Source organism: Urtica dioica, chromosome 2 (genome assembly GCF_054948205.1).
Source record: "Urtica dioica subsp. dioica isolate 48M chromosome 2, U.dioica_male_clone48M_v1_H2, whole genome shotgun sequence".
Lineage (NCBI taxonomy): Eukaryota > Viridiplantae > Streptophyta > Magnoliopsida > Rosales > Urticaceae > Urtica > Urtica dioica.
In genome coordinates, this window is record NC_142757.1 from 50,262,104 (window position 1) to 50,405,554 (window position 143,451).

The window sequence follows — 143,451 nt, forward strand, 5'->3', positions numbered from 1 at the left end:
TGAGTAAGAGAGTTTGATATTTGATAATAGGTATGTACCTTGTATTTTACTCTCACTTCAGGTCAATGTCTCCCTCATTTCCCCATGCATCAGTATCAATTTATTTTTATTGTTTAATATTTTTTTAAACATTTATATGTTCAAGAAAACTCTATTTGAATTGAATTATCACTTTTTCCCACTTTCTCATTTAACTCTGTAGCTTTTTTTTTCTCTTTTCTCTTTTCTTTTTCTCTCTCTCTCTCGCTTTAAACATTTTCTTCATCTTCTTTAGCAAACATTTTCTTCTCCGAAAATCATTTTTCTTTTCCTTTTCGTCTGATTTTCTCTTAACACGACAATTTTCAGGGTTTTATATAACGAAATTTGGCGACCGTATATTTGCGAAACGACATTTTGTTTCTTCGAATTCCGAACGAAAATCTAGGAAGAAACGAAAAAAGATCATGTTCGTCGGCCGCTAAGATCTCGGCAGTGGCGCCGCCGCCGAATTTCAACGATTTTCATTGAAATTTGAAACCTTGGTTAGAACCAATAGTTCAATATCTAAAAAAATTCAAACTTTAACATATATTACATCCGAGAGTTTTTCAGCTATTAACATACAAGTAAATTTAAATATAACTCAATAAGTTGATGTTTAACTGAAAAAAAATATAAAATAGAAATTTGAAACTAATGTGATTAATTTTTTTTTGGCAAAACTGAATGATAGGGTCAAATTTTTTATTGAAATATGGTATATGCATATTTTGCATGTTGTTTACTATTTCGTTAAATTTAATAAAATTTAGAAACTTCTATTATTTTACAAATTCATTACCACTATTTGAATATAACGCTCTTTTAAATTTATCGAAGGGGTTTTAAGCCCAATTATGTATAATATATATATATATATATATATATATATATATATATATATATATAACTTTATCATATCTTGAAAATTATTGAAATATTTCAAATTTTTTATTATGGTATTTGCATATTTTGCATGTTGTTTACTATTTCGTTAAATTTAATAAAATTTAGAAACTTCAATTATTTTACAAATTCGTTACCACTATTTGACTATAACGCTCTTTTAAATTTATCGAAGGGGTTTTAAGCCCAATTATGTATATAATATATATATATATATATATATATATATATATATATATATATATATATATATAACTTTGTCATATCTTGAAAATTATTTCTCGGTTGTTGACGTTGTTTTTTTTTTTTAATACTAATACTTACCTAGAAAATTTTATAGCTTTCTCTTTATATATTATGAATTTAGTGTGGCATTATTTGTCACAATTTCTTTGAGCCTTGTTGTACCGTTGAACCTCAACGAAACACAATTTCTCAAACTGGGCTCATACCTCTCAAGCGGTCTTATGTCAATTTCACTTTTTAGGCCCCCAAACTTGAAAATAGTTTGTAGGATTTTGACGGGAATATTAGTAGGGAAAATACCATAATCTTAATCTTAATCTTAATCTCCGAAGAAAATCAAATTTTGAGACACTTATCTTAAACTTTAATATAAAAAGATAGGTTTTTCGCTCGAACGACCATTTCTTTTTAGATATCTTATCTTCAAAATTAGCGTTTATATATAAACAGGGTACTTAGCTATATAGCCATTTTAAAATTTTAAATTTGCATATCAACCAAGTTTGATTAATTATAGTTTACTAGTCACCGATTTTATAAAGGGTCTATTAGATAATAGCATTATTTATATTATAGTTTACCTTTGTATATAAGGAAATCTGATGATCCAAATTTATCAATATACAATGAATCAAACTTCACATGCAGAGCTTGATCACCGTTGAGTCGGCACCAAATGCCGAGATGAATGAAATTACTCTTAGCTAAATTTCGCAGTTTAAGGAATTTAGTAGTAGAAGAACACAACTAGATCATCACGTGAAGAGCTTATGTACAATTCGTTTTCGATACTGTGTTGTATACCTTTGTATTAGTGTCTTTTAATGAGTGTCGTTTACGTAGTAAAATTCGTTCAAACTAAGATCAATAATACATGGGCTTGAAAACTTAAATTTTGTCATATAATTAACATTTAATCAATTTTATGTAAATAGTAACGAGATTTTATTAACAAAATCATAAAACATTAATAGTTGTAAATATTCGTTAATAATTTTAACTAATCATCAGACTTCAATGGTATACATAACAATACCACATCACCATAATGATTATTTATTTAGAATTCAAAAAAAAAAAAATTGACTATTTAGCAAATTTCAAAATTTTAGTGGTTTAATTACTCAAATAATCATCTCAAAAAAAAAAAAAAAAAAAAAAAAATTACTCAAATAATTGATAATACAAACACCATTCCATCTTCTTCTCTACTGCATTCTCTCGTCTGCTCAACAAGCTGTCCATTTTAAATTCTTCTGTCTCTAGTTGACAATAAATTAGATTCAACGATGCATAAATGTCTATAATTTTTATTTTTTTTTTGTCTCCCAGAAACTCAAATAATGTGGCTCATATGTACACGGAAAAAAACTTTCGTAGCAACACTTTGAATATGGACAAAGTGAGCAGGGAATAATGTAGCCACGTGAAACATAAAAACATTCATAAAAAGAAGTAAGAAAACAAACACACACAAAAATTCGAAAGAAAACCACTAAATTAGTGCCAACATTGGCGACTTAATCACACATCACATGTAATGTTCAAGCTTGATGTAATACTTTTATTTTTGTTACCTTTGTTAATCACTCTCTTTTTTTTTCTTTTTTTTTTTTTTTACTGAGGGTTTGGTGGACGACTATTGGCAGCACAGACCCTGGAGCCCCACTCAAGAAGCTCTTTGCTTGTGTCATCTTTGTGAAGAATCACCTCAATGAAGCACAAAGAGTCTTTCTTCTCACCACTTGCAATCTCAATCGCTTCAACCAATTCCTCTTCGGTTCGCACCTTCATTAGAAAAGTGATTTGTTACGAGTAAATTCAATTGGAAGTGCTATTTTTTTTTTAATAGATTGTGAATATAGCTCACCTTGGTAGTCCAGCAATTTCCTTCACCGTTGTGGATCGCGTCGACGAGAGCGGTGTAATTCCAGTTCTTAATGACATTGTAAGGCCCGTCGTGAATCTCGACCTCGATCGTGTACCCACCGTTGTTTATTAGGAAGATGATGGTCTTTTGTCCACATCTCAACATCGTCGACACATCTTGAGCCGTCACCTATGTTAAATAAAATTAATAATTACATGACTATCCTTCAACAAGTTAACAATATTAAACCTACCTAGACACTTGGTACCGAAAGATACCGGTAAAAATCGAAAACCGTTTGTTCCGGTTTGTGCCATCAAAGGATAAATGATTTCAATTTTTTTGAAAATTCGAGCTGTTGAATTTCAATCTATTGGAGACCCAACGGCGCGTAAAATAAAGTTGTATCGTAATTCGTTTAATATACAAGTCAATAATCCATTTATAAACATTTATAACGATTTTTTGAATAGATGTTTTTAGAATCTATAGGGATACTTCTGATTTATTCCGTTTCTGGTCGCAACCAAAACTTTTTCGAAGAGAAAATGACAACAAAAATACTCAGATTTACCTGGAAACTTCCATCTCCAATTAATACAAGTCAAGAATCCTTTTATAAACATTTATTATGATTTTTGGAATAGTTGTTTTTAGAATCTATAGGGATACTTCCGATTTATTCCGTTTCTGGTCGCAACCAGAACTTGTTCGAAGAGAAAATGACGACAAAAATACTCAGATTTACCTGGAAACTTCCATCTCCGATGAAAGCGATGACTCGCTTCTCGGGCACGGCCTGCGCGTACCCGAGAGTCGCTCCTACCGACCAACCGATCGAGCCGTACTGCATCTGAAACTCGTACCCGCACCCTTTCGGGAGCTTGAGCTTCTGGCAGTTGAACCACGAGTCCCCGGTCTCGGCCACCACGGCGGTCTCGGCGGTCAACATCCGCTGCACGTGGCCGAACATGACGTTGACCCGGAGCGCCTCGCGGGGCCCGCACGAGACGGGGCGCCCGGCGGGGACGAAGATCCGGTCGTAGTTCTCGAACGCGGTGGCGTTGCGCCGGACCCTCTTCGCGAGGGCTCGGAGGAAGTCCTTCATGAGGACGCAGCCGAAGGAGGGGCCGTCGGCGACGGTGACTCGGTCGGGCTGGACGATCACGGCCTTCTCCCTCTTGAGGAGGAGCGAGTACCCGACCGAGCTGTAGTCGTTGAAGATGGGGCCCGCGAAGAGGTAGGCGTCGGCGGACTCGACGATCTCCGCGCAGAAGGCGGTGCTCACCGCCCCCCAATACGTGCCGATGAACCGCGGGTGGTCCTCCGGGACCAGCCCTTTGGCCGACGGCATCGCCGCCACCGCGAACCCGCTCGCCTCCGCCAGCTCGACGAACGCCTCGCCGGCCCGGGCCACGCGCAGCCTCGGCCCCCCCACCAAAACCGGCTTCACGGATTTGTTCAGAAACTCGGCCGCCGCCTCCACCGCCGCCTCGAGCCCCATTTGATTGCTCAACCTGATCGCCGGACACACAGAAAAAGTCACAAAAGATTGAGATCATACTATTGTACAAAAGGTCATTGTACTTAATACACTAATTTGATTAGCAAAATAGCAAAAATCGTAATTTTTTTTTATAAAATTGGCTGAATTACATTGTAAAATAATAATATTTTGACACTATCAATATATAACAATTCAATGTCAAAAACTTTAATAAATTGCGTAATTATTTTCTTTAAATTTTGACTATTTCATTAATTTAGGATATTTTGCTATAATTTTCTAATTAAGATTGAATAGCTAGCTCATATGGGTCTAACAAAGGGAAATATATTTCGTAATTTCCTTTAAATTTTGACTATTTAATTAATTTAGGCTATTTTGCTATAATTTTCTACTTGAGATTGAATAATAGCTCATATGGGTCTAAAAAACAGAAACACAAATTAGTGTCCGACCGAATTGAGCGAGTGATCATCTCCATATATTAATCCTTAAACATAAAGCAGAAGATTTAAAGGCCAGTAATTGTGCAAAACTTACTTTGGAACGAGGGTGAAGGGGACAGGGTTTGGGGTGAAGGTGGGATGAGGAATGCCGGCGAGATTACAGCTGATGCTGATGTACACCGGTTTGCTTTGTTTTAGAGCCGTCGTGATCGCCGTATCTATTTGCTCGTGAGCGTTCTCCAAATTATTCACCACTGCCTAAATTCCACCCCCAAAAAAAAAATTTCAAAATAATAAGTACTATTAAATTATACCAAGCTAATCTATCTCGAACCATTAGAATATAACTCCGTGTGTAACTTTATTTTTATTTCGTCTATGCGTTTCTCATCATTTTCTCTTCCTAAATAAGTCAATTACACATAAAAATAAATAAAACAATTATGATTTTTTTTTTACTAAAATTAAGTTTTCAATAAGGAATTGGACACTTTCGACAAAAAAATACACATCAACCCAGTGCGTAAAATGTCAACATGATTGGTCACCTTTTACGATCTTTTCACGAGAAAACGTACGTGGTCTCATTATTACAAAATAAAAAAATCAATAAAAATATAAGAGACAGAGACAGAGAGTATGCAATTGAAGTATTTGATGAATGACTTTTCTTTCACTAGCTCCAGCCTCCATGGCTGGTGACGTGTATAAGTGACTATATGGAGAGAGAGAGAGAGAGAGAGAGAGAGATGAGACCTGATGACACGTGACGGTCTGGAAGCAGCGAAGCTCCTGAGTGAAGTCAGGGAGGCCAATGGTGTGGTGGAGAATCCTGTTGGTTCCGTAATCGTTCGAGTTGGGTCCTCCGGCGATACAGATCACCGGAAGGTTCTCGCTGTACGCGCCGGCGACGGCGTTCAGCACGCTCAGCCCCCCGACGGTGAACGTGACGACGCACGCGCCGACGCCGCGGGCACGCGCGTAGCCGTCGGCGGCGTAGCCGGCGTTGAGCTCGTTGCAGCAGCCGACGTTGGTGAGCCCCGGCTCGGCGATGAGCTTGTCCAGCAGCGTCAGGTTGAAGTCCCCCGGAACAGTGAACACGTCACCAACTCCGACCTCCACCAGCCTCCGCGCCAAGTGCCTCCCCACACACCACTGCTCCGCCGTCGTCGCCGCCGCCGGACGACACGATGAAGCCACGTTACCCGCTTCTCCGATCTTCACCTCCATTTTCCTTTCTTTTTGTTTTGTTGTCGTTTTGTGTGTTTGCTTTTTCTTTGCTTGTTGTTGTAGTGTGTGGGATGCATGGTAGTTTCTGCTTTATATAGTGTCTTTGGCTATCTTCTTTAGTACTTAAGTAATTATTATTATAATTGGGAATGGTTTAGAAAAGTTGGACGATACCAGGGGCGGGTTTTTGGTTTTTGGGTTTTTTTTTTTTTTTTTTTGGTTTTGTTACCACGGCGTGAGAGGAGGTTTTTGGAAGATGAAAACCAAGGCGGTGAATAGTCGAGATATTTTCATTTGTGCTTTATCGATCAATACAACTGTCACTATGCCTTTTTTTTCGTGATTAGTGGGTGGTGCATAATTTATTACATGACCAACTTGATGAAGTTTGAGTAGTATACGTGTGTGTATGCGATGTGCTCGAGTAAATTATTGAAATGTTTGTCGCTTTCTCAATGTTTCTCACATCCCTCAAATTCAATTGGATGAAAGTATCTTATGACATTCACCGATTCAACTAAATTTTGGAATGTAATTGTTATTAGAATATATGTGAAGGGTATATTATTCTTAGGCTATTGTTATTATATCTCGATTATTTATAGTGCTCTTGTATCATTTTTTTAGCATTTTTTTAATAGAAACTCTAGTTTTTCTTTTGGTCTCTTCCAAATTTCTCCTATTTCCTTTTGCAATTTTACCACATTAGTAGAGTACAAATCTCGGTACTTAGAATTGGTTGCACTAAGATAATATCACCTAATTTTTTTTTAAAGAATTTTGGCTCTGTTTTTTGCTCCAATTTTGAAGTTTTGCATCATTTTGGGGGATTTTTGCTACAACTGGCTCCCTTTTCTTGATCTTCACTGTTGTATATGTTCTGGTTTGCTCTTTTTATCGGCTTTGATTGATTCTTAATTTGGAAATTTGGTTGTTGGATTTGATTTGCTTCTTCAATATGATTGGTGTTAAAGATGATTCGCTTAAGTCTATCACTGTGCAATTGACTGGACAGAATTATTTGTATTGGAGTTATGTCATGAGAAATCTCTTGAAATGGAAACGTTTGTGGTTATGTTTCTGGAACCTACATGTGAACGACAAATAAGAAGGATAAGGACTTTGCTAAGCAATTAAATATTTGGAGTACTTCAAATTTCAAAAATTATCACTTGGTCAACAATCGACCAGTTTTCAATTGAAAAAATACGAGATAACAAAAAAGGTTTGGGGGCATTTGAAAACGCTGAATACACAGTCAAATTTTGTAAAGTAATATCAGTTGGAAATTGACATCAAGGTACTTCCATAAAACTGTGTGAGTGTTCAAGAATTTTACTATGCTATGTCTAGCTTTTGGGTCAGCTTGCTTTTACCGAATCGACAGGAAATACAAGCTTTTTCAGCTTACATTGCTTGGAGGGAGGAAAAAACAACTAGTTCAATTTTCGATGGCTCTTCGAGATGAATTTGAGGCTCTTCGTGGAACTATTTTACGGGTACCATGTGGCGATGACATCGGGTCTTGCGACGAGCACTTCTTCCCAATCCGGGTCCATGAGTCGGTGGAAGCGTCTTTGGAGTCTTCCCATTCATCTGAAGGTAAAACTCATGGCTTGGCAAGTTTGTAAAGGATGAATTCCGTCATGAAGTACACTCGAGCGCCGTAATATTGTGTGTGATGTCCGCAGTCACATTTTCCATGGCCACCCAGAGACGATACTTCGAGAATATTGTGAAGATGCTTCACGTGAACGACGCTTTCTGCCTTTTTGTTCGTGCCATGACTACCCTTGAGATACGTGATCATTAATTTTTTGTGCATCTTGTGTGAGAGATTTGTAACCACCAGAACAATGTGTCGATGGGAAAATCACATTGATCCCCCGAAGACTTGGTAGAGTAGACAAGTGGGTTCTTGGAGGAGTACCGTGTATCCTTGGGCGCAACCATCATGGAGGCTCCTCAAGTGCCTTGTAGCGCGTGGAGCCCCCATCCCCCATGGAGCTGTCTCGGTCTGCGTCGACGTTGTCATGGCCTAGGCTGTGTCATTCGGGACCACCATTGGAATGTGGTTATTCTGAGCATCTCCTCGAAGAACCATAAGATTACTCCATCGCGGAAGCCGCTGCCATCCTTTTTGGTATCTCTTTGGCTAGACAAGTTGGGAGAGATCACATCGTTGTGCAATGTGATTGTCGTGAAGTTGGATTGGCGGTGAAGATTGGGTGTATTCCTCCGACGGAGCTTGGAACGATCTTGAAGGACATTCAGGTGATGTCATCCATGTTCATTAGTTTTGATATTGTTTTCCGTCCTAGATTGTGTAATGTGATAGCTCATAAATTGGCTCGATTTTCCCTTCGCTTTATCTCGAAGGCTACTTGGACGGAGATTCCTCATTGTGTTTGGCAGGAGATTGTCTCCGACCAACTTAGGTTGCGTTCTCATTCTTTGTAACCACGGTTTTCCTCCGCCACTCGAGTGAAAGTTTTAATTTATTTGCTCTGTGATACCGCCCACGTTTCCTAAAAAAAAGAGTTTCTTCTTCTTTTCCTTCTTTTAATATATGATAAATGGTAAGAACAAAAACTTAGTATGATGTGTATCAAATGACATGCGAAGATTAATATATAATTTTTTTTTTAAATTGCTTCACCATCATACCATAGATTAACCGTCATCCTACCCATTAGTTTAATTAGAATCCATGCAAATAATTTATAAAAGCCATTGTTCTATTAATAATAGGAGGTCAATTGAGTGAGGAGGATGAGCTTGAAATCTTGTTCACCATGGTCGATAGGGATAGCAATTTCACATGTTGCCAATAATTCGGCTTGTTATATGGTTTAAACGAATTTGGTAATACCGTTTTTATCAAGTAAACGGCTAAACATGTAGGACCAATCAAAATTTTAACGAGTCCGGATCCGGATCCAAGTAATATAATTGATGGACTTGTACCCGTCTACCTAGTACCCAACGGGTTAACACTAAATTAGGTAGAGGAATATGGGTTAAGGAGTCCATTTTTAACTGGGTCAAGACCCTTACAAGTGAATCCGGCCAGATCCATACCTGTTGCCATTCTTAATGGTCGAATGAGGAACTTAAAATCGATTGACAATTTATTTTTGAAAAGGGAAACTAATAATAATAATAATAATAATAATATATCACTCAAATTTTCATACATCAAAAAATCTTTTGAGAGCTCTAAACATAAATGATTCAAGAGTATAATTGACTGAAAGCAAATCGTGTGTATATTTCTGATGAACAAAAAAAAAACACTAACCTTATTAAAGCACGTCAATGGCTCGTTTATCAAATCCTCGAATCTTAATGGATAAACCTAACCACTCAAGGTCAAGTGTTTGTGAGGAAATATGTTCAAGCACTTTTTCCCGCCAAAATTCGAATAGATAAACTAAAGCATGACTCTAAAATATTACTCTTTCATCTTGAGGATAAAAAAACCACAAATAAGATATGAACCTAATAAAACACACACAAAAACAACAAACAAAAGGTTAAACTGAAATAAAATAAGAACAACAACAACAACAACAACAACAACAACAACAACAACAACAACAACAACAACAACAACAACAATAATAATAATAATAATAATAATAATAATAATAATAATAATAATAATAATAATAATAAAAACAAAATTCTAAAAAAAATCTATGATCTCTAAGAAGCGCCTCCACCGACTTCATCCACAAGCAATTCCCTTTAGCAGACCACCTGAAATCGATGACCAAGCGAACCCCTAGGCCCACACCCGCATTGGCGTTGACAAAGCCACGTAGTGTAAACCCTAGGAGAGAGAGATAAGGTATTCTCCTACAAAGAAAATAAGCTAAAAATACAATATTCTTATTAGATGTTCTCTTATATAGTCCTACACAAGGAACATGTAACAAATGCCATCACCAAGTTACTGTAGGATCAACTTTGAAATTGTAATTAGCAAGTCCAATATGAAGGACATTCATAATAAAGCTTGGCTTGATGCTGAATGTTTAAATAAATAATCGAAGTCCATCTGTGGTTTCTAGTTTGGTTTAGTGGTAAGCCCACGCGTAGCTCTACATGAGGTCTTGGGTTGAATCTCTATAAGCTGCAGAAAGTGTATGTTCTTTTATACATGTGGAGATTTATTCTCTTTCAGCTCAATGCTCATGTACTATCATGCAATCTTGACAGATATATCTCTTATTTTTTATATTTAGTTGATAAAATCAGGTATAAAATATGACATTTTTAGCGATTTTTGTTTCCAGTATTTAGGGTATTAAATTATCAGCGTTTATATATACCAAGTTTTAGATCACAATTTTGTCTTCTATATAAGTCCTATATTGGATCAATAATAAGAATAGATACATATAAATGATAAAGATGACAAAAAAAAATAAGAGAAACAAAATATTTTTTTTTCGAATATATCTTTATTTTTTAAAATGAATTATCGTTAACAAAACAGAATTGGCTACGGCTTTACAAAGATTCTGGACAGAGGCCGATACCTCATTCAACAATCATATGTTCTGAAATGAAAATGTGAAGCAAAAGACATGCACATAACACAAAGGAAGACAATGGAGGATTCAATCGAATATAGACGTACTCGTCAAGAACATACTCATCAAGAACTCCATCAGGCCTCTTCAACAAAGATCTCCTGCAAATTCTGGAGCAAGCAAGAACACTACTAATAGCGCACTCGAATCCTACATCACCCACGAAAGCTTGCCGCGGGACACTAACCTGGCAAACATTCCCTCCAAACACCAACGATATATATATATATATATATATATATATATATATATATAAAGTGACATCAGATCTAAACTCGGCGATGATTAACACATCCAAGGCACTCCAAAAACCACCCTAAATGGTGGACTACCACAAACGATAAACAACTAAATAACCAACCAAAAACCATCAACTAGCTAACACAATCGATAAACACGCAAAAACACTAAAAAAAAATTAACCAAAGCATATCCAAACGAAAAAGCTACCTAACCCCGACAGATCCGTGCCTAGCTTCACCGAACTCCCTTAGCAAGCCCCTCACATCCGTCATTCAGTGTCTAACTGAGGAGTCATTTCCATCTACCTGGTCGAAGACAAACAAAGTTGTTGGTGAAAAAATCGGGTCGGTAACAGACACGAACAATCGCTCTGACACCAAGGGTTGTTGATTATTCACCTTATCATAATAACCGTGCGGAAAAATAATTAAATACGGTATCTTAAGCTAATCAATTTAATGGTTATTAAAACAAGATCTAGTTTATTTAATTAATTTAATCATGAGAGCATATATGTCAAGCAACCAATATAAAGAGACGAGTTATTAGAAAACTTACGGGTTTCTCCTTATTCTTTCTGAATCGGGATCTCCTCGAGCTCATCGTCTTCTTATCGTCTCGTCTCAGCCTCCCAGCGTCGTCTTCTACGATCAGCCCTTCGGGATGTCTCTGAAACTCTCGGGATCTCCTTTGTTTCGCCTTGATGACACCTTAGTCTTCTGAAACGTAATCTCCGGACTAACAAAAATATAGTGTGGGCACACTCTGAATCTCACTACGACTCTGATTTATGATTTCAGATCGTATCGTGTTTATGAGAATGGAATCACAGAATTATGAGGGAGAGGGAGAGAGAGAGAGAGAGAGATAGAGAGAATTTCGTCCACACTAGATGTAATGGACGAAATTTTTGCCTTTGCAAAATTGTATGTCTTGCTTCCTCTTAGACCCCTATTTATAGTGGTAGAAATGAGATATTCTAGGAATATCCTAGAGATATTTAATTCTCCTTTATTCTTTCCTATTTTATAGTTAAGCACGAGGCATTGAATTTTGACTATAAATCATATTTTTCCTCTCATCCATCAGATCATAATCTAGGATATTTATTTCCCTTATTTTTATCCTATATTTAAGGAATCTAGATATTTGAGAATAATGAGGACAATATCTTATTTCCTTATTTAATGGAGAGAATACTTCTACCATTATTATTCTCATAGATGTTAGGAAATTAATTATGAGAGAATAAATGACAATATCTTATTTCCTTATTTAATGGAGAGAGATAATCTCTACCATTATTATTCTCCTAAATATTAGGAAATTAATTATGAGAGAACATAAATGGCAATATCTCATTTCCTTATTTAATGGAGAGAGAATACCTCTACCATTATCATTCTCTCTATTATTTAATTAGTTAGCACAAATCTAGCAACTAATTAAGGAGAGAATATTGAGTAATTAATACCCTAATGTAGGCGCCCGACATAGTGCTATTGGACCTAGGAATTTTGAATTTTACATTGTCCAGGAGGCCAAACGTAAAATTCAATTAACTATTTACATAAATAATTAATTCCACAATAAGTATTTAATTCGGCAAATAGACAAATTTCCTAATGAATGCTGCTAAACAATTTATAACTGTGAGATTGTAACAATAATATTTATTATTACTAGAGAGTTCTTATTCGTCTTTATCAGAGCCGAATCGGGGACTATGGACCTAGTAATAGAAGCTTAACAAATCTGATGAAAAAGAAGAAAAAGTCTTTTCTCTTTTTCTATCGATTCATCTAATCTTGGTCAAATACTCCATTATGTAAGCCAAGACTGAACCCTCATTTATACTAGAATTATATTTACTCATCGTGACGAGTGTCCACTGATCTAGTCAGTTCGTGATCAAGATCCTCCAGGTTCAACCCGTATCGAGAAATGTCAATTATTTCGAACTCAGATGCCCAGCACGTGACTCAGTTTAATACGGAGGCTAAAGATGATAGTTGCTATTGATTATGATATTCAGAGCTCAACCCACTAATCATATGATGCTAACAAAGTAAACCATTATTCTATTTAGTAATCATTTATGATTTATTCATTATCTCTCATGGGCAAGAATTCCTAACAAAAGCAGCTTCACTGATGCCGAAAAACACTTTGTAAATCCAAACACCCTAGCCCGAGAACATTACAGTTCCAAGCACATCCCACCAGACTTGAGCAGCAAAGCCAAGGCCGAAGACTAGACTAGACCAAAGTCGGCGGCGGAGCCTAGCCTCCTGAGAACGCCACCACCGCGATCTTCATTAATGCTCAGACCACATTTTCACTGGAGTCTGGAGTCAGATCTTTTCATTCATGACACAAATCTTGGATCTAAGCCTGTCTTTCCAAGCTCTCCAAAGGCCGGCGTGTCAGAGCAACGACAAGGCAAGACAAAACGAGGTCGAAGGAAGAGACGCGTTCTCGGAATCGCGCATCGTTAGTAAAGAGAAAACTTCGGAGTCATTGCGAAGGCTCGCAAAACAAACGCTCCCCCTAAACCGAAAAACGTGCAAGTGACGACCCTAGCCCTAGGGCGTCGGATGTTCAAAACTAGGGGCTTTTTGGAGAGAAACTAAAAATGAATGGAAAAAATCTCTGTTGATCCAACTACTTTGCATTTATTGGCGATGTTTAATTGGCAAAATTGCTCATAAGAGGAGGATATCTGTTGCTGATGTGGAGTCTTCACGCGGCAGAGAATATTTGATTTGTTGCAGATTTTGTTGCGACGTATTCTGCGAACTTCTCGGAGTCATCAAATATGAAATTCTGATTAGTCGCAAGGACAAGATGTCGTACACAATGTGTTGACAATGTGTCTGACAACTTGCTTGAACACAGATTATTGATAAACAACAAACAGTGGAGTAAAAGAAATACACACGATATGGTTACCCAGTACGGTGAACAACACCTACATCTAGGGGCACGCTACCGGTGGAAAGGATTTCACTATCTTGTAGTCAATAGTACACACAAGGTTTATATCTGATTACAATCAACAAATCAATAAAAACCTAGAGACTATTACCACCAGTGATCACCTAGTCAGGGACTCCTCCTGAATTTGAGCTCCGTCTCAATTCCACCCTTCGAGCAACCTCCTGGCTTGGATGACCTTTAGTCTTCAGCTGTACGTGAACCTTCAATCACGAGAACACAAAACCCAACTCTCACAGACACTCAATCTTTGTGGAATAGTGTTTGAGAGAAAACACCGCTACAACAAAACACACAGCCTCCCAGTCCACCGGTCTTGCACGTCTAAAAGCTCTGAGTGTTTTATCAAAAGCGTCGAGGCTGCTAAGGGGAAGCGCATGTCTTTTATAGCAGTTTTACAAACCTGGAAGTGAATCTCGGGTTTCCTTACCCGGCATCAAACGAATATCACATGGTAAAGACACCAGCGAGGTAGATATCTTGTAATGAAGACATCAGCGAGTCAAATATCTTGCAATGAAGACAGCAGCGAGAATATCTCATAATTAAGACACCAGCGAAGCAGTCTGTCAATTCTGGAAACTTGGCTGAAATAAAGTCTGCACACAGGAGGAAAGATGTCACACCAGAAGTAGAAACATAACGACCGACATCTTTCCACTCCACTTGCACTCAAAAATAAAGCCAACAAGTAACGTATCAACAATCTCCCCCTTTGGCTATTTTTTAGGCAAGCACTTCCAGGAACCGTTCTCATACAAGCGTCATGACCAGATAAGAGAGTCAAAATAAATGACCTCATGACGCCTCTCCCCCTGATTGCCTCAAAATAATACCAAATGCAAGGATCGACCAACACAGAGGGATGAACAAACAGCCTGAAAAAAGATGAGAACTTGAACACACAGCATTACATAAACCAATAAGAGTATGAGCAAGCAGCCTTACAAACCATCCAGAAAAAAAATCTGAACTACAAAGTAAACAGGGTAACAAACCAACATAAAGATGTCTGAAAAGAAGTTAGATGTTACAGGCCAGAACAAATAAACATTAATTAGAGGAATCAAAAACATCTTTCGCTCGTCCTTCAGACCCCTCGGAATCACTGACAGCATCATCCTCGGTATCTTCATTGTCTGCGTTGTCATCCGGATGCATAGTGTGACTTGGCTGAGAAGTGGTAGCACCATCAGAGGTAGAGGAGGAGGTCATGACAGAGATAAGACGTTCCCAAGCCGATTTCCTTCGAGATGAGATATCAATGATTTCCTTGAGCGCAGCAACTTCTTCAAACATGCCTTTAAGAACATCACTCCTAGCATTTTCCGAGAGGGGAACAACCTTGATGGTGCGACCATGGGCGACAGAAGGCATAGCAAGATCCCACGCATGTTTCCCTTCAAACAATTTAGGGCTGAAGGAAAGTTCACTGGGAGGCTTACCAGCAATGTCATCAGCCCTTAGTAAATCTCTCTTCTGAGCCAACCATTATACCAGATAGGAGAGAAGGGAAGCCAATAGGAAGCTTCACAACAAAGGACTTAGCGTGCTTGGCCAGGTGGTTGAACACGAACTCCCCAAAGTCGAAAGACGCCCGAGTACCAATCTGATAAATGAGGCATGCCAGGTCAGACTTGATGCTTGAGCCATGAGAGGAATGAGCCCAATTCGTAATCCCAATTCTGTACAGAACATAATATTTTGCAGAAAAATCTGAGGAGGGCAGGGATGGAAGCTGATAGGCAGTGACAATTTTTCCTCGTCCCAAAAAATCATTGATCGCACTGGAGGATACATCAAAGCAGTGGCCACGAACATAGACTTTCCCAAACTCAGGGTGATAAGGCTGGTCAATTTCAGAGGACAAATTTACAATACACTTTTTCACCAGTTTTGGGTAATAAGGCCCGATCCCAGAGACAGTTTTGACGAGTTGAGCATCGTACAGGAGTTCCATGATCACGTCAATCTTCAGGGCTTCCTTTGACAGTTCCTTTTCCGGAAAAACAGTTCTGTTATAGACATACCTTCATTTTCTGACGCGATCTTCTTCATGAAATGAGATATTATCCAAAGGAGCGGCGGGAACATCCTTAGGAAGCTTTTGACCCCCAACAGATTTCCTGGAGGTGAGGGACACGATCTCCGGACGAGCAGCTTCCTCTTCCTCCTCTGTATCCTTCAGAACATCAGGAACATTCTCCTCAGCAGATTTTGCCTTCAGCTTCTTCTTGTTCAAACCCATCATTACCTTCTTCTTCTTCTTTTTCTCTGGTTCATGAACAGTAGGCATACTTTCTTCCGTCATCTTCCTTTTCTTCTTTCTCTTCTCCGATAGAAGAGTGGCGATACAGACGTCATCATCTTTCTGTACCTTCTCTTTCAGGGAGGCAAGGATATCCTCCCCATCATCCTGAACCTGATCAGACTTCTTCTCTTACCTTAGAGAAGAGGATGTTGGAACATCTTTCGCGACATCTCCACTTAAACCCAGAATGCTACCAATGGCATCGACATGATGAGGCTCTTGATCACCGAGGAGCGAATCCAACATATCACTATCCCTAGGATTTTATCAGAGGGAAGAGAGGTTTCAGGGTTACCTTGTACAACCTTGTGAGGGCTCTCAATGGGAGACCCACCAGTGAGAATTTCCTCTTCTGGAGCAGCGTCATCTTTTCTTCCTTCTTCAGAAGAACTGCTGGAGCTTACTTCTCCGGTAATGTCTGCGATCGAGAGAACGGCTTTCTTGAGGATTGCACTTCTTGCGCCGGAGAGTGAGGGATTCTCAGGAGGAATTGACCCAGTAATCGCACCTCCGGCCTGACCATCGGCGCGTTTATTGGATCGCAACCCTCGAACCCGAACACCATGTCTATTACTCTCCAGCCCCAGCCCCTTTGATTTAACATCTTTCGTCTTCATCTCGGTTTTCTCTTTCTTGGGAGGAATGTTAGTGCTGATCCCACTTCTAGTTCCAACCATTTTGAAAGGAGTTTGAACAAAACTGTTACACAGATAACCGTCGTGAGGAGTGAAATCGCAAAAACAGGAGATAGTGTGAAAGAGGGACGAAGAATAATGCGAGAAATTAAGAAAAAGGAAATAAGTAACTTCCCCGATTTTCTTGAAAACGTAACCGTCTGCATGTAAGAGAGCATAGCTAGGAGCAAAACGACGTCGAAGCAAGGAATGGGCCAAAGTCCGTCTCAGGCCCAAACTAAGAACAAGTGGCATTTTAGCCCGGTAATTTAGTCGAATGGGCCAACCAGAAAAATGGGCCCATGAAAAACTTCCATGAAAAGAACGCGAACAAGAAACAGAGAAGTATCAGCTTTGACAACACAGATAATAAAGCTAATGATCCCTCCGAAAAACAGTAATTGCTATTGCTCAATGACGCACAATCCTAGAGAGGATCTGAGATTTTCAAACCGGTTAGCATCCAAAGCCTTGGTGAAAATATCTGCGAGCTGTTTTTCGGTGTGAATGTATTCGAGTTTGATCTTTTTATCTTCCACAAGATCTCGAATGAAGTGATGTTTGATCTCAATATGCTTGGTCTTACTGTGTTGAACAGGGTTCTTTGAAATATTGATGACGCTGATACTGTCGCAGAATAATATCATGACATCTTGTCCAACATCATATTCAGTAAGCATCTGTTTCATCCAGAGGAGCTGTGTGCAACGATGTATTCAGCCTCAGCTGTGGATATAAGGAAATGCAGTTCTGTTTCTTGCTGAACCAGGAGATGAGATTGTTTCCAAGGTAGAAACATCCATCAGAGGTACTTCTTCTATCGACCGTGCTACCTGCCCAGTCAGCATCACAGTATCCCACAAACGTAGAGGAAGTATCATAGGTATATAAAAGGCCAAAATTGACAGTTCCGGAGATGTACCTTATGATTCGCTTGGCTTGAGCTAGATGACTAGCTTTGGGATTGGCTTGATATCGCGCACACACACCTACAGAGTAGGCTATGTCTGGTCGGCTGGCAGTGAGATAGAGAAGACTACCGATTATACTTCTGTAGAGGCTTTGATCAACAGATTCTCCATGCTCATCCTTAGTGAGTTTAATGTGAGTAGCGGCAGAGGTCCGCTTGTGAGAAGATTTTTCCAGCCCAAACTTCTTCACTAGGTTTTTGGCATACTTACTTTGGGAGATAAAGATACCATCATTCATTTGCTTGATCTAAAAGCCCATAAAATAATTAAGCTCGCCGACCATACTCATTTCAAATTCAGACTGCATTTGTCGAACAAAAACCTCCACCATCTTGTTCGACATTCCTCCAAAGACGATATCATCAACATATATTTGCGCTATCATGAGGTTGCCATCCTCTTTCTTTATGAACATGGCTTTATCAATGCCACCTCTGGTATAACCATTCTGCACAAGGAACTGAGTTAGTCTTTCATACCATGCCAGAGGAGCCTGCTTAAGGCCGTAGAGAGCTTTTCTGAGTTTGTAGACATGTTGTGGTGAGTTGGGATCTACAAAGCCTTTGGGTTGGGCCACATAGACTTCCTCATTCAAGTATCCATTGAGAAAGGCACTTTTAACATCCATCTGAAAGAGTTTGAAGTGGAGATGACAGGAGATGCCAAGCAAAAGTCTGATGGCTTCAAGTCTCGCAACATGGGCAAAGGTTTCATCAAAGTCTACGCCTTCCACCTGTGTATAGCCCTGCGCCACAAGTCTAGCATTTTTTCGAGTTATATTACCATGCTCATTAGATTTGTTCTTAAACATCCACTTAGTTCCAATGACATTTACATTGTCAGGTTTAGGAACTAGCTCGCAGACTTCATTTCTTTCAAACTGAACAAGTTCCTCTTGCATAGCATTAACCCAGTATTCATCATCAATAGCCTCATTAACATTTTTAGGCTCAATACTAGAAACAAAACAGAGATTACCAATCATCTCCCGATAGTTTACAGGGGGTTTTGGGCGAGTCCTTATTCCTTCACTGATTTTGCCAATCACCTCATGAGTAGGATGATTTTTCTGAATTCTTCTGGAGGGATCCATTGTTCAGTCTCAGGAAGTAATTCTTCATCCGGAACAATGTCGCTCACTTTGTCATCAGCATCTGTCCTGACATTAGTGCCTTCAGAAGAGATGTCGTCCAACGAGTTCTCAGCAACAGTCCTGACATCTGTGTTACTAGGAAAAACTTCATCTTCATTATTAGTGCTGTTAGTAACATCATGATCATCATTTACCACCACATTTATAGATTCCATCATAGTCTTAGTCCGTTTGTAAAAGACACGATAGGCCCGACTATTTCTAGAGTACCCAAGAAATATACCTTCATCACTTTTAGGGTCAAATTTACGTCGAGGATCCCTGTCAGCAATTATATAACAAACAGAACCAAAGACATGGAAGTATTTCACATTTGGCTTTCTCCCCCTCCATATTTCATAATGAGCGATGGAAGTACCTGGACGAATAGTAACTCTATTATGAATATGGCAGGCAGTATTGAGAGCTTTAGCCCAGAAATGTGGTGGAATGTCTTTGGCCAACATCATCACTCTGGCCATTTCTTGAAGGGTTCAATTTTTCCTTTCAACAATTCCATTTTGTTGTGGTGTGATGGGAGCATAGAATTCATGGGCTATTCCTTCTGCTATACAGAACTTTGCAAAGCTCATATTCTCAAACTCCCTCTCATCATCACTCTGAATTCTGATCACTTTGCCTATGTTTTTTCCTTTTTCTCTCTGAACCTTCTTGCACAAAGCTTCAAAAACAGCAAAAGTGTCAGATTTCTCACGAATAAAATCAACTCAAGTATACCCGGAGTAGTCATCCACACACACAAACACGTATCTCTTCCCTCCAAGACTCTCGACCTGCATCGGTCCTATCAGATCCATGTGGAGAAGTTCCAGAACACGAGATGTGGTAAGATGTTGCACCATCTTGTGAGACTTCTTGACCTGTTTTCCAATCTGGCATTCACCACAGATTTTTCCTTCAACAATCTTTAGATTGGGGACACCGATAATGGCTTTCTCAGAAACAATTTTCTGCATGCTCTGAGATTCAGGTGACCAAGCTTTTGATGCCACAGCTTGGTTTCGTCAACCTTGGTCATGAGGCAGTTATTGTTTGGTACGGAAGACCACATGTAGCAGTTGTCACGAGATCTGGTTCCTCGCATAAGTTCATCATGTTCCTCATTAACCACCACACACTTATCACGAGTAAAATTGACACGTAAGTTCATATCACAAAGCTGACTAATACTGATAAGATTAGCAGTAAGTCCTTCTACCAACAAAGCCTCAGTCAAGCAAGACATACCAGGATAGTTTAACTGACCTTTACCCACAATTTTGGCTTTTACTCCATCTCCAAAGGTAACATGACAGTTAGAGTAAGGTTTCACGTTGGTCAGGAAGGTGTGATCACCTGCCATGTGGCGTGAGCAACCACTGTCGAAATACCAGTCACTCCCGGTGGACGCACTCAGAGATGTGTAGGCAATATTGGCATAATAGGACGTATTTTTTACTCTCAATTCCAGCCGAGTAACAGGTTTTCGGCGAGGTAGGGCATTCATGTGAATGGATTTTTGCTGTCGGACATTTCTCCCGTATAGCCGATAGCAAAAAGGTCGAATATGGCCCTTTCTACCACAATAATGGCAGACCCAACGAGGTCTGTTGACAAGAGACCTGGTTGGTCCAGAGAGATGTTGCTGATGTAGATCAGGGAATTTGTCACTACCAGATGGTTGATGCATGTTTCGCGACATCTGGCTGCATGTTTCGCAACATCTGGCTAGCCTGCTGTTGGGGTACAAACGTGGTGTGGGATGATGAAGCACCGTGAGTGAATCGAAGGCCCTTCATGTTCTTTGCAGGTTTGCCAATGGTGAGGATTTTGTCAAGACTGTCAGTCCCGGAATTCAGCATCCTGACAGATTTAGTCATCTGATCAAGTTCTCCATTCAGCCGACTGACTTCCTTCTTCAGATCTACAATGGTCTCTAGAAGCCTTGCCTTGTCTTCAGTCAGAGTGGGGATAAGAGCACTCTGTTTGTCGAGAATCTGGGATTCCTCAACCCATTTGATGTGCAGAGTATTGTATGCATCATTCATGGCGTCGTCAGAAAGTTCTTCCTCTAGAACAAATTTCTGGGAGCATTCACCAAATTCATTAGAAGATTCATGTGTATGAATAGAAGCAGTAAAGGCCACAAAGTTACTTATCTGATCGGAGTCGCTATCTTCATCTTCTTCATCCGATAGAGTAGCGTTGTACCCCTTTTTATAGTTTCTTGAGGAACTTGGGACACTCCTTCTGAATGTGTCCGAAACCTTCACATTCATGACACTGAATACCTTTCCCTTTTCCAGAGCGTTCACCACTTTTACCATTCATGTGAGGGTTAATATTCTTCTGGAATATTTGTTGGAAATTGTCATTGACATCTTGCGAGACATTTTTCCCATTCATCTGATGTAGTCTCTTCATAACCCTGCTATAATTTTTTGTCAGCATAGCTATAGTGTCGTCAATACCATTGTCAGAATCTGAGTATACATGTTCCTTTTGTTCATGAATAAAGCTTTTGAGGGCCATCCATTTGTGTTTCTTCTCCGTCTTGGGTAGAGAAAGCTCAAAAGTCATGAGAGATCCCATGAGTTCGTCAAACTTCAGCGTTTTTAGGTCATGAACTTCTTCAATGACCGTGATCTTCATTTTGAATCTTGGGCTTATAGCTCTCAGGGTTTTTCGAACAAGATCTTCATCGGTCATGGGTTTTCTGAGAGAGTAGGATTCATTGGCAAGGTCTCGGATGCGAACGTTGAATTCAACAACTAATTCATCTTCAAGCATAGTGAGGGCTTCAAAGTTGGTTGTGAGATATTGTAGCTTCTGCTCACGTACCTTTGTAGTTCCCTCATAGGCAACAGTAAGGATTTCTCAGGCCTCTTTGGCACTAGTGCATGTGTTTATCAACCTGAAAACATTTTTATCGACTCCGTTAAAAATCGCATTAAGAGCACGAGAGTTACCAAGGGCCGCCTCATCTTCAGTAGGGGTCCAGTCCTTTTCGGGTTTTGGACCAGTAGAGGCTCATTTGTCATCAACATTAACAGGAGCTTCCCACCCGTGTATCATAGCTTTCCATGTTCTTCTATCAAGGGATTTCATGAAGGCGGTCATGCGTGCCTTCCAATAACCATAGTTGGTTCCGTCGAGTACTGGAGGGCGATTGACAGAACCTCCCTCTCGGGAACTATCCATATTAGATAATCAGAAAAAAATCCAGGAAACCACCAAAAAGATCAAGGTGCCTGCTCTGATACCAGATGAAATTCTGATTAGTCGCAAGGACAAGATGTCGTACACAATGTGTTGACAATGTGTCTGACAACTTGCTTGAACACAGATTATGGATAAACAACAAACAGTGAAGTAAAAGAAATACACACGATATGGTTACCCAGTTCGGTGAACAACACCTACGTCTGGGGGCACGCTTCCAGTGGAAAGGATTTCACTATCTTGTAGTCAATAGTAAACACAAGGTTTATATCTGATTACAATCAACAAATCAATAAAAACCTAGAGACTATTACCACCAGTGATCACCTAGTCAGAGACTCCCCCTGAATTTGAGCTCCGTCTCAATTCCACCCTTCGAGCAACCTCCTGGCTCGGATGACCTTTAGTCTTCAGCTGTACGTGAACCTTCAATCACGAGAACACAAAACCCAACTCTCACAGACACTCAATCTTTGTGGAATAGTGTTTGAGAGAAAATACCGCTACAACAAAACACACAGCCTCCCAGTCCGCCGGTCTTGCACGTCTAAGAGCTCTGAGTGTTTTATCAAAAGCGTCGAGGCTGCTAAAGGGAAGCGCATGTCTTTTATAGCAGCTTTAGAAACCTGGAAGTGAATCTCGGGTTTCCTTACCCGGCATCAAACGAATATCACATGGTAAAGACACCAGCGAGGCAGATATCTTGTAATGAAGATAGCAGCGAGGTAAATATCTTGCAATGAAGACAGCAGCGAGAATATCTCATAATTAAGTCACCAGCGAAGCAGTCTGTCAATTCTGGAAACTTGCCTGAAATAAAGTCTGCACACAAGAGGAAAGATGTCACACCAGAAGTAGAAACATAACGACCGACATATTTCCACTCCACTTGCACTAAAAAAATAAAGCCAACAAGTAACGTATCAACAAAATATCCGCGAGATTTTCCAGGGATCAGAAGATATGATATCCCTGATGCCAGCAACTGAATTGGTGCGCCCTAATTCGCCTCGAAGACTATAAGTGGCGTCCTCCTTTCATAGATCTTTTTGACCCTTTTGGAAACACTTTTTTTTAGAGATTTATTTTTTGAGTGTTTTAGCTGAGCTTAGAACGACCTGTGTTCAAGCTTTTAAGGTGTCTTTTACCTCTGCTTTGTTGCCTATATACGGGTGATTGTATTAGAAGTTAGAGGTTAGGTTTTTCAATTGTTCTTGTTGGGAAACACATTTAGAAGTCTCGGGAGAGATTTTCTGTGGGAATCGAGGGGATCTCGTGCTTAGGGGGAGCCTAAGTTGCTGTTGAAGAGGATAGACGCAGGTTGGGTAACTAGCGAGGGAGTCGTTGAGTGTAAAACCTTATTGTACCACGTTATCATAGTAGATTGTTTTCCACCAGGCAAAGGCCCCCCAGACGTAGGCATGGATTGCCGAACCGGGTTACCAATCTCTGTGTTCTTTATCATTTCGCACTTACAACTTTCTCTGTTTGATCACTCGAATTTTAGTGTTTGTCACGGAATCCGTCACAACATATTCTGTGACATACGCACAGAACACACGTAATTTCAATCTCCAAAATACCTTTTTTCGAATTTACTATAAGCTATAAATTCTTTGTCCGACGAGCTTTGTAAAACCAACGTACAAAGTGTATTTTTTTGGAATCTGTCGAGATAAAATTTGAGTAAATTTCAGCAAATTTATAGTTTGTTGTGGCTAACAAAAAAATAAATGTGAAATCATTTGCTCGTATGTAGTGACCTCGGTGGTCAAAGCATTACAACTTAGGTGTCAACTCCTTAATCTCACACGATAAAATACACAAATATAAATGTATGCAATGTATACCTTAGTATTTTTGAAATGTGTAGCACGTATATATGGCCACACCTATGTAAAGTTTGACTTTCCATATACCGTTTGAATATTCCTTCACACACGACCAAACCATTACACCTGCAAATATGGCAAATTAATAAGTGCCCTCGTTATCTAATGTAATAAAAAAAAAAAAAAAAAAAAAAAAAAAAAAAAAAAAGGCCCTTTCTATATCATGAAAATTTATTTGATTAGGACTACACCTATATTACTAATTTGTTGATCTTAATTTATGCGCCGATGTGTAGACTGAATACTATGCGAGCTATGCGTAGTTCAAGGATTTAAATATTAAGAATATAAATTATATAAAATTCTTTCGTAAGTACTTGATCTTAATTTGAACTAAAGTTGATAAAGTAAAGTTTTTACAAAGAATTTTTAAAAAATTAAGCCTAAATATTAGGATAACTAAATATAAATAGCATTCTAAATTTTGAGGTTTAAAATGATGATTACTACGTTTTAATTTTAAAAAAACCTCACGGACTATGTCACTTGAAACGTAAGATTTATAATCTATCCAACGTTTTAAATATGTAAAACGTCTTATTTTACATGATTGTCTCTAATATTTTTATACTTAAATGTTAGTAAATTTTAGTAAATGACTAATTTATCAAAATAAACGAAACGTTGGTAGTTCTTCAAAATTAAATTTGAAATTACCTGGATAGAAAGTAAAAAATAATGTATATGTTTTTCTTAATTATTTTTCCTAGGTTAATTAATTATACTTGTACAGTCCACGCACCTATTATCAAACCGACCGTTCTATCCGAGAGTGGTCCGGTTCACATTTACCCCAGACATATTTAACCGAACAATCCAGTTCAACACATTTTATTTTTCTTTGAAATATGTTTTTTCTAATTTGTATTTCTCTTTACAACTTATGTTATTCAAATATCTAAAGTTTAATTTAAATACATAGATAAAAGTAACTAAGGTTAGCAAAGCTTATTTTTCAATAACTAAGTTCCATAAAAACATATACTGAGACTAATGATTTATTTTAATATATATGTTACATATTTAAAAGAAAACTTGAAAGTCTAATTGGGCAAATATTTCGATAATTGAAACATTAGCGCGTTAACCAGAAATATGAATTCAGCTACCAAGCTACTAATCATAGTAGTTTAGGGAATAACATTGTAGTCTTTATTATAATTAAAAAAAATCAAAGTTTGAATTTGAACAAATAATAATAACAATACTAAATAGTCATAGTAAATTATTGAAGTTTTAGGTTTTGATATCATCACGACATGTGATTTTTTTTATTATTTTTGCAGCCTCGTATATACATTAAAAAAAAAGGTAATTTATATTTTAGACAAATATTTATAATCTAATGAGAAATTGCTTAATTTGCCACAAATTTCATAATATTTTTCCATTTTCCACCAAAACGCTAATTTTTCCCAAAATGTCACTATCGATGTCAACAATGTTGACATCTATGTTTGCTCTTCACTATTAGATGTCAACATTGTTGACATAGATGTCAATATTGTAGACATAAATGGTGACATTTTGGAAAAAATTAACATTTTGGTGGAAAATGAAAAAATGTTATAAAATTGGTGACAAATTAGTCAATTTCTCTAATCTAATTGATTCCTTATATATTTTGCTTTCCTTACATTCCCTCATTTTCTTCTCTTCTCTTCTCTTCTTTCTTTCTTTCTTTCTTTCTTATCTTTTCTCTCTCTTCTCAGAGTCCTTTCGCTTGTAACAACAAAAAAAGAATTAAGAAAAAAAAAGCAAGCTTTTTCGCGCAAAAATCGATTTGTGAGAAGAGGAATGTCCTAGGGTTTGCTCTCATTTCCGACGAAGAACCTTGTTCTTCAATGTCATCGAATCTCGTAAGTACCTCAGAAATCTCTTACCTATTTGATTGACAACGCGGTAGGTTACGGAGGTTGGCGATTGTATTTCGGGCCCGGTATATTTATGCTTTTTTGGCTTTTGGAAACCCTAAATCGGTTGCGTTTGTCGAGCTCGGAGCTACGATTCTCGATTTTCGTGCGCTTGCGTGGCATTTGACGAATTGGAATTGCTGGTCGGTTGTCTGAGCGGAAATTAGGGGTTTTTATGGTGTTAGGTTTCTCGGAGGATTGGAAAGCCAGTGTAATCGAATCGTGACTCCGAAAGATAATCTGAGCTTAGGTTTCTGGAGTTGAAGCATCTGAGAAAGAAAAAAGTTTTGGCTCATTTCTAGGGTTTTTTTTTTTCTGGATTAACTCGAGACTGGGAAAGATAGGTGTGGGTTAAGGGTATATAATGTGTATACTCTGTGTCATTCAAAAGTGGTCTCGCAGGGTTGCGATGATGCTTCCGTGGCTAGTTATTCCTCTGATAGGCTTGTGGGCTCTCTCCCAGCTACTTCCACCGGCTTTTCGGTTCGAGATTACGTCTCCGAGGCTGGCTTGTGTGTTCGTGCTTTTGGTCACTCTCTTCTGGTACGAGATTTTGATGCCTCAGCTTTCGGCTTGGCGGGTCCGGAGGAATGCCCGGCTGAGGGAGAGGAAGAGGTTCGAAGCAATAGAGTTGCAGAAGCTTCGAAAGACAGCCACGCGGAGGTGTCGAAATTGCTTGACTCCGTACAGGGATCAGAATCCTGGCGGGGGTCGGTTTATGTGCTCGTATTGTGGGCATATTTCGAAGAGGCCGGTTCTGGATTTGCCTGTTCTTCCGGGGATGGGGCTTCCGAACGCGAGTATCATCAAAGAGCTGGTCGGAAAGAGTGGGAAGATATTGAACGGGAAAGTGTGGTCAGATAGTGGGTGGATGTGCGGCCAGGATTGGTTGGAGAATGGGAACTGGGTCGGAGGCTCGGTTTCGGGGAAGTCGTCGAATTATTGGAGGAGAAACGGGAGTGGCTTCTTCGGAGGAGACGAAGATTGCTTGGCGGAGAAGTCGTACTCGGGCATTGTTATTTTCGCCTGCCGGGTTTTGACGTCCTTCTTCTTGTGCGTCCGGTGGCTTTGGAGGAAGATTTTTCGGATCAGTTCGTCTAGTGACGATGACTCTTCCGATGCAGAGCATAAGGGCTTGCTTTCAAAACGGGGTGAAAATGGGGGGAACTTTCCCGAGAGTAGAGGAGAGAAAGCACGTCGAAAAGCTGAGGAGAAGAGGCAAGCTAGGTTAGAGAAGGAGCTTTTGGAGGAGGAAGAGAGGAAGCAGAGAGAGGAGGTCGCGAAGTTGGTGGAGGAACGGCGGAGACTAAGGGACGAGAAAACGGAGGCGGAGAAAGACCGTGGAAAGGCATCGAGTATGGCTCGGGAGAAAGATAGTAAGAAAGAGGCGGAGAGAAGGCGACAGGAGAGAAGAAAAGAGAAGGACAAGGGTTCTAGCAAGAGCAACTCTGACGTAGAAGAGCTTGAGAAGAAATCGGGCAAGGATAGCGACAGGAAGAGAGACTTTGATCGACGGGATCATCTGAAATCAGGGACTGATCTTGCTAAGGGTCAGACCATCGAGACGGCTCACGGGTTCAAAAATGTTACCATGAGTAACTTTAATCGGGGTAATACTGGGACAAGGTACTTTGATCGTATGAGGGGTACGATTTTGTCTTCTTCGAAAGCTTTTAGTGGGGGAAGTTTCTTTGGAAGAGGGACGAACAACGCTGCCACGATGATGAAGGAAGCTAAACCCAATACTTTTGTTGATCATAACCACATTTCTGCCCACAGGAAAGATATATGTCCACCTGAGCGTGTAGCTACAAGACCTTATATGAACGGAGACGATAAGAATACCAACCATATGGTAAACATTAATCTCACTACAACTCTACATATCTGAATTTTATTCTTATAATGGTTGCTATTCAGTTTCTGTTACAGGTAGATAGTTCTTGTCTTCAAATGGTTTTTTTTTATGCCATGCATTTGTCTAGTTTTATTGTAATCTTGAGGTTAGATTCTTAGGAGTGTGATACAATCATTTTTCATCTTAAAAAATGATTTATTATAGCGTTACTTTGCATATGTAGCTTTAATAATGAGAGTGCAATTCCTTTTCCTTATATGCTCACTTTTTTGGGGAACATACAGAATTAGATTGCATTTCGAGTTTGTTGGCTATATATAGAACATTGATTTATCAGACAGGAAGTATTTACATTTTGAGATATTCATTGCAGGTTCACTCTGAACCACAGCCGGGGACAGCGCCTAAAAAATCTTGGCAGCAATTATTTACTCGCTCGCCAAATGCTCCTCAACCTTCCACTTCAAATGTCATAAGCAGACCAAATTCAAAGCTTCAAGTAGAATCTCAAAACCCGGAGTTATCTGCTCAATCGCCGACAACACAATCTTTTAATAACCCGATAAATTTTGGCTCTCCGTTTTCCATTTCCACTTACCCGAATACGTCCAGCGCTAATGCTTTAGGATTCGCCCCCGCAATTGAGCCCATGTTCCCTCGAGTCGGGGACAGGCCTCGAGACTATATACCAGAGGAGCCAGAGAGGTTCGAAGATCCCTGTTACATCCCCGATCCATCATCTCTGCTCAGACCCATTTCAGCATCGCTTGACATGGATTTCGGACTCGCACGGCCTCGTGGTTTGAAGAACGTTTCAGCTACTTCTGACGTCAATAAGCCATCGCCGATCGAGTCTCCCATGTCACGAGAAAAGCACAATGCTTCGGGTCGGTTCTCAACTACACCGAGGGCCCAGGATATGGACGACGCAACTGCAAATGAAATGGGAATGTGGCAAATGTGGAACACTTGTCCTCTCGGCCAGGATGGTCTGGGTTTGGTTGGTGGGCCCGCCAGCTGGATTCTACCTCCCGAACTGAGCAGATCGATTAAGGACGATGTTGTGCATCACCAGAGTCAGACTTCTCAGAGAACGATGGCGTCGCTGTTCACAACAAAAGAAGAAGTTCGTCCGGGAACTCATTCCCCTCCGAACAATATGTTTCTTGGTCGTGGACAGAATGGTGGGTCATTTAGCCCTGTAAATGGCTCTAGTGATTCTGACCCGTGGTTACAGAAAGCTTACTTTCCACCTTTGTCGGGTGGCGATAACCAGTTTGTCTCCAGACCACCTACTCAGAACGAAATGATTTATGGGAATCCCTGCAGCGGAGTCAATCGTCCATTTGAGCAATCTTCGTCGAGTTCTTGGCCCAAGTAAGTATCTCTGTCCAATTCTGAGTTATGACAATTTGTGTGTATGTTTAATGTGGTATTGTTCTTTTGTTTTTGATGTCCTGTTAGGCTTACCATAAGTGTTCAACCTTTCCTGGATGGTCTAAATAGTTTTTTTAAGTTGTCATCAAGTGTCGAGAGTAAAAAAAACAAAAAAATTCTCGTGGAAGCACTTTTTTTTTCTGAAGCAGTAGGTGTTTCTTTTGTCACAAAAATAACCCCCCCCCCCCCCCCAAAAAAAAGAGCTTTTGTAGTCTTCTCAGTTCTTCAACTAAGACCTTCATCAATTGGTCTGGTATTTTTTTTCCTCAGCCAATACCGAAGTGCTTAGCTAGTATAACCCTTGAAGAGCGTAGTGCATATATCATTCAGGTTTATTTTTCTGTGTCCAATACTCGCTCATTTTGTCCCGTGAACTTTACACGTACAATGTAATTGCTTGTACTATAGAAAGTATTGATCTTTGGTCATTTTATCCATGTTGTGACAGAAATTGTCATCTCTCAGTTTATCCTGTTTAGTACGTCGATGAGTTGAAAATATCTAAGTGGAAACAACTTCTAGATATGTCGGTCGAAAACGCAGAACCATTGCTAACTTTATGCATCATCAATTTTGACTTCTGATCTCCATGCTCATCTTTCTTTGTAGTACATCATATCCATGGTCAGCAGACTAATATATCCCTAAATCTAAGAAACAAAGAAAGTCAAATCGTCTTTCCATTTCCCGTTCCATACTTCACTTTTTGACGTATTGTATCTCACTAAAGAAAATGAACCATTTTTGACCAATTGTTTAGCCTTCAGAATTGACGCCTCATGTGTTTGGGGTACTTTTCATTGTGGAGCTATGTTTGTTGACTTTTACCCATAAATGTGGTCGCTTTGACATGAATCTAATTTTATTTTTGGGGCAAATTTGTAATTTCAGAAGCAAGGAATGGACGGTGCCGGGAACCACCGGGGAAGGTGTGGCCTCAAAGTCGGCCGTGGCAAGGCCTCATGTTGGTGGTCTATTTCCCGCCCAAAATGTACAGCAGTCACTTTGGTCCTTTGATTAAAAAGAAGAAGAAAAAAAAAAACCAAAAGGGTACGAGGGTGGTACTTTTTTTTTTTTTTTTGGAAAAATACACCTCTTCTCATCGGAGGCAAATCAATGAGCCTTTTTATGAGACGAGCGTTTTCTTTTATTTTATTTTATTTTAATTTTAAATTAGAATACTTGAAAGTTGAAATGCATCGTATCTTCCTACTCTTCTTTGTAAGGAAGATTGATGTGTTTTTTTTACTTTACATTAGTTTAGCCTGGTGGATAGGAATACACGTGGCACTCTTTGCACTTGTGTTTCATGGTAAGAAAAACTTAGGCCTCTCAATTATGATTTTCTTTTTCTGTTATTTACGATCTATATTAGTTGATTCCTTCTTTTAGAGAATGGAGCTAATACTTATCTCTATTGCAAAGTAAATTCACGAACGTAACATTATATCCTCATTGGTCTAAATGAATTCACGAACCAATAATTTAGGGATCGGGCAAATTTTTTTTGCCCCAAGTTAAATTTCAGCTTATAAGGTTATTAGTTTGTTGTTGAAACTTGTATTAATTTACCAACAAACAAAAATCTTCAATAATTACAAACTTTTCCTTTCTAGTTTGTGTAACTAGGTGGATGTCTTTTTGTTGCTTTTGTGTGCTTACAATTAAATCTAGTATTATGTAAAAAAAAAATTGGACACTCTAGCAAACTAGCATTTTGAAATGTTAGATTTCAATCTAACCAACGTTTTAAAACTTTTAACTAATTAACCATGACATGCTAGTCTATTATTTATATGCCTTCTATTGTTTATTTTCATAAATTTGAAAGGAAGGTTATTAAAATCCGACAAATTAAGTAACTACTTTAGTAAAATACACACAATTGGTTATTTCTAAAAATAAAATAAAATAATCATTACACTTCAATTTTTCTTTCATCGAAAAAAATAGAATTGTTACTGCACCAAAAAAATTTGAAAACGCAATTATTTATTAACGAAAATTAATGATAATTAAAAAAATTAACAAATATTTAATGATGATTCAAAAGTTAAAAAATCCAAAACCATAATAAATTAACGACCTAATAACAATAATTAACTGAAATTCATAAAAAATCAACCGAAGAAAAATAATTGTTGTCGATTATCAACTAATATTACTGATTATTAACTACGCAATTTGATAGAAAAAAATCAGTAAACTATACAAACCAAACTAAGAGAGAGTGATGTAGAATATGGTTTAGGAAAGATGAAGAACCAACACGAGATAAAACGAATTCTACAATTTGTTTTTACGAAATATGAAAATAAAAGCAAATAAAAATGAAAAAACATTGTTTTGGAGCATGAAACTACATAATTTGGCTAAAATCATGCGATTATCGTGACAACATCACGTAGTTGTTTTTGTTGGCCCGTTTGCACTAAAAAATCACTACGGATTTGCGAAATTCCGACGTCGCATATTGTTCTAGTACTGTATTAGAGAGAAAATACCGATTTTTGGAGAGAGAAAGCGATTTTGGAGTGAGAGAGCAATTTTTGGGAAGAGAGACTAATAAATTCGAATTCCAATCAGTTACTAATATCCTATTAATTAGGAAATTGATTTTTTTTATTTCGAAAATAAATATAATTACTTTATTAATAGGGGTAATTAGGTATAGAATAGTTGGCACATCAACCTTAAGCCTATTTTTCTTTTATAGAAAAATTGAAACATTGGCTAATATGAAATTCCAGCGTTTCAAGTGACTTAGTTGATAATAAAACTAAAAAAAATTAGTTGGATTAAAGATAGAATTAAATATAGGTTTTTAATCAGAAAGTTCTTATTATTTTATTATAGTAATTTGGTATACCATTTTAGGTTGAACCAGCCACTTTGATGTATTAATGAATAAGCATCTTCAAAGGGCAAATAATGACGTTTTGAGTGGTGATATGAATACTCATTAATCCGTATGAATGACCATGCATGCAAATAGTTTTCTGATGGAGTTTTTTTATCTTTCTGAATATGAGTTTATTGATTTCGATTTTATCAAGAGAATCGTATACTTTTTCCTGGTCAATTAAATGTCCCGTAATAAACATTCAAGAATTGTAATTAATACAAAAATACTCAAGATTAGATGTCGAATTTCCCTAGCATAATAGTCTTTTTTTTTCCTACTAAAATAATCAAACAAAACCAAACAATACCGACTCGTGTCTCCTTCGTCGTGAGGATTAGCTAAAACTTTTGATAGGTAATATGATAAACCAATACGAGCAAGTGCCTGTAAAGCAAGCCAAACAAATTTATGTAATTTTTTTAATGGAATTATTATTGCATTTGATAGCTGTTTATAAATATTTAAAAAAAAAAAAATCTCTCTTATTCTCCAAGAAATAAAATAAAATTAAAAAAGAATCCGACCTGCCGGATTCGAACCAGCGACCTAGAGATTTCTATCGGGATAACCCACTACAGTCTCCCGCTCTGCCAACTGAGCTAAGGTCGGTTTTGATAATCATCGCAAAGTTTACTATAAAAACCCTCTTCATGGAGCATTTTTTTTACATGCCAAGTTACCTTTTTTTATTTTTAATATTATTTCGGAGAACTAGCGAATACATAAATGAAAGTTATTTCATTCCAAAAAAAATTGCAAATTTGTAACTAAATATGCAGTAATAATATGTGTTTGTACTTTGTATGCATATACTATATAAATATTTACTAAATTTAGCTTTTAGCCTCCTCTCCAGTCTCCAGTAACTACAACAACTGGCTGGGTCTTATAATCTAGGAAATCAAAAGGGTAATATATAATATTTTTTTTTTCCCCTTTTCTTTTTCTTTTTCTTCTTCCTGATAAGTGAAAGTGATACCACAAAAATTTATAATGGAATAAAAAACCGAAATATTTTCTCTCTCTCTCAATTTCCCTAATTTCTTGGCCAGAGGTCGGTCAGTTTGTTTGTTGGCAGTTCTCGCTCAGGTTGGTCGGCTTTCTATCTTCAATTTTATAAGCTAATGAGTTATTGTTGTTTGATTGTAGACCTTGAAGATAATATAACTATTGTTTATTTTAAGGATTTAGTCTCCGTTTGTCATGCTCACTAGCGTTTTCTGTTGTACAAGCTTCACTTTTTGCGTTAAGGTTTATTTTTCATTGTTGTTTGATTGTAGTTTTTGGGGTTTTTGTTTTTTGTTATCCTGTCCTGTGTTAGGCTTTTCTGTTCAAAAATTAAAAGTGTATTCTTGTTTATATTTGGCGATGAATCTGATTCTTTCATTTTTTTCGTTTCCCATTTTATTTCTTTCAGTCTGTTTTAATTTTGAGTTGATACTATCAAAACGGCTTTCCATTTTATTTTTATTTTATTTTTGCTGCTGAAAATACGTAGTTATGAGTTAGACTGTATAACTATTTATCAACTATGCTAGTTAAATTTTGTGTTCTTTACTAACTCTTTACTATTTGGGCTTTTATTCTTCTTCACTTTTCTGAGTTTTGTTTATTTGTTTTCACTCGATTATTGGATTGAAATCAATCATCGAAATACATTCTTTTTTTTGTAGCATTCGAGCAAAAGATGAGCGTTGTAGCTTCTTCCATGGCGTCTCTTCTCAGTTCACTCCCCTCCATTACTCTCCAACACAAGGTAAAAAAAAAAAAAAACCACTGTAAACACTCTCGTAGATTTTCTTAGTAATCAACGGAATCCTCGTTTCGTGGGGTTCAGGTAAATCCAACCAGCTTGTCTACAAACCCACTTCGCCAAATTAGATCAAGAAACCACAGGCTTTGTCTCGCAATGAAAGCGGAGATCGCGGTTGAAGGAAACTTGGCCGAGAAGCAAATGGTTAATAATAACGGTGAGAGACTTACGGTTACGTCATTTGTGATTAAATTGCTTATGCCAATCGTCAAAATTTGAATGACAATGTAAAAAAAAAAAAAAAAAAATTGATGACTATTTTGCCGAAAGCTCGAGACTTTGGCTATTCACTAGTCAATTAGTTTTGAATAGCTATTTTATATAATTTTTTTCAATATTTTTATCTAATTTTGTTGCAGATTATGGCATCGTCAGCGTTCACCATGTCGGATTGTTGTGCGAGAACTTGGAAAGGTCTCTCGGGTTTTATCAGAACGTTCTCGGTATGGTCGTTTGAGAGAATTTTTTGAACATTTACGTTTCCAAAGCATGCAAAGGGCTTTTTTTTTTGTCTTGTGCAACAAGTTTCTATTTTGTAGGCCTTGAAATCAACGAGGTGAGGCCACACGAGAAGCTTCCGTACAGAGGGGCTTGGCTGTGGGTCGGGTCGGAAATGATCCATCTGATGGAGCTTCCTAATCCCGACCCTCTGACCGGAAGACCCGAGCACGGAGGCCGTGACCGACACACTTGCATCGCTATCAGAGATGTTTCCAAGCTCAAAGCAATCTTTGATGTCGCTGGTAACAATCTTTACGTTTATTACATCATACGTTAATTGGGTCTTTGGATTATTAAAGGGTTATGAACTGTGCACTCCAATCCGGTACAAAACGGGTAAAAAAATCAGAACGGACCAAACCAGTTAAAACGGTCCGATCCGGTTTAGACCATTTAGACCGTTTTGGACTGTTTCTAGACCATTTTAAAATAACGTTCGAGACTAAACAGTTTTACACCAATTTTTTTATATTATGTTTTGTTTTTAAATACCAGACGGTCCGGTCCGATTTTTGGACCATTTTAGACCGTTATAAACTAGACAGTTATTTTGCGCCGCCCTAATGAATATTAGGGGTGAAACTGGATCGGTTCGGTTCGGTTTTTGACAGTTTTAGTATCCGAATCCGAATTTTCGGTTTTTAAAAACTCAGTCCAGTATCCGGTCCAATTTAGTCTAAAACCGAAATTCGGTTATCCGAATATTCGGTTATCCGGTTTCTTAAATCCAGTATCCAGTCCAGTATCCAATTTTTAAAATTCGGTTATCCAGTTTGTAAAATTTCAGATCCAGTTTAATATCCAGTTTTATAAAATGGATATCCAGTTTTTAAAATCCAAATCCGGTTTGTAAAAATTCAAAACAACGAGTACAAACGACTCTTATAAAGCTCCAAAATGACAATACATAATCTAAAACTGAGTAAAAAAAAAAAAAAAAAATTCAAAAGGACACTCGTCTCCAACTATCTGCACATGTAAATATCATAATATAAAATTAAAATTACTACCCTAATGATCATAATAAACCATACAACAATTGAATTTGTATGTTACATTTATAGATCACATAATCAAGTTATAGTAACAGTATGAGTTGATATATGAGAAGTTTGTTCTTCTATGACAACTTGACCATCATGTGTTAATAATAGTGACATAAATTTGTTTTAATATATATTTATTTTTAATAAAAAAAATCAGTTAAATATCCGATATCCAGATTTTCCCAAAATCAAATCCGATATCCGGTCCAGTTTTGTAAACCGGATCGGTTATCCGAATCCGAATTTCGGTTAACTGACGTGGCTCCAAATTTCGGTTTCGGTTCGGTTTGGATATCGGTTTTATCCGATTTTCGGTTCGGTTTTGTACAACCCTAATGAATATAACTAACAAAGTTTTTAATTTATTGATTTCTTGTATATTGGTTACATACAGGAATTCCTTATACTCTGAGTAAGTCAGGGAGACCAGCAATTTTTGCTAGAGACCCAGATGCAAATGCTCTGGAATTTACACAAGTGGACAACTAATGAGTTAAAGGGATTTTTAAGTTTCTAAAGTTGTTTTATAGGTAGCAAAAATATGTGTATAAAATAACTATACAAATGAAATAAGATGACAAAGGTGATGTATTCTGTATTGGAAAACAATGTAAATTATGCAAGTGGTTGGGTTTTAAGTAAAAAGCAAGTGTTGAGTTACAATATGTGATATTGAACCAACTTGCATAAGATGTAACATAATGTTTAAATTCTGGTACTAATGTTCGTCGGAATACTTATTTAGTTTTCTAACTCTGATCTGGTATAGCTTGCAGTTATTCTATTTTAAGGTTAGGGTTGTTTGCAGAGAAAAAATAAAACATACCTCGAATTTTTTTCCTCTTGTGAGAGTATCACATAGTTTGCAAACAAACCTCGACCTTCACATAAATTAAGTTGAAAAACTTGTGGGAATAGTGTTTATGAAACACAGCAATGGCTGTTTTAAATCTTAAAAAAAAATTACTTTATTTTATTTTATCCTAAACAGTTAATTGAGATGATTTTCCTTAAAAATGAAACTATAAACACTAGACAAAATGTTAAAGATCAAACTAAATGTTTTTTAAAGCTTGAAAAAAATGGCTGTTTTTTTTTTTTTTTTTTTTTTAGTGTGTATTTTTGTATGAGATTTTTTCTAGTATTAGTTATGCTTTTTATAGGTACTCAAGTAGTGTTTTGATGATTTTGTTGTTCTTGCATAGTGTTGCAAAATTTTTCGTACGTAAGTGCACGTAGTTGCTCAAGTAATATAACATAAGAACGAGTCGATCCCACGAGAAATAAGCTTAATCAATAATTAAACTAATTAGTGACGAATTAAACCCAAAAAAAATAATGAATGTGATTATGACTAAAATGAACAATTAAAGTAAACAAAGCAAATAAATGTGGATTTTATGGTAATGAGAAAGCAAAGGCAACGGCTTCACAAGTTTATCATATGGTCGAGATTCACGGAACAAATGTCCGATTCAAACACTCATACTTTACTAATCACGCTCACATTTATCGTATCGCTAAATCTTTTTTGAGCATCTAACAACCTAGGCCCGCGCCGGAATATTTTCTCATCTCAACTTCTAAAAACACAGGTAGCATTAATATTAAAAACGCACACACGATTTCGTAAGAGCCTAACTATCTCTAGTCATTATGAATGTATTCCGCTAATTCAATTCAATTGCTCAATCAACCTAATATTTCTCGAACATCAAATCAATAAAAAGTCGTGAACGGGTTAGTTAATCACATTCAAGCATTAAGAACAGAATTAAAATAACAAAGCGAGATGGAGTGAATAAATACTTCAATTGCATAATAATGAATCCATAACCATGTTCAAGACTTGCTACACCATAGTCCTTAATGAGATTAGTTCATGGTGAAACAGAAAAACAACGAAAAAGATGAAGAATGAGAATTCATGAAAATCTAAACCAAAACAATAAGCATAAAATCAACGGGAGTTTCAGAGAATTAAGAAAAATAAATAAAATATGTGATCGATGATTGCGTGACGATGATGAATCGGTTCTTCTCCAAAAAAAATCTTTCTCTCCCAAGGTCTCTCAAACCAAACAAGAACTAAAAACTAAAATAATACAATGGATCAGTTTTTAATAAGTCAAAATCATTTTTGTAGTTTTCTTAGGTCTTTTCCGAGTTTTATGGGCCGTTTGATGAGATCTGATGCCACAAATCACTTAAACCGCGAAATCCAAATCACCCTCCGCACGCCAGCGCACCAACTTCTTTGGAACTTATGTGCGGGGTGCATCAAAAAGGGTGCGCCACATACCTATTATTCGCCTCGTTTCTCGGGAAAAAAAAATTCCTGAAATTTTTTATATTCCTCGGTGTTGTCCTGTACTTCTGGTGAACCCACCACTTTAACCCGCTTTCTTGAGCAAACATGAGAATGACATACAGGCGAAAAAAATTATGCACCTAGCAATAGTCCATGTCTACTCAATTTTAAAATCCGAGTACCGAGTTGCCGGATCGGCATAACCACATGATACAAACTCAAACCAACAACACACAAGTTTTTACATCATATGAAAATGTTCAACCCAAAATTTTGCACACTCAGTACACATGCACTTTCCTAAGGCAATCACTTGTTCATGCTATAACAATCCAAGGATTGCGCTTGGGATGACATTAAGGGTAAAACCTGGTCATATCAACAAATTACAATCCCACAATATCATAATCTTAAGGTATTACGTATTACAAATACCACCATATTAGGATCTGCATTTGTTATTTGGTTCCTTTATCCTAAAATAGGCAGTTTCTATTCTCTATACAAGCGATCTCGTTTATTTCCCAATTTACGTTGACTCGAGGATGTCAAAATTCCATGGGGACCCGAAATATAGAGATTATAATTTATAGAAAATGTGCAAATCAAATTATATGGAAAGTTTATATTAATAAATACAAAATTGCTGATTTTATGGGTCCACATTTAAGGTAGGTGTCGAATCCCTAGTGGGAATAGGAATATATAATAACAAGCACACCAAACACCACTCTCATTTTTTCGGCCTCAGTCTCAAAGCATTAGCAGGTCGGTCTTTTTTTACCTTCAATTTTATACGATTATTCTTGTTTGATTCTTTTGTAGTAGACAATGAAAAAAATGAAATTATTAGGGTTCATTTTAGGGATTTGATTTGGTCTCTCGTCTGAATTTCCAATGATCAACCCACTTTCGTTCTCTATGGCATTGTATCGTTTGGGTCTTGTTTTTGCAAATTAAAAGCACATATTTGTTTGCCTACCCAATCTGATTCTTTCGTTGTTCTTTTTTTACTTGATCTTTCTATTTATTTTTCTCTTTTAATTCGTGTACGCGTGTATTTCACTTTGTTTCTCTTTTCATTTATCAATAGATATCTAGGAAACCAATAATTTACTTGTTTATCATAAACTTCAGGAAATGCTGTTCCAAATAAACTGTAATTGGTTCTGCGTTTATAGAGATTATTAAATAAATATGGCTAATTAAAAGTTTTTTTTTTTCTGTGTCCATTAGATAGGCTTTATTTCACTTTTATGACTACAGTTGTCATAAAAAAGAACGATTTTTGTGACATACTTGTCAATAAATACAATTTTTTTCATGACAATTAAGTTTTTGGCTCTTACACTGAGCTAATAATAGTTGTGTTGTTTTTCATAAAAGAAAAATAAATGTTTGGTAAAAATAAATAGCTTTTGTGTATGCGCAGAGAGAGCCATGCAACGGCTACCAGCTAGTCAAGCCAGGTATTTTGAGCAAGCCGTGGAGCTTGCTCTGTCAAAATGGTCATACTTAACGGACGTTTACTTGATCAAGGCTTATAACCAAAGATGGCAGCAATTGTCGACTTGCGTCTATTCGTATTTAACCGCCAAAGGCTCTCGTAAGACAAAGACATACATTATATATATGTGTGTGTGTGTGTATATATATATATATCTTGGGTTTTAACAATTATCGGTAGAGAATAACTATTGACCTAGTTTTGATGTGGGGCCATCCTGTGGCAGAGCCAAAAATTCAAGTGAAGGGGAGAAAATTTGAAAAACAAAATTTCAGAAGGGGGGAATTTGAAAAATCATATAAATTTGGGCAAAAAATATGAAAAATACTAAAATTTTTAAGGTAAAAATTACAATGTATAAAAATTCAAGGGGGCATTGGGCCAATGTGGCTCCGCCATTTGGGCCACCTGCACATCTTCATTCATACAGACAACCAAATAGGGACGAAGTAATAAATCTTAAAAGGAGTGTTAAATATAAATTTTAATAATGTTGCAGATATTTATACAAAAACTAACATTTAAAATTTACGTTCAATTTTCTCACTAAACACACTCATGAAGAAAAAAAAATTCTCTGGGATGGGTTTTTCTTAGTAAACACACAATTTACATATGTTATATATAAAGATTTTCTAGACTAATTTTCCTGGGTTTGTATTTTTAGTAGTCTTTATTTTGTGCTTTATCCAATAAAATTTAAGATTGATCCCTAAAAATATGTCTATAATTAAGAAATAATCTTAATTTTTTTTAATAAAATGGTATTTTTATCTGATTTAATGTTTAATTTGTTGTCTCACCTAAACTTTTGTATTTGAGTTTTAACTTCCAAATGTTATCTTGAATTTAGCCCCCCTAAATTTAAATTTTGACACTTGTACCCTCTTCAATTAAGTTTTATAGCTCCACCCTGATAGCATTGTTGTCTTTTCAGATCCTAATATGGGCTGTCTCGTAAAATTGTTGGGCGACTCTTTTCATGAATTGTTTGGGGTGTACGAGCCCGAGCGTTACGGAGCGGTACTAAATATAAAGATAAAAAAAAAAATGCCAATTTTAACTTTTCAATAATATTTTCAAATTGTTTCTTTTATCTACAGGAGGCTATAGCGTTGATGTGTCTTCGCAAAGAGGAAGAATCCTTGGAGTCTTACATCGAGACTTGGCCAAAGATCCACAAAATCAAGCCAAAGTTTATGAAATTTCATTTATCCGCGGTTTTTTACGATGTACGCCTTTTTCTTTATGGGATTCATGTTGTGGGTATGTACATCTCTTACCTTTTTTTTTTCATTATTGCAAAATTATTTTATGTTTATACGTTGTAACTCACGGTAAAAATCTTAGATCCCGATACGGAAAGCATAAGGAAGCTAATAGTGACGAAGCTTGAAGATCGGGTCGGCTTACCTGTTGACTCTACCACCTTTACCCCGGTACATACATACATATATATATATATATATATATATATATATACATACATATATATATATATATAGTATATAAACATGCATATATTGATATATAGAAAAACTTCAAGTCTATTCTTTATCACTTGTACATAAGTGCTTTGTATTCTTATTTCTTGTTAGTTGTTATTAATGTATACATATATATTGCTAAAAGAATATTGTGGAATTGCATGGAATAGTGGTTTTTTGAAACTGATCGAGTAAATAGCATGTCTCAAGTTCTTATCACGAAAATAGTATTATTCAATTTTTCCTTTTTTTTATGTTTACAGTTGTTTTATTTATTTATCTATTGTTTTGGATTATATTTACCTTTATTTACTATCTACAATTTTATTTAAAACGATCTCAAATAATTGTTAGTCTGAAAAAACACTACTCTTGAAATGATTTAAAATAGCCACTATTTGAGATATGCTGCACTTTAACAAATGTAGTTTTCCCAAAAATATTTGACGCAGAGAGAGAGAGAGAGAGAGAGAGAGTATATATTATTTTATCACTTATATTATGAAGTAAATTTCTTCTTCTTCTTCTTCTTCTTCTTCTTAATATTACTATAAATGTACACAGATTGCTCAAATAATATTTTATATATACAAAGACTATCTGGCTGCCTTGGCCGACGAGTATGGACATTTGGAAAAGAGAGAAGCGAATTTACTCGAAGTTGGCCCTTCAGTTGACGAGTTATTTGCAAGTAAGTGCTCATTTTTTTTTAATATAATGAAAGCCAAGGTGTGTCTGCCTGTGTGAGATTGGTGATATGTTAGTTGTGTATTAACACTAATATTGTAATATTCAATATTTGGCAGAGTTAAATGGAAAAGGCAAGGTCGACTCGAGCGAAGCGGAGGAGAACGAAATGATGGATTGGGTTTTTGTGTAAGAGTTCGTATTTTGTTTCTTTATAAGTTAAAATACTACATTTCTCATCTCTCTCGGGGTGACATTATTTTCATCAATTGTTGTTTCAATACAAGTTGACATTTTTCCGATATTTCCCGCGGCTTTGCATTGTATTAAGAGACAAATATAACGTTTATTATTTAGATTGATTTCGAATGTTACTCATTCTGAGCTCACATTTAATCTTCTTCGTTGTTTGCGAGGCATTGCGATCTTCAAGCAATTGAAGTAGGGAAACTATGCGAGAGAAATGTGTCAAGAGAATTAAAAAAAAAAAAAAAAATTAGAGTCACACATAATAAATATTGACCCACGCCTCTCCATATCTAGGCAAAGCTCTCTCAACAAAGACGATGTACAATCTACTTAGCCTTGCCATGTGTTTGTTAAATCTCCGGCCTCAAAACTTATTAATCTATTAAACTACCAATACAACAAAAAAAACTCTCTTCAATATGACAATTGCGAAGTTGTTTTTTTGTCAAATTATCGTCGTCGATGTAAGATTACGTAAAACAATAAGAAAATTAAATATTTTAAAAAGAAGTAAATTAGATATCCATCGATTCTTCAGTCAGAATTGTTAGGTTTGGTAGATTAGGAAGTAAAACGTCAAATTACTTCAACTAAGTTCCTTGTGAAATTGTTGTAAGATTACATCAAATAAACATATTCAAAGGGCATAGAGCTCAAAGAGGACAAATCTCCCCCTATATAACCAAGAGTAATTATATATGATACATCTACAGTTCAAGAGATTTAAAAGTTAAGTGGTGAAATTACTACCTAAACCAAGCTAGGAAGACTTCCAACTTTTTTGTCATCAAGAATAAAAAACAATTCTAGGCAAAGCAATTTCTAAGTCGCCCTAGAACAACTTCCAAGTCATCCCTGCACAAGTTGAGCTAAAAATTGAGAAAAATCTTAATATAAAATTAGTCCTCATGTGAGTCCGCCATTACATCTCTGAATATTTCTCTACCAAAGTAATATTTTTTTACCTTTCCTCGGACAGAATAAAAAATAGGAGCACATTAAAAATATTAAAAATCGTTATATTAATAAATACGGAAAGTGCTGATTAATTTTTGTATCATTGTTATTATTATGTGCTTAAAAAAATTGTTGATTTTGTTTGTCCATATTCAAGGTAGGTAAGTAATGGATCCGATTGACGAAAAAAAAAATTGTTACCTAATAGCCACTTAATGAGAGTCCTTTAAAATAATAGTAAAACTATTAATTTATTTAGGGAATAATATCTTTTACCCAAATCAATATCTTTTTCTCCAACCCCATGCACGCCGCGAACATATATTCATAATCCACATATCATTTTTAACAAAAAAAATAAAAATAAAAATCCATGAATCTCACCACGTTCATGATTCGGATACTTGGGTCAGGGTCGTCGTCTTGTCTGCCTTCGATGTTCGCATTTAGCGTTTGCCCTTGTTCGCACCTTTGACCCCCGGAGTTAGCGTTTTGCGGGCGTCCTTCTCTTGCATGGGCGTGTAAAGCCATGACCCTCTCCTCTTGATCTCTAGCGAACTCGCTTGCTAGTAGGAAAAGACTGTTCTCGAGGCGCTCCATGCGACTGTCTCATTCGACGAAGACAGTGTCGAGGGCGGGATTTCTAACGCCGATGGTATTTGGGTGCGGCAGAGGCGCAGTGCCTGCTGCCGGGACGACGCTTGGTGGCGAGGTTTCTTGACCGCGCCTAGACGTTCATGTCCGCCGAGACGTTTCCGTAGATCTTCCTCGACGAAGCCGATCCGACGGTAGAGGGAGGGCCAAGGGAGGCGGATCTGGTTCTTCTCCAGTGAGATCGAGAGAGGTATTTGTTGCTTCTTTTTCAGCGGATTCCGCGTAGAAACTCTCTAGCCTTGGCTAGGGTTTCGGCGGGGATGCAGAATAGGGAGAGATGGACGACCTAGCATCGTCTCCTATTGTGCTCGACGCCGATGTAGAGCGTCTGAGGCGGAGCCGCCATGAAGAATGAAAAACATCTTATTATTAGTTTGATTATAAAATAAATACTAAAAACAAATTCAAATAGGTCACATAATAATAAGTCTCTCTACCATCATAACACAAGGCATCAGCCTCTTTATATCTAAAATAAACACAACACAACACTGAGTCTAAAAAAATGGCAAATACACTGCCTGACACGACCAGATGGCAATTGAAAGGCATATAAAGGGCACAAAAACTATCATTACTGGAAAGTGGGCGATTAATGCAATTTTCTCAAATTTTGTTGTGACGAAGACGATTATCAGTTGGATTTTGCGTTAGCATAGTAATTTAAATTTCAAAACTAATAAATATGAAATGATAAAAAAAAATGGTTTATATATATGAATAAATGTGTCACACAATATATCACTGTTGGTTATAGTACGTAGGAATCCTTAGTACTTATTTACTAGACTCGTGTATTCTATCTGATACTTTAATGGGAAATGAAACAAATTGTCATGCTGAATATATATTTTAGCAAAATTGTCATTTTTCTTAAGATAGATTAATTGTTTCAGAAGTTATTAAATTTTACTTTTTTTTAAGCATACCTTACCTCTCTTCACGAAAAATAAAGCATATTGAGACATAATGCATAAAAAAAAAGTCTTGTTGCCAATGTCAAGTGGAGATCAAATATATGGCGATTAGAGGCGTAGCCTTATAACCACGGATTTTATTTTTATGGGTCAAATTTAATATGCCACATATATTTTGGACTATAGTTAGTCCCAATGTCTCTTCTTTCTTATCACACACCCGCATATATTTTAAACGTTTTGAGTCCACATAAACTATACTCTTAACAATCAGCTCATTATGTTTAAATTGTACGTATGTATTTTTTAAACCTATTATTATTATTGTAAGAATTAACCTGTTTATAAATTCACGTTTTACAAGATAGCTTTTTCTGCTGAAACATCAAAGCCATATACATACACTACACTTTCTCAAATGTAATTAATCGTGCTACAAATTGAAGAATGAAGAACATCTTATTATTAGTTTGGTTTAAAAAAAAATACAAAATCAAACTCAAATGGGTCATCACATAATACGTCTGCCTCTTTCCCATCATCATCATAACACAAGGCATCAAAAAGTCTTCGCAAAACAATTTGAAAAACTCTTTGCCTCTTTAAATCTATAAAATAAAGACAAAGCTGATTCTACAACAAATTAATTAATAAAACACATGGCAAGCAAAAAAAGTTTGACCTAACACTCCTGAACCGCCGGAGAAAAATTATCGGTTACCTCCAGCCACGGAAGAATTGGTGGTTGTTGTTCCCTCTCGCCTTGCAATACATGCCATATATGTTATTGCTTAAAATTGATAATAGCCGCTATATATATATATAATAATTATTTTCTGTGTCATAAAAATTTGGCGATTCAACCAACTCGGAAGCATATATGTATATGTAACATATAATTTTTTTTTTTTACTGCTACGTAACGTAACATATAATTCATTGTTAATAATTTTTTGAAGAGGAATTCATTGTTAAATATGGTTCATGGGTATATACTTCATATTCTATTTGTATATTCTTGGGAATTATTCATGTGAGTTAGTACAATCAAATAGCTATAGGTTATACGTATACTTTAGTTTAGGTAACTACTTTGGTATTTTTATTTTTTAAGCACAGATTTGCTGGCAGTGAAAATTAAACCACTGACTTCTACTTTGAAAAGTAATGTGAAATTATCAACTAGATTATACTCTATACCACTTAGTATATCTTCTTTTTAAATGTTTTTTTTAAGAGTACGGATTTTCCATTAAAATTGGGTAAAAAAAACCCATCAATACAGAGAATAACACCTTAGTACATGGATTACCAAGACCTAAGTCGAGGTGAATCTAACACTAAATTCCAGTAAAAGTACGATATGTGCAAACTTCCGACAACGGGAAGAATTACAAGCACCAATAGAGCACACAAGAGGCTCGTTAAAAAACCCAAAGATTGGCGATGGAAAAATCCAACCAAACTCGGTCCGATAACCACGAATAGGGTGGCTCTTCAACATGCATAGATAAAAACCGAACAGGAAATCCACTACGGGAGATGAGACTACGGCTAATCCGAGTCCAAAACTAGCCAAAAAACTATGGCAATAAACTAGATCTAAAAGAAAAAATACTAGTTTAATCCATACTCCTAAAAAACACAAACAAAGTAAATAAAAAAAAACATAAAAAAACATCCCTCAACCCACAGACGCCATAAAAAGCCATTCTCTCGAAGCTCAAAATTCCACTGCCGACAGAGCTAGCACCACCACCAAGTGTCTCTCTTGAGAAGCGGCTTCGACGTTGGAGAGCTCCGATCAGGACGAGGAAGGATACGCCAGAGAAGACGGCGCCGAGCTCGAGAGAACGGAGAAGAGGGGCAAAACGAACCGAAAGGAAAATACTAAAAAACGGGGCAAAAGGCGAGAAGCAGTAACAAGCGTCACTCCCCCTGGGTCGGAGCCACGCCGGGCGTCCGGAGCCCAGGAGGAGCGGTGGCAAAAACCAGATCTGATCAGTTTCTCTGGTTTTTTTCCTGGAGAGAGAAATATCTTCGGAAGAGAGAAAAGTTTTGTGTATCTTTTGTTGTTAGAAACACCCCTAAAAATATCTTCTTCTTAAATGTTAAGAGTCTTCTTTTTTTTTTTACAGAGAAAAGTAATATTGTTTCAATAACATAATCTTTGAGATATCCAAGGTTTTCAAGGCAAATGTTAAGATTCTTGCAACTATAAAAGCTATACAAATTAGAGAGAAATACGGAGAGATAAACCCTACAGAGAAAGAAAGAGAAGCGAATCAATACAAGTAATATTGTTTCTTTTTTTTTTCCCGAGAAAAGTAATATTGTTTCAACTACAGAACTTTGTGATCATTGGGATATTCAAGGTAGTGATCTTAGAATGATCTTCAATGTAGCAACTTATTCAAATTATGAACAAAATCTTGTGATTTAAAATGAGTCAATTTAATTATTTTAATTCATTTTTAAATAAATATAAAATAATAAACAAATAAATAGTGGCATATTTATTTTGATTGGAGGAACACCAAAGAGACACTAAAAAAGTACGAAGGATCCTCAAACTTTAAAAACTTAAACAAAATACTAATATTTTAGTGGAACTATAAACAATTCTTAATCAATATTTAGCAGGATGAAGGAGTCCATGGCTACTTGAAGGCTGACATGTCATGGGAATTGATGGTCCTCGGATTAAAAAAATGGAAAATTCTTAACTGTTCAAAAACGGATCTAACCGAAAACACGGGTTGTTCTGTTTTGTTTAGGCTCATCAACCGAAACAAAATTTCGATTTGGTGAACAATCTGGAACAATTCCGATTCCATTTTGGATTAGAGCAGAACAATTTATTCCGCTCATAATCCACTTTTGGATGCCCGAGTTTACATTGAATCAGGATTATCTCTCTCTCTCTCTCTCATATCATCAATTATGAAAATTCTATAAGAACAGATCATAATCTTCATTAAACTCTTGGATCCTTCATAAGTAATGCTCGAGTATCGATTTCATATTTAACGAAATCTCTTTTCCATTCGATTTCTCAAAAAAGAAATATTTATATATATATATATATATAATAAAAAGTACAGTCTGTTATGAATGTGAAATGATGAAACGTGTTTATATTTTTATAAATTTAATTGTCACACGATATCCGATTATCACTGTTGGCTGGTACTTATTTACCAGGGCTCGTGTATTGTTTGTACTTTGTATATGATACTTTAATGGGATATTAAAACAAATTATCATGCTGAATAAATATTTTAGCAAATTAGTCAAGATTTAGCACTCGATGTTGTGAGTGTTACATTTTTGCTGAAGTTTTATTAATTAATTGTTTTCAAGAATAATTTTAATTTTTTTTTTTTAAAACCATACCTGACTTTTATTCACGAAAGTAAGGCATATTGAGAGACTTTTGGGTCAAGTGGAGGCATAGCCTTATAACCACATATACATTTTCAATGTTTGAATTGAGCCTATCACTTACTTTTACACAATATCATCAACATTATTTTCAATAAGATCGATTGAGCTCTCGCTCTTTACTCGGAGACCATTTATTTTAAGCTTTGAATTTCAAAAACTTGAATATTTATCCAAAGATTTTTAAAAAATTTACTTATGCATATACATTTATAAATAGATTGATTTTATGCAAATTTACTTGTTTGCCCTTGACGTGCATATGTTAAAAAATTATTAAAATTTAGACAAACATTTACAAGTTTATAGAATCACGTCCCAGAAGAGTTCTACAAAATTTATGCGATCAATAAAGAAGATAATCAATTGTGCACTTTCTCACATGCAATTAATTGATGCTATACAAATTGAAGAATGAAGAACATCATATTATTAGTTTGGTTATAAAAACAAGTCACTAAAAACAAATTCAAATAGGTCATATATAATAAGCCTCTACCATACCATAACAAAAGGCATCATAGTCTCTTTGCCTCTTTAAATCTAAAATAAACACAACACTGATTCTAAAACAAAATAATAATAATAAAAAAAAACATGGCAAGCAAAACAAGTTTAACCTAACACTCCTGAACCGCCGGAGAAGAATTATCGGCTATCTCCGGCGACGGAAGAATCGGTGGTGGTTGTTCCCTCTCGCCTTGCCAAGTCCAGACGATATCGCTCAGCCCCGGCCTGATTTCGTTCTTCATAATCTTCTGGTACTCGAGCGTGTCTCCGCTCGATTTCTTCATCTCGACGAAGTGGAAATCGGGAGTGATCTCGTGAATCTCAGCCTCGATCCCGACCGTCCCTTTTCGACCCTCCTTCGACCCTTCGAACCTCAGCGAACCGCCTTCTTTCTTCTTCAGCCTCATTCTCACCCGCCTCGCGACTTCCTCGAGCCGAGCCACGATCGCCCGAGCCGGCTTGTCCGACGAAAATCTCACCTCTCTCTCCTTCTTCTTTCCCTCCTCGACAAACAGCCCCGAGAGATCAAACCCCGACGAGTACGATATTATGTCGAACGCGTTCAAGTTGTTGCACGGCTTCTCGACCGTCTCTTCTTCTTCGAACACGATCGCTTCCGCGTCGGCGACGATAACGGGAGGCTCGTTGGGCTTGGGGCGCGGAACGAAGCCCTTTCGGAACCACGGGCTAGCCATGATTCTCTCCATCGAAGCCCTCGTCCTCGGGTTCGGGTCGAGCATCTTCGAGACGAGCTTTCTCACCTCGGGAGCGAACCAGCCGGGCATCTTGAACTCGGCTTTTCCGATCTTCTTGTACATCTCCATCAAATTCGAGTCGTGAAACGGAAGATAACCCGCGAGGAGAACGAACAAAACGACCCCGCAAGACCAAATGTCCGCTTTAGCCCCGTCGTAGCCTCTTCGGTTGATGACCTCGGGCGCCACGTAGGCGGGGGTCCCACAAGTCGTGTGCAAAAGCCCGTCTTGTCGCTTACACTCGGCCAAAGCGCTGAGCCCGAAATCCGACACCTTGAGATTCCCTTCCTCGTCCAACAAGAGATTCTCGGGCTTGATGTCGCGGTGAGAGACGCCCCGGCTGTGGCAATAATCGACGGCCCCGATCAACTGTTGGAAGTACTTCCTCGCCGATTCCTCTCTGAGCCTCCCTTTGGCGACCTTGTTGAAGAGCTCGCCGCCTTTCGCGTATTCCATCACGAAGTAGATCTTCGACTTGCTCGCCATGACTTCGTGGAGCTCGACCACGTTCGGGTGAGAGACCATCTTCATCACCGAGATCTCGCGCTTGATCTGATCCATCATGCCGCTCTTGACCACACGATCTTTGTCGATCACCTTGATCGCGACACCTGTCCCGGTCTTCAGGTCCCGCCCGTAATGGACCTTCGCGAACGTCCCTTGGCCCAACATCCGGCCCATATCGTACTTTCCCAACAACACGCTTCCTTTCTTCTCCATCTCTCGAATTCTAATGGTAATAACGCCCGATAATTTTTTTTTCTTACACGAAGATCAAAGAGAGAGAGTTCAACCGTCTTCGCAGCGGTCGCGTATGGCGTAACTGCGAGTTCGATCGGCTTGGGTTTGGATCCGATTCTTCAGGCGGCGTCCGATCTCATCGTGGATGAATAGGGACGGCTCGGATCGAGCTTCAATCGGGGATGAATCGGAGCTAAATTTCTCAGCCTTCAAGCACATCTTTCAGCATTCCCTAGGAATTTTTTTTTTTTTTTAAATTCAGATTATTGGTGAGCAGCTAATTGAATCTCCTCTAATTTCACCTATAAAACACACGGAAAATTGCAACAAACAAGAATTATTAGGTCACATATTACACCAACAAAAGCCGAAAAGCATGTTCATATGAGAGCAAGAACAATATATCTGCTCATAAATTCAATTTCCACATAGCAAAACAGAGATTTAACATCAATTGAATTCAATCTCTTAATTCATGACTAAATTTTCTTGGTAACGACGACTCTAGCTTTGAATAATTTAACTAAATTTTCTTGGTAACGAAGACTCTAGCTTTGAATAATTTAAAATTTTATTTAATAATAAAATTAAAACACTCCTGAATGACGCACCCCAAAAAAAAACTTTGAGAACATCGAAGAAAAAAAAAAAGGTCTATATATTTTCCTGGGTAACGAAGACATATGAGATTCGAATGATTTTAACAAATAAAATAAATCTAAAACAACACCTTCGGTTCACGTACCGATTTCGTTTCACAGACACAGAACGACCCAAAAAGAAAAGAAGAAAACTTCGACAGCAGAGAAAAGAGGGTCAAATTTATTTTCTTTTTCTTCAGGGGAACGAAGACAGAGAGACAAGCTTTGAATTTACACACCAAGAAGAAAAATTATAAATATGTGAATAGAAATGACAGCACAAATCCAGATGGGAAAATTGGAGTTAAAACAAACCTTTGACGATTGGGAACGAAGTTCAAGGGAGTGTTTGGAAATGGGTTTGTTCTGTTTTTTGTTCCTGTGTTGTTCTTGTTATGTTGTGTTTGTTGTGTGGTTCAGCTTTTGTTTAGAAAAATATATGAATGAAATAAACTATGCCTGAAATACCTAAGCACTCGAAATATCAGCCGCCTCTGGTTTTTTTTTTATATATATTTTATTTTTTTATTAAACAAGTAATATATATAGTACTCTCTGGATCCCTCGAGCCAACAAAAGAAATGATCGGTCCTTATTCTTTCCATAAAATAAAATATTTAATAATTTGTGACCGAATATTCTTTTTACTTAATATTTTAAAAATAAAAATTCATATTTATATTTACAGTAAGGGCAACTCCAACCCATTTCTCGTATTTTGTGTTAATTCAACACAACTTTTGTGTTGATTTAGCACCAAATTTTTTTCCAACTTCAATCACAACATCAAATTTCACACTAAAAATACTATTCATCATTATTATATTATTAAAATTATACAATCTCTTTATTAATAAATAGTTTAATAAATAATTATAATGTTTATATTTTTTAATTAAGTGATTAAAATTATTTATTACTTACCAATATTTAAAAAAAACTAAAATAAATAAAATTATGTTATTGTTTTAGTTTTTATTTTATTTTGTGTGTTTAATTTAAACTTTGTAATCTATGTTTAAATTTTTATGTATTGTTATTTTTTTTTAATGTATTTTTGTAGTCAATTTATGAATTTTGATGTTTTATAAATATTTGTAAGGTTATGTAAAAAAAAAAAAAAAAAAAAAAAAAAAAAAAATTGCCGTGTGAACAGTGCCACGCCAAATTTGGCGCGGTACTGTACAACACTGCAAATTTGGTGTTGATTTTGCAGTGTGGTTGGAGGAAAAAAAACGGTATATTTGATGTTTTAGAGTGTGGTTGGAGATGGCCTAAAAGTTTATAACAATCTTGGATTTCAAATCAGTTAAGAATGCATTCAAGTCTAGATTCAGTTAGAAAAGGAATCGCAGGATTGTTGTTACTAATTATAATTTGAAATTATAAGGGCGTATTTTTTTTTTTTTTTGCTCAAAATGGAAAATATAAGGGCGTATGTTTAGGTTTATTTGTTTGTAGTTGCATCATTCGTAACTAACGTCTATTTTTGAAAAGTTACAACATTGATATATTGACCCGTAATAGGCGCGGCTTGAGCATACACATATACGCTTTTTTCTTCTTTATTATTATTATTACTATTTGCATGACACCACTTTTATTTATAAATTGTTATTTTTTTTAAGGAATATAAATTGTTATTAGACCCTCTCCAACTCATAACATTTAATTGGTGTAATTTTTACACTAAATTAATTAGTATAATTGTCGCATCAAACAGTATTTTTATACTAAAAAAAAATTCTATTTCGATATTTTTATTCATACCAATTGCATATTAACCACTATATTAATTTATTATGTCAATAATAATCTTATTAAATATTATATTATTTTTCTATATCAAAAATATCAAATTAATTTATAGTAATATTAAATATTATGTTAATACTACAACATTAATATATATAAAAAATAAATCATCCTGAAAAAAAAACATATTTTGGGATAAAATTTATAGAATTACATAAACATTACATTTCATAGGTAAAATTAAATACATAAAGTAATTTGTGTTTTTATTTGATCATCCATGTACTTGTATTTATTTTTATTATGTCGTGTGTGTTAAGTTTAATTTTTATTGAGATTGTACTTGGATTATATCAGTATAATTGGTGTGTAATTTATTTGGTATAAATTGTATTTAATTGATACTATGTATTTTATTAATGTTATCTTATTTGTTCTTTTTTTAATTATTGATAAGTAATTTATTTTTATAAATTATTTAAATCGGGTCAAAACTATAAATTATTTTTTTGTTTGGGAATGAATTTGCAATTAAAAATTTTGTTGCACAAAAATGGTGTGGGTGAATAGTATAACACCAAATTTGGTGATACACTATCCAAAATAGTGTGCATTAGAGCAAAATCCACGCTATGAATATCAATTCTCACATCAAAATGGTGTGGGTTTGAGATGGCATTAGTACACTTATTTTTTAACACTGAATCGTTATAAGGACTTTGGGTTAGATATGATTTTATCTCACACTAAATATTGAATAAAGGTATGAATGGTAAGTTATTGTTAACCAAAGGTTAGCCGCTCTAAAAAAATAAAAAACTCTAGCTCCTCTCTCTCTCAAAAATTAAAGTTTGGATTTTCAATCTTTGGTGTCGCCTCCTCTCCTGGAATAAGGAGACTTCGATGTTTTCGACAATGGAGGACTCTCAACGTAATAGAATGTAATTTTTATTTATAGTTTTTTCATGTTTTATTTTCTGTTTTGATATGCTTCAATAATCCAGACTCATAAGATCTGGCATTTGTACCGCCCAATTTTTAATCGGAATGGTTTTGAATTTTCTTCAGATATGAATTTCTTCTTTGGGTGTGGATCTCTCGGGTAAAATCTCTAAAATTGTAATAAGTAACAAGTGAAGACCAGTGTTTCCGCTCGTGATTCGCGTAGTAATCTGATAATGACTGGTTACATGTATAGACGGGTATAACCCACATATTCTTTTTTGTATTTATGATTGTTTATAGTCTACATTTCATATTGTTCTTGTAGAAGTTTTTGGATTTCTATTGAGCTAATTTTGTAATCTAAGCTTTTGCCTTTTATCACTATATTCTTTTGAGGAACCCTTTATTAAAAAAAATAAAAATAAATAAATAACACACTTTTTCTTTTAGAAAATGCTTCCATTAACAATAGGGTGAAACACCCTCAAATAACATCTTACAAGACTTGTCTAATTGAATCTAACATTAAATACATGTGATTACTCATTTTTGGCATGATTTCGATAAAGAAAGAACAAATTGCACATTGAAATCGAGCACAAATAAAGCTCTTTCAAAATTCTCATGGTTGCTTGCTTCATACAACCGAAGTTCGATGACCATGAAAAAGATGATTATTTAGTCTGTATAAACCAAAATCTAATAGATATATAACTATTTATTAAAAAGGGGACTCTTTCACTCCAATAATCCCTAGAATTTTCTAATAGCTCTCGCCGCCGCCCCTACGAGACCCGAATGTTGCTTCTGTGGTGAGTTCCAGTCTAGGAGGAAGTTTATGATTTTTATATTTTCTTCTTTTAAGTCTCAACCATCTCCATCATTATGGTCTTCCATATGCCTCCATTGCTAAACTCTTTCTGCCTCTCCAAATATGTGTTGCTCTATTGCTATTACATGACACCGTCTCGCGACATCATAGCCGCCTATCTGTTGCTATTCATGGGACATATGTTTTTATGTGTGATAAGCACGTTATAAACGTGTTTGTTTACACTCTCGGACGTGAAAAGAAGTTGGTTCGAGAGCATTTTGATGTGTTTTGGAGTGTTTTTCTTAATTTTCAGAGTTCGGATATTCAAAATGATAAATAGAGTATTCGAGGACGACGGGGCAATCACAAGGAGTTCAGAACATCTTTCGGATCTCGATTCCGACACCCGGAGCTCAAGATAGGTCGTTCAAGGCGAATCGGACCCTCGAGGCAACGCACAAACTTACAGAGTCTTGTGCGTTTGCCCTGTGCGGTCCCTGTGCGGCGCACATCCATTTGAAGACCCTGTGCGTTCTCCTGTGCGTTTTGTGTGCGGCGCACAGGATGCCCAGAAACGACCTGTGCGACGCACAGGATTGGGTGTGCGGCGCACAGGACACGATTCCAACTTATTTGTCGTGCGTTTTAATTGTAATCCAAGCCGTTGGACACGATCCGACGGCCCATATGAGCTCCGAAAAACCTAGGAAACCTACAAAAACACTTTAGTTTATTCAAAAACATATCTTTGCTTTTGTTTTTAGTTTTTGTTTTCATTCGGCCGCAAAAAATACCGGGAGAGAAGAAGCATTCAGAGAGGATCATCGTCGCCACAATTCTCGTTTTCATCATTCACAGTTTTCATCTCTATTCTCTGAATCTTTGGAACTCCCGTTTTTATTAATATAATTCAGTTTTATTCATGATTGCTTTATATTCATCGCCGTTTATTTTCCGCTTAATCATGCACTAAATTCGTTAAGAGCTATGGCGTAGCGAGTTAGGAATATGATTATGGATTCATTCATGTCAAATTAATGTTCATATGCTCTATAATGTTTGTTTATTTTAATTCCGTGTGTAATGCTTGAATTCGTTTAGCTACCGTGTTCATGATATTAGGATTGCTTAATGCTCGGAAGAGATTAGGTTAGTCGTGCACAAGGATTAATTTACCGGGATACATTCCTAGGCTAGACATAGCTAGGCTGTTTCGGAGTCGTGTGAACATTCTTGTTTTTAATGCTAACCGTTGTTTTTAGGGGTTGAGATCGAGAGAAGATATCCCGGCATAGGTTTAGATTCTTAGATGTTCGAGAGAAATCTTAGATTACCATTATCGTGAGCGTGATTAGCAAACATAAGAGTGTGTGTTTTGTGCGTAGTTCCCGAATCCAAACCATAGGAATAACTTGTGAAGCCATAGTTCTTGCTTTCTCACTATCGTAATCTTTCGTATTTTAATTGTTTTTAATTTTCATTTGTTTTGATAACCATCATAATCTTCAAATCATCGAGTTCAATTCGTGCTAGTAATCTTGTCAATTTAATTAAACATTTTCCTTGTGGGATCGACTCGTACTTACGAACTTTACTACTTGAGCGACTACGTGCACTTGCGTACAGAAAAATCGCAACAATGTGGATCTCTGCAGTGTTACTCTTTTATTTTAGTATTTTCATCGACGTTGAACCCGAGTTTCAAACTGATGGTGCTCTCTTTTAAGACGAGCTGGGAAGTCAAGATAGCCATGTCCCAATTGCGTGGCTTGCCGCCCCTGTCACGTGATTCTAATTACCATGTTGAACAATAAATTTCATATTAAAAAAAATAATACTAAAAGTAACAATAGATAGATATTACTTCAGAGAGAAAGAGAGAGAGAGAAATGTGCAAACGTTTTCTACCACTAAAGACTTCGTGGACGATTATTTCTCTGCGGAAAAGCTCGAAAACCTTAGCGTGAATGGCATCGATCTTGGATGTCTTATCACTAGCGTCGAAGTCCGGAAAAGACGAGAAACAATAGTAGTGGACCTTCTTTCGGATCTTCCTAAATATATAACTTGACATTACTTTGAATAAATAAGTTAAATTCTAATTAAAATATAGCTGTAACCTATGAAGCTCCAATTTTGATTGGATTTTAAATAACTAATCCCTTAAATAAGGATTTAAATAACAAAGAAACATGTTGGATATCCTAATTCAAACAAGTAATTAATTATGGTATATATAATAAAAGTCAATGCTTTTATAAGCCATTAATTAATGCAAAACATTGGGTTCTATTCAAAATACAAACTAGAAATTCCCAAAAAAATTCCTAAACCTACTTTAAAAAAACCATTATAGTTTTAAAATTATAGTCCCATCACTTTATGGTTTGAGACTCTAGTGGTCTTAACAATCAGAGGACTCTCGTTATGAGGGGATATATTCATATTTTTCTTCCCCCTTTTTTTGTCGATTTATGTCAAAATTATATACATATGAAGTTTCTTGACTTTTTGCGGTCGTTGTCCAGAGTTCAAAATCGTCATCATTCCCATTACTATGAGCGTTCGACATCAATCGAGCGTCCATCATCAATTGAGCATCTCCAATAGAGGGTTTTTATTTATTTATTGTTTTTTCTAGTTATGTTTCAATAATCCATAGATTAATATGGCTTTTGTAGCACTAGATCTTTGATCAAAGTGGTTTTTAATTCCATTCTTAAGATATGCATCGGTTTGTTATTTTTTATTTTTGGCATGAATCTCAATCGGACTACGTTCTCTAGAACGCAATTAGTGACAGGTGATGGTACTTTTTACCTAAAAAAACTAATAACCCATTATTCTTGTTGTATTATTGTGGTTGTGTTTGTGATCCTCTTTTTATCGTTTTTTAAGAAGTTTTGAAATTTTCGTTGAGCTTAATAGTTGTAATCTTCATTTTTTTTATCAATATATTTCTGTGAGGAGCCCCTTTATAAAAAAATAAAAAATTAATGCAAAACGTTGTCTATTTAAAAAAAATTACAATTTAAAAAAAGTTTAAGCACGTAATTAGACATGCATAACATTAAGACGTCCACATAATATATGATGCTATATTTGAAACATTAGATTACTGAATGACATAGCTATATTTTTCTTCATATATCCCCAAATTATATAATGATTTATATTCAAGCAATAATAGCAAATAGCTCATATATATATTATACGCATTAGACACTACACATGGTAGGTAACGATGGAATGTAAAGTGTATGATGACATAAATAAATTAAATAATATGGACCTACATAATTCATAAAGCTTAAACGTATAATGATAATATAAAGTAATTTGAATTATTTGAATTGCATGACAACTGAAATCCAGATAAAGTGAAATATCAAAAATAAGTTTCAAACTAACTCTCTTTTTTCAGGGTAAAATATTTACACTGATCTAACACATCTTTTGATATAAAATAACACAATCAACACAGATGGATTATAATGAATAGTTTGTGATATAAACTAGAGAAATTGTCCCATTTGCCACAAATTTCATAACATTTTCACACTTTCTATCAAAACACTAATTTGTCCCAAAATACCACCAAGATGTCAACATTGTTGAAATATTGACATCTATGTCAACAATGTTGACATCTTATAGTGAAAGGCAAAAATAGATGTCAACATTGTTGACATAGATGGTGGCATTTTGGGACAAATTAGTGTTTTGGTGGAAAGTAGGAAAATGTTATGAAATTGGTGACAAATGAGGCAATTTCTTTATAAACTAACTCTCTTTTTCAGGGTAAAATGCTTATACTGATCTAACACATACTTCGATGTAAAATAACACAATAACCACAGATGGATAATAATAAATAACTGTGTACTACTATTATTATTTTTATTTTTTTTATTATTATTATTATTATTATTATTATTATTATTATTATAACATATCATCATATATTTTATCACCAATCTTTCTCTCTCTCGTATCTATATCTCATCATTAGAACGAAATTGAGAATTTTTTTTATTATGATGGGAGATCTACGATCCTCATCCTAATTTGAGTTTTCTGTTCGACTTTGATATAATTAGCTAAAAAAAATCATTTTCTTCATGGTCATCAGATCTCGGTGAAGTTTATCTTTCCACCAATCATTATGAGCTATTTGAAAGAGCTTTACGAGTGCTCGAAGTTTGTTATACTATTTTTTCTTCCATTTAGCAAAAAATATGTACAATATGAGCGATTATATGTATTTAGTGTTAGATTCTCTCCGATTTAGATCTATGATGTGTTTTATAAGATGTTGTTCTCTTGTATTCGAGGATATTTTAGCCTATATTTAATTGAAGCCCCTTATATTTTTCTATGTATAAAAAAAGGAGTAAATGGCGGTAAAAGTCCCTAAAGTTTTCAGAAATAGTTAAGTTGGTCCCTAATCTTTTTTTTTTTACGGCAAAAGTCCTTAATGTTTAGTTTTCCTAATTCCGTAGATCCCTAACCTCGATATGCCGTTAATATGTAACGATGTTGGCCAAAAAGCGTTAGTTTTGTCTGAAAACACATATTAAATCAGAAATAAAACAATAAATAAAACAATTAAATGAAAAAAAAAGATTTGGAGAAGAAACTTTGCGAACGAGCCAGGTTCGCTCTCCTTCGAAACTCCATTTCATGGCGTTCGTTCAGTTCGCCGAGCTCTTCCAGAAACCAGAGATTGTACCAGAGGCTCTCTCCGGTGGGCGATCCGAACGCGTCTGTGGTTCCGATTCTTGACCAGTGGGTCCGAGAAGGCAATCCCGTTGACCAAATCGACCTTTAAAAGATCGTTAGAGAGTTACGATCCTACAAGCGTTTCAACCACGCTCTCCAGGTTCGTTCGATTTTTTTTTGTTCATTCCTGTTTTTCTCAGCCAATTTTTCGCTTTGCTTTGGTTCGTGAGCTTCAGAAAGAAAAAAAAAATGGAAACTTGCAGATAATTTGGCGTGATTTCGGAAGATAGTTTAAGATTAATGTTGAAGATGAACATTGAATGTGCTTTTATTTAGCGGGATAAACAAAAAACTGGAAATGAACGATCACTCATATATCTCAGCTTTGAAAAATGCCAAAATCCCAGGTTGTTATGATCGTTGTGGAAATCGATTATCGCAGATATCTCAATGGATAAGCAACAAGCGATACATGGCTCTATCGGCCAAAGACATGGAGGAGAAAGCCGAGGCCTTGATGGACCGGATCAGAGACGACCTGAAATTCCACTCCGCTCTGTGCCACAACATCATGATGAGTCTCTACGGCCGGCTCGGAGAGCACGAGAAGCTCGAATCTATCGCGTCCGAAATGGAGAGAGACGGGATCGCCTTCGACGTGTACAGTCCTTGGCTTCTTCTCCAAATCTTTTTTTTGTTTGTTTTTTTTTTTCATTTAATTGTTTTATTTATTGTTTTATTTCTGATTTAATATGTGTTTTCAGACAAAACTAACGCTTTTTGACTAACATCGTTACATATTAACGGCATATTGAGGTTAGGGATCTACGGAATTAGGAAAACTAAACATTAAGGACTTTTGCCGTAAAAAAAAAGATTAGGGACCAACTTAGCTGTTTCTGAAAACTTTAGGGACTTTTGCCGCCATTTAAGAGATTTCAATTAACTTTATCTTAATTTTTTTGTTTAGGTCAAATCGCAATTAAAAAAAAATTGCATTTTGATTAACCTTGGTCACCTTTGACTTGAGTTTATCCTAACCGGACATCCCTTCAAAAATAGTTAATACAAATTAACTTCTTTTTTTATATATATAAATATATCTAGACACCATAATAGGCATATTTAAAAAAAAAATACAATTTTTAAAAGCTACGTTAATTTAACGGCGGTAAACCTTATTTTTATCCTAAATTTTCGATCATATATGTTAAATTGTCTATCTCTACGGTCACTTAAATCTCCGCTTAAAATAGGTTAATCTTTTAAACTGGAATCATATATTAAAATATACGTAAGAGCCTTAAAGAATGTAAAGGTAATTAAAATGCCAATTTTCAATGTAACCTCCATTTATATCGGTTTACCATTTTTTCTTAAGCATGTGAGAGAAACACAATTCAGTATTGGCCTATCATAATTTAAACACTCTTTAAATTAAAACTGGATTTAGATTGCCTTTTTCAATTAAAAGAAAATTATATTTTAGACCATTGTTGGAAAAATCTCCAGCCCCCTTTGACTCTTTAGTCAGACAAAAAAAAATATTCAGTCCGATTTTAATGATTTCCGGGACTCTTCAAGTTTAAGAAGTATGAGTTTAGTCTTTCTTTATATTAAAAAAAAAACCTTACAAAAAATAAAATTGTTAATGTAATAATAATGCTCCTGAAATAATCATTTTATCAAAGAAAAAAAAACCAATTTTCATACATTGAGTGCAGGTTCTTCTGGTTCCTACCACGTGGGCCCGGAAATTATGGCGCGTTCAGTACACGTGTCGCACATTCAGCAGCTTGACGCCAAAGAAGACCTTACCCTTGAGTCTTCTCTAGTCAGATTCTCCGTGGGCCCCGCTATAAAGCATACTCTGTCATTTCATTTACCAAATTACCCTCAAAATCAGTACTGACGAAGAATCTTTCAGGCATCTGGGAATCTTTTTATTATCTAGTTTTTATTTTCTATACTTACATGGATGGAAAAAAGGAAAACGAAAAAAATAAGTGCTTTATAGTATAGTTTTTTTTTTCTCTTTATTTAAATGTGCCAGATTTATAAGTTCTTGTTTGTAGGGCACTATTTGTTTTGATGTTTATATATTTAGATTCATTGAAGAAAAAAAGACCTCCTCAAAAAAGAATAAACAAATAGTTGTAAATCAATTATTTGTGATGTCGGGGTATGAATGGGTTATATTAGTTTAATGCGTTACCAAATCTCGTCATTATTAAATTGTTGCTTAATTTTTTTTTTTTTTAGAGTATAGGATCCCATCTTGTGTTACATATAAAGATTGAATTAGGTGAGATTCAAGACAATACATTGCATTTGTTTATAGTTGGGGTGTCAAGTTTATTATTATTATTTTATTTACTTTTGTATACATTAAACCTAGGCCGCACAAGGCATGCCTTGCTGCCAAATAGTTGGTGCCTTGGTGGGATTAAACGAAACGTACAAAGTTTCTTCTTCTTATTAATAATTTAAATTATATAGATGAAATGTAATGTGTATTCCAATAAAAGTGTTACTCAAAATAAGAAATTCTTTTATAAATAATAAATTGAATAAAATTGATCTCACGAGTAATATTTACAAATAAGATATTAAATGGCGTGTTCATTTCTTATAATGACGACAATATTCAAAAGAACAATTATGGGTACGTGTACGTCAATCATTCAAATTATATGTTAATTAATTAAGATAATTAAATTTCGACGAGCGTCAGTGTAGTCGTGTCACGCAGAGACAAATTAAACAAGTTTATATTCTTCATTACTATTATTGAGCCTTTGAGTTTGAACTATATTCGCTCTCATATTATTATATATTATTGTTAAAAAATTAAAATAAAATTATATATTGTTAGTATTAAACATTTGAGGTCCTTTCAATTTGAAAGGTGGCAATTCGGGTCACGTGTCGTGTTCGTGTCGTGTCCTATTCGTTTTCATGTATTTTTTGACAGACCCAAACCCGACCCATTTATTAATCGTGTCTAGGAGCAAAACCCAAACCCGACCCACTATGTTTTTGCCAAACCCAGATCCAACCCATTAAGACCCATTTATTAATCGTGTCTTAATGGACCATGTAACCCACGAACCCACTTAGACCCACAAACCCATTTAGACCACTAAACCCGTTTGAACACGTGAATCGGTTTAGGCCCTTACACATGTTTATTTCAAAATATAAAAATTCTCTAAATCAAATTAATTAAAAAATTAGTCATAATAAGTAATTAATAAAAATACTTCATATAATCAACTAAGCCACCAACATCATATTTGTAATACAAAAGAGAAGTTCAAACACAATCTTTCAAAAAGCAATGTATCTCCAACAGATCATTAACTAGAGATTATTCTATGTAAAGTGGATACACTTCACTTATAATTTGTATTGTATATAATATTTATTCTTATAATTTAATTTGATAGTTGTTTTTAATATTTTAACTGGGTCATTACGGGTTTGATCGTGTTTACCCATTTAATATTCGTGTCTAATCGGGTCCCAATGGGTTGTCGTGTTCGTGTCGTGTTCACCCGTTATTTAATCGTGTTAATCGTGTTCGACACGGATGGATCCAGATCCATTTAAGGTCGACCCAAACCCATTTAAACCGTGTCGTAACCGTGCCGTGTCTCGTGTCCGGCCCAAATTGCCACCCCTACTTTCAATGCCCGTTTCTCGAAAATCCAACAATAAACAATGTTTAAGAGTCTTAAGACATACACTAAGTGAAAGTGTGAGGAATGTCTCGAGGTTAATTAAGCAATATTTTAAAGGGTGTCTCGAATTTTTGAGAGGTGTTCAAGAAAGTTCATGGAAAAATTGGGAGAAAATATTTATTCTCAGATCGAGGAGTTAATAATACATAATTTTTTTAAATAAACCAATCTTACTGAAATTTATGTATTCTTATCCTATTCGTATTTATTTCCATTACATGTTTTTCTGCAAAGCTAAGATATTAGTCAAACACATGTGTTATCCGCAGATTTCTGTCACTGCACGTACGTTCACATGATCTTTTTTTTTTCGTTAAAAAAAAAAAACCCGTCCACATGAACTTGATAATGAAATTCTTCTTCATCTAATAATGCTTATCTCTTTTGTAATAAATGCAAGAATAAACCATATTCCTAATAATTTAGTGAATGTCACACTCATTTTTTATTATTATTATTAGAATTATAAAATGAAATTATGATTATAAATCCATAATAATATTATTCCACCATCACAAATGTTTTTTTTTCAACTAATCTTTTCCGGTTTAAGGGCAGTCATGCAGACCATGTGTAGTGGTCCAATCATCACAAAATATTATTCTCAATATGGCTGTTATAATAATACGTACCTCAACGTATACTTGTCATTTACGGTATTTAAATTGGATTCATTTTGTGCCCCACATTTGAATATTATCTCATTATTATTTTACTTGATTAGAAAATTATATGGTCGGTCCAAGTACGTATGTATATAGCCACTAGTTGAAGTGTCCAAAAATTGAAAGCGAAATTCTCCAAAGCCATAGCATTAAAATAGAACACGTAATTTGGGTGTCGGACATTAGTTCTTATTGTTTGGACTAATATATGTAAGAGACCATGCTCAAGAGTCATAGGTATAATATTGTTTGCTATACATATCTAATCGATTTTTTTTTTATTTGAAAAGAAATAGATAATGACAGAAATGAGTTTGACAAACTTAGATTATTCCAAGAAAAGGACTAGTTAACTTTGCAATATATGCCATATGTTATTGCTTATAATTGATATGCGGCTACAATACTAATTTTACGTGTCATAATTTTTTTGGCAAAGTTGGTTCAACTAACTCGGCAGCTAATATGTATACGAAACATGTAATTCATTGTTGAGGTGGTTCGTGAGTGATATATTTTATATTCTATTTATATATTGTTGGGAATTATTCATGTGAGTTAGTACAATCAAATTGTGATAGTTACAATCAAATTGTTGGGAATTATATTAGGGAAACTAAATTATAGGTCAATACATATCAATACAATTACTTACAAGTTTGTAGGTATTTTCTAGTTTAGGGAATTATTTTGGAAGCTTCTTTGCAACTGTTAAGAGTCATGCAACTAAAAGAGCTACACAAATTAGAGATACATAATTCGGAGAGATAAACCACATAGAGAAATAAAGAGAAGCGAATAAATATAAGTAATATTGTTTCATTTATTACCTAAAAAATTATTGTTTCAATTATATAGAATTTTGCTGAAATAAGCGTAACCAAGTAACAAATCACACTTATAAAAATTATATTTATCCATGTATTGTATGGGTGTCTCATGATGTATGGATAGATAATTTATTTGGAGAAGTCAAATAGACTGAATTTTTAATCTTGAAATTTTAAAGCTTTGATAGAATATATCTTCAAATTATGAACATCTAATAGGACGAAAATTCTAATTTAATCTATAGAGAGCGTACATAATTTTGTGTGATTTGATATCCACGAATGTCATTTCAAGCTCAATAGTCTCAACAACTCATCAACAACTACCAAAAAAAAAAAAAAAAAAAAAAAAAAAAAAACTAACTCCAAATTCAACGCCACAAATATGCAGATAGTGCTCTTAGAATGATCTTCAATATAGCAGCTTATTCAAATTATGAACACAATCTGGAGATTTCAAAGCACATTACCGCTTTTCAATAATAAAAAAAAAAAAATTACAGAGAATAAAGACTTGAACAAAATAAAATAATAGTTCTCGAAAATCAAAATTACTAGCTGTGTTTATGTGAAAATTTGGGTAAATTTTTAATAAACGTGTAAAAAATATGGTCAACTAGCTACCTCCAGCTATTCTCGTTAATATCTAGCAGGCATGTAATTAAGACTATTATTATAATGCTTACAACAAAGACAGACAACTAAGACAATATTATAGTGATAAGAGATAGTCCCACATTGATTAGAGGAGAAAAAAAGGGAATCGAGTGTGTAATAGAAAGTGGCGATGGGTGGGAAGTGAAAAAGCATCTTTGCGCTTGGGGCAATGACGCAGCTAGTGAGGTACTAACCGAGGCGCGTCAATTGCTGGTTGAAAACTATTTCCAAACCCCCTCTTGGGCCTTGGCTTGACCTTGGCCCAAGAGAATTTCTGGAAGGGCTTCCCTTACGGGTAAAGCCCTACAATCAAGTCCAACTTTTTTTAGAAAATTGTTTCAAATATTGAATCTTTTTGTTTTATTTTTGACTCTTAATAATTGAAAAAATTAAATTAAAAAAATATATAAAAAAAAGGTTGGGATAACTAAACAAGATAGTATTTCCTGAAGAAAAGTTATTGTTTCCATTGATAAATAAGAAAGTTATAAAGGTCTTACAGGATAAATAAACAAGATAGTATTTCCAATGATAAAGAATAAAATTATTGTTTCCAGTGATAAGTAAGAAACTTATAAAGTCTTACAAGATAGTATCAGCATTATCTATTAGAGCTCTAAACCGTGCACATCGATGGCTCCCATGTGACGAGAGCTTGAGAGTTGGGAGAGAGCCAGATTCAAAAGTGAGAGGGAGCGAGAGAGAGTCTGACTCAGAGAGAGCATCCATAGCCGGATTTAAATTAAAGGAGTGAGAGAGAGAGAGTGATGATTTTGATGCTTTTATTATTATTATTATTGATTACGAGAACAGTTGCCCGTTTCAGTGGCGGCATTGTATTATTTATCGACGCAACAAAGTGCTTGGTATTATTTCGCTGTTGCGACGTACAAAACTTGCTGCAGCGAGTTGTTCTACAATGGTCTAACATAGAACAACTCGTCGCATAAAAAAATGTACGTCGCCGTAACGAGATCAAACAGAAAGATGGACATTTTTTCATTGCGACAATGTTTATTGGTCATTGCGACGAGATTTTATACAATGGTACATGTACCGTTGTAATGTTGAATTTTTTTTTTAAAATATTCATCGCTGTGACGTTTTTATTATGTTGCAGCAAGTTGATTTCCCTTCTACAACGGAAATAAAAAAATATACCGTTGTGTAATGCTGAAAAATACATTTTTTTAAAATATTTTCCGCTGTATCATTTTTATTTTGTTGCAGTGAGTTGTTTTCCCTTTTACAACGGATATTAAAACCGTTGTGGGAATTGGTATTGAATATGTAAACAAATATTCCCTTGCTCTTTTGGTTTTTCCCATTCATATTACCTGAAAATGAGCTACATATCGAAAACAAAATCTACAAAAACATTCAAAATCTAATATTTACATCCAAAACATCCACATGGATTCAATACGTATTCAAATATTCACGAAAAAACTTAACTAATCATCGAATTCTACAAATATTCGTACGTGAATCACCTATTCTTCTCTTACTCTCTCTAAGTCATTTGGTGTATATGATTTTTTATTTGTAATTGTCTACACTTGTTTCAATAATATCACGCATATAAGCTAAGAAAAAGTGACATGGCATTGCCACTTTAGCAATAAAGCAACTTTGGTTGTTTGCATTGGAATTTCTCTTGTTGGGATGAATAAAATACACTCTATGGATCCTTATTTATACACTTTTGGAGTTCACAAAGTTGCTTTCCCTTTCCCATGTGGGACTTTTTTTTACTCTTATTATTTTAGGCTCTACACCTTCTAACAATCTCCCATTTGAAGACTAATCTCATCACGTGTCTCCATTTTGCAGCGGCGACTTAACTCATCAGGCGATGAGTCCAACTGAAGTCGAGCACAACTTCAGTTTGTCATATGGCACTGACTTCGTCAACATGTCAGCTAGATTCTGACTGCCTGCGATCTTCTCGAGAACTAGCACCCCATCTTCCAATGCCGATATGATGAAATGGTATCGCAGTTGTATATGCTTCGTCCGAGCATGATACACCAGGTTCTTTGCCAACTGAATGACACTCTGACTATCACTATATAAGACACTCTCGTCGTGGTCTTGATTCATACCTCTCTATTTGAGAGAAGAAATAGATTGTTTCATGTGATGAGGGGCATATTAAGGTAAACATAAGAGCTATCAAAATGATGGAGCAATGGAGCAGATTGTGCTGTAGAGGCAGTGAGATTAAGTTCATCAGACATGTCTAGCGAAAGTAAAAAAAAAATGAACAAGGTCCGTCCATATTCGGACAGTGGCGTCGGCATAGAGAATGCTTGTCTTGATTTTCGGAAAAAAATGGAATCGAGTATCGAGATACTAACAAGATCGTTGCAACGACGCCGATTGGTGATGTCACTCTCGATAGACATATTTAGGTAACGAACCGTCATTGACGCCGTATTTGCTCTTGGCCCGTAAAACCATTGTAATGACACGATTCTAGGAGCTGTATTTATAGTTAAACATATATCCACACTAAATGATTGATTTACACGTGCGGTGTATTCAAGAGTCGCGTAAGACTCGCTCAACACAAATCTCGAACCCATCCCAACCCTGGCGCTTGAAACCCCATTCGGACACCAACTCCGACCTATCATGAACCTAAATCCTGCCTCGAACTCTTATTTGGGCCCACCTGACCCCCAACCCTTAAACCTAACCTCGAACCCACCCCAACCCTTAACCCATCATGAACCCCAAATTATAGTGGAGAAGTAGTAAACATCATTCAAATGAGATTGTGAACTCGATAATAGAAAAAAGAAAGAAGAAAAGAATTTTGGAATGGCGCGAAAATTTGCCCCTTTTTTTTCCATGACATATTTAGGCTATTTAGTGTTCCAAATGAAAATTAGGAAGACAATTCCTAAGGGGAAAAAAAAAAAAACCACTTTTAAGAGTTTACAGTGTGGGGTGACACACACCGTTGGATACAATCTAACGGTTGTAAATTAGGGATTAATAATCGCTCGGAACTCGACAAAGGCCAATACTTTCCTTTTCCCCTCCGCAAGGCCAGAAAATTCCTTCAACCAAATTCTAGGTCAGTAAATTTTTGGAAACAATTAAATAAATAAAAAAAAACCAAATTCCAGGTTTATGAATTGAAATTTGATTCGAGTATTTTTTTCATTGGCATCGATCAATTAGTCAATGGCGACCGCGAAGAGTGGTGGTCTGAAGATCATTTTGGCGGCGGCGGTGAAGAAAGGCGTTACGGAAGCTAGGGCGGCGATATTCGGCCACGTTCTAAACCCTACCGGCCAGCGAACCTCTCACAAAATCCTCCGCAAAAAGCTCATCGGTGAGAAAATCGCCTCTTATTACCCACCTGACATCGCTGGCGAAGATCCTCAAATGGCTGATCGCAAGGAACATCAGTAATTACTCTCTCTCTCTCTAAGATCGCATTGTCTACGAATAAGAAGTGAGATTGGGTGACATAGTTGTGTAGTTACAGAAATCTGAAGCTTAAGCCCCAATGATGATAAACCCTAGGTCTATTAGTTACAGAGTGTTCTAATTGTGGCTAGGTATAGTTAGTTAGTTAGTTTCATTGGTATGAAATTAATCGATGATATGAATCAGTCTATCAATCTTAAGTCTTTCAGCTCTAGGAGCTCACACTGAGTGACACTTTGAATTAGCTAATTCCTGGAAATATTTATACTTTTGGATTGAAATTATTTTACGTGTGAGATCAATTTTAGTGTTTTGGTCCGAGATTGAATTTCTTTTAAGTTTTTACTGGTTTATGATCATCAATATTTTTTTTTTCATGAAAGAAAAAGTTGGTTGGGTAGCTTGTTGTGAGAAGAATTTTGGCTTAAAGAAAACTTGGATTACCCTTTTTTATTTGATGGGTGTCTCTCTAACTCATGATTGTTGAGTCCTAGCTTTTGGGTAATTTGTTGAAGATTTAGTTTGGGAAAAACAAAAAACTTTATTTCTCTCTGAGCACCAATTTATAGGGGAAGATAGCACAAAAAAAGTAGAAAACAAAAAATTCCATGACATATATCAGAATGACATGAATACTTCGTGTTTTCAATTGTCACAACAACCTCTCTTGTGTTTTATTATAAAAAACATTGTCCTCAAAGTTAGAATAAACTGCAAAAATGGTCAAGTTTATCACTTTTCACTTTCATATGTGTGTGTGTAGCATGTATCACATCCACTAAATCAAATTAGATTTTGTTATTTATCTATGATGTTTTTGTCTTACAAAGTTATAAATGTCTACTTGTATATTACCTCTCACACAACATACCATACAAAATATGCACCTATATTTTAATACAAAAATTAGAATAGATGAAACTGTAAGAATACATAATTTTTTTTCCGAAATACTTGGATCCGTAGTTTTAATTTTTAACAAAACCAAACTTGTTATTTTCTACTTGAAAACCGAATTATATTCAGGTCATTTTGATAAAACTCATGATATGTTTTTGCCCTTATCTCATACAGCAAAGTTATAAACTTTTTTTTGGCTATTTTTTTGTTTGTTTATTCATAATTTGTTTTTATCTAATAATGTGAGAATCTCAGGCGATTAGCAAGGCTTGAAATGTTGAAACGGCGAGGGAAGGGACCGCCTAAGAAGGGCCAGGGCAAGCGTGCCTCTAAGCGAAAGTAATTGTCTTTGACAATAAAATTCAATGATTTTGTAACATTTTTATTTATTTTATCAGGGTACATTTTTGTTCCCATAGATGACTAGAGTTTTCGTGCCAAAAAAAGAGAGGAAAGAAAGAAGTTGAATAATGATGATATATTTAGGCTTGATCTAATGTAAAATTCTCATTATTTGTTTCAACTTCTCCTATTTCCCTTTAGCCAAAAAGCATGTTTTGGCATTAAACAAATCTCCCAATTTTTTTTTTATCTCACTCCCCAATTGAAAGCGTTATATTTTTGTTTTAGCTAAAAGTGTAGCAAATAGCAGATAAGGCTCTTTCCAGAGTCTCAAATTTTAGGCTTGATGTACATTGATTATTACTCAGTAATTTTTAATCTCCCATTTTTTTTATCGCACTCCCCAATTCAAAGCGTTATATTTTTGTTTTAGTTAAAAGTGTAGCAAATAGCAGATAAGGCTCTTTCCGGAGTCTCAAATTTTAGGCTTGATGTACATTAATTATTACTCGAGTAATTTTCAAGTTAAGTCTTGTTTTCATTCTTGTTTGTCGATAGATAACATTGTTACAATATTTATTCAAAATATTATTGTAACCATTTTTGGTTATGTATGATTTTGCAAGGCCCCAGCTCGTTGCTAAACATCAAAGCTTCACGTTTAGTTACGAGTATATATAGTGAATTAAAACCTTTAAATTGAATTTTAACAAAGCTTTGATGATAATAAAATTGAAACCAATAAATTAGATGAAGATAAACCGTGTCTATAATTAGGTGAGACTGATCAAAACATACACAAGAAACAAATTATCTATAATATGGCTGTACTCAAAAGATTCGAGTTAACTAAAGAAATACCGTCTAGGAAAGGGTAACAAACGTCGTAGGTTTTTGGAAAATTGTCAAAAGTAGGACTAAATTAAGGTCAATTTCCATTTTTCTACTTTTTTCAAAAATTTACCAAATTAGGACCGGTAAAAAAAAAGTCTAACGAGAGATACACAAAATTTTACCTATTATACCATCATACTAATTATCAACCTACAATCTTCCCCAATAAAATCTCTTATTTTTTCTCTTTCTTTCTATTTTCTCGCTCAGCCCATCGAGAATTTTTTTTTTTACTAGTCCTAATTTGGTAAATTTTTGAAAAAAATAGGAAAATAGAAATGTCCCTTAATTTAATCTTAGTTAAGGAAATGTCCCCTTAATACCGTCTAGGAAAGGGTAACAAAAGTCCTAGGTTTTTTCAATGTTATAGGTGAAAAATTGAACGGTGTGACAATTTAGAAGAAAGGGAATGTTGAATTTATGCGTAACAAAAGTCGTGATTCAAGACATCATTGCAATACATGCAACGTGTAAGGAATAGAGGCAGAGAGAGAACGAATTTGAAGATAATCGACTATTTAGGTGAGTTTCAATACAGCTTATAAACGTATTTATAAACATGTATTCTCATCATCTACGTGACTGAGTCCGAGTATAACGGAGATTTATGCAATCGATTTCTACAAAAGAGAAATTGTCTCAATTTGTCATTAATTTCATAACATTTTCTCACTTAATACTAATTTGGCCCAAAATACTATCGATATATCAACAATATTGACATTTATGTCAACAATGTTGACATCTAATAATGAAGAGCAAAAATAGATGTCAACATTGTTGACATAGATGATGGCATTTTGGACCAAATTAATCTTTTGGTGGAAAGTAGAAAAATGTTATGAAATTGGTGGTAAATTGGACAATTTCTCTTTTACAAAAAATATCACCGGCCATTTTGTTGATAAATTGCCTAATTTGCCACAAATTTTATAACATTTTTCCACTTTGCACCAAAAAGACTAATTTTTCCCAAAATGCCACCTCTATGTCAACAATGTTGACATCTATGTCAACAATGTTGACATCTAATAGTGAAGAGAAAACATAGATGTCAACATTGTTGACATCTATGGTGGCATTTTGGGAAAAATTAATATTTTTGTGGAAAATGAGAAAGAGAAATTGCCTAATTTGCCACCAATTTCATAACATTTTCCCATTTTCCACCAAAATGCTAATTTTTCCCAAAATGCCACCATTTATATCAACAATGTTGACATCTATGTTTGCTCTTCACTATAAGATGTCAACATTGTTGACATAGAGGTGGCATTTTGAAAAAAATTAGTCTTTGGGTGGAAAGTGGGAAAATGTTATGAAATTAGTGGCAAATTAAGCAATTTCTCAATGAGAAAATATTATGAAATCGGTGTCAAATTAGGCAATTTCTCTTTTTTCTTTCTGCAAATTAAGAAAATATGACAACATCACTGGAATTGAAAGAGTGAATTTATACAGGCGCAACAACATGATTGTTGTGGCTAAAGCAAGCATCCGAATAAGAGTTGATGAATAATCATTTAAATACAAGACATTTCTTAGGATACAAACACAGGTACGCACGCATATAGAATAACGAGAATAAATATATTACAGCAAGCAAACTATCTTTAAATCTTGCACTTTAAGAAATCGATTATTTTCTCTACGTTCGAATGGTTTAGTAAGCGCTTCAAGAGTCCGCAACCAAAGCTTCACCGGCGTTTGAATTCTTATGTGCGGCCGAATCGCAGGCGTGAAGATCAGCGCAAATATCATTCTTTTCCAGGAATCGCTCCGTGTTAGAAAGGATCAGCGGTCCATATGCGAATACCATCCTCTTGCACTGCCAAACGATTCAACATACAAAATTCTCATTCTTCAAATAATTTTTTTTTTTTTACCTAGATAACGGATTGATTGGCGCTGGGTTTAGTAACTAGATTAGTAAGTTATTGGAACATGGATCAATCTGAAGCAAGCTATTCATGTCATAACCGAAGTTTTAATCACTAAGTTAAAGCTTTTTATCTAATAAAAGAGTTTATCAATTGCTCACCTTCTTCTCATTGTCCTTCATTGCTTTGCATGCCTTCAAAAGAACCTCAATAATATCCATCTGAAATAGGATAAAGTATATCGGATAAGTACTCAGCCATGAAGGGTTAACAAATGAATAAACACAAAAAAGTGTATTTTGGATACTACAACGTTGCACACATGACGAGCTTATTAAAATCAGTGTAAATGAAACATTGTATAGCCATCTCAGGGATTCATTTGTTTGATCAGCGGAGATTACAGCAGTTTCTTAATCGTGAATTTTCTAAGGAAAAAGAGGATGATTTCTAGCCTTCCAAACATCGTTTTACCTACGGCAATCAGATACTAAAACAGATCAGTTTATCTTCATATGTTTTCGCAGTAATCTATACGTGCTTTAAAATGAGCATTTTAAAGCATGTTTATCAATTGTTTCAGTCTCATTAGGGGCATTGATCGAATGTAAGTAATCCAGAATGACTTCTTGATCGCAAAAGCAAAAGCGTGGAAAAAAAACATCAACAATTTATTCATTGTCTTCCTTGATGTTGTAAAGACGAGGTACAGTTAGAGAAGCTGGTCAAAACATTTGATTCAAACAAGAAATCACCAAGCGGATTGTCTTATCCTCAAAAGATTCTAACCTGGGTATCAGGATCTTTCAGCTTAGTCAATACTTCTGAAATAGTACGGTGACATAACCCACAACAATCTTCACGAAATTGAGTAGAAACCATTACAACTTCTTGGCATAGGTTGACCTTCTGGCAGAAATCTGCTGGTTGAATCTCTGAAATTTGTAGGAAGAATAGAGGAACATAGTAGTTCACCAATCTTTCACACTGTCAACAAACAAAGAGTTCCACACAGAAAGAAACATAAAATCTATAAGAAACTTCGAGCAGGACAACACCGCCAATACACATTAACATACATCTCTGAAGACCAACATCAAAACTATACAACCTTTCTTTCATTTTTCCTTTGATTATCATAATTTTTAGTTACAACATCTATGACAACATTGGATCAAGCAAAAAAGTTAAGCTACCTTTTCCTTCAAGGAGTGCAATTGGGAGCAGGATTGAAGAAGCAATTCAGTGATCTCGGCTTGGGTCTTGTTTTGACTAAGGTAATTAAGTGCCTGAGAAGAGTATTCCTCGCACAAAGTGCATATTTTTTCCTTCTTGGAAACATCTGTCAAGGTCTGGATTTCACCGTCTCGAGTCTCAAGCTGTACTTCTGCAACATAATATAGGGTCAATAGCTCAGGTGTTATTTTTATTACAAGACACAGAACCTAGAAATCTCAAAGTTAACATTGTGAAGATCCAAATTTGTTTTAAAGGGCCCATAATAAATACAGAGCACCATTACCGATATCTACTAAAACCGAAACTCTGTTAAACATGACATCCGAAACAAAAACACAAAAGCCAAGCAAACGGAGATCCTTATATAGTGTTTTAGAATATAAAATGAACATCAATACCAAGTCCAGCAAAACCTACCACATGTACTAGTTATGAAAGGAAAACACTCCACATCTCCCATGAAGAAGAGAATCGAAGTTTTGAGGTGAAAGATCGAAAGATTTACCTGACAAAGGTTTTGTATATTGTCTACCATCACAACACCGATTTGCAGCCAATAAGAAAAGAACCAAGAACGCAACTCTCACATCCATTATACCTGAAGCATCACGTAAATAATTATTTTTACAAAGATATGAAGTACAGTCCACAAATAACTAAAATAAAAGAGCTGTGATCAAGACCATGTCGGGTCGTGACTAGTGCTACTTTCTGATCAAACTCAGCTTCTGATAGTAAAACTTATTCACTACCACATAATTTTCACTCTTTTAACAATTGAACATTAAATTAGTAAGTGAACAGAATCCAAATTGGCTTCTAATAATAGAAAAAAATTAAAATTCAAACACATTCCATTCGCCAAAATCATTGATCTTTTATAATTATGGTAGTGTTTGGTTTTCATTCCAAAAACTGTTTTTCACTTTTTGAGTTGAAAAAATTGAAAACAAAAAGTGAAAATGTGTTTGTTTTAATTTTTCGGAAAAAATTTTCAAAAAATTTTGAAGTTGTTTTGTAAAAAAGTAAAGAAAACTGAAAACAAATAAAATGTGTTTTTGGAAAAACTTTTCTTCTCTTCTCTTTTCCTTCTCCTCATCTTCTCTTTTCATTCTTTCAAAAACAAAAATGAAAACTATACCAAACATTTTTTTTCAGTTTTTTCACTTTCTCAAAAACAAAAATAAAAACTGTACCAAACAGCTTTTTGAAAACAACTGCAAAATAATTTTTCAGTACAACTACAAAAATTAAAAAATAGAAAACAAAAACTTTTTGAGTTAACCAAGAGAGCCTAAGAACCAGAATCAACTTTGTAAAGCGATTTTATCCAATATGAAAATTCGCGAAATAGATTGATCATCAACCTAATTCTTCAATAAAAAAAAATACATTATAACCGCTTTCTAGGTTTTCATAATTTCCGTTGACCATATGTTCAAATCAAGGAAAATTACAACTACAAAAATTTAAATATGCTAAATTAGATATATTTACCATAAACTATTATCATGTTTAAGCTTCGTAAAAAAAATAAGATCATATAACAGTCTCCATCGTGATTATCAGATTGAATAGTCAGAAGCTAAATCCAATCACATACAAAACAAAAGAGAGAGTAAATACAGCGAAAGATCTTGGAACAACACAGAAACAAACAGAAGAATCAAAGCTTATAAAAAGATCGATAGTCCTTTCCAAACTCCGACAAAATAGGGATTGAAAAAAAAAAAAAAACTTGTAATTAAGGCATCCAAATCTATCCTCAGCTAATCAACGGAATCGATTGAAACACATGAAAATAAAATCCAGAAAAAAAAACAATTTATTCTGGTTCTCGATCGTACCTTCCAATCAAAAGCTAGAGAGGAATGAAGGTTTTTTTTTTTTTTTTTTTTTTTGGAGTGTTGGATTAGGCGATGAAGGAGCAAGACTAGTGGTTGGTTTATCGATTATTCATTATTATTAATAATTACTGTTATTATATATTTTTTTTTAATATTCGGAGTCGTTGATTGGGATATTATTATCCAGTGCAGACAGGACCAGGAATATTTTCGCGGGTTAGACACGTGTCAATTATAGTATGGGTGTGAATGTTTCGTGCTGAATTGGACGAGGGTAAGATTGTAGTTTTAGCGGGAAAATAGGATAAGTATAATAAGAGTAGAGATAGAGAGCATTGGTCTCGTCCTAATCATCAGTTGCTTTTGGGTCAAGCAAGCTTTTGGGAGCGTATGGGGGAGTTAATAATGGCATTATTAGGGGAAGTTCAAATCAATAATTGTAGAAAATAAATATCAGTCTGGTATGTCAGAATATTCGAATTGGTGAATAATAATAATAAATAAGTACCATGTTACCAAAATTTTCGAAATAATTAAATGAGCTAAATAATTAACAAGCTTTTCGTCAAGTAATTTGATATCCAAATTAAACTACTTAAATGGTCACCTGCTTCTTCATTTTAATTTTGAGTTTTTAAGCGGTAGGTTTAATTGTAATGTTTTGACTTGTTAAATATGATCATTTACAGGTTTCTTCCAAGAAAATTGTCTTTACATAAAAATAATGATATATACAAGAGAAATTGACAATCTATAAGGGTTTTGATAACTCTTTTCACATTTTCAACTAAAACACTAAGTTGTTTGTGTATTTTGAAACTTGATTAACGAAATTGAAGGTATGATTATATTTTTTGAAAATTTATTGTCTAATTTTGACGATAGAATTAGTTTTGAAACTATTATATATATATATATATATATATATATATATATATATATATAAAGTGCATTAAAAAATAGTGGATTAAAATTTTGGACACATATATTAATTATTTTGAAAATCCAAGGTATATTATTATTTTTACACTATAAGTGACTAGAATACACTAACTTATAACATTGGCTATTTTGTTAAATACTTAGTTTGAATTGGCTACATCGTACAAAAAATCCTAATATTTAAGAAAAATAAAAATAAAAAATAGGTAAAAAAAGGTCTGGTCTAAAACCATCCGATTTAAAACGGTCTATTGATTTAAAACGAAACGGTCTAAAACGGTCTATACCGGACCATTTTAGTCCGGTCCGGTTTTTACTCCTATTTGATCCGATCTTATTTAATTTTTATAAAACCGTTTAGACCAATCCAAATTTATTTTTCAACCGATTTTAGATCGGACCGGACCAGACTGTCCACCTAGTACCAATTGCCATGAAATATAATTCCCTAGAAGAAAATAAAAGAAGTTCTTATAAACAAAGTAACATGTATTTGAATGAATTAATCAACCCTCTCAAATGGAAAGCTTTTTTGTAAGCCGTGTTAACTGTTACAAGACCAGCGAGGACCTCGTTTCTACAGCCCTTGAGGGACCTCGGCTTAGGGCAGGCCAGAATATTTCGTACCATAGGCCCAATCCTAGAACTCAGCCGTAATTCACGGTGGCTAGGACTTGAGGTGGGTCTATGAACACAAATGACTAACTTTTTAACTCGTCGAAATTGTACGTGATAATTTTGAAACTACGCGCAAAAATAGTGTAGTAAATTGTAAATAGTCATCTTGAAGGAACGACGAACGGATCGGGACGCCAAAAGAAGTGACATCTATGGAGCATAGTTTAGAACTTCGATAGCTATGCCTTTCAAAAAATAGCTATGTTTTTCGAAAATGAAGGAATTATCTGGCATATATCGCTTTTTCAAATTTCTAACATATATGCAAGTGTCTCTGTTTCCCACTCCAATTAACACTGAATTGTAAAAAGCCCCATAAGTTTATCAATTTGTGCTCTTACAATACTAAACTAGAGTGTAATCAGTCAGTACACTAGAACATTGCCATTTATAAAGTTACAGAAATTCACGAAATTTCATTATAAGTTCAGCATCTCAAAACACTAAATGGATGCTAAAATAAATTCAAGTCAAGTGATTTGAGAGCCCTTAAGCAAACTCAAATTTCTTGGTACTACAACATTGCAATTACAGTTACAAAAGAACAACGTAATTCCATAACAGGTTCAGAAACTCAAACACTACGTGTCAAGCATGAGATACATGTTCATTTTCATACCCAAACAACAAACCGATGAGAAGCAATACAATAATACTAAACTACTACAAATTAGAGTTAGTCAGAAGCGATTCAGAGAGATCATATGATTCCACACCTAAAAACATACCATTCTAGCATGAGATACATATTCATTTTCATACCCAAGCAACAAACCGATGAGAAGCAATACAATAATACTAAACAACTACTAATTAGAGTTACGTCAGAAGCGATTCAGAGAGATCATATGATTCCACAGCTAAAAACATACATTCACGTACTACCTCAAGTTCAGACTAGTCTTCTTCTTCTTGCTCTGCTTCGCCAAAAGCAGCGAAATCCTCGAAAACCCAAACTTCTTTCTCTTGCCGGAAAACTGCTTCCGACCACCACCACCACCACCACAAGAATTGCTTTCCTTCTCGAGCTTCACAGACGAGGAAGGACGTTGATGATCGCCTTTATGTCTTCTCAGCATCTGACCCAGAGACACCTTGGGTCTCGCGGCTCCACTGCTTCTCCCGGAGGACGATCGCGGCTCGGTCTCCTCCGGCGGAGAAAGCAGTTTCCGACTCAGGATTTGGCCGATCGAAAGCGTCGGCCTCAGAACCGGCACCGACCCATCGGAGACTAGGCTCAGCCCGTTCACGTCTATCAGCCTCGGGTCTCTCCGGTGGTGAAGCTGGTTCTTGAACTTGGCCGACGAGCCGTGAGATCGTCTCCTCTGACCAGCGTTGTTGTTGCTGTGGCGGTCCGATCTCCATCGCCGGAGAGCCTCCTCGACCGCGAGCTTCCCTTGGTTCGCGGCCTCGACCCGGCTCAGAGCCTCCTCCAAAACCCTCTTGCTCGTCCTCACTTCCTCGGCCGCCTCGTCGACTTTCTTCAGAATCTCCGTTTTCGACACTTCCGCTTCTTCGACGTGACGCATCGCCTCCGATACTCTCTCCCGGGAGAGCTCCTCGGCTTCCCGGGCCTTGAGGACCAGCGAAGAGTACTCCTCGAACGAGAGAGTGACTCTTTCCTTTTTGGAGACGCTGGAAGAGTCGGACATGCCTTTGATCTCCGCGAGAGCAAAGGCTTCGGCGGCTCGGGCGGCCTCTTTCATCTTCGTAGCAGCGATCAGCCTCGTCTCGGCGGTCCTTATCCTGCTCTTCGTCTGTTCGATCTCCCTCGTGGCTCTCTGAACCTCCAATCTCGCGGCTTCTCCGACCCTTTTGAACTGTTCCACCTCGGAGCTCAACCGGTGAAGCTCCTTCGAAATCTCCATCGGATTGTCGAACCCGTCTCTTTTCTCGGCCTCTTTTGCCAGCTCTAGCTTTAGCTTCGTTTCGGATAGCTCTCCTTCCAGAGACGAGATCTGCGAGGAATTATGAGTCAACCTCTCGCGGGTCTTCTCAAGGGCGAGTCGTTCCTTCTCCAACTTCTTGTTGAACGAATCCACAGAAGACCGTATGTCAGCCAGATCGGTGGTTGTTCTGCTAAGGTTGACTTTTGCCTGTTTTAATTCCATCAAGATCAAACCCGGAGCTGAAGAAGGACAGTGATGATTATTCCCACTTTCAACCGGTCGATTCGCTTCGTTATCACCGTGATTTTCCTTATCCGCTTCGTCCACGACCAGAGTCGAATTGTTCGCCTCGAGAGCCAGATTGACTTCGGATGTTTCTTTCTGAAGCTTCTGCTTCAACTCTTCCACGACCTTCTTAGTGCTTTCGAGTTCCTTCAGAACATCCAAAGCTTCCTTTTCTTTCACAATCAGGTCTTTCTCCAGAAATAACGCTTGCTCCTCCAGTTTAACTATATCAAGCGCTCCCGTATCAATCTTCTAATAATACGAAGAACAAAAAAAATGTCAATAGACAAGGTTTAGTTATCCTAGGAAAATGCACTACATGTACAAATAGATTGTTACAGAGCACAAAACAGACCCAGACAAGAGCAAACAAAAAACAATACAAGGCTAGAACTTGCCAAATAAAAATCCGGTTTGAGAGAATACGATCAGAAAGAAAACAGAAACAGATTTTCATATCATAGCCTAACATTTGAGTTTAGCTAGAATGTAATAAAAACAAAAATAATTTCCATTTGACTGTAAAGCCCAACTTTTACACATGAACTCTAGTTTCAGTGGGAAAAAAAAGAGAAAAATCACGCAGTATAACAATCACAAATGAGGCAAAGCGAAAAATTCCGAATCCCAAAACACCAAACCCTCATTTTCCACTGACAAGCACTATTCGCTATTCAGCCAAAACCCTTCATTTCTTTTATAGTTCCTATTCACAGCGCTAGATAGAGTGAGAGACGGAGCAATGAGAGAATACCTTTGGCTGAGAAGTCTTCGCAACGTTCGAAGGCTTCCAAAACCCTATCCCGCCGAACCGATTCGCCGCTTCCTTCACGGATTCGAACGGCGCCGATGTGTCGATCTCCGCCCTCGGACTTCCCGCCATTTTCGCTTCTTCCGAGACCTCTAGGGTTTCCGCCATCAAATTCCTTCCCAGAAAACCCCCAAATATCTCCAATAACGCTAACTGCAAAACCGCGAAACACTCGACTTGCACAGAGAGAGAGAGAGAGAGAGAGAGTGAGAGTGAAGTGAGCAAGGAACGAGTAGTTGTGAATATGTACGTTTGGACGGGTTTTAATTGGGTTTCCGAAAATAGCCCCGGAAAAGAACCAGAAGTACGGACATTGATTGAGGGAAAAATGGGAAATATAATAAAAGAGTACAGACAAAAGTTGGGGGGTTTTAGTTTTAGAGAGAGAGCAGTTCAAGTGTTAGTGATGGTGTATTTGTGCACGCTTCGAGGTTTGAAATAATAGTGAGGGTAGTTTGGTCTTATCATGATGCGCGTGTCGTTTCTTGTCTTTTGCAACGGACACTTTCTTTTCTTTATTACTCTTTTTTGGTTCAACGGACTAATCGTGTAAAAGCTTTTTAATTGGTCCAACTCCAACTAATGATGTGAAAAGATAAAATTCAGTACTCAGGTCTGATAGTTGTCGTTTGACCGTTGGGAAGGAAATAACAAATTAATACGACATGTTTCCGTTGTCTTGGGTAGCTCCAACTTGGGAAATGCGAAGTCATATAAGAAAGAAATGAATGAAATATTTATTTGTGTATCATTAGCTAAGGTTATATATTAATAACAATATTTTAAACAGTACATTTTATGAGTATGATATTTACCACTTCCTTTTTTTTTTTTTTTTTTTTTTTTTTTTTTTTTTTAAATTACACCAGCCATCACTTATTTCAAACTTATACCAAAATTGTCACTTAAGTTTGTTTAGCTAAGTAGAGTAAAATGCAGGAGTATTTTAAAACTAAACCGTGAATAAGATACCTGTCATAAAGTCTATATTGCAATAAACGCAAGTATATGTATCGCCCAAATAATATAGTGAATGTAAGAACGAACGTTGATCTCACGAAGACTAGAAAAGTTAACGATTTAATCTAATTTATTGCGAGTTGATTCCAAGCAAACGATCGATGGTTTTGAACGATTGACAATAATTAATTTGATAAGAACAAAGAATAATCACGAGTTTTCAATAGAGGAAAAATAAGGGTCACGACTTCACCGAAACTAACTATTCCTATGAATGCCAATCTCACTATATCAAAACTATCCACTAATTTTTCTTGAGTGTTCTAACAAACTTATGCAGTTGATGGATTGTTATCATCTCGGCCTCTAATCATATTAAAACAACTACATGCAACACGATAATAGTTCAAATGATTACACCAGTCATCTAGAGTTCTTTACTAACCTAGGTCAACGATGAAGACATGAATATTTGCATAATTCTCTACATCGATCAAATCACGCTAGATATTAAATGTTTGTCTAAAGAATAACATTAACAAGATCTAACACTCCGTTAAAAAAAAAAAGGTTTGAACATAAGTACATAACTATGTATGCAGGTGCCTATTGTATATATTTTAGCTTTACAATGATATTAGCTGCCATACAAAAGTTTTGAGTTTGATCAAGTCACTGAGATCATTAATATGTTTATTTAAAGAGAATGGTAATTATGCATCGTTTTCAAGGGATACTCTTGCATTTTCACTTTTTTTTTTTTAAATCTCTTTTTAGTGTAGCCATACATTTTGACAGAATAATATGTCAAAATACAATAAAATAACATGTAATTTATCCATCTATGTATGTAATAAGTCATTATCAAATTACTACACGAATCATGTGCGAAAACGCAGTTCTTAATCTGTTGCAAATTGTGATTTTAGGGGTCTTGTCTAATTGAGATCCATGAAAAAAAAAAAATTATATCTTAAATATGAGATTCATATATGAAAAAATATTTTAAATCATTGCGATTAAAAATCGGAAATTATGAAGAAGATAATAAAAGTATATTCAGGTATTTAAAACCTTTTGGCTAGAGATCTGCATTGAAAATTTTCATATCTGCTAGTGGGGTTCGTTTTTGTTTATAACGTTTGGTGTATTAATAGAAAGCTACCTAAAGTGGGCTCAAACTAAATTAACAGTTCAATATATCCTCAACAAATTAAATTCCTTTCCTTTTCGTTTTCCCCATATGTAACAAGGGAAATGACCAAGAAAATTCGTATCCCTAAGTATACCAAGGCATACAAAATGAATACGGAAATCACACGTAATGAAAAAAATATGGTGAACCTTTCACACTCAAAATTTAAAAAATGTGCGACTATATATTATTTATATTTTATGGTGTGTGTTGTGTTCTATAATTCCATTAAATTTTTTTGTTTTGGATGTAAGGCCACTCCTCAACATATAAAATAATAAAAATTAATATCATAATTATAATAAATTAAATACATATTTATTTTTTCATAAACTCTAATTCATAATTATTTTTTCATAAACTCTAATTCATAAAAAATATAATTCGTTATTTAAATCTCTATTTCTAATAATTTTAGTACCACGAGTTGACACCGGTGGAGACTTGTTCTACTTCTAATATGTTACATATTTTAAATTAATCATGATATATTTAAAAGTAAAGAAAAGATCTCTATTTACCCACAAATTTATTTTTTGATGCGTCGTATATTCCTATTTACAAATCACTTTTTCCCTTGATGCAAAAAAAAAGAAGGGTAATCTAGCAACGTAGCCAATTTCAAACATGGTTTTAAGGAAGTAACAAACGTTTGGTAAATTTTGTAATCTAGTCATTTACAGAAATAAAATGTTATAAAATATCGAAAATACTCTTATGTAACATAAATCATAGAAATCAAATACTAGCCAACGTTTCAGTCAGCCGAAGTTTATCGTGCGTAAAATAAACGGAAATTAACTGAAATTAACAAAGCAACGAAGATTAACAAAAAAATTAGAAAGAAATAAACGCTCAATAACCAACTTTGCCAAATATGGAATTTTTTTAAAATTCTAAATATATACACGTATATTAACTTCAAAAATTCGTATTGAAAATTTGATCGGCTTGTGAATAACACCGTATTAAATGCGTATTAAAGGAAAGGAAAGAAATATCAATTGATAAAACCATCGACCTCTACCCGCACATATGTAAATTTACCATAATTAACAGAAATTAACAAAGCAGCGGAGATTAACAAAAAATTAGAAAGAAATAAGAAAATGTTCATTAACAAACTTTGCCAAATATATAATTTTTTTTTTAAATTCTAAATATATACACATGTATTAATTTCGAAAATTTTGGTTAATCAAACGTGGGCTACAAGTTTTGTAAGCAAATTCTAGTAGATGATATTATAGTAATTAACATCTTACATAATTAAGACACGTCATCATTTTTTGCTAGAGTGAAAATTTGGACGAAACGTTGGCTAGATTACAATTTCAACGTTTCAAGTGGCTTAGTTCGATTAATTTTTCAAAAAAAAAAAAAAAACTTTTTTTCCCACCTAAGTGTATTAGAAGAATTAAAAAGAGAAGTGAAAGCTATTGGTGGATCGAGCGCGCATCGGACACGAACGATCGCTCCGACGCGCCTCTTTTGAGATGATTCCACCATATAACCATATTAATGCGGAAAAAATAATTAATTACGCTGATCATAAGTTAATTAAATTATGGTTATAATTAACAAGATCTAGTTATGTTTAATTAATTTAATTCACGAGAGCATATAAGTCAAGCAACCGATATAGAGCAAAAACGAATACTTACAGTTTTTGGCTCACGAACTAAAAGCTTTCACAATCCGTCTTCGTCTTGAGTCGTCTTGATGAAGGACTCGAGGATGACACCTTAGTCTTCCGAAACGTAATCTCCGAGGCGAATAAGAAAGATGAGTGGGCACAGTCTTTATCTCACTATATCACGAAACTAGGTGTTTCGAGATCTCGCTCTTATTTTACTAAGAATGAAAACGAATTTCCGAGGGGAGGGATAGGCTGAAAATTTCGCACACCCTAGAGGGAGAGCCACGAAATTTTCCACAAATTAATTGCCTATTTTTGCCTTCTCATGAACCCCTATTTATAGTAGTAAAAATGAGATATTCATGGAATCTTCCAGAATATTTTATTTCCTTTTATTGTGTTCACACTAGAGGATTTAATCTAGGCCCTTGGATCTCAACAAGTGAATCATACTTTTTCTCTCATCCATCAGATCAATATCTATGAGATATTTAAATAGAGAATAATTTATTTAGTGAGATAATAAAGGAGAATATATTATTCTCCTAAATATTCTCCTAAATACTCTCCTTTAAATAAGGAGAAAATATAGGAAAATATCTTATATTATTCTCTCTCCTTTATTTAAACAACTAAAGAGAAAATATTGGTAAATACCAATATTATAAAAATCGGTTTTTATGCACACGGCCAAGGGGATTTGCGCAAACCCTAGTGCCAAAACCCTAAATCCGACTTTCATATTTGTGCAAGGCCCAATCGCTTAAAACCCAATTAATTATTTATTTACTTGGTCCAACAATAAACAAATAATTAATAATTGTTTATTTACTTGATCAAACAATAAATAAACAATTCTACCATAAATATTTATTTAATTCTGCGAATACCCGTTTTCCAGAATTAATGCTGTCAATCACAATTACAGCAAATGAGATTAATAATGATAAACATTATTATAAGAAAGTTCTTATCCGCCTTTATCAGAGCCGAATCGGGGACTATGGACCTAGTAATAGAAGCTTAACAAATCCGATGAAAAAGACGAAATAGTCCTTTCTCTTTTGTCCATCGATTCGTCTAATCTTGGTCAAATACTCCACCTTGTAAGCCAAGACTGAACTCTCCTTTATACTAGAATTATATTTACTCATCGTGACGAGTGTCCACTGATATAGTCAGTTCGTGATCAAGATCCTCCAGGTTCAACCCGTATCGAGAGAAGTCAATTTATCCGTTATACTTCTCTTGATACATATCAGCCCTAAGCATTGTTGCTTCCCCAGCGAAAGATTCTTTCGAACGTTACTTACTTCGAAAGTGCTAGCAATCTATCGGTTCTGGAATTAGGTGAGTGAACATTAACCTTCTTTCAGGAAGGCTGGATTCCGTATCTGTAAATCATTTCCCACTCGAATTATGCTCTGAGAAAACTCCCAAGACATAAGCTGTGATTAGCATGAATAGCCTTTTAGCGAATGAGTCAAAGAGCCCAGTAACATAACCCAGTGTCCATGATCACTTCAGGATTTAGATCAAGTCTCACTGTGACCATCATAGTGACCTCGGTTAGTGTGTCGTAACGGTCCTTAAACGACACATCTACACCAAGACCTGTCCAAGTCGTACACTTACCACAAGTGTAGAATGCTCCCACATAGTGATCAGCCTTCACCTATGTGTTCCACATATATGACTTTAGATATAGCTTTCCAGGCGTATATCAGTCATCGACCATGTTTTAGCACACCGCCCGAACTCAGGTGCCCAGCACGTGACTCAGTTTAATACGGAGGCTATGGAAGATAGTTGTTATTGATTCTAATTATTTAGAACTCAACCCACTAATCATATAATGCTAATAAAGTAATTTTATTATCGAATTTAGTAATCATTTATTCATTATCTTCAAGTGGACAATATTCCTAACAAAAGCAATAATAAATTTTCTGATAACTCGCTGGCATTTATAACATATTTAATATCTAATGGGATAGTTATATTTAAAAGCGATAACTACTAATTTGGTGTAAATTGTAATGCTCACACTTTTTATTTTGTGAAATTTGAGTTCAGATTTCAGTTTTTTTAATCTGACTTTGTACCCCATACTACTATGTATTTTGCAGTGGAAATTTAATTATGTATCGATGATTGACTTTTATATTATAGATATTATATATGATTGCAAATAATAGCAACGTGTAAATGAAAATTGATAAATAATCTGAGATAAAGCTTCAAATTTAAGATGATTACACACACATGACCAGATAGAACATTTTATTTAGTAGCCACACTAATTAATCATGTTATATATAAAGACTTCTTACTGGAAAAGTTACAGAAATTTTTATTTTATTTTAGACTAGAATGCCCTCACATAATTGAATAAATGAATATTGTACCTATATTTAATTTTTTTAATAAGTAACTAAACCACCAAAATTTAGAGATATCTAAATAGAAATTTTTTTAAAATAAATAATCTTTATAGTGATATGACATTATTTTGATATTTTTAGCGTTCTATTTATGCCTAATTGAAGTCTGATAGTTTATTTATAATTATAAACGATTATATACAAATATTAACGTCTTTTTTTATTTTGTTAATAAAATCTCGTGATTATTTACTTAAAATTTTCTAAAAATTAATTATATGAAAAAACTTAAATTTTATTATGATTATGTATTTAAAGAGCCATTTTTTTTATCGCCATTTAACTTCAAATCATCTTTTTGAATTTCAAATTCATTTTTTATTTCAATTTCTTTCATCCATCTCATTTTGTATTTTATTATCCCAATTTTACCACCAAAGTCTTATAATAAAATTTAAAATCCAATTTCTTATTTATTCTTTTGTCATTTTTTCATATATATTGAATTTGTTCACGTTTGACATATATTTTTTCATTCAAATCCACGTAAAAAAATCACTAGATTTGGATCCGCCCAATTATTCTTTTTATTGAATTACAATTAATTATGTCTGATTATGATGGCTTCAGATTACGAGCAATTTATTTTAGAGAAGTTACCTCATTTGTCACCAATTTCATAACATTTTTCCACTTTCCACCAAAAGACTAATTTGACCCAAAATGCTACCATCTATGTCAACAATGTTGACATCTCTTTTTGCCCTTCACTATTAGATGTCAACATTGTTGACATAGATGATGACATTTTGGGCCAAATTAGTCTTTTGGTGGAAAGTGAGAAAATGTTATGAAATTGGTGATAAATGAGGTAATTTCTCTTTATTTTATAAGATGCGTAAAAAGTATCGAAAACACAAAATAATACAAAAAGTTACTTTTTGTTTAATAATAAATTTTATATGTGATTATTGAACTTTTGAAATATATAAATGAAAATATGAAATTGCTAAAAGAGATTGAGCATAAAATATATTGAAAATAAAATTAAAGGTATTTAAAGTTAATAATTTTTTTGTTGTCTAAATTCGTGTTAATTATGTACCCTTTACATGTAACATAATATATATAATTATATTAGTGAGTACCTTCATTCAAAGTTTCTCAGCATCCTAGTACCTTCTCCTTTTAAAACTTCTCTCAAATTTTCAACGATAGTACTCTATCATTTACGATCATTTCATAAATAGATATTTAAGATCCAACGAAACTACAAACAATATTGTTTAGTATTAAAGCTTTTTTTTTTTTTACTTTTTTTTTTTAATCTAACTATTCACATTTTTCTCACTGTTCCGCTATCTTTATACATGAATTGAGATTAATAACCCCCAAAAAATGTAGTAAACCATTTGTCTAATATAATACGCTTAAAATACTTGTATTTACCACGCTAATTGCGAATATATTTCAAGTATCAAATACGATTGTGATTTTAAATTACAAGAGACTTCCACATTATATATATATATATATATATATATATATATATATATATATATATATAAATTAATTATACAGAGATTCAAAGATGTACGAAAATAACATGTTAGTACAAGATATATTGAGGACTTAATTAACCTGAGTGCGTCTAACATGTTAGACATGTATAAGTGATTGTTTATCTCGTGCATACTTCCGAAAAATGGAAGAAAAAATATCACATTAATAAATCAAATACGCATTCGCACGGTTGGAGCTAGAAACAATAGTTTTTAGGGGTGCAAGGCATTAAATTAATATTAAAAAGATTAAATTAGTTATAAATCTTAGGACATACTTAGAAAATGAGTTAAAATAATTTTATAAAACTTTAGTATGATTCTTAATTATAAAGATATTAAAATGGTTTTTTTATTATTTATTTTTATTTAACTAGATAAATAAGGACAATTCTAATATAGATACATAAGATTATGCACACACACACACACATATATATATATATATATATATATATATATATATATATATATATATAAATTATTAGGACTAAGGTGTAAAAAAAAATTGTAAAATTGTTGGAATTATAAAAATTTCATATAAAAAGATTGAGTAAATTTATATTGTTCTAAAACATCAAGGATATAGTAATGTCTTCATAGCATTTCTTCTTACAAATATTGAGAGATCACACAAACTAGGACGCTTAAAGTTAAGGCCTTCGTACGTTTTCTGTGATTTGTTTCTTCAATTATTTCTTCATTCTTTCAGATTTTTGTTTATTTTCTACACACACAATTTTTCCTTTTTTTTTTATTTTTTATTTTTTATTTTGACAACAATTTCATGGCTATTTACGAACACCACCGTTAATATTTCAACAAATGAAACTTTTTTCTTAAACAATATGTAATAATAAATCTAAACTACTTTTATATCACTGAACAAACCAAAATTTTGATTTTCCCTGTAAAGTTAAAACCAAATTCATTTTTATACCTATAAAACACACAAAACCCATATTTTTATAAGTAAAGGTTGTTAATAGATTTTCAATTTTGTTTATTTTTTACCATTGTCATTATTAATTCCCCAATATAACTTTGGTATTTCAAATTTGATAATTCATTTTTTTCAGAAATTATTTTAAATAAAGGATGTAATAATTAAGTGTATAATAGACAACTGAAACACGTTTTAATGGCTCATGGACGAATTTTAGTAACTTTACAAACATTATTAGCTAATACTAATTAACTTACTCACTACAAGTTTATTAGACTGAGCTAGCTATAGCCCTATTTGAAATTGTTGCTAGCTATATATTCATCATCATAATGTACGTGGTCAATCATTTTTGCTTAACTTAGATCTCACTTTAATTTAGTTACGCATATATAAAGCATGCGAATCCAATTTATTTCTTGCACTGAAAAAACAACATTCATCGTTTTCAACATGATATATAGCTACAATCAAACCATACGTATACTCAATGGAAACTGAATAATTATTTAATAAAAACACAGATCGATATTCGTTAGTATGTACACTTAGGTTATGCATGCATATATATTATAGAAAACTCAAACAAGTATTACACATGATATTCTGAAAGAAAATTGATTATAATGGTAGGTGATATAATTTATGTCACTAGATCTGAATCCATAACACAGGTAAGCTAAGATTTTTCTAGTTGACAAATAGCATGCCTTAAATGAAGATAATTAATATGATTTCAATTTATTTTTACTATAATTTATTTATTTTTAACTTCATGATTTTTTAATCTAATCTTCCTGTCTCTCTCTTTGTTCTAATTATTTGAGGGTCCTATACAAAATAATAATTAGTAACCTCGAAGTAGCATGCATGTTGTTATATATATATATATATATATATATATATATATATATATATATATATATAATACTTATCTTTAACAAAAGTCAGTATATATGTACTATATATCGATCTTCTTAACTGTTTTCACTTACTTCTATTTCTCTATATATATAGATTCTATTTTGTAAATACGTTCCACCAAAAATATGTTTATGTATTGTTTAATTACTCATCATCTTTTGTCCCTCTCCTTTTCTATGTTTTATTTAAAAAAAAAACTTAATTATATCATAACTTTCGGATGAAAACAACGAAGTTATCATATGTTTATACCAATTTTAGTCAACTACGCGTAGTGCATTGTTAAAACTACTTGATATTATTGAAATAGGAGTCTGGTAATGATATTTTTACTATTTTGAAGTCTATAATATGCAATTTCTCTTTGAAAAACAATAATAATTATTTCCATATTTGGGATCTACATAAATAGTTAATTATTTCCAAAAAAAACAAGAGAAAGGCAAGAAAAAAAATCATGAATGTATAATATTGTTGAGTCTACATTTGTAGTTTTGTACCAGCACCGAAGAGACATATCTTTTCAGTGCAATTATTCCACATATACGAATTGTCTATACAGATATATATATTTTTTTTCAGTGAAACAGTACAATAATTCACCTCCATGTGTTAACATATTCATATTTTTTTTTTGCTCCGAAAAGATATTCATATATTGTGCATACACGGATACACCTCTTGTACACAGTATACGTGTACATATATTATACGTTGTCAATATATTTATATATTTCACCAAACAAAATCAAGAAACTACAAGCTTATTACATTACACCTCTCTCTCTCTCTCTCTCTCTCTCTCTCTCTCTCTTGATTTACACTTCACTTCTCTCACACCTTCTTCTCCACCAAACGCCATCCCTTAAAACAGAATTTCATAAAACAATATATTCCCATAAACCAAAACCATACATACAAAACATATTTTGTCTCATGAGTCGTCCTAGCTGTGGAACCAAGATGTCCAAGCCACAAAAGCCACTCAAAATTGAACAAGACGACAAGTTCTTCACAAGGCTATTGTCCAAGGAGAGCTCAATGGCAAATCCATCTTCAAGAGTCCTCTACTACGCGGACCGTCCCGGCTCGATCCCGTTTCTATGGGAATCGCAACCCGGGACCCCCAAAAACCCGACGTTTCGAAACCGGGACAACGACAATTTTTTCCCTAATGATTTCCATGGCCCTACTCTAACCCCACCGCCTTCCTACAATCCTAAATCCAAGCACAACAAGTTCGTCGCCGAGAAAATCAAGGCCGACGATCATCATCATCGTCGACACAAGCGTTGTAGATCTTCCAACTTGTTGGGCTTGCTTTTTCCAAAAGGGCTCAACTTTATGGGCCTCAAGGTCAAGCCAACCCCGAAGAGAACGGCGTTGGAGAATTGCTCGATGCTCGATTCGGCGACGTTTCGTAGCGGAAGTACTACCACGGTTAGTTGGATTTCGAGCTCGAGCTCGTCGTTCGACTCGAGAGGAGATAATGAAGAAGAAGAAAAAGAAGAAGTCGAGGTTGGTTTTAATGATAATGATGAAGATGATGATGATAATGGTTTTTCTCGTAGTTCAACAATTTGTTTTGGGTGTTACCGTCTTTGATAATATTAGGTTTAGCGCATTGGATTCTTAATATTTCATTTATATTATTGCGTTACAGATACTATTATTTCTCTCTCTCTTTCGTCCGCATGTTTTTGTCTTGTATTTCTTTGTAATTAAGAGGTGGTATGTAGTACTAATAATCAATTTTTCTCATGAAGTATTTTTTTTGGGTGAAATATGTATGGTAGTCAAAGTTTTAATTAATAGTTTAGGAAAATATAGAATATGCAGTAAAGATGAAGTATTAATTATTAATATTAGTATTTGGTGTTCTAATAAGCTACATATTATGGTAAAAGTGTGTGTATGTGTGTGTTGTATGTTGTTTGCAATATGTTGTGTTATCATTGTTATTTAATATGAAGTTGAGAAAGATGAAAACAAAGTCCATGGTGTTGTTATATCATCAATAAGAAGTGATGGGTTTGGTTTTGTTGTGAAAGTCCTTTTTGCTCATTCAAATTCTCACTTATTATTGAATAACTGTGTGAACATGCACGTAAGTCAATAATAATTGACCTATAGCAGAAAAAATAATTCGTTTGTTGGTATATGATATCGTCATATTCGATCTGTTTTACTTTTCACATAAGGGGGTGAATTATCAGAGCAAATCACATCAGTTTTAACCTTGCAATAAAAATATATAATTCTAAAGAATAGAGACTCACATGTATGATCAGAATCAGAAAACTAGTGTGTGTGTGGATGCAGTGACCGAGCCAGAAAAGCCCATCAGGGGGGTTAATTTGAAAAAAAAATTCAGGGGGGCTTGATTGTAAAAAATTTATAAAAATTGGGCCAAAAGTATAAATTTTCAAGGGAAAAAAATGTAATTTTTTTTAAAATGGGCAAAAAGTGCAAAAAAAAAAATTGAGGGGGGGCTTAAGCCCCCCGGGCTTTAGCTGGCTCCGTCACTGTGTGGATGTGTGTGTGTGTATATATATATATATATATATATATATATATATATATAAAATTTATTGTTTTGTGTCCCTACTTTACGCGGTATTTTTAACCCATGGAGCCCTAATGCAAGTTAATAATTGAAGATATTAATTATCATTATTTTTTTAATAGATTTTGACAGCTAGAACTCTCAATTGTAAAATTTACCAGCTTACTATGATGAAAACTTAAATAAATATAGTCGATACACTATAGCGTGGATGGATTTGTTCTAGGTTGGGAATTGGGATATCAATGGGGTAGGATACATTAATTAATAACAATAAAGATACATTTATCAACCATGAATGTTGTAACTTGTAAGCATGAGTTTTTTTTTTTTTTTTTTTTTTTTTTAAATTATTATTATTATTGAGAGAGAGAGAGAGAGGGAAAAAAATGGATGAGACGTATAGTGGGGCAGAGATCGGTCTAATCGGAAACAAAATTAGAAGTAAAAGAATATAATTTTATTTTTTTCAGATATATGTCTAAATGCCTTAAAAAAAAGATATATGTCTAAACCTGAAAATAAATAAATAAATAAATAATTGGAAAAAGAAGAAATAAGTCTCAAACGCCATAAATTATAGTATTAAATGTAACAGAAAGTGGGGGTTGTTTATAACATCATTTATTTCTAGGGACATTCCTTTGCATTCCCCGAACTATCTATTTAATTTATTACTTAGAATCAAGCTATGGGCTGTTTGAAGTTTGAACCTAAAATCTGAGCTGAACTTCATAGTCTATCTCTTTCCGTCTTTCTCATACGTACCTTCCAATTTCCAAACGTCATGAGATTTTTGATGATCTCAAACATAATAATATCACCTTGTATATATGATTTCAACGTCAATGATATTTAAAAAAGAAAACAGAAAAGGTTCATAAAACGACTAAGAGAGTAAAGGAGACAATCAGTAGTGGTTTATTAATATATATATATTTTTTTTACTTTGTTTAAATGTAGTTATATGCATTTATTTTTTTTTCTTCCTAAATTGTAATTTTGAAAAGGCTAAACATTTTCATGAAAAATACTAAGAACAATACAGCTAAATTTACAATAAAACTATGAATAAGTTAATAAACAATTGTTAGGTGGGATCTACTATAAGTAATGATATACATAATGTCCAAAAGAAAGGACCATTCACTGCTATAATTTTATCTACAAAGGCCAAAAGAAAAGATTCAGGATAAAAGGGGGGAGGGGAGCAAGAAAGGGAAATTTACATGAATATTACTATTTCAACATCATTTTACCAAAATCAACTATAAAGCAAATTTTTGCAAATCTATTAGTAAATGTGGTGTAAAAAGACTGTTATACCTACTTTCATGAAATCGGTCATGAATCTCCAATTTGTGTGATATATCGATCATGAAATTCAATATTTCGTGATAGATCGATTACAAAACTGTTGGATTTCGTGACTGATCTGCCATGAAGTTGTTAGATTTCGTGATTAATCTGTCATAAAATCTAATAATTTTGTGATCAAATCAATGAGAGTGTGTAACAATCTTTTTACAATTTATTTATTAATAAATTTGTATAAATTTGCATTATAGTTAATTTTTGGTAAAATGTTGTTGAATTAGTAATATTCATGTTAATTTCCAGCCAGAAACCCTATAATACATGAAAAAGAGAATTATATATTTTTGGTTGATAAATAGACATTTGAGTAATAGAGACTTGATATGCTTTTACTCAAAACAAACTCTCATATTGTCGGCAGCCAAGTTTTAGTGGAAGAAGGAGTGTCAACGCTTAAACCCATGTGCATGTCCTCTTTGTGGGTCCTTTCTATATTTTACACATGCATTGTATCACATCTACATTTTTTCACTTCATTTTACCTCAACACTAGTAGTTTGTTTATTGGCCATGAAATTGTAGTTTTTTTTCATCTACTCGTTGAGTGTGTGATTACAAGTGATTTCTGAGCGAATTCATTTTCTTTCGTTGTCGCATTCTTTTAGATGTTTTACCAACCTTAAGTTCCCATCGACTTCTCCAATATTATCATTATTTCTTGATGGGTTTTTTTCCCTTATCTTATGATTTAACATTTTTCATAAATTCTTGTACTCAAAATATCAGCTTCGACCTCTTGCCATTGATCTTACCAAAATCATATTGCTGCATAACTATTCACTAGGTTAATGGGTAAAATAATTGAGAAATAAAAATAGAAGATAATAATTAGTAATAGATTTATCGGGCTTTTCCACAAAGTTGTTAGGAAGAATTATATTTCGCATTATATCAAGTAATTTTTCTCAACCAGAGTGCTTAGTATATAACTTTTCCTTGAGTCTTATAGAAATGTGTGCATTATTTTTTATTTTTCGGTAACCAAATTTTTTGTTGGAATTAAATATTTAACCGTTGAAAAGGGATTATTAAGTTTAGCTGGAAAAAATTTATTTTTAAAATTAGTTTCATTAGGAAAATAGCCAACTTAAACGTTTGATATTGCTAAATAGTCAACGTTTGGTAAATATTAGGTAAATAACAAATTTCATATATTTATAAACGTAAATCTTAAGTAAATAGACACTGCCATATTGTGACGACCCGACTTTTCGGACCGTCTTACTTATCTTACTTTTTTTGTTAAAACTTAAGAAAATTTGAGGTAAATTTTTTTTAAACATAACTTAAAATATAAAGTTTGAAAACTCATAACCTAAAAATAAATTTTCATTTAAAACTTGATGAACGAAAACAACCAAAAAGTCGAAGTTGCATAAACGGAAACTAAAACCCAAAAATACCATTGTAAATAAATACCATAAATAAAGTCGTAACCTTTAACGGAATTGAAAAACATAACTTAAACTATGAAAAATAAAACCTTGGGTTTGGATTATTGAAAAACTGAAAGCAAAGCGGAAGTCTTTTATTTTCGAAAACGGAAACCATAACCCAACCCTCTCGCTATCGCCGCCGCTGATCCACCCTCCTCACTTGCTCATAGGTTGTTTACCTACAACACGGACGAATATACATAGGTGAGCTAACGCTCAGCGAGAATAACTATACTCACAAAACAAGAGCAATAAATATGCATAGCCAGTTATTAGTATTTCACTTGCTAAATAGAGACACATGATATCAAAAAGTAAAGTCTGACATATTTTAATTCAGGGTCCCCTAGAGTAGTCGTACTAATTTCAGTGTACACTTTGGTAATGAACTATAGGGCTGCAACCTCCCATATAACGTCTCATCTATCTGATAAACTTATGAGGAAATTCTCTAGGTGAGCCCTTGATTCGGTTCGAGAAGATCCTCTTGTTACCTCCTTGGATCGAGGAGGTACGACCCTCTTATTTATTTGTTAAACTTATTACTTGATTACGTCAAATGCAAGAACAATATAATTTATTGACATACTTGATACCATGCTTGGAATAAGAACATATTGTAGATAACATGCATAATTGAATCATAACACACCATAAACACATGAAACATAACATATCAACATATCACACATATCAACAAAAACAACATATAAAGTAACATAACACAACTAAAACAGATTGCAAAGTCACAAATTTTTATTTTCGAAAAATCCGTGTTGTAGTGAGATTATTCTCACCTTCGCTTCGGAAATCACGACCGTTGGTCGAGGACGGCTCGGGAAAACTAAACGGGTCAGAAAAGCTACGCGGCTCGGAACCTAATCGATGGGAAAAAAATTATTAAGCTACTGTTGAAGAAGTTCTAAAGACAACTCAGGTTCTGGAAATTTTCAAAAACGACTTTCAAAGTGAAATTACCAAAATACCCTTGGCTATTAGGGTTTCGGTGAAAAATTAAAACTCTGAGAAAACTTCTGTAAAAATTCCAGTAGGTATAAAACATAATTTGGATCACTTTTTGTAAAGGCATCACAGTCAGAATAATTTTTCAACTATTTATTAAAAATAAAAGAAGTGCTAAAATCTAACTTTAAAATTTTTGTCAAAAACTGTCTGCGCACCGTTTTGAAAATAATGAGAAAATATTCTGTATTTGATAAACATATTTTTCGATTAAAGGATTAGATAGAACACATTTAAACCTAACTTTTTCAAAAAGAATCAACGCAAAACCAAATTTGTTGAATCCACAGTAAGCGTTTAAAGTCTGAAAATCGGTAATAGGTCTCAGGTCTGTGCGCTGATTTGAAAATAATCAGAAAATATTCTGAATTTCATAAAAATATTTTTCGATTGCAGATTTAGATAGAAGAGACTTAAAACTAACATTTCCAAAAAGAATCAACGCAAATTTTTTTTTTAAAACCAAAACAAGCGTTTTAAGAAACCGTTTTCAAGGAATCCGAACCAGAGAGAAAAGAAAACATACCTAATTAGAGCTACGAATTTTCAAACCAAGAGAGAGATGTGGGAGGGAGAGCAGAGAAGAAGCGTTAAAAGAAGAGGAGGGGATGTTTAAATATGGTTTAATTAAACCCTAAAAGCCCAAACTCTAATCCTACTTCTAATATTAATATATTAATTATTATTATTATGATTATAACTTTAATACTGCTATGTATATATACCTACACGCTTATATATTTATATATAAATAACTTACATATACATATATTATGAAATAAAGTAATATATATATATATATATATACTTATATATATATATAAAATTAAAGTATGTATAATAACTTATTTATAATATATAACTTATATATATTTTATCCATATTTTGTAATCTAAAGAGTATATTAAATTCAAAAACACTCTAAAGAACACATAAAAAAAAAAAACTTTAAAAACTACCACATAAATAAATCATTCACTACTACTTTATTAAAAAAAAAAACTAACGTAACTCGAACACAAAAATTTTAGCTTTTTAATTAAGCTAAAAAAATTGGGATTTCACAATCTCCCCTACTTATTAGAATTTTCGTCCCGAAAATTAACAAAAGTCGAGAAAAACATAAGAATTCTTACTTGGACATACTAAAATCCTTTAATAAAAAGATCGGGATATCGTGTTTTCATGTCTTCTTCCCGTTCCCAAGTAGCTTCGTCTATCTTGTGATTCCGCCATAGCACCTTTACCAAAGGAATCACCTTGTTCCTCAAAACTTTCTCTTCGCGATCGAGAATCTGGACAGGTTTCTCTTCATACGTCAAGTCTTCATGAACTTCGATGGGCTCTTGGATTAAGTCGTGCGTTGGGTCAGGTAGGTACTTCTTGAGCATCGAGACATGAAACACATTGTGCACCAATGCTAACTCGGGATTCAGGGCTAGACGGTAGGCTACCTTTCCGATTCTTTCTATGATCTCGAAAGTAGGACCAATGTATCTCGTGCTCAACTTTCCCTTCTTGCCGAACCTCATCACACCCTTGAGAGGTGCTACCTTCAAGAACACCAAATCTCCTACTTCAAATTCCAGTGGTCGCCTTCTCTAATCGGCGTAACTTTTCTGTCGGCTTTGGGCAGTTCTCATTCGATCACGAATTTTCTTGATAGCCTCTTGTTGGAATCGATCTAGGGTTTGAGAAAATAATTAACGCTTCGGTAAGCGGCGGAATTTTAAAAATTTTCTTTTACAAGTAAAACAGTTTTTACTAACCTAGACAAGTGCAAGTACATGTAATTAAAAACCAATATGAGCTAGAAGTTTACTAACCTTTCTTGAAGCTTGAACTTTGAAGAAGCTTGTGGAAAGTTTGCAACGCTCGTCTCCCCTCGCAGCACGTCTCTCTTTCTTTCCTCGGCACCTCGAGCAACCACGAAAGTTTCTATCACTAAATCACTCGAAAAGAAGGAATCAGTGAGTGGGCACTTTTAAACACTACGACTTAAGAACGAGTCTTGAAGTCGCAGAGCTAAACACTAGGTCGAGTGAGGACCTAGGTGCCAAAACAAGAAAAATCGAAAATAAACTAGAGAGAGAGAGAAGAGGGGCGGCAACCACAAGTTCTAGAGAGAGAAGCTCTCAATCTCTAAAACTTGGAATTAATGAAATATGAGGAATGAGGCTCCTATTTATAGGAGAGGTTTTACCTTCAATAAGGTACTTTCCTCTTCTATAGAATATCACATATTCATGAGGAAAAATCCCTTATTTCCCATTCCATGTTGGGCGCCCAAGGCTGCCTCCTAGAGGCTTGGATTTGTTTCCTTTTTTGTTCCTTGACTTGCCCTTTTCTCACTTGGCCGAAATTCCTTGTGCATCTATATGCAAATTTGTTTCCTCTTTTTCTTTTGGCAAGTATCTAAATACATTTATGCACAAAATAATCTCTCTTTCCTCTTGGGTGGTGGGCGCCTATTCTAATGCTAGAAAGGCCTTCTAGAAGCTTTTCCACTTGTTCATGACAACATGAAAAAGGCCCATTAAGAATTTTCAATAAAATTCTTATGAAATGAAATTAATCCACAGGGCCCAATAAACAAGTTATGGCCGAGTGACATTAAGTCATCAAATGAACTTGTCAAAAAATTTATTGACATTCATTTCATCCTTTGTCTCAAAAGACAAAAATACCCTTTTAACTATTTTCGTTCTTGTTTTGACTTAGCTTCCAGTTTAACTATTCCTATCGATGTGATTCGTGACAGTGACCTCATGGACCCAAATGAACAAAGCTTGAGCTAAACACTTGGACTCAAAAGTTCACAAACCTTTTCCAAGTTTAGCTTAATGCCAACTGACTCCACTAAAGAGCTGACACTGAAAATCTCTCGGTTCAAATGAATTTATTTTCTACTCAAGAATTCGACCTAATTATGATGAGCGGATCCACTGAATATTATCTATGTTTACCCTTCATGAATGTCATCAGCTAGTCGGGATTTACTAAATTACCATTTTACCCTTCTAGCTGTTATTTCCTCAACTCCTTTGTCGCTTGTGAATAAGTTAGAAACAATGTATTGACGAGGAGCTAACAAGTCACATTGTTTCATCCAAAAGAGTCAGGACTCAATTTGGACACTGGCCAGTTCATTTATTCACACTCCAAGGAACAAAGCATGAGGTGACATACATTGCATTTCAGCAATCTTGTACATGAATTCCATATCTATGAGAACTTCACAAAGTTACTCATGACAGACTCACAACTTAGTACTTCACCAATAGGCCTTGTTCGGAATCACATAGTGAGTTCGAACTTTGACTTTCTCAAATGAGAATACTAAGGTGTGAAATGGCATGTCTCATTTCAGGATTAAGGTAAGCATGATGCAATTCATACATAGTGACTTCGAGACATAAGAGGTTAAATGGTTTGTTCTTATATTGTCTCTAGAAGTGCACTGGTCAATTCAGTACCTTCGGAAGATACCTAGAAGAACCATAGAGTCCCCAACTCTCAATGCCTCATAACCAGACATCATAGATTCTTCTAACAATCATACTAAGGTCAATAGTCCTTTGACCCTTAGATTGCGAATATATCGTTTTAAGCAAACTACGAAGAATTTGTTCATGCAAATCTACATTTGTCTCTTCGTAAGTTGTTAAGTTTGTTTATGGACTAAAAGACTAAGGTTTTATCATAAAGCTTCAAACAAAGAAAGAATGAATGAACGTTTCAACTTTTTATTAATGAATAAGCAATTACAAGCAAGAGTCTTCGTAAGACTATATGACATCAAATGTACATAAATAGACACTACTACTCTTCTTGTGGGCACCATTGACAACACCTCTGTTGTGTCTTGGATAAAATATGTTTTCTCGAGATTATTTTCTCCCGCTTCAAACCAGTGAATTGGAGATCGACACTTTCTCCCATAGAGAGCTTCATACGGTGCAACGCCGATTGAGGCTTGGTAACTGTTGTTATATGAGAATTCAATAAGTGGCAGCCTCTTACTCCAGCTCCCACCAAAGTCCATGACACATGCCCTTAGCATATCCTCTAGGGTCTGAATCGTCCTCTCGGATTGGCCATCCGTTTGGGGGTGAAAAGCGGTGCTAAACTTCAGTTGCGATCCCAGCGACTTTTGCACGCACCTCCAGAAGTTAGAAGTGAAACGACCATCGCGATCTGAGATGATGGATAGAGGAATGCCATGTAGTCTCACCACGTTATTCATGTATAACTCAGCCAACTTCTCCACGGAGTACGTGACCTTCATCGGGATGAACCTAGCAGACTTGGTCAAACGGTCCACCACTACCCAGATAGCATCATAACCCTCAACCGTCTTAGGTAATCCAACCACAAAATCCATTGTGATTTGTTCCCACTTCCATTCAGGAACTTCGATTGGCTGTAATTCTCCAGTTGGTCGTTGATGTTCGGCTTTCACTTTTTGTTCCCACTTCCATTCAGGAACTTCGATTGGCTGTAATTCTCCAGTTGGTCGTTGATGTTCGGCTTTCACTTTCTGGCAGGTAAGACATTTACTGACACACTTTGCAACGTCACTCTTCATTCCGTTCCACCAAAAGTGTTCTCGGAGGTCTTGATACATCTTCGTGGAACCTGGGTGGACTGAATACGGCGTCTCATGTGCTTCGGTAAGAATTTTCCTTCGTAACTCATCTTCGTTGGGTACACAAATCCTTCCATCGAAAAAGAGCACATCATTCTCCGAAATGGAAAATTTTGACTCTTGGCTTTCCAATGCATCGTCTTTCAACTTTGACATCTCCGGATCACGCATTTGCGCTTCCTTGATCCTTTCAAAAAGATCTGACTGTAAGGTCATATTGGCTAATCCTTGTGTGACAATTTCAACTCCCAACTTGTTGATTTCATCAGTGAGTTGAGGAGATAATGCTCGCATCATCGATAGCCTAGCATCATCCTTCCTACTTAAGGCATCTGCTACCACGTTTGCCTTCCCAGGGTGGTAATGGATACCACACTCATAATCCTTAACCAATTCTAGCCACCTTCTTTGCCTCATGTTCAACTCATTTTGAGTGAAAATATACTTTAAGCTCTTATGATCGGTAAATATCTCACACCGAATACCATACAGGTAGTGTCTCCAAATCTTAAGGGCAAAAACCACTGCGGCTAACTCTAAATCATGAGTAGGATAATTCTTCTCGTGATTTTTGAGTTTTCCTGACGCATAAGCCACTACTTTGCCATTTTCCATTAACACAGCACCGAGACCTGTCTTTGATGCATCGCTGTAAATAGACAAGGGTTCTCCACTTTCAGGGACTATAAGTATTGGCACGGTGGTGAGTCTTCTCTTTAACTCGCGAAAACTCTCTTCGCATTTCTCGATCCACTCATACTTCTTATCTTTCTTCGTGAGGGCTGTGAGTGGAGCGGCTAATGTAGAAAACCCTTCAACAAATCTTCTGTAGTAGCCTGCTAAACCGAGAAAACTCCTAATTTCCGTCATGCTTCTTGGGGGTTTCCAATCATTCACAGATTCTATCTTGGAAGGATCAACGGAGATGTCATCCTTGGAAACCACATGACCAAGAAAATGCACCTTATCTAGCCAAAATTCACACTTCGAGAACTTGGCATATAGCTGATGTTGTCTCAACGTTTGTATTGCAACTCGCAGGTGCTCTTCGTGATCTTCGGCACTCTTAGAGTAAATCAGAATGTCATCAATGAAGGAAATTACACATTTATCTAAGACGTTGCTAAAGATCCTATTCATCATGTCCATGAATTCCGCAGGTGCATTAGTAAGTCCAAACGGCATGACCGTGAACTCGTAATGACCGTAGCGGGTACGGAATGTCGTCTTCCTTGACTCGCAATTGATGATACCCAGATCGCAAGTCTATCTTCGAAAATACTTTTTCTCCCTTGAGTTGGTCAAACAAGTCATCAATCCTAGGAAGCGGATACTTGTTCTTGACGGTGACCTTGTTTGCTCTCTGTAGTCGATGCACATACGGAAAGATCCATCCTTCTTCTTCAGGAATAAAACCGGTGCTCCCCATGGTGAATGACTTGGCCGAACGAACCCTTTATCTAGTAACTCTTGAAGTTGTGATTGCAGCTCCTTGAGTTCAGCTGGCGCCATTCGATAGGGTGACTTAGAAATCGGTCCCGTACCAGGTAGTAATTCAATCCCAAAAGAAATCTCACGCTCTGGAGCTAGGCCTGGTAAATCTTCGGGGAAAACATCAACAAAATCTCTCACCACTGGCACGTCGTTTGGAGTCGCTTCTACATCTGTAGTCTTGTCCACTACCGACGCTAGGAATCCATAACACCATTTACTCATCAATCTTCTAGCTTGTAATGCTGACACCAACATCTTCGATTTCTTGAGTGGCCTTCCTTCAAAGGTGAACCCTCTTCCCGTTACCGGTTTGAAGATTACTCTTTTACGATGACAATCGATCATTGCATTATTCCCGTCTAAGAAGTCCATACCCAAGATAGCATCAAAGTCTTTCATTTCTAAGACAATGAAATCACTCTTTAATTCTTGACCACCAATTATTACCGGTACTCTTTTTAAACAGTACTCTGATAATAGCACATCACCAGACGGTAATGCCGTCTTGAAAACCTTCCTAGTTTTCACTACACTGTCGCCTAATTTTCTAGCCAGTTCTAATGAAATAAAGCAATGCGTAGCACCAGAGTCAAACAAAACTAGAGCATCAAAGTGAGCTATAGGAAGTTGACCTGCTACAACATTCGAAGAGCTGGCTAGAGCATCGGCGTTGGTGTAGGCGTAAATGCGACCTTGGGGCGGCGGTGGCATCTGAGTTGTGGGTGGTGCCTCAAGTCGACCTTGGAAAATTTGTGGCCCTTCAATGACAGCTTGCATGGAGTTGAGTCGTCCATTCTGACTGTGTTGCTGATACTGTGCATTCGGAGCGAAATTCAGTTTTGGACAGTCTTTAATATAGTGACCAGGCTGACCACACTTGAAGCAGGTCATGTTTCCCCTCCGGCACTCTCCAGGATGCCTCTTTCCACAAATGTTGCATATAGGAAAAGTCGCTACCTCTGTCTTGACCTTGGTGTTGGCGTTACCACCATTTCCAGGATGGCTTCTCTTCTTTCCATTCCCATTCCATTGGGGTCGTGCCTTGGAGCCTTGGCTACTGTAATTAGGCTAGGGATTTCCTGATTGGTTTGGTTTCCTGTTTTCAGGTCCTCGGTTTTGGCCTTTCTCCTCTTTTTGAGCCTTGTAAACCTGGGCTCGTTCCTCATTTACTTGGATCAAGTGATAATCGGCTCGCATGGCACGTTCGAGGCAGTCTTCGACTGTGGTAGGTGGCTGACTTCCACTATCAATGGCTAAGGCTAATTCCGGTCGGAACATTCCCATCATCCGTCGAACTCTTTCTGTCTCTGTCGGAACCAAATTAGGGCACAGTCTAGCCAATTGATTGAACTTACTAACAACTTCAGTCACAGTCATCGCCCCTTGCTTCAGCTCCGTAAATTCCTTCTGCTGAGTATTCATCGCTCGCATGTTGAAATACTTACTGTTGAACTTCTCGATGAAGTCTTCCCAAGACATATCGCGTGTGTCTCTTCTAGCTGCAACTGTCTCCCACCAGTATCGTGCATCCTTCTTCAGAACAAAAGACGCGCATATGACCTTCTCAATTTATGAGATATTCATGAGTTGAAGATCTTCTTCATCTCTGACATCCACTCGTCAGCCACTAAAGGATCAGTGGAACCTTCAAAATCTGGAGCTCTCATCCTCCTGAAACTTTCGAAAAGATCATCAGTCACAACAACTTGACCCATCTGAGGTACATTATGGGGAGGTGCTAGTGGTGCTTGCTGATCCTCTTCCACATTTCCATTGACTTGGGGAAGATGATTCCTCAACTCTTGTATCTCTACTTCTTGGGCTTCGATACATTGCAGCAATGCAGTAACGAGTACCGCAAGATCTAGCTGGGCCGCTGGCTGAGGTGCGGGGGCTGGACCGTCGGGATTCACTGCTGCTCCTTGTTGTGCGGGAAACAGAGCGGCATGATGAGCATCTTGCATTGGGACATCAGCGACAACTCTGCCTCTTCCCCTACCTTGGCCTCGTGGCCTACCTTTGCCTTGTCCACGAGCAGCTTGAATGTTCTCCATCTAAGTAAAAAAAAATACGACTAAGATATAAAAAAAAAAAAAAGTACTAACTTACTTGAGTAGGGGGAAGCCGTATGATCGATAGCGAAGGGGGTCGTAGGTTCGTTGCTCTGATACCAACTGTGACGACCCGACTTTTCGGACCGTCTTACTTATCTTACTTTTTTTGTTAAAACTTAAGAAAATTTGAGGTAAATTTTTTTTTAAACATAACTTAAAATATAAAGTTTGAAAACTCATAACCTAAAAATAAATTTTCATTAAAAACTTGATGAACGAAAACAACCAAAAAGTCGAAGTTGCATAAACGGAAACTAAAACCCAAAAATACCATTGTAAATAAATACCATAAATAAAGTCGTAACCTTTAACGGAATTGAAAAACATAACTTAAACTATGAAAAATAAAACATTGGGTTTGGATTATTGAAAAACTGAAAGCAAAGCGGAAGTCTTTTATTTTCGAAAACGGAAACCATAACCCAACCCTCTCGCTATCGCCGCCGCTGATCCACCCTCCTCACTTGCTCATAGGTTGTTTACCTACAACATAGACGGATATACATAGATGAGCTAACGCTCATCGAGAATAACTATACTCACAAAACAAGAGCAATAAATATGCATAGCCAGTTATTAGTATTTCACTTGCTAAAAAGAGACACATGATATCAAAAAGTAAAGTCTGACATATTTTAATTCGGGGTCCCCTAGAGTAGTCGTACCAATTTCAGTATACACTTTGGTAATGAACTATAGGACTGCAACCTCTCATAGAACGTCCCATCTATCTAATAAACTTGTGAGGAAATTCTCTAGGTGAGCCCTTGATTCGGCTCGAGAAGATCCTCTTGTTACCTCATTGGATCGAGGCGGTACGACCCTCTTATTTACTTGTTAAGCTTATTACTTGATTACGTCAAATGCAAGAACAACATAATTTATTGACATACTTGATACCATGCTTGGAATAAGAACATATTGTAGATAACATGCATAATTGAATCATAACACACCATAAACACATGAAACATAACATATCAACATATCACACATATCAACAAAAACAACATATAAAGTCACATAACACAACTAAAACAGATTGCACAGTCACAAATTTTTATTTTCGAACAAATCCGTGTTGTAGTGAGATTATTCTCACCTTCGCTTTGGAAATCACGATTGTTGGTCGAGGACGGCTCGGGAAAACTAAACGGGTCGGAAAAGCTAAGTAGCTCGGAACCTAATCGATGGGAAAAAAATTATTAAGCTACTGTTGAAGAAGTTCTAAAGACAACTCAGGTTCTGGAAATTTTCAAAAACGACTTTCAAAGTGAAATTACCAAAATACCCTTGGCTATTAGGGTTTCGGTGAAAAATTAAAACTCTGAGAAAACTTCTGTAAAAATTCCAGTAGGTATAAAACATAATTTGGATCACTTTTTGTAAAGGCATCATAGCCAGAATAATTTTTCAACTATTTATTAAAAATAAAAGAAGTGCTAAAATCTAACTTTAAAATTTTTTGTCAAAAACTGTCTGCGCACCGTTTTGATAAAAATATTTTTCGATTAAAGGATTAGATAGAACACATTTAAACCTAACTTTTTCCAAAAAGAATCAACGCAAAACCAAATTTGTTGAATCCACAGTAAGCGTTTAAAGTCTGAAAATCGGTAATAGGTCTCATGTCTGTGCACTGATTTGAAATTAATAAGAAAATATTCTGTATTTCATAAAAATATTTTTCTATTCCAGATTTAGATAGAAGAGACTTAAAACTAACATTTCCAAAAAGAATCAACGCAAGAAAATATTTTTTGAAACCAGAACAAGCGTTTTAAGAAACCGTTTTCAAGGAATCCGAACCAGAGAGAAAAGAAAGCATACCTAATTAGAGCTACGAACTTTCAAACCAAGAGAGGGATGGGGGAGGGAGAGCAGAGAAAAAGAGTTAAAAGAAGAGGAGGGAATGTTTAAATATGATTTAATTAAACCCTAAAAGCTCAAACCTTAAAAGCCCAAACTCTAATCCTACTTCTAATATTAATATATTAATTATTATTATTAACCCTAATCCTACTTCTAATATTAATATATTAATTATTATTATAACTTTAATACTGCTATGTATATATACCTACACGCTTATATATTTATATATAAATAACTTACATATACATATATTATGAAATAAAGTAATATATATATATATATAATATATATATATATATATATATATATATATATACTTACTGTTATACGTTAACTTTAATTTTCTATAATATATATATATATATATATATATATATAAATACAAAGTATGTATAATAACTTATTTATAATATATAACTTATATATATTGTATCCATATTTTGTAATCTAAAGAGTATATTAAATTCAAAAACACTCTAAAGAACACATAAAAAAAATAAAACTTTAAAAACTATCATATAAATAAATCATTCACTACTACTTTATTAAAAAAAAACTAACGTAACTCGAACACAAAAATTTTAGCCTTTTAATTAAGCTAAAAAAAATTGGGATTTCACACATATATTAAGCCACGTCATTATTTATAACTATTTACCTAATATTTACAAAACGTTAGTTATTTAGCAATATCAAACATTTAAGTTGGCTTTTTTTTCTAATTTTTTTGTATTTTTTATGCTATTTTTAGTGTCTTTTTTTCGGCTAACTTTCAACACATCTCTCCATTAGTTTCATAGTTCATTTCTAGTATATATGTTCTTGGTCAATTTTTGAGGAGAATTACCACGTAAAGTCGTTTGTGTGTTTTGAACAATTTTTGCATCAACATATTTATCAAATATATTTTTGTTTTAAAAAATTTTAGCAAAGAAAAATAATATTATTGATCATATGTTAGCTTCTCGTAATTTATAAGGATCAAAATTCCAATATCCGGCAGTTAATTGTATATTCATAACATATGTTAATTGTATATTCTCTCCTTTTTTTTTTTTTTAATATTAATGTTTGTCAATACAATTGCTCCCACATAAAATACAATTTTATCTACACTACTTTAGACCTTCAAGGTTCTTGCTATTGATCTTTCATAAATTTGCAGGCAAAGAAGAAACCGAGTTATATGAGCCATATATCAATTCCAAGGTTTATTGATGTGAAGTTGTTGTAACTTGATGTATCGCATTAGCCAAGTAACTAACGTTGCCTGAGGTCACACCTGCCATGCTGTCAAATATATCACCAAGTACATATTAAATATAAATTAAAATAAATCTCTACAAAACACATTTTATTTGCAATTTATAAGACACCTAGAAAGAAAAAAAAAGAAGAAAAAAGAAGAAGTTAAAACAAGGTCGTAATTCTGACCTAATTCGACCGTCGCGAGTCATATAAATGTGGAACTCTTTCGCTAGCCGGTCAACTTGATCGGGTGATAAGCCGGAGAAGCAAAACATTCCAACCTGTAATTTTATTAGAACACAGCACAATTGATTTTATTTAATTAAAATTCTTTTTGGTTTGATTTATGCAAAATCACATATATATTCCGACCTGGCTAGTAATGTGTTCCCAATTTAGAGAAGAGCCTAATATCTCGAGATAGCCTCGTAGAGCTGATCGGATTTCTCTAACCCGATTCACCATTGCCTAGAAATAAATACAACTCAATATGACACATTCAAAAAATTAAGCCAAACATGTCTATTTTGTGTTAAAAGCTGCATTAATTTGATTTACTTTTTAAAGGTTCGCTAGATATATAGCCTTATAAACATAATGAAATTGTTATATAATCAACATTTTGTTAATTATAAGTAAATAATCACGCCTTTAATTAAGATGGTCAACTTTACGAAAATATTCAAATTTACATAATATACAAATGGGATGGAATGCTCAAATTTTCCACACGATGACACATCATCTGAATGGCTATTCATCTATAACTAACGAAAGTTTGGTTATTTAGCAGTTTACAAACTCTTAGTGACTTATTTACATAGAAATTTGTACTTTCAATTGGGTAAAATTAATCTTAGTCGACTTATAACTGAAACCTTTTCAGTCACCCTATATTTTTTCCGAGATTATAAAAAAAAATAACAATAACATTACTTTTATAGGAAATTTTGGTTTTAAAAATAACGCGGTGTTTTCAATAAAAAATAAAATTAATTAAAGTTACCTATTTTTTTTATAAATATTGTTTACCTTCACTTCTGTCACCCAAAGTGACTTTATTTCCGGATCGCTGAGAATTGTCGAGACCAGCAATAGGCCATGGACGGGAGGGCTGCTATACATCGCCCGGGCAATTTGTATGAGTTGACTTTTGACTGAAACCGCTTGCGTTTCCTCGGAACAAAGAACACTGACCGAAAAAAAACGGGAAATTAATTTAGTGTCAAAATGACTACAACATAAACTAATTTTTTTTTTTTTGAATAATTTGTAGTCCTTGCCTTAGACAACCAGCTCGGTGGCCATATAATCCCATGTTTTTCGCGAAGGACTGAGCACAGCCAACCAAATGCCCGTCCGCGACGAAAATCCGGATCGATTTCGCATCATTTTCGATGTCCCCAGTGGCTAATCCTTGGTAAGCCATGTCGAAAAAGGGAAAATGGTTTTTAACCTTCAAAACAAGTTTAAAAAAAAAAATCATTAATACAAACATATTTGAAATAATTCAAGATTCGCACACAATTTTCTTACGATGCTAGAACGACGAAAAATTCTTCGTGCATAGTTTTTATTTATTTGTTATTCACAAATCTTCAATGGTACCAGTAGTTTTCACTTTTAAAATCACTTATACACAAATCTCCGACTGGGACTAGTAGTTTTTATTTTGCGACCCACGAATAAATCATACATCACTGTTTTTTTTTTTTGGTATTCAATTAGTACCTTGAAAAGTTCAGATATTTCTCTCCATTGCTCGTCGGTCGGGTCAACCCCGGTCGGGTTGTGTGCACAAGGATGAAGCAAGAAAAAAGAACCCTCCGGTGCTCTCTATCAAGTATATAAATATATACATGAGCTCTGTTTTTAGTTGAAACTTTTATACCTAAAACATAAGTAAGCTAAAAAAAAAAAGACCTTGATATCGTCCATTAGTCCTGTGAAATTCAAGCCCTTGCTTTCCTGATCGTAATACCGGAAAGTTCTCTGAGGAATACAAGCGTCTCTCCAAATGTTGTGGTGGCTAAACAATGTCACTCATCAATTTCATTTTACACACACACACACACACACACATATATATATATATATATATTAATTAATGTCATAATTACTTACTTAGACCATGTCGGGTCGGGTAAATAGACCTGCGATTCGGGGTAAAATCGGCTTTGGAACTCCGCAAAGAGACGACACGCTCCGGTGCCAGAGAGAGCTTGAACTCCGGCGAATCTACGATCGGCATTTTTGTAATTGTTTCCGTGAGCCAATTTCAGGCTTTCCTCGACGAATTTCTTGCCGGCCGTAGCAGAAACAGACTCTCTGCCAATGAATGTGTTTACTACTGAGGCCATAAATATTAAAGTCCTAATTAACTAACTATTTCTCTTCTCAAGAGCAGTTCACTAGGTGTTCACGGTAATTTGCAACGCAGAAATTGAGAAAACATGACAGTCTTGATATTGAATTTTTTTTGGGTCTAAAGTGGGAAATTTTTTTAAAAATATAACTATTCCAAAATACCCTTATCTCCAGTTTTGTTTTTTTTATACACGGATCATAGAATTATAGTTTTCGCGAGTTCTGTCTTGGGGAGTATTTTAGTCCAAAAACTCATATTTTCCAAATATTTGACTTAGGAGTCATTCTTTTTTTTGTAAAATTTCATTTTGCAACGTAAAGTTACCCCAGTAAAAAAAAGGGAAAAAAATTGGTGTATGAATGAACACAAATTAGCTCAAACAGTTGAATGAAAATATATACAAAATAAAAAAAACTCACAAGAATTGAGAGCCAGCAATCTTGGCCTCGGCGTCTTTAACACATTGAAGAACCACCGGGTTTCCCTCATCATCCCTATAAGCCCCCTAACAAAAACAATTAAAAACAAAAAGAAACTATGTAAACTGAAAATGCAAAATCATAAACATGAATGTATGTATATATTTACCACTCCGAGATTGATCTTGTGAGGATTTGGGTCGGCGAGAAAAGCCTCAGTGACGCCAGTGATGGGGTCAACGGAGGCTGGTTTGACTCGGTCCCACCAGCTTGAGCGAGCCGATGATGATCGCCTTATTGAGCTTGAGAAGAAGAGTCTCGTAGTAGAACGAATCGCTGAAGAAGCCATGGCATTTGTTAGCAGCCAAGTTTGGGCATGAACGAGAAAACAGAGTTTTGTTTTGAAGAGAATACACACACACACACACACACACACACACATGAGTAGTATTTAATATTTATTCCAAGCCAAGGGTTTCGCTTTGACTATGTAGACTATTTGCAGTCGCTTTGGTCGTTTTGGGTTTCCGTGGGCTCACTAACCTTTGTTTTTGAGAAAATGAGAGTCATTGCCCCAACTTTACTTTGAAATTGAGATTTGAGAGTTGTTGTGATTAATATTATAATAATAATATATAATAAACGCTTCCTTTCTTTCTCGTAGTCACAGCCAACAGAATCTAGTTTGACAAGTCACAAAAACCGTTTGAGGCTTTAGAAACTATTACACGACATGACTTTGTTTGAATATTCTGTATATTGTGTCTTAAGCTCCAATCCGTATCCACTGGACTTATATTGATTCTTATAGGTTACATCCCCTTGGGCATTTTCAAGTTCCAAACCAAAACACTAAATTTTACACTAAAAATATTATTTTTTATTATTATTAAAATTAAATAACTTCTTTATTAATAAATATTTGAGATTTATTAGTATGTAATACTCTATTAAAAGGGGATATTTTTTTTTTTAAGGCAGCTTTGCTGTAGTGGGGATTGAACCCACGACCTCCACACAGTAAGTGGTGTGGAATTACCACTAGGCTATCCTAGGTACCACATTAAAAGGGGAGATTAAAATAATAACCAAACTATCAATTTATTTTAAAAGATAACCAACATTGATTAAAGTCTCAAAAATATCATTATCTCCCACATCCAAACACCCAAACACACCCAACCATCACATCCACACCCAAACGCCACCCACATCCACAATCCTCCTATGCGATCCCCGGATCTTCGCCGGAGACTCGCCGTCGCCGGCGCCGAAGAAGGAGCTCCAGGCTCTATCGCCACCGTCTCGTGTCCCTTCCGGAGAAGCTCGCACCGCTTCTCCTTACCGGTGGTTCCGAGATTGATTCCGACGTGGTTGTCGCTCGGGTCGCCGAATTCGGAGTTAAATGGTGTGTCGAACTCGAAGGCGGCGGAGGCGGGGCCGACGCACGCGGCGGTGGAGGTTCGATTTCAGATTCTAGGGTTTTTCATTCGACAGTTAATCGGATTAACTGTCACTAGTTAATCTTGTTAACTGTCTGTCAGAGTTAATCTGATTAACTGTCACAGTTAATGTGAGAGTGGATATCGTCCTCTTCCATCAGGCGAGTTGGACCAAGTAGGCCCATAATCAGTTCGGCCCAAAAGGATTCGGGATAATCGCTAGTTCGGCCCAAAACCCAGTTCAACCTAAAAATCCTAGACGCAGGCGAGATCGGCCCAAGACAATAAAGATGAATTCTTTGCTGAAGACCGAATCCCAATTCGACCCGGACCCATGGACGTTCCTAGACGACTGATAAGTGAGATTCATTCACACTTATCTATGACTCTTAGATAAGAATCGAAGCTTGTTCTTAATGTTTTTGATATTATTTTGTACTTTTAATTTCATTTTCAGGTTTGAGAGAGTATGAGAAGGTTGTGGTGCAAAAACGGGCTGAATCGGAGCTAAATCGAGCAAGTTATGGTCATTTGAAGTAAAGTCAACAAAAGTCAACGACGGTCAATGGAGTCAACGTTTCTCGAGAGGCGCGCCGCGCCTAAAACATGGCGCGCCGCGCCCTGGTGCCAAAATTTACACCGAGAGCTCGAGCGGGCAACGCGCAAGAGAGGCGCGGCGCGCCTTCATAAATTCTCAGGTGGCGCGCCGCGCCGTTATGTGGCGCACCGCGCCTTCAGAAAATTCACGAGTGGCGCACCGCGCCGTTATGTGGCGCACCGCGCCAGTTGCCTTTTCAGCACTTTTTGGAGCTCGTCTTTTAGCTCATTTTTGGCCCTTGGATCTCATCCAAGGGTCCTTATTTGCTCCGAAAACATCTCTTGAACCCTCATATACACTTGTTCAAGTGGGAAAGGGGGAGGCTTTAGCATAGAACACTTTAGTTTTTGTTTTGAAACCTTGAGAGAGAAAGTGAGAGAGAGAAAGCTAGGGTTGACACTCATTTTTGTTCTTGAGCTTGGAAGTGAAGAAGAAGAGGGAGAAGTGACAACCTCCATCATCCTCATCATCTCCATTTGTTCATCCTTAACTCTATCTCTTTTATTTATTGTTATTTACTTATTTACTCCACTTAATGCTTTGTTGAACATATTTTAAGCTTTCAAGCATTCTATTGAGTTTTGTTGATTATTTTTATCTATTGAGCATTGAGTATTGTGATTACTTTATTGTTTTATCTTAGTGGAATATTGAAGTAGTGCTTGAGTTAATGAAAGCTTTGTTTGGTTGTTGAGATTAGCATTCAATGTCTTGTTTCTTTATTGTTTTGTTTCTTTTACTTATTTCAATTTTACTTTGTTTATTCTTAATTATGAGTAGCTAAATAGATTTGGGGTGCGATGTAGTTGAGTAGTTGAGTTGGTTGGTCAAACCTTTAGATTAGATTTTGTGCTTCATGGTTGGGTTGAGAGTGAAATATTATGGGTATGGGTTTTGTGTTAACGCTAATTAGAGTAGCTAACTAATTAGTGAACCTTAGACGAGTTTAGAAACCGAGAGGTAATAAACGAGTGAGCTCTACCCGTCCCATCATTAACCTTCCTAGAGCTATAGAAAGACTAGGGGGTAGATGTAGTTGATTGAAATCCCGGGCTAAATGCGGTTTTGTGTTTTAGTAGGACCCAAACCGAGAGGTGTAAGTTCGACACGTAGCTAGATTCCTAAAGACTCGAGAGAGATTAGTGAATGTTTTAAGAGGGATTGAGACTAAGTTTTACAACTCTAAACCCGAGCTTAGAATCGTACCAAGACCGACCGACTCGATGAAATAACGAAATCGCACCCCTTCCTTTTAACTTGTGTTTAAATAGTGTTTTCACTTTTGTTTACATTTCATCTTGTTCTCAAAACAATCAAAAACCCCCCATTTTTCATTTTTCCATAACTCGAAAAAGAAAGCTAGTGAGTTTGCTTCGGAAATAGTCTAGAGTCCTTGTGGGATCGATATCCGTGCTTTTGCACTCTATTACTTGACGACACGTTCGCTTGCGTCGTGTAGAATTTTTCTTTAGTTAAGAAAATTCACATCAACGACCCCGCCAAGTGGTTTGAATAATTAGTCTCCTCTAAGAAACGGTCAAAACGCCTAAAGACGAGGACGGATACGAGGATTGGAGGATTGAAGACCGGTTCAGCTCGTACACGTGTAACGATCTGAAGGAGAAAGAGGATCGACGAGCTGGCTATAAAAGCCCACTCCACCTTCATTTTACGACGACTGAATTATCTAAAAAGAGAAGTGCCATATGATTGTATCTTGATTCGCTATTAATACTTAGATTTCCTGCTCATTCTCTTTTATTTTTGTATGGTTTATATTCGATCATCATTAAAGAAATTTTCTTTCGCTTGTTTCTTCTATAAATTCATATTATTCATAAATTTCTTTCGGATCTCGGTTTAATCTTCATAATCGGATTCTGAGACCCTTCCCTCATAAAAATAAATATACGAAGTAATTTAAATAAACTTGGTATAGATTGTTGGGACGAGAAATCGGCTCAACAATCATTTTTACGTTTGAGTTTGGCAAAATAACCCGACTTTTCAAAGTCGAAGTAAAGTAGCCAAAATTTTCAAAACTCCAAAATTACCCTCCTCTTCTACTAAACCAACCCTAAACGCATAAACAAATCGATCGTCACAAACAAGCTCGAGGGCGTGACTGCATCGCCGAGGATCGATTTTCTTGGTGTCCTTAACACCGACGACGACCTCTTTCTTGAGTTGGGAAAGTTTCGGATCAATCTGCGAGAAAATCAGTCCGACTCGCCGGAGCCCTAGTAGGCCGACGATTGCATCAACGAGCCGCTCCTCGGCACTGCCATCCGATCAAATCTGTGGTGATAGTGGTGGTTGTTCCATCGGGTTGGTCATTTTGTTCTATTCGGGTTGATTGGATCAAGAAGCCTCAAAACCTTACTGGTCTAACATCCTCAAGAGCCAACCACCTCCGAGCACGAGTCTGAGCCCTAGCTCCTCCGATTCGCTCTGCAAGAGTCTTCGCCGGAAGCTGCAAGTCCACTAAAAGAATTGTCGTCACGATCGTCGACGCCAACGCCGATTATCACCGGAGATCGAAGGTCGGCGTCGATCGTCATCACTACCACCACCATCATCATCATCATCATCTTCTTCTTCTTCTTCTTCTTCTTCTTCCGTTATCGATTTCGAGTATTTTTGTTATCGAACAGAGGATTAATTTTTTTGAAAGCAAGATTAAATATTATGACATGTCGTTGCCTTCTCGTTGCGGATTTAGATTTTTTTTTTCTTCTAAATGGATTAAATTTTATGAAGACACAATTAAAATTTTTACGATGGACTTAGTTTGGAACTATTTGTTATAGAAGAGTGAATTAAAATTTTGGACACCTAGATTAACTATTTTGAAATCCTGAAAAAATGGGTTCACTAAAACATTAAGGGTATATTTGTATTTTTGCACTATAAGTGGCTAGAATGCATTAACTTATGAAACCATGACTACTTTACTAAACACTAAGTTTGAATCGGCTACTTCGTACAAAAATTCATTTTTAAAATTATTTTGGAGCTCGACGTTTTTTTCCTTCCAAATTTTAATGAAAACCGGATGATCAAAGCTGAAGTGCAAGCTAGAAGTGACTAATTTAGCAGACCTCACATGTATCAAAGCTGAAGTGCAAGCTAGAAATAACTCAAACCAACGAAAATCGGCAATCATAAAACAGAATCCCCCGCCAAGAAGTGATGTGAATCAGTACCACCCGGAAAAAAAGCCCGGCCTCTAGAAAATCTCAGCTTATAGAGAAGAATATCCCAGCTTCAACAGTTCAGCCTAAAATAATCAAATCTATCCTTAACGAAGAAGTAAAAACATAAGCCAATGCTTCCTCTCAAAATATAAGCAATCAAACATAGGCCCCTAAAAAACCTGGAATACCATAGAGAGGAATATCAACATATAAACGACTCACGACAAACAAGAATCCTTGCAGAAACGCTGATACACAATGCTTGAAGATACTGATACAAAATGTCCAACCAAATGTTTTGCTCAAATGGGAAAGTCCATGAACAAGTGAGATGCTATAAGTATAAAATGGGTGGAGTTGTCAACACCTCAGAGTTGTCAAAGTTTTGATCCAATCAGACTGCCTCAGAGTTGTCAGTGCGCTCAACCGCAGAAAAGTTCCCAACTCCGAAGGCAGTATCATTTACCATGACTTTTTTTTTTTCAATCTCAGGATGTTTCGAGTCCATTCAATTCTTTTTTAATCCAAAGTCCGTGTCTTGGCTGAAGTATGTTCCACCATGGCTACTGCGATTGATGTTTTCTTCAATTAATGATTACTGCCTCTTTTCCAAGAATAAAAGACTATTTCCAGTGGTATCATCCTCGAACTTAAAAGCAATTCTAATGGTAGGAAAACATCATTAGAATACAAATAGCTCCACACTAATCATCGTGCATCATCATATATAAATAAGTAATATATATATATATATATATATATATATATATCATTTGATGCACTAGGAAGTATAACAACCTAGTTACATGGATATACCCTAACCCTCGACCAAAATCACAAACCAAAAACACACAGTCAAGTAGACATGTTAAATGATTTACACAGCAAAACAAATTTTGCATCAACACACGCACAAACAAACATACACACAAGGAAATTTTGCCTCGACACACACACAAGCAAACATACACAACCCAAATGGCAAGCAAAACAGAAAAGAAAGCCCGACCAAAATCATACAACACACTAAGAAATACACACAACCACACACAAAAAAACATAAAGCAGTCTAGACAGATAATCATATTACACACTAAGAAAGTATTTCAAATGACAATCATTAGAACATCATACTCCAAATCAACATCAATCACGGACACAATATAGATACACAATACAAAAACATCCTACAAAATCTAAGGGACTCAACTCTAAAGGACGGCGTAAAAAAATCAACAAGGAAACCAGATAGATATTTAGGATATTTAAGCAAGTCCAAAGGCCAATTGAGACTTGACTAGTTCATGGGGACTGAGAATCAAACCCTCTCCCTCAAAGTGACAATTTGTGAATAATACAGCAGACGTCTGAAGTGCAAGCCCGAACGATAACTCAAGCAACGGAAATCAGCAATCACAAAAAAAATACTCCGCCAATACGTGGTGCAAATCAGTAATCAGCAAAAGAAAAAAGCCCGCCTCTGAAAAATTCCAGCTTATAGACAAGAATACCTTAGCTTCAACCGTCCAGCCTAAAATAACCGAAACTATCCTTCATGAAGAAGAAAACATAAGCCAATACTTCACCGCCAAATTTAAGCAACCAAACATAAGCCCCTTGAAAAACCTGATACCAGCGAGAGGAATATCAACACATAAACGACTCACCACAAACAAGAATCCTTGTAGAAAAGCTAATACACAATGCTTGAAGATACTGATACAAAATGTCCAACCAAATGTTTTGCTGAAATGGGAGAATCCTCGACGAAGAGAGAGGTCCAATCGAAATCACACATCGGCACCATTTTCTATAAGCGTAAACTCCCCAAACCGTCCTTTAAGAAGAAATAAAAGCGAAGCAAATATACTATCTCCCAAAGACAAGCACCCTAAGAGAAACTGCGGTCCAATCCAAGAAGGTATGTCTTGCTACAATAAAAAAGATAAGTCCCAAAGAAGGATACAAGCATGGCTTGATAAATCCCCAAAACCGTCCTGAAAATAGAGATGAATTCAAACCAAGATACCATCCCGATAAAAAATCAACCGATTAGAGAAACAAAGACCCAGTCTACGAAGATATGTCAAGCTAGAGGTAAAGAGAAGCCCCATAGAAATAAATCAGCTCATCTTGCTATTATGCCCTATAACATCATGAAAGAAGAGACAAAGGCTAGCCAATGATACCATCCCGACTTAAATCACCCGATTATAGAAATATCAAAAATAAAAAAATTTGGGTTTGTGACTTTACCATATCTGCAGAATAACCAATACCACCAGTGTTGAAAACTAAATCACACAGAGACCATCACTTGGCTAGTATAATTATAAGTCGACGAGTTAAGTATATCTTTACCTAGCAGCTCACTTCCTCTGACAAAGCGAGCAACTCCCACATTTCTCCTTGCCAATATGCTGTAATAGGACAAGCTATAATCAAATCCATATCCAAAGACGGGAACATAACACAAGCATTGCCTATACACAAACATTATTTCCCAGATTTCACAATTCAATAGGGAACACACATAGACAATAAATAAACAAAAAAAAAAATGCAGCCACAAATCTCCGAGAGAAATGAAATATGGAAAGCTAACTTTTATGAAGAATAAAAACATCCAATAGATTTTCAGCCACGACACAGTAAGTGAATCAGCTTATAAAGAAACTACAAAACTGAAACAATATTCCAGTAAGTGTTGTTTATGATGCATAGACGGGCATTCACTAATTCATACATACCAAACAACATGTAGCTAATATGTGCAAAAACAGATGCCAAAAAAGGATAAGGTGCAAAATAAAACCCACCTTATTGATTATTGTATTGCTCGTATCTCATGTGCCTTCATTGTGCATTTCCAATCTTTAAGATCACAAATCCATCAGTCCAGAGTTCCTCCAAAGAATCTTACTGATGAAAACAACATGTAAAAGGAATTTAGTCGAATCGAAGCAAGAGATGGAGCTTGATGAACAAGAGGAGAGCTATTACTTTTTCTGAAATCAGTATATAAAACAAGAGATTGTTCACATACATCGGTAGTCTTATTGTGTATTGAAAGCTCTAAGTAATTACCACCTTTCTAGATCAGACCTTGCCGAGCCGAATGAATCAAACTTTTAACGCAAAGCCTGCAGTGTGAAGACATCGGTTTAGAAACAAATACACAACAGGGAAAATAGAAGAGACAAAAGAAAAATAAAAGAGTACCCCCTATATACAACCTTTCTTGGTCCAATAATGACGATTCAGGTCTCTCAACCTCGTATTCTTCTACCCTTTCTCATCATCCTTTGATACCAATATTGGTTAGTGGTCGACTGTCCGTTAAACTCGACAGCAATTCTCCCACCACAGACGGCTTAGCAATGAGCTTGAGCTACTGGGAAAGGTTGAGAGCCGGTGCGACTTGGCCTCATGAACAACGCCGCTGATCGACACCACCACCTCTAGGCTCTGCACAAGATTCAAGTACGTCGAAACCCTAAATTTCTAAACAGCAACATTTCGACACGGTTTCTTACCATTGAACAGCTTCGTGGGGCGTGGTCGTCTCTGGTCTCTCTTTCTTCTCCAACCAAGCCGTGGTTTGCTTGCCTTCACCGTCACAGCGATCCCAGTCATAGGCTGTAAGGACGGGTAACTAATACCCAACCCGCACGCTCAAGAGCTTCTGAGAGGGTCAGCATTCTAGTTATTTGGGATTCTTCGCGTTTTAAAGTATGGATTCTTCTTCCCTTGATCGGATCAGCGGGAGGTATTCTAGTTATTTGAGATTATCGGCGTCTCAAAGTTTCAGAGAAATCTGGTGGGAGACTTCTTTGTCTCTATTAAAGTCTTCGAAGGAGACAAACAGTGGTGGTTTTCAGGTATTTACGTTCCTTGTCACAGCAGCAATAGGAGAGCTTTCTGGGATGAGATCTCGGGTCTTAAAGTCATTTGTGGAAATTTCTAGTGTATAGCAGGCGATTTCAACGTTATTCGTTTCCAGGAAGAATGTAACAAACCTTCGCGGGCTAGGCAAAGTATGCGCCTTTTTAACGAACTTATTGAGTCTCTCACTTTCTTGAAGACCTTCCCTTCAAAGACGGGATTATCACTTGGTCCAGTTTCCGCGATGATCCCACTTGTTGTCGGCTAGACAGATTCTTTTGGCAGAGGGTTGGAGATCTCTGTATCCGTTTGGAGAACAATCTGCTCACCTTCGTCAACTCTCAGATCACTTGGCAATCACTTTTTCGACGACTCCACGCTCCAACCGCATTCGAGGGATTTTTACTGAAATTTTCGACCGAACGAGACTTTTTTTACCCAGCATATCTCGCTCTCCAGCCGTGTTTCTATTGGCTTCAACGTCACCGATGTCCAAAGCAAAGGCTCCACGGACGGGTAACTAATACCCGACCCGCACGCTCACGAGCTTCTGCGAGGGGCAGCGTTAACGATCGACCGTTATTTTCCGGCAACGAGTTCGGGGCGGGCCAGGCAATGCGACAGCGGGACGACGGTGGAGCCGAGAAGATTATTAACGCGAGAGGTTTTTATAGAAATTTTTGACGTGACGAGACTTTTATACCCAGCGAATCTTGCACTCCACCCGAGCGTCGCTCCCCAGCCGTGTTTCAATTGGCTTCAACGTCACTGCTGTCCCAAGCAGAGGCTTTATGGACGGGCAACTAATACCCGACCCGCACGCTCACGAGCTTCTGTGAGGGATAACATTGACGATTAGCCGTTATATTCCGGCGAAGAGTTCGGGGTGGGCTAAGGAATGCGACGGCGGGCCGACGGTGGAGCCACGAAGATTATTAACGCAATGGGTTTTTACTGAAATTTTTTACGGGACGGGACTTTTTTACCCAGCGAATCTCGCTCTCCACCCGAGCATCGCTCCCCAGCCATGTTTCAATTGGCTTCGACGTCACCGTTGTCCCAAGCAGAGGCTCTACGGACGGGTAACTAATACCCACCTCGCATGCTCACGAGCTTCTGCGAGGGACAGCGTTGAGGATCGACCGTTATATTTCAGCGACGAGTTCGGGGCGGGCTAGGGAATGCGACGGCAGGCCGACGGTGGAGCCAAGAAGATTATTATCGCGATGGGTTTTTCTTGAAATTTTTTACGGGATGGGAATTTTTTACCCAGCGTATCTCGCTCTCCACCCGAGCATCGCCCCCATCCATGTTTCAATTTGCTTCAACGTCACCGTTGTCCCAAGCAGAGGCTCTACGGACGGGTAACTGATACCCGACCCGCACGCTCACAAGCTTCTGAGGGACAACGTTGACGATCGACCGTTATATTCGAGCGACAAGTTCGGGGCGGGCTAGGGGATGCGACGGCGGGCCGACAGTGGAGCCGAGAAGAAACCCTCAAAAATAGAATTACAGAGATTATTAACACGAGGAGTTTTTACTGAAATTCTCGACGGGACGAGACATTTTTTACGCAGCGAATCTTGCTCTCCACCCGAGCGTCGCTCCCCTGCCATGGTTCTGTTGGCCAAATCACCGTTGTCCCAATCAGAGGCTCTACGGACGAGTAACTGATACCCGACCCGCACCCTTACGAGCTTCTGAGAGGGGCATAATTGATTATCGACCGTTATTTTCTGGCGACGAGTTCGGGACGGGCTGGGGGGTGCGACGGCGGGCCGACGGTGGAGCCGAGAAGAATTCCTAAAAAAAAAATGAAATTAAATAGATTTTTACCATTAGGTGTTTTCGTTTGGCTTTCTAGGTTTTCACTGTTCTTCGAGGGACTCAGGAGTGGACGAGACTTGTTTCCCCAGCGAATCACGATCTCCACCGGTGCTTTTAGCCCGCGGTGTTCTCAGGCATCTTCGTCGCCGGAAAAAGCTCTCTGATTTAGCTGCCGGAGGGGTTGAGACCTGGCGGTGGCGGTGCGACTTGGCTCGTGGACAACGCCGCTGATCGACACCACCACAACATCCAGACACTGCAAAAGATTGAAAACCCCGCCGAGAATCATAGTCTCCCCAGCGGAGTTGTACGTCAATCCAGTATTTGTTGCTGGCTTTCTTATCAAACACAGCCTTACCCTCGGCTACAAGACTAGGCGTAGACATTGGCCATCTATGGGCAGCAAAGAGGAGAATGTCAGCACAAGAACTGTTCATTTTGTAACTCTTTCTTGGATGAATAGTTTCCTTCTGCACCGTTTCTATTTCCAAAGCATCCAACTCTTGATCTAAAACCTGGCAAAGATCCATGACGACACTCTCATGAATCTTCTGCCACAAGTGAGCACGGAATATTTGGATGAATGATATCTTCAATGTTGGGATCTTTCCGTGCATGAAAATTCCAGTCAAATCCAGCTGCACTTGGAAACCAACATAACATTGGCCCGATTTATAGTAGGTGACCACCAAAGTGTAAACCTACGATTTGGAATTTGATTGAGACCAGATCTTTGTGCATTAGTCAACTTTTTATCTTCATCGACTCCTCAAAACCAGACGCCTTCTCCCAGAAAAGACCTTCCCAAGTTGGAAAGCTGTAATTTCCAAAGAAATAGAATTAGTTCCACAATAAAGAGGGTTCTGGGGTATTCATACAACTCACGACGTGCAGGCCTAAACCAATAAAACAACACTACCCGTATAACTACTCCTAAGTGACATAATACACAATTAATTTGGAGGAATAGTTCTAATTTTGTCTTTCTAAATGACTTATAAATTTAGATCCACAGTAATTCTGTCATTCAACTTTCTTCTTCACTCTGCTGACATATTTCAGTGTTGAAAATAGCATTAAAACTTGAGAATAATGAACTTACTATGTTCCTTTGAATAAAGTATGCTCAAGAATTCCCTCGACACCTCCAAGTGCTTGGATGACATCGGTACAGTAGTTTTTCATGTTCCACAGTTTTCCATCGTGTCTTCTGTGTGTCCACCAGAAAGGATTTTGTTTTAGAACCTGGTATTGCTTGAAATCTGTGCGAACTCTCCAGCCTTTATCATATCAAGGTGTGCCTGTCTTTCGGGATTTGAGGAGTACCAGCAATATCAGTAGCCCAACGTCTAAGTTTGATGCGGCTGAATTGGGGGCCATTGGTGTTAGTCATTCTAAAGAAGAAGAAAAAAAAGGATGCAATTTTCAGTTTGGCCACCCATAAGAGCCCTGGCCCGGACGGTTTCTCCCTTGCTTTTTATCAAGAATTTTGGGATATTCTTGAGACGTTCTCAGATTTTTGGTATAATGGAAGGATCAATCAGATTGGGAACGAGACTCATATTTGTCTCATTTCGAAGAAGGCGGAGTCGCGTTCCGTACTTGACTTTAAACCAATCAGCTTGGTCACCAGCTGAAATTTTACTGAAATTTTGGGGCGGGACGGTAGACCGAGAAGAAACCCTCAAAATGGAATTACAGAGATTATTAACGCGAGGGGTTTTTACTGAAATTTTCAACGGGACGAGACTTTTATACCCAGCGAATCTCGCTCTCCACCCGAGCGTCGCTCCCCAGCCATGTTTAAATTGGCTTCAACGTCACCGCTGCCCCAAGCAGAGGCTCTACGGACGGGTAACTAATACCCGAGCACGCTCACGAGCTTCTACGGTGGACAGCATTGACGATCAACCGTTATATTCCGGCAACGAGTTCGGGGCGGGCTAGGGAATGCGACGGAGGGCCGACGGTGGAGCCGAGAAGAAACCCTCAAAAGTGGAATTACAGAGATAATTAACACGAGGGGTTTTTACTAAAATTCTCAACGGGACAGTACTTTTTTTTACGCAGCGAATCTCGCTCTCCACCCGAGCGTCGCTCCCCAGCCGTGTTTCAATTGGCTTCAACGTCACCGCTGTCCCAATCAGAGGCTCTACAGACGGGTAACTAATACCCGACCCGCACGCTCATGAGCTTCTGCGAGGGGCTGCGTTGACGATCAACCGTTATATTCCGGCGACGAGTTCGGGGCGGGCTAGGGGATGCGACGGCGGGCCGACGGTGGAGAAGATTATTAACGGGAGGGGTTTTTACAAAAATTCTCGATGGGACGGAACTTTTTTTACGTAGCGAATCTTGCTCTCCACCCGAGCGTCGCTCCCCAGCCGTGTTTCAATTGGCTTCAACGTCACCGATGTCCCAATCAGAGGATCTACGGACAGGTAACTGATACCCGACCCGCACGCTTACGATTTTTTGAGAGGGACATAATTGATTCTGAAATTCCATGCCCGGCACAACATCAAACAGTACCTATTAAAAAAAAGGAAACAATTCATACAAGATGATGATTATCAACACACCAGTCACAAACATGGCTCCACTCATTAGTCACAACAAATCTCCATTTCTTTGTAAATTACACGACTTTCTGTGCATTATCATGTTCACTAGAAATTACAACTTCTCATCTTGTTTGACACTTTTTTTAAGTAGACAACATGGGTTATTTTAAATATGTAAAAAAAAGAACATATGATCTTTGTAATTCAGACTTCAGTCATTCTCTTCCCTGCCATTGAACCATTATCAAACTTCTCATCTTGTTTGAAAGTTTTTTTAAGTAGACCACATGGGTTATTTAAGTCCGTAAAAATTGAACATATGATCTTTGTAATTCAGACTTCACTCATTCTCTTCCCTGCCATTGAACCATTATCAAACTTCTCATCTTGTTTGAAAGTTTTTTTTAAGTAGACAACATGGGTTATTTAAGTCCGTAAAAATTGAACATATGATCTTTGTAATTCAGACTTCACTCATTCTCTTCCCTACCATAAACCATTATCAAAGGCGACAGCTTTTTTCAGATTTAAACACCCAGAAACAAAAAAAAAAACAGGATGACAAATTGATGGCCATAAAAAGGTAGAAATTCTCGTTGGTTATGATACATATCCTTTCTCTGTCTAAAAGCTACCTCAAAACCTAAAGCCTTACCCTGAGAGGACTTTGAACTGAAAGTCTTTCCAGCACAAAATTTTCAACAAATGGGTCTAGTTGAGCATCGTCACTTCCAAAAGACACTGGTTCTTTGCCGGATAACATTGATGAAAATTTTGAATCCCAAGATTGACCAGAATTGACACAGGCCACAAAGGAGGCAAGATCAAGTTGGTAACACAAAGAATTAAAAAGATGCTCCACGCAAGATATCTGTCAAAGTCAATAAGAGACGTAGTTTAGTTTTCTTTTATACAGACGGCATAAATATCAGATGACTTCCCATTCAGTGAAAACGAAAGTACCTCATCGGATTCGTTACTGTAAAAGGAAGACTCTTCCAGTCTAAGTACTTGGAACTTGCTAGTCCAAAGAAGGTGCATTAATTTCCTCCGTGCTGCTGTCTTTCCAGATAATAAATCCCATTGCTTTTTATCAAGAATTTTGGGATATTGGAAGGATCAATCAGATTGCAAACGAGACTCATATTTGTCTCATTCTGAAGAAGGCGGAGTCGCGTTCCGTAGCTGACTTTAGACCAATCAGCTTGGTCACCAGCTGAAATTTTACTGAAATTTTGGGGCGGGACGGTAGACCGAGAAAAAACCCTCGAAAATGGAAGTACAGAGATCATTAACGCGATGGATTTTTACCGAAATTCTCGACAAGAAGGGACTTTTCTTATGCAGCAAATCTCGCTCTTCACCCGAGCGTCGCTCCCCAGCCGTGTTTCAATTGGCTTCAACAACACCGCTGTCCCAAGCAGAGGCTCTACGGACGGGTAACTAATACCCAACCCGCACGCTCACGAGCTTCTGAGAGGGACAACGCTGGCGATCGACCGTTATATTCCGGCGACAAGTTCGGGGCGGGCTAGGGGATGCGAAGGAGGGCCGACGGTGGAGCCGAGAAGATTATTGAAGCTAGGGGTTTTCAATGAAACTTTCGACGGGATGGGACTTTACTTTACCCAGCGAATCTCGCTCTCCACCCGAGCGTCGCTCCCCAGCCGTGTTTCAATTGGCTTCAACGTCACCGCTGTCCCAAGCAGAGGCTCTACGGACGGGTAACTAATACCCGACCCGCACGCTCACGAGCTTCTGAGAGAGACAACGTTGACGATCGACCGTTATATTTCGGCGACGAGTTCGGGGCAGGCTAGGGAATGCGACGGCGGGCCGACGGTGGAGCCGAGAAGATTATTAACGCGATGGGTTTTTACAAAATTTCTTGACGGGATAGGACTTTTTTTTACGCAGCGAATCTCGCTCTCCACCCGAGCGTCGCTCCCCAGCCATGGTTCGGCTTCAACATCACCGCCGTCCCAATCAGAGGCTCTACGGACGGGTAACTAATACCCGACCCGCACACTCACGAGCTTCTGCGAGGAACAGCGTTGACGATCGACCGTTATATTCCGGCGACGAGTTCGGGGCGGGCTAGGGGATGCGACGGCGGGCCGACGGTGGAGCCGAGAAGATTATTAACGCGAAGGGTTTTTACAGAAATTCTCGACGGGACAGGACTTTTCTATACGCAGCGAATCTCGCTCTCCACCCGAGTGTCGCTCCCCAGCCATGGTTCTGTTGGCTTCAACATCGCCGCTGTCCCAATCAGAGGCTCTACGGACGGGTAACTAATACCCGACCCGCACGCTCACGAGCTTCTGAGAGGGACAGAATTGACGATAGACCTTTATTTTCCGACGAGGAGTTTGGGACGGGCTGGGGAGTGCGACGGCGGGCCGACGGTGGAGCCGAGAAGAAACCCTAAAATAACAAAATTAGATAGATTGTTACCATTAGGGGTTTTCGTTTGGCTTTCTAGGGTTTCACTGTTCTTCGAGGGACTCGGGACTGGACGGGACTTGTTTCCCTAGCGAATCACGATCTCCACCGGTGCTTTTAGCCCGCGGTGTTCTCAAGCGTCTCCGTCACCGCAAAAAGCTCTTCGATTCAGCCGCCGGAGGGGTTGAGACCTGGCGGTGGCGGTGCGACTTGGCTTGCGGACAACGCCGCTGATCGACACCACCACAACATCCAGACTCTGCAGAAGATTGAAAACCCCGCCGAGCATGGAGGACCGAGAGAGATCTTCTAGAGGATCCACCGGCGACGACATCGGGGTTGGGCGACGAGGCAGAGACGAACTCGCTGGGGAACGAATGAGAAAAGACGGCCATTTCATCCAAACCCTAGATCGCCGATTGAAGAGAGAGAGAGAGAGAGAGGTGAATGGGAAAATAAAGTCCCGCCAATGTTTATAGTCTCTCTCTCTCTCTCTCTCTCTCTCTCTCTCTCTCTCCTGAAATCAGACTGTTAGCTTTTGTTGCTGCTGTCTAACGAATAGTTTCCTAATTTTTTTTAAACGGTTTTTTTTTTGGTTTCCTTTTTTTTTTAGTTGAGACTCACACGGTTTCCTTTTTTTAAGTTGAGTTAGAAGAGATATAAAAACACGCGGATTCAAACTGTAAAATTATGTAATATTAATTACTTATCAAATTACCACCCATTCTCCCCTTAATTAATTTTGTACAATAATAACCGGGCATTAATTTTTAGATCCCAATTCATCAATTTATTTTCCGTGGTGGTAATTATGGATTCAAAGAGTAGTCAAATATCCTCACTTTTCTTTGTATGTTTTAGTTTTTGGCAAATAAATATTCAAAACTCTATTTGTCATGATCACAATACTGTAAATATAAAAAAAAAAATTAAAGGAAAAACAAAATTTAGATTAGAGGTGAGTCATGACTTAAAGTACAAAAAATAGTGTAGAAAATGAAATATACATGAGTGGACATACTTTATTTATTATTTTTGGATGTTCCTTTTTTTTCAAATTTCTAATTAAGTCACTAAAATTATGAGAATTATTAATGAGATTTGTGAATAAGTAGCCACTTATTGAGGGATCTTTTAAAATAATAGCCAATGTTTGTATTTTATTAAATAATTAGCCAAAAAAACATTAATGGGTCTAAACTGCCCTTGTCCCAATTCACAGAATCTCATTTCAAGAATAGACGTCAACCATGAACGAGGTCAAGTCTCGCTCGTTCATCGGCTTGCAAGCGTATAGCTTTCCATCGCCGAACATGACGTATGGTGTTCCGTCTCTGACGATCTCGATTTGTTCAGCCACAGCAACGGCGATCTCCGATTCTAATCTCGATTTGTCCAGCCATGGCGATGACGATCTCTGATTTCGATTCGCTCTTCGAATTGAATTCGACGAGTCCAATATCTGGAGCGAAGACTCAAGGGAGACGGCGATATCGAGCAGAATCAATCCGATGAAGTGAATTCCAGCGTCAGCGAGGAAGCCCGGTGACGCCAAGACGGAGATCGGCGGCGTCGTCTCTCCCGATGAAAGTTCCAGACTTGTCGAAGATCTGGAAGAAGGACAAAGATATAAGTGGATTCCCAGTACCTAATCTAGTTCTTTTCAATTGTTGTCTGGAATGGATTGTTTAGTTTACTCTTTATTATGCCTGATTGGGGTTTGAGATTGGTATGTGTGGCTTTGATTCCGCTGATTTTGGGTTTTAGTGCGTCCTTGTGCTTTGGTGTTTTTCCTGACACATTGACTTTGTGAAAAATGTTTGAAAGTGGATCATTGTTAATAGAGTTGTAGTTTGAATCGTAATTGATAGTGATACAATGAAGTCTGAATCTCTTCAAGAACAATGTTTGGAACAAAAAATGTAATCGCCACTTTGGAATTAAAAAGAAAATGTACTGCTGTCTTTTTTTTTTTTTTTTTCTTGCAGATTCTAATATGATACCCTAGGATCGCGCAGCTCCTGAGGCTCCTCCCGAACTCGGCTCTCCACCGCACCACCGGGGGAGTTGATCAAAGCCGTCCATTTTTCTTGATGAACTGATTTTGGAAATAAGATTTAGTGTCTTATTTACCGTTAGATTAACTAATAAGTAAATCGTATTTACTGTTAGATTAACTAATTCTCATCTCTGATACTTTTACTGTTAGATTTATTGTCTTCGATTGTTCACAGAAATAATAAGTAAATCGTATTTACTGTTAGATTAACTAATTCTCAACTCTGATACTTTTCCTGTTATGGTAAATAAGATTTACTGTCGTTCTTGTTATGGTAAATAATATTTACTATTGTTCTTGTTGCGGTAAATAAGATTTACTGTCGTACTTGTTACAACAAATATTATTTACTATAGTTTTTGGTATTGTTAATTAGATTTACTAATTTTTTTGTTATGGACGATATTATTTACTATGATAGTTAATAATATTAACCTAAGGGTACTATTGGAATATTAGAATGTTGTCATGATAAATTGGCTATTTTCCTAAATATGTTAATAGTTGGGCTATAATTTTAAAGTAGGGGTGTTATTTTGGCTAGTTGTTTAGCCGGCCCATTATTAAATGGCTAATATTTCATATAGACAATTATGATAATGTGATAATATATGGACATTTTGGGCATTACGGGATTACCCTTTGTGTGTTTTGTTTTTTTTTATTTATATGATGAAGCAATTTTTTGTTTGAATTTTAAAAATTTTAATTGAGAGAATAAAATTGAAAGGTTTGTTTCGCACATCATGACATAACGTACCTTATTTTATTTTTCACAACGACAGAAATATAATTCGGTGGAATTGAATTTCCGTGTTGATAAACGCCGAAATTTAATAGCTTATATATATTTTTTTAGAAAATTGCACGAACTTTCTAGTAGAAATAGGGTAAATTACCCACAAATTCGTTGTTCTTGCGCTCCAAATTCTCCATTTTGTGTCTCGAATGTTTCGAATCGACTTGAATCAACCCAATAACCTCCTTGACATTCAAATGCTCTCTCAATCTTGCAATACACTCTAAAACACATTAAATGCAGATAAAATAACTCGAGAACGCGCTAGATTCAACTCCGAGAGTCACGTTTAAACACTTATAAAACACTCTCATCAATATATTATGCGTAACGTAAAATTAGAATATAATATGGTAGCCCACCACGCTAGCGTTCAAAAAAACGACATCGTCAAATGTCTTCCTCGCCGGCTACTCTCACTGGATGTCATAAAGAGTGAAACGCGCTGATAGTAAAAGGAAAATGCACAAAACGACTTGCAATTGGATCGCAAAGAGTGAAAAGCAACATAAAGACACTTGGACAAAATGACATAAAGCATCGCATTTTATTTGGCCGTTGTGTAATTTTTCTTCTATGATAAATGCCACATATTCTCTTTGTTTAGTAACACCATTTGCAAATTAAATTGGCGTCTAAAAGTGAAATAAACAAAAGAACGTATTTCTTTTCTTTGGTGATTTTTATTTTATTTTAAATTTTCAGACGATGTGACGATTTTATTGACTTAATTTGAGAATCACGTTTGTTCATAGTTCATAGTTACTTCATATAAAAATGACGTAAAAGATGATAATATTCATTATTAATTTTCATACAATACAAAACAGGAAAGAGTAATAACTTTCCAACCCTATTTGATACACACACCAAACCCAACTCGTCACTACACTACTCACCCCATTGACGAAAAGAACGACACTAGATAAACACTCGGTCTAGGTAGTAGATAGTCATTTTCCTAAGGGCAAATTGCCTCATCTACTACCAAAATAATAACTTTTTCCAATTTCTCACCAAAACCATAATTTGGCAAAAAATGCCACTAACTCGTTTGTACAACTACCATTTTACCATCAACTACATTTTTTCTTACAATCTCAAACCAACTCACATCAACTCGTTTTAATGAGCAAATATTTAAGTCTGAAACATTTTCTCTTCCTCTCTCTCTCTCTCTCTCCGTCGCTCTCTCTATCTCTCTCCTGTAAATCTCGTCCAAGGTCGGTCACCCATGAAACCCCCACTCAAGCATTGAAACCCTCTGCTTCTGAAAACCCACACCCAAGCGTTGAAACCCTCACCCAAGCTATGAAATCGTGGCTCTGAAATCCTCGTCCTAGTTCAGCCCCCGCACAACGTCCTCACCCAAGTTCCGACCTTAGATCCTCGCTGAAACTAAAGCTCAAGGTTCGTTGTTTCTTCCTTTTTTTAAAAAAATTGTGGTTTAAAAAGTTTTATGTCATTTTTATAGATTGTTTAAAGAGATTTAAATGTTCTCCGGAGTTTGCCCTCCCCCAGGAACAAAAGAGAAATTCAGAGACTAACGAGACGCATGGCAGCCCTTAGCCGATTCATTTCTCGATCAACTGACAAATGTTTGCCTTTCTATAAACTCTTGAGAGGAAACAAGAAATTCGAATGGACCAAAAAGTGCGAAGATGCATTTAAGCAACTGAAACAATACCTGGCCGAGCCCCTGATCTTAGCCAAGCCCGAAATGGGAGAACCCCTCTACTTGTATGTCGCCGTATCACACACCGCGGTCAGCGGAGTACTCGTCAGAGAAGAACACGGAGACCAAAAACCAGTGTTCTACATAAGTAGGTCACTCGTTGATGCCAAGACAAGATATCCAGCAATGAAAAAATTAGTTCTGGCCGTCGTCACAGCGGCTCGAAAGCTGCGACCATACTTTCAATCTCACTCGATAGTGGTGATGACCACTCAACCTTTACGCTCATTTCTCCACAGCCATAACCAATCAGGAAGATTAACCAAGTGGGCCGTCGAGTTAAGTGAATACGATATCGAATATCGCATTAGAACCTGTGCGAAATCACAAGTTCTAGCCGATTTCCTTATCGAGCTCCCTGCAAGCCAAAGTGAGACCACGGTAGACGCCAGAATTTGGACCCTCAAAGTCGATGGTTCCTCCACAAAACAAGGGGTTGGAATTGGGATACACCTGGTATCGCCGCACGGAGAGGTGATTGAACAATCCTTCCGCCTGGACTTCATCGCCTCAAACAACGAAGCCGAGTATGAGGCACTAATCGCAAGATTGCGCCTACCAAAGGTTGTACGAGCAAAATTCGTATCCGCTTTCTGCGACTCGCAACTTGTTGCGAATCAAATTAGGGGAGATTTCAAAACAAGAGACGAACGTATGGAGGCATACGTGCAACTAGTAAAGGAGATGACAGACCAATTCGAAAAATTCGAATTAACTCGCATCCTTAGAGGGGAAAACACCACAACTGATGCCCTAGAGGGGAAAGCGCAGTCCGCATTCTTCGAAAAATACCTGGTATGCACAAACATACCCAAGAATAATTCGGTCGGCGGACTGGCCCTCCACCTTCAACTTCAATCCGTCGGAGAAGTTGTATCGCTCCCCCATATCGGCGAGGTCACGCTACGTCAATATTGACGGCGACGACAACTCGCTGTTGGGATCATCACTCCTCTTGCCAGAAGCTGAAATTTTTCGCGATAAAATTGTGGTTTCAAGAAAAAGAACGAGAACAAGAACCCAGAATGGAGGTCGACTAAGCCTGGAAAACTTAAAATCCACTAATACAACAGAGGAAAGAGAAAGAATTTAAAGTTTTTGCAGAAAATATGGCGGAAACCAAAAATTCAAGAAAATAGAGAGAGAAAGAAGAAGAAGAGAGGAAAGTCGCGATTTTTACCTCTGGGCAGCGAAAGGGTTGGTATTAATGAAAAGAATCGAAAGGCCAGGGCTCTATTTAAGCGTCAAATCGACGGTTGAGAATCCTGAAAGAATCGCTATGATTATGGAAACCTTTGGGTTCCCGAGGCGCGGGTGTGGCGACACGTGTGCTTAGCGTTTGCCCTGAAGTAACCTAAAGGTAGAAAAACCCGAATATTTCATCAAATTTCAACCAGATTATGAGAAATCTCGGTTCGACTAAGAGTATATTCCATATTATATTATCTTATAATATGGAAGATACTGGGGGATTGATTGTGAGAGTGGATATCGTCCTCTTCCATCAGGCGAGTTGGACCAAATAGGCCCATAATCAGTTCGGCCCAAAAGGATTCGGGATAATCGCTAGTTCGGCCCAAAACCCAGTTCAGCCTAAAAATCCTAGACGCAGGCAAGATCGGCCCAAGACAATAGAGAGGAATTCTTTGCTGAAGACCGAATCCCAATTGGACTCGGACCCATGGACGTTCCTAGACGACCCCGCCAAGTGGTTTGAATAATTAGTCTCCTCTAAGAAACGGTCAAATCGCCTAAAGACGAGGACGGATACGAGGATTGGAGGATTGAAGACCGGTTCAGCTCGTACACGTGTAACGATCTGAAGGAGAAAGAGGATCGACGAGCTGGCTATAAAAGCCCACTACACCTTCATTTTACGACGACTGAATATCTAAAAAGAGAAGTGCCATATGATTGTATCTTGATTCGCTATTAATACTTAGATTTCCTGCTCATTCTCTTTTATTTTTGTATGGTTTATATTCGATCATCAATAAAGAAATTTTCTTTCGCTTGTTTCTTCTATAAATTCATATTATTCATAAATTTCTTTCGGATCTCGGTTTAATCTTCATAATAGGATTCTGAGACCCTTCCCTCATAAAAATAAATATACGAAGTAATTTAAATAAACTTGGTATAGATTGTTGGGACGAAAAATCGGCTCAACAGTTAATCTGATTAACTGTGACGAACTTCTTCCGAAAACGATTTCGAACATCGGCGAGTCTCGTGATTGCGCCGATCCGGCCGTTCGAATGTCGAAAGTTAATTCTACATATTAAATGTGATAGTTAATCAGATTTACTGTGAATGTTGATTCGATTAACCGTGACAATCCTCCTCCGAAAACGATCTCGAACATCAGCGAGTCCCACGGCTGCAGAGATCCGACCGTTTGAAGGTAGGGTTGAGATTTCGCCGTTTGAAACTTTGATAAAAACTCGGATTCCGGTGCCGGAGACGGCGGAGATGAAAGTTAATAAGATTTATTGTTGTTCTTGTTATTAGTTAATAAGATTTACTGCTGTTCTTGTTACGGGTAATGAGATTTACTATTTTTCTTGTTACCGTTAATATTATTTACTCTGACAGTTAATAATAACAACAACTCTTAATGGTATTATTGGAATATTAGAATTTTATTATAACAAATTGGCTACTTTCCTAAATATGTTAATAGTTTGACTATAATTTTAAAATAAGGGGGCTATTTGGGTTAGATACCTAGCCCGCCCTAAATATTTTAGTAAATAATTATAGTTCTTATATTTTTTAAGTAATTGATTAAAATTATTTCTTACATGTAATATTTAACAAAAATTAAAATGTACTAAATTTAAAAATAATAATTCTGAAATAAATATAAGTTTTTATTTTGTCTTTTTGAATTATGTTATTGTTTTTAGTTTTATGTTTTTCTGGTATGTTTAATTTTCACTTTCTAAATTTTTGTTTATATTTTAATTGAACTTTGATTTAATGTATTTTTTGTAGTCAATTTATAGATTTGTGGGGTTTCATAAAAAGTTATGTAGTCAAATATATATATCCATATTTTTTTGTGAAATAAAATGCCAAAAAGTACGGAAAAAAAAAATTGCCGTGCATATATAGTATCACGCTATATATAGTGAGATATTTACACGCTATAATTTGCCGTGAAATAATCTGCAGTATGATTGGAGAAAAAATATCACTATATATAATGATATACGTTCGATTGGAGAAGCCTTTACCTTCTTATCAAACTTGACTCCCCAAATTTGGAATGCCCAAAATATCTCATTAACTGTTTATAAACTTTTGTTGTTTTTTCTTCTTCATGTGTTTACAGTTCTATATAGAATAGAGATAATATTTTATATAAAACAAAACATAGAAAGTTTGAAAATATGATATATCCTTAAATTTAAGATATTCAAATGAGATATTTGTGAATGATGGCACTAAAAATAAAAATAATTCGCAAACATGATCAATTTTTTTTTGAAATTGCAATGAGCTTTTCCATTAGAATTGAGGTTGAATACCCAAAATTATAGGGGAATAAAATCTTCGAACAAAGCATATCACATAATTAGGTTGAAGTGAATCTAACACTGAGTACAAATGATCGTTCATCTTGTGCAAGCATCCGACGCGGAAGATGACATAAAGCACTTTAAAAATTGAGCTCATAGTGGCTGATTTTTTTTTTTTTTTTGAGAAAACCTGGGAGATCGGGAAGTGGATTAAGGCTCTTCGGCCAAACAAAGGTCTACAATTTCCGGGGGAACAACCTCCACCTAGATGACACGTTCAGAGAATAACAAGGCTTTCTTCGCCAAGGTATGAACCATAGCGTTACAAGTTCTAGGAAGGTAACAAAAATCAACAGAGGAGAAAAACATGGAAGTCTCAACGTTTCTTGCACCAGGAGTCCTTCCTCTATATCCCATTGACGACCATCATTCAAGAGCTTGACAGCTGTGGCACAGTCGGACTGGATACGTAGGTTCGAGTAGGCCTTCTATCACCCATGTCAGCTCGGCCAACATCGGGGTGAAAGGGCAGTTGATCGGAGAGATAAACGAGCCCAGCTAGCCCTTCCGGGGAGCGCAGAACTCCGCCCGTGCCGTACATTTCATAGTCCCGCGAGAGCGCCGCGTCTATGCAGACCATGTAACCCCCTCGGGAGGAGGAGTCCAGCGTTCGACTTCCTCGGCCCGACTCTTGCCGGGGGTCTGGTGAGGGAAGCCTGTCAGAACTCGTCGATGTAGTGGGAGGCACGGTTGACGGGGTCCGCCGAGGAGCTCCGCCGTCCAACGTGCAGCTCGTCATTCCGATCATTCCAACAACCCCAAGCAATGGTAACAAAATCTTCGAAGTCCGGGGGCGACAAAGCGGCTTTCACCTGGATGAGAAAAGGCGATTAAGTCCCAGGAGAAACTAGACTTGATAAGCTTCCACCAGCCGGTGAGCTTCCACACTACCGCACTCACCCTGCAGCCCCAAATAGCATGAAAAACATTTTTCTTAGCCGAGTTGCACCTCGAGCGGCGAGAGTCGACACTTATTCCCCTATGCGCCAGGTTGCCCGCCGTAGGGAGCCAATTTTTCCCTACCCTCCGCATGAAAACCCTTAATTTAGGAGAGATATTAAGCTTCCATAGCCCCGTCCACCATTTCTCCTTCTCTCTAGGATCAGCCGAACCCGCTCTTCCCGTGGCTTCTCGCGCCACCCGGTAGCCGCTCCTAACAGAATATTCGCCGTCCTTGGTAAAGTGACAGTGGAGCATGTTAGGGACCGCCATGGAGACACACAGAATTCTCATCACATCTTGAAATCTTCATCATTCAAATAATCCGATGGATAGTTCCAAACAATCGTGGTCCGATGACCATGATGAATATAATTATTCAGTCTGTATAGACAAAAATCTAACAGAAAACCCAAAACATGGTGGTGGACGATGGTAAATCCTAAACAAACCAAACACATAATGAAAAAATAAATTGTTCACGATCATAAAAGAACTAAAAAAATTCAGATATTGTTATCACTGTAACAGCTTTGTGTAAGAAGTGTGGAAGATCACGGCAATATCCACTCGAGCGCACAACGATCACGAGATATCGTCAGCCTCGGAAGAATTTCCTACGCCATACACCAAGTCCTAGACCCATAGATTTGAGACTGCCAATGACGAAAAGGACGACACAACATGTCCCATCACAAAGACCTCAACGCGACCTCTCGGTGACGACCCACATCTCACCAACTCGACCGTCGACTCTTGTCGTTCCACCGTCGAACGCCGACCTCCATCCGCCGTAACCGGCGCACGTTGCCACCACCCCCGGAGCCGAAAGAAGGGCGGCGACCAGCCAGAGCCTCCGTCGCACCAGCCCTAGGAGAGAAGAATGGAGGCAACGAAGCTTTGGTGTTTGTTTGTTTGTTTTTTTTTGTTTGTTTGTTTGTTTTTTTTTTTTAAGAAAATTCATCTAAACGTCCTATAGGGGTTAAGAAAGCAAATGTTGGAGAAAGCAGATATTCCTATATATATAGGAGGTTCAGATGAATTTTCACCACCATTGTCACTACTTAAATTGATTGAAAATGAAGACAAAGCCGGGGATTGCGGTGTTGGAGACTCAGGCATAGGGCTTCCAATAGTATGAGTATTTTGTTTTGAAGAAGCTGGAATATCAGTGTTGATATTGTCTGTGAACTTTGGAATATCCTTCATCAAAAGCCATACATGATCAAATTTAAAACCCTTTTTTAAGCTTTGGATCTTGCACCAATAACCTCTTTGCTTTGTCCATCTGCAAAATTTATTTGGCCAATATAATGTTTATATATACATGTGTATAGACATATATAAATATGAAATGAAAATAATATATACATAAACATTTATATATATATATATATATATATATATATATATATATATATATATATATATATATATGCATTGAATTTGTACTCACAATATCTTGTTCGGATGCCCCACTTGGATGCATATTTTTCACTTGGATCATACAGCTCTTTAACTTCCTAACTGCATAAAGAATAACACCCATCCTGCCTTGACAAGATCTATCACTTCTACTTAGGGCTGTACAAAACCGAACCGAAAATCGGATAAAACCGATATCCAAACCGAACCGAAACCGAAATTTGGAGCCACGTCAGCTAACCGAAATTCGGATTCGGATAACCGATCTGGTTTACAAAATTGGACCGGATATCGGATTTGATTTTGGAAAAATCTGGATATCGGTTATTTAACCGATTTTTTTTAATTAAAAATAAATATATATTAAAAAAAAACTTGACCTAATTTTGATTAAAAACAAACTTCTCAAATATCAACTCCTACTGCTACTACAACTTGATTTTGTGATCTAGAAAGGTAACATACAAATTCAATTGTTGTACGGTTTATTATGATCATTAGGGTAGTAATTTTAACTTTATATCATGATATTTACATGTGCAGGTAGTTGGAGACGAGTGTCCTTTTGAATTTTATTTTTTTACTCAGTTTTAGATTATTTATTGTCATTTTGGAGCTTTATAAGAGTCGTTTGTACTCGTTTTTTGAATTTTTACAAAACGGATTTGGATTTTAGAAATTAGATATCCATTTTATAAAACTAGATATTAAACTGGATATGAAATTTTATAAACTGGATAACCGAATTTTAAAAATTGGATACTGGACTGGATACTGGATTTAAGAAACCAGATAACCGAATATTTGGATAACCGAATTTCGGTTTTAGATTAAATTGGATCGGATACTGGACCGAGTTTTTAAAAATCGAAAATTCGGATTCGGATATTAAAAATGTCAAAAACTGAACCGAACTGATCCGGTTTCACCCCTACTTCTACTTTCCTAACTCTCTCCTTTTTGTTCATTGTAATTTTTTTCAACCTTTTCCAGAACTTTTCTCTGGACTGGTTTATGCCTACTATTGAGTTTTGTGATATTTCTAAATACACATGACATAACAATACATCTTCTTGATTAGTGAATGATATATTTTTCATGCTCATTCCGAAAGTCCAACTACCACGAGATAAAGATATATTCAATTTTATGTCATGTGTACTACGAGATACTTTATTCAATTTTATAGTTGCTAAAAGATGTTGCAAAACACCTGGATGTAAGATTATAAGGCACAAGTATTCAATGAAATTATACAATTCAAATTAAGTAAAAAAATCTACATCAATGTGTTTCTCCGATACAAATTCATAATATTTATATAAGGGTTCTTTTATAACATTATTTATAAACAGACAAACTTACACACACAAATAACAACAATTCCTCGTGTCAATTATTATTAATTCATAAAACTCCATTAAGCACTCAAAGTCAAAGAAACCCTAGTAATCTTATTATCATCACAATAAATTAAAAGAGTATCAAACTAGGGCTTCAAAACAAACAAACCAAACAATAAGAATCACTCATAATCAATAGTTGACCTTCCTACAATTCTTACGGATCTCACCCTCATGCCCGGTCAATGGCTTCAAGTTTCCAAGCTTGACCATGCTGTAAGCAAAGTCAGCGGAGAATTTTTCGATGTCCTGGCTGTAGAGCTTGATGAGTTCGTTGAAAGGCCCGCCTCGGAAGAAGAGCGCTTGGTCAGAGTGAAGAAGTCCCTTGTCTTCGATCAAACCCTCGAAGTACTTCTTGTCGAACGTAGCTGGGGTCGGGTCAAAGGGCGCGAGATTGGTGTCCCCACCTACCTTAGGGCACACGTAACTGAGCTCGGCGGCAAAGTCACGGTTCACATTGGTCTCTTGGTAGAGACGAGGCTTGACGAAGGCGCACTGGGCAAACCCTAGGGTGTGGCCGCCGGAGAGGGCAATTAGGTCTTTTTCGTTGAGGCCGTGGCTCTTGAAGTTCTCGATGAGGTCTGGAAGGTCCAAGAACGGGGATGGGATATCGGTTCCCGCGGCCTCTTTGAAAGCGGTTAGGGAGTCTCTCCTTCCTAGTGGCACCTCCCACGAAGGCCCTCCTAACTGCATATATATGGTGGTTTATATTTGTTATTTTGACTAGCTTTTTGAAATTGTACTTATTTTTGTTTATTAATAATTATATAAATTTACTATATCCCCCAACAAATTACACTCAATAATCATTCGTAACATATTGATTAAGCAAACTAGTTAAAGTTTCACAATTGTTGAACATTAGCATAATTTAAACTTAAAAATTAATTTGACTTGGTAGTCTAATTAAACGTCGTCAATTTTGTTTAAATGTTTGTGTAACACAATTATTTTACTGTATTTCTCTTGTTTATATAAATAAATAATAAAATATACCTAATGTTGGATATCATTTGTAACGGCACAAGTGTTGAACCGTTCTTTTTCTTTTCTGTGCTTGATTTTTATTTAGGATATTTATAGTACGCAATAATTTTGATCACAAACATCATCAAGATACGTAACACACTAATTAAGAAAAAGGGAAATAAAATAAAGTTACATATGTTTTCCCGTAATTTATTTATCAAATTTCTAACTCACGTAAAATCAATTTGAGAGAGAGAAAGAGAGAGCATATAGTAATGGTTATGACTTGGAAAATACTCACCGCAACCACGGAATCACGGGCAGCAACGGTCAAGATATCAGCGCAGGAGACGACCGATCCGCCACAAACACGATCAACCTCGGCTTTGATTGCGTCAATCACCTCGAATCCCCGGGCCGAGTTTAGGTTTGCCGGTGCAGACTTTTCACTCATCATTGTTTCCGTTGGATCGAGAAGAAGTGAACCGTCACAGCCCTAGTGGTGTTCCAAATAACACATCAATATTGTTAGGAAACACATATACTCCAGATAGAAACATATGGAAGACAGAAAGGAGCATAACCCTAATGCAAAGTTGTAGTTAGAGCTTTAAAGGTGTTGATTAGGTTAAAAATAAGAATTTTGATTTCTTTTTCTAATCGGTTTTTAATCCACTAAAATTACGTTTGGTTTTAGCCAAAAAAATTTGTTAAAATCAAAAGAATCATCATTAAATTTTTATAAAATTTAATAATATAAAATATATAAACATTTATGTGATTCAGGCATGCACTTAGGGTGTATATATGTGCATATAAACATAAAATTGGTTAACCGAGATTAACGGACAGTGAATTCTTTCGGATTAAAACTAACCTAATTAACAAAAAAATTCAGTAAAGCTTAAGTACCAAATCAACATCTTTAGTTGTATAGTACAATGTTCTAAAAAAACAAAACACTTACTTTGACGAAGCAGTCATGGAAATGAAGGCGGAGCAACGAAGCGCCCATGCGACGTTCCTTCTTGACCGCGTCCTCGATCATAGTCTTGATGGCTGGGACTGCTTTGGGACATGAATAAGCGTAGAAATCCGGTGAGAGGTCCGCCGAAGAAATTGTTGCGGTTAGAGCAAAGATCAATGCAAGTAGAAGTGACACTACAAAAAGTTTTGTTGAAGCCATTGGATTTTTCTTTCCTCTTTTTAGAACCTTAGTCAGCTAGTTATATATTTGGCTTGAGCTAGCTTTTTGTAGTAGTATAGGAAGGTTTGCTTTTGTGTGTTATAAGAACTTGACACGGTTGGTATTTATAATAGAAAGGGAATCAGAACTATAGAGGACGAGTACGGAAGATATAATTTTTTTATTTAGTTTTGTGACTCTTGGAATTGGACAACATACGACTAAGTTTATGTTTGTGAGAGCGAAATATAATATTGATGTCCAACATGTAACTATCATATTAAAAAAAAAAAAAAAACCTAGATTGATGTGACTTGTCAAATTGCTAAAACACCGCTTCATAAGAAAGTAGGAGGAATCAGTCAGAAAGGATATTTAGAAGAAGCTTTGTCGAAGAGGTATTAATATCAAAACGGCCAATTCTTGATTTTCAAACTAATAACTAATATAATCATAGAAAAGGCAAGTAGTTAATAGTAGTTGTGGGATTATTATACTAAATCAACTCAAAATCTCACGTACTAATTATTCAAGTTAAAACTTGTATGGTTGTGAATTTGATTTCTGAAATCCCACAAATATTCTGCCCTGGTTAATAGATTATCAATTGACCACATGTGACCTTAAAATACTTATAGGTCTGAATTCGAAAGAAGGTGGATAGCGTTAGGAATTTACTCAGCTTGACAATTAAATAAAATTAAATGTATTTCATACTCGTTTTCATTCAATAAGTCATCGATCATCAATACTTTAAGCGATCTACATCAAATGTTATAATAAGAATAGATTATATAACTGTTGACAAAAATCATATATATATAATCAAGATATAGTAAGTTGGTATGTAATAATCATGCATATAATTAACAAAAAATTGGCTACGTAAGCCACTTAAACTATAAGAATTGTAAATTAGTCAACCTTTGGTAAATACTTTGTAAATAGCCAACTTGGCAACCTATTAACTACTTTTTTTTTACATGTTTGACTGGATTAAATAAGTCTTTTATTAATATGTTAATAAGTTAGCTTGACTATTTACAAGAAATTAACGAAAGGTAGGTTATATCTCAATTCACTATAACCGTGTGGCTATATAACTTAATAACCCTATAATTAAAAGTTTAACTAGTAAGTTGGTATGTAATAATCAAGATCTTATGCTTTAGTTTGAAATGATCAAATAGATAAAACACAGAAAATAAATTGATGGAAACCCGTCATTGACTTTTTTTCCTAGAAAATAGTTATATAACCAAGTGCATCATATATTTCATTTTTACTAATGTAATCATAAAGGAGAATGTAAACATACATTAAACCAATTAAAAAAATTGGTTTTCGTAGAGCACAAATAAGTTATTTTATAATAATAAATAGAAGAAAAGGTTTGAAATAGCTTAAAGAGCACTCTCAATTAAAATTATAATTTAATTATTTAAATATTAAAAATATATTCTAATAATTCATGTCTAGCTCTCTTTTTGGTATCACAAATGCGTGCTGTCTTAATTGAACTATTTTCGTAATTATATAACCTATTTAATATAAGTTGTATAAATGAGTTATATGACTAGCTCTCCCTCTCAAAAATAACATTAATATTTTTTAAAGTTAGTTTTTGGAGATTCTTCACATGTAAAATAGAAAACAATTACAAACGGAGCAAAGTTAAGCGAAGGATAAAAATGAGATCTGATTTCTAGGGTTTGGAATTTGGGATAATTTAGATAAGATAGAACCTACATCTTTCTTGATCGAATCTTATTCTAAGTGCATCCCATATTAAATAGAATTTTGCTCATAGGCCAAGACACTGAGAATCGAGAGCAAGAAACAAGATATTCTAAAGAACTTATCGTGTATACCGTTTTACTCTATGCCCATTAAGGACACACCATTGAGGCAATACATAAAATTGTATAATTGACAAGTAAATTAAGCCGACACTTGCAAAATGAATCCACACTAGCTAAGAATTTATAGCTCGACTTGTGTAGCTTACAAGCTCATTTAAAGTGTACATATAACTTGAAATATAATGATTCTTGAAAAGTTGTCGAACGTTGATAGGTGTGTTTATTACGCGTAAAACTCATATTTTTCGAACTAAAAACTAACGAGTCCTCAAGTGTTTTTGATAGTTTCTGTGTGTTTATGAGTGATTTTCAGGTTTAAGAGGTCAATTGGGTCTTGAGGAGGTTATTAGCACATCATGTGACGATTCCGAACAATTTCAAGGAGATTCATACACATTTGGACAACTTGGAGCGAAACAAGGAACGACGTCCTCTTCTGCAGGATTTTGGGATTTTTGAATGACGATTTTGGATGATCCACTTCCATAACTTGATAGATCTCTCTCTTAGCTTTCCAACGCATGTTTATTTGCAGCGAGTAGGAAGCGCACGACGCGCGGAAAAAAGCGCGCGCCGCGCGGATGAAAATTTCGCCGTTTTCGCCTCTAGAGTCGTACGTGCGGACCGCGCGAAGCCAAAAAAATGGACTGCGCGCTGCGCAAACAAAAGGGCGCTCCGCGCGGTCCCAAAATCAGCATTTTCCAATGTTGAGTTTCTGAGCGGATTTTGGCCATTGGATCAAAATGAAAGGTCCATATGGCTTCGAAAATAACCTCATTCAGCCTTAAAAACACAAATACAATGAGATTAAGGCATGCAAGGCTTGGGAGATCTCATCCCATCTCATTCTTGAGAGAGTTTTTGTTTTCATTTTTTTTAGAATTTCTCTTGGTTTTACTTTGGAGAAGAAGGATGTCGGAGTACCATCTCACCAGAATTCGTCCAGCCACCACCACCATAGTTTTATCCTCTTCCTCTATCTCTTTCTCTTGAACTCCATTTATTTATAAAGATTATGTTGGTTTCATTGTTCTTGGTTTATGTTTGCTTTGTTCTTCGTATCACCATGAACTAAGCCTCCATAGGGCTATGGTGTAGCGAGTTCTTGACGATTATGGATTCCTAATGCTAGATTGATTTTATTGTTGTTGCTTAGTTCAAATCCATGCTTAATGCCTTGTATGAGATTAGCTACCTTATGCATGTTTTATGTTCAATTCTAATGCTTGAGAAAGATTAGGTTGTTGTGCTTTTGTTTTGTATTACTAAAATACATTCCTAGGCTAGAGATAGCTAGGCTGTTTTAGACTCGTGTGTGTACTCTTGTTGTGAATGCTTGCCGTGCTTTTTAGGATTTGAGATCGAGAGATAAAACTCCGGCATTGGGTTTAGGTTGCTAGATACTCGAGAGAGATTTAGTGATACGATTAGCGTGAGTACGAGTAGTAATATATGAACAACAATAAT

The 143,451-nt window shown here is 36.2% G+C and overlaps 12 protein-coding genes, 1 long non-coding RNA gene, 2 other non-coding genes and 1 pseudogene across 19 annotated transcripts in view; 6 read left to right on the plus strand and 10 right to left on the minus strand.

Moving 5' to 3' along the window:
• Positions 1-2,767: 2,767 nt before the first annotated feature.
• On the minus strand, positions 2,768-6,470 carry LOC149405331 (pyruvate decarboxylase 2-like). The gene is made up of 5 exons (XM_089607073.1): positions 5,753-6,470; positions 5,091-5,254; positions 3,792-4,560; positions 3,044-3,232; positions 2,768-2,961 (listed from the first exon to the last, which is right to left on the minus strand). Exons 1-5 carry the CDS (start codon positions 6,224-6,226, stop codon positions 2,791-2,793), a joined length of 1,767 nt encoding a protein of 588 aa, XP_089463199.1. The 5' UTR covers positions 6,227-6,470; the 3' UTR covers positions 2,768-2,790.
• A 19,465-nt stretch (positions 6,471-25,935) lies between these two features.
• LOC149405332 (uncharacterized) lies at positions 25,936-30,813 on the plus strand. Its single transcript, XM_089607074.1, has 3 exons — positions 25,936-28,037; positions 28,414-29,417; positions 30,369-30,813. Exons 1-3 carry the CDS (start codon positions 26,547-26,549, stop codon positions 30,496-30,498), a joined length of 2,625 nt encoding a protein of 874 aa, XP_089463200.1. The 5' UTR covers positions 25,936-26,546; the 3' UTR covers positions 30,499-30,813.
• A 2,087-nt stretch (positions 30,814-32,900) lies between these two features.
• Positions 32,901-32,991, minus strand: TRNAY-GUA (transfer RNA tyrosine (anticodon GUA)). Its single transcript is given in 2 exon segments — positions 32,901-32,936; positions 32,955-32,991. It is a non-coding gene; the product is annotated as a tRNA-Tyr (tRNA).
• Positions 32,992-33,272: 281 nt separating this feature from the next.
• Positions 33,273-36,495, plus strand: LOC149405334 (Lactoylglutathione lyase / glyoxalase I family protein). Of its 2 annotated transcripts, none has more exons than XM_089601041.1 (6): positions 33,273-33,471; positions 34,056-34,138; positions 34,220-34,352; positions 34,555-34,638; positions 34,735-34,938; positions 36,137-36,495. In XM_089601041.1, exons 2-6 carry the CDS (start codon positions 34,070-34,072, stop codon positions 36,229-36,231), a joined length of 585 nt encoding a protein of 194 aa, XP_089457167.1. In that variant the 5' UTR covers positions 33,273-33,471; positions 34,056-34,069; the 3' UTR covers positions 36,232-36,495. The 2 variants fall into 2 exon arrangements, with proteins under 2 accessions (XP_089457167.1, XP_089457175.1); XM_089601049.1 differs by lacking the exon at positions 33,273-33,471 and adding an exon at positions 33,538-33,633.
• Positions 36,496-48,362: 11,867 nt separating this feature from the next.
• Positions 48,363-51,112, minus strand: LOC149405335 (CBL-interacting protein kinase 2-like). 2 transcript variants are annotated; one of them, XM_089607075.1, is made up of 2 exons: positions 50,918-51,112; positions 48,363-50,263 (listed from the first exon to the last, which is right to left on the minus strand). In XM_089607075.1, exon 2 carries the CDS (start codon positions 49,938-49,940, stop codon positions 48,576-48,578), a length of 1,365 nt encoding a protein of 454 aa, XP_089463201.1. In that variant the 5' UTR covers positions 49,941-50,263; positions 50,918-51,112; the 3' UTR covers positions 48,363-48,575. The 2 variants fall into 2 exon arrangements, with proteins under 2 accessions (XP_089463201.1, XP_089463202.1); XM_089607076.1 differs by having other exon boundaries at positions 50,707-50,920.
• A 13,772-nt stretch (positions 51,113-64,884) lies between these two features.
• LOC149405336 (U4 spliceosomal RNA) lies at positions 64,885-65,036 on the plus strand. The gene has a single exon (XR_016295676.1). It is a non-coding gene; the product is annotated as a U4 spliceosomal RNA (small nuclear RNA).
• A 2,618-nt stretch (positions 65,037-67,654) lies between these two features.
• On the plus strand, positions 67,655-69,811 carry LOC149405337 (37S ribosomal protein S27). Of its 2 annotated transcripts, XM_089601186.1 has the most exons (3): positions 67,655-67,818; positions 67,926-68,155; positions 69,333-69,811. In XM_089601186.1, exons 2-3 carry the CDS (start codon positions 67,929-67,931, stop codon positions 69,418-69,420), a joined length of 315 nt encoding a protein of 104 aa, XP_089457312.1. In that variant the 5' UTR covers positions 67,655-67,818; positions 67,926-67,928; the 3' UTR covers positions 69,421-69,811. The 2 variants fall into 2 exon arrangements, with proteins under 2 accessions (XP_089457312.1, XP_089457318.1); XM_089601192.1 differs by lacking the exon at positions 67,655-67,818 and having other exon boundaries at positions 67,834-68,155.
• A 1,936-nt stretch (positions 69,812-71,747) lies between these two features.
• On the minus strand, positions 71,748-75,405 carry LOC149405338 (uncharacterized). Its single transcript, XM_089607082.1, has 6 exons — positions 75,280-75,405; positions 73,938-74,030; positions 73,390-73,580; positions 72,983-73,180; positions 72,355-72,414; positions 71,748-72,141 (listed from the first exon to the last, which is right to left on the minus strand). The coding sequence occupies exons 2-6, from the start codon at positions 74,023-74,025 to the stop codon at positions 71,989-71,991; spliced, it is 690 nt and encodes a 229-aa protein (XP_089463208.1). The 5' UTR covers positions 74,026-74,030; positions 75,280-75,405; the 3' UTR covers positions 71,748-71,988.
• A 2,028-nt stretch (positions 75,406-77,433) lies between these two features.
• On the minus strand, positions 77,434-80,253 carry LOC149405339 (WEB family protein At2g38370-like). Of its 2 annotated transcripts, none has more exons than XM_089607084.1 (2): positions 79,828-80,253; positions 77,434-79,322 (listed from the first exon to the last, which is right to left on the minus strand). In XM_089607084.1, the coding sequence occupies exons 1-2, from the start codon at positions 79,990-79,992 to the stop codon at positions 77,781-77,783; spliced, it is 1,707 nt and encodes a 568-aa protein (XP_089463210.1). In that variant the 5' UTR covers positions 79,993-80,253; the 3' UTR covers positions 77,434-77,780. The 2 variants fall into 2 exon arrangements, with proteins under 2 accessions (XP_089463210.1, XP_089463209.1); XM_089607083.1 differs by having other exon boundaries at positions 77,434-79,325; positions 79,828-80,248.
• Positions 80,254-101,085: 20,832 nt separating this feature from the next.
• On the minus strand, positions 101,086-103,460 carry LOC149405340 (uncharacterized). Its single transcript, XM_089607813.1, has 5 exons — positions 103,315-103,460; positions 102,527-103,095; positions 101,896-102,232; positions 101,442-101,775; positions 101,086-101,193 (listed from the first exon to the last, which is right to left on the minus strand). The coding sequence occupies exons 1-5, from the start codon at positions 103,458-103,460 to the stop codon at positions 101,086-101,088; spliced, it is 1,494 nt and encodes a 497-aa protein (XP_089463939.1).
• A 3,723-nt stretch (positions 103,461-107,183) lies between these two features.
• LOC149405341 (aspartate aminotransferase, mitochondrial-like) lies at positions 107,184-110,478 on the minus strand. The gene is made up of 10 exons (XM_089630209.1): positions 110,232-110,478; positions 110,063-110,148; positions 109,400-109,603; positions 109,199-109,304; positions 109,007-109,111; positions 108,559-108,731; positions 108,308-108,467; positions 107,648-107,743; positions 107,462-107,556; positions 107,184-107,317 (listed from the first exon to the last, which is right to left on the minus strand). The coding sequence occupies exons 1-10, from the start codon at positions 110,409-110,411 to the stop codon at positions 107,239-107,241; spliced, it is 1,284 nt and encodes a 427-aa protein (XP_089486335.1). The 5' UTR covers positions 110,412-110,478; the 3' UTR covers positions 107,184-107,238.
• Positions 110,479-117,603: 7,125 nt separating this feature from the next.
• Positions 117,604-118,711, minus strand: LOC149405342 (uncharacterized). Its single transcript, XR_016294060.1, has 3 exons — positions 118,387-118,711; positions 118,119-118,221; positions 117,604-117,719 (listed from the first exon to the last, which is right to left on the minus strand). It is a non-coding gene; the product is annotated as an uncharacterized LOC149405342 (long non-coding RNA).
• A 2,344-nt stretch (positions 118,712-121,055) lies between these two features.
• On the minus strand, positions 121,056-122,407 carry LOC149405343 (pre-mRNA-processing-splicing factor 8A pseudogene; annotated as a pseudogene).
• An 8,029-nt stretch (positions 122,408-130,436) lies between these two features.
• On the plus strand, positions 130,437-131,534 carry LOC149405344 (uncharacterized). Its single transcript, XM_089607815.1, has one exon. The coding sequence runs from the start codon at positions 130,437-130,439 to the stop codon at positions 131,532-131,534; it is 1,098 nt and encodes a 365-aa protein (XP_089463941.1).
• A 6,451-nt stretch (positions 131,535-137,985) lies between these two features.
• On the minus strand, positions 137,986-140,217 carry LOC149405345 (cationic peroxidase 1-like). The gene is made up of 3 exons (XM_089603296.1): positions 139,904-140,217; positions 139,238-139,432; positions 137,986-138,654 (listed from the first exon to the last, which is right to left on the minus strand). Exons 1-3 carry the CDS (start codon positions 140,120-140,122, stop codon positions 138,100-138,102), a joined length of 969 nt encoding a protein of 322 aa, XP_089459422.1. The 5' UTR covers positions 140,123-140,217; the 3' UTR covers positions 137,986-138,099.
• Positions 140,218-142,166: 1,949 nt separating this feature from the next.
• Positions 142,167-143,451, plus strand: part of LOC149405346 (uncharacterized) — an 11,981-nt gene continuing 10,696 nt past the window's right edge. The window contains exon 1 of the mRNA XM_089607816.1: positions 142,167-142,198. Within this exon, the coding sequence (XP_089463942.1) occupies positions 142,167-142,198 (32 nt within the window). The remainder of the gene's footprint in view (positions 142,199-143,451) is intronic.

Bases quoted from the DNA above. Each gene is read 5' to 3' on its own strand.
- LOC149405335 (XM_089607075.1), bottom strand. From the start codon at position 49,940: ATGGAGAAGAAAGGAAGCGTGTTGTTGGGAAAGTACGATATGGGCCGG.
- LOC149405345 (XM_089603296.1), bottom strand. From the start codon at position 140,122: ATGGCTTCAACAAAACTTTTTGTAGTGTCACTTCTACTTGCATTGATC. The intron at 139,433-139,903 runs GTAAGTGTTTTG...GAACACCACTAG, and splicing joins TCCATGACTGCTTCGTCAAA to GGCTGTGACGGTTCACTTCT. The intron at 138,655-139,237 runs GTGAGTATTTTC...ATATATATGCAG, and splicing joins CCCGTGATTCCGTGGTTGCG to TTAGGAGGGCCTTCGTGGGA.
- LOC149405332 (XM_089607074.1), top strand. From the start codon at position 26,547: ATGTGTATACTCTGTGTCATTCAAAAGTGGTCTCGCAGGGTTGCGATG. The intron at 28,038-28,413 runs GTAAACATTAAT...TATTCATTGCAG, and splicing joins ATAAGAATACCAACCATATG to GTTCACTCTGAACCACAGCC. The intron at 29,418-30,368 runs GTAAGTATCTCT...TTGTAATTTCAG, and splicing joins TCGTCGAGTTCTTGGCCCAA to AAGCAAGGAATGGACGGTGC.
- LOC149405344 (XM_089607815.1), top strand. From the start codon at position 130,437: ATGGCAGCCCTTAGCCGATTCATTTCTCGATCAACTGACAAATGTTTG.
- LOC149405340 (XM_089607813.1), bottom strand. From the start codon at position 103,460: ATGAATACTCAGCAGAAGGAATTTACGGAGCTGAAGCAAGGGGCGATG. The intron at 101,776-101,895 runs GTCACCGTCAAG...TTGCGAGTCAAG, and splicing joins GACTACAGAGAGCAAACAAG to GAAGACGACATTCCGTACCC. The intron at 101,194-101,441 runs GTGAATGATTGG...GTCTATTTACAG, and splicing joins ATCCTTCCAAGATAGAATCT to CGATGCATCAAAGACAGGTC.
- LOC149405339 (XM_089607083.1), bottom strand. From the start codon at position 79,992: ATGGCGGAAACCCTAGAGGTCTCGGAAGAAGCGAAAATGGCGGGAAGT. The intron at 79,326-79,827 runs GTATTCTCTCAT...TCGTATTATTAG, and splicing joins CGAAGACTTCTCAGCCAAAG to AAGATTGATACGGGAGCGCT.
- LOC149405334 (XM_089601041.1), top strand. From the start codon at position 34,070: ATGAGCGTTGTAGCTTCTTCCATGGCGTCTCTTCTCAGTTCACTCCCC. The intron at 34,639-34,734 runs GTATGGTCGTTT...TCTATTTTGTAG, and splicing joins GTTTTATCAGAACGTTCTCG to GCCTTGAAATCAACGAGGTG. The intron at 34,939-36,136 runs GTAACAATCTTT...GGTTACATACAG, and splicing joins AGCAATCTTTGATGTCGCTG to GAATTCCTTATACTCTGAGT.
- LOC149405341 (XM_089630209.1), bottom strand. From the start codon at position 110,411: ATGGCTTCTTCAGCGATTCGTTCTACTACGAGACTCTTCTTCTCAAGC. The intron at 110,149-110,231 runs GTAAATATATAC...TGTTTTTGTTAG, and splicing joins ACAAGATCAATCTCGGAGTG to GGGGCTTATAGGGATGATGA. The intron at 108,468-108,558 runs GCAAGGACTACA...TTTTTCGGTCAG, and splicing joins CACCGAGCTGGTTGTCTAAG to TGTTCTTTGTTCCGAGGAAA.
- LOC149405337 (XM_089601186.1), top strand. From the start codon at position 67,929: ATGGCGACCGCGAAGAGTGGTGGTCTGAAGATCATTTTGGCGGCGGCG. The intron at 68,156-69,332 runs GTAATTACTCTC...TGAGAATCTCAG, and splicing joins GCTGATCGCAAGGAACATCA to GCGATTAGCAAGGCTTGAAA.
- LOC149405338 (XM_089607082.1), bottom strand. From the start codon at position 74,025: ATGGATGTGAGAGTTGCGTTCTTGGTTCTTTTCTTATTGGCTGCAAAT. The intron at 73,581-73,937 runs GTAAATCTTTCG...ATTATGTTGCAG, and splicing joins ATATACAAAACCTTTGTCAG to AAGTACAGCTTGAGACTCGA. The intron at 73,181-73,389 runs GTAGCTTAACTT...GTTTGTTGACAG, and splicing joins TGCACTCCTTGAAGGAAAAG to TGTGAAAGATTGGTGAACTA.
- LOC149405331 (XM_089607073.1), bottom strand. From the start codon at position 6,226: ATGGAGGTGAAGATCGGAGAAGCGGGTAACGTGGCTTCATCGTGTCGT. The intron at 5,255-5,752 runs GTCTCATCTCTC...GGTGGAATTTAG, and splicing joins AGACCGTCACGTGTCATCAG to GCAGTGGTGAATAATTTGGA. The intron at 4,561-5,090 runs GTAAGTTTTGCA...TCCGGCGATCAG, and splicing joins CCCTTCACCCTCGTTCCAAA to GTTGAGCAATCAAATGGGGC.